Source organism: Microtus oregoni, unplaced genomic scaffold (assembly GCF_018167655.1).
Source record: "Microtus oregoni isolate MIOR12 unplaced genomic scaffold, Mior012 000046F_ref0000063, whole genome shotgun sequence".
NCBI lineage: Eukaryota > Metazoa > Chordata > Mammalia > Rodentia > Cricetidae > Microtus > Microtus oregoni.
Window position 1 is genome coordinate 17,223,279 of NW_024543220.1, and position 109,222 is coordinate 17,332,500.

Consider the following 109,222-nt stretch of genomic DNA (forward strand, 5'->3'; position numbering starts at 1 on the left):
CATGGGAGCTGGGAAGGGAGTCTAGGCTGGGGCTGAGGAGGATTCTAGGGTTGGGCCCAGGAACACCCCGGTTACTCGGGGGTAGGGCACCCCAGAGGGCTCCAGGGAACCAAAGGGGTCCAGGTTTGGCCCAGGAACACCCCGAGGAACTTCAGGGTGATGAGGAGGTCCACGTTGGGCCCAGGAACACCGCGTACCCCAGAAGGACTCCAGGGGGCTGAAACGGGGTCCAAGCCTGGCCCAGGAACACCACGGTGGGACCCCGGTAGGACTCTAGGGGGCTGAAGGAGGTTCAGGCTGGGTCTAGGAACACCCCGGTGCTCCGGGAGTGTCGAGGCTGGTCCCGCGGGGCGCCCCTCCCGTCCCCTCCCCCGCCCGCTGTCCGTTGGCCACGGAGCCCGCCGCTGCGCCGCGGGCCCGACTCCTCCCCCGCGCGTCCGTCCGCGCGTGTCCCCGCGTCCCCGCGCCCGCCGTCCCGCGCCGGCGGAACTGTGGGATCGCCGCGCACAGGAAGTGGCGGCGGCGCCGAGGCGGAGGGCGGCGATGGGGGCCCGGGGCGGCGGGCGCCGCACTCGCTGAGGCCCGACGCAGGGCCGGGCCGGGCCCAGGCCGAGCGCAGCGGCCGCACGCGCCGACTCGAGGATCGCGACCAGCAGGTGGAGTGCAGGTGAGCCGCGCCGCGCCCCGCCGAGCCACCCGAGGTGGTCCCCGCCCGCGGTCGCCGGGCCCCGCCGCAGTGGCCGGCTGCGCTCCGCGGGGCGCGCGGCCTGGGAACGCGGCGCTGGAGGCTCCGGGTCCGCCCCGGCCCCTGTGCGGCCTGCGGGGCTCGCCGGTGCTGTGCGGGATGCGCGGCGGCCTGGGGAGGAGCGATCGGGAGAGATGGGGGTGCGAGGCCAGGCAGAGGGCCTGGGCGGCCTCCGGCCCCTCTCTGGGGTACCTTGCTCTGCATCTAGCTCCTCGGACTGGGGAGCCCCAAGCCTGATTTCGGGGCCTTGTGGGCTAGTTTCACTTTTTTGCTTGCTCAACACAGAGGGAGGGATGCAGGTGGGACGCCCTGCAGGAAGGTGCGAGGGCTCCTTTTGACTTTGGCGTTGAGACCAAAGGCCGACTGTGAATTTCCACGTTTCACTCAGGCGCTGGGGTCATTCAGTAACCAGAGCCTCTGGAGGAAAACACCTGTCCACGGTGGGCCACAAGGTACCTATGATAGGAGCATTGTGAGCGCTTGTGTGCAATATATGCAGGTTTCCTTTTTAACTTTGAGAGAAGTTTAGTGGCACAGGGAAATGGTTTTAGAAATGGCCTTCCAGACCTAACTTTTAAAGCAGTGTGGAAAGTCTTGTCTAAGAGAATACTTAAGAGATTGGGCTCTTTTCCCTGGGAAACTAGGAGGTTACTTGGATAGGCGACAGACTGGAATGACTCGCCCGAAGCCGAGATCTCTGATTCTGGGATTGGACATAGAATGCTGGTTGGGGGTGCTGGGTTTGTGTCTATTGGTACTGAGTGGGAGCAGCCCTTTCTGCTGCGATGGCATTTGTGAAATGGACTGTACCCCTTCCAAGAGGTCTCGGTGGGTTGTACACTTTGGTCTTATTTGATCACTTCCTTACTGTCCCCTCCCCTTACTAGATAAGCAGGACCCCTTCCCACTTTGGAAGTTAGCCTATAAAGCTGATTTCTAGTATCATGTCCTGAGCTCTGTGATTACATTGTTTCAGAAAACAGTTACTTGTGATGGCATTCCCGGCCTCTCTTTGGTCTTGGTGGTGTGTGCTCCTTGGAGTGGCTATGCTCAGCAGGTGGATGTCAGCTGAGTGACTGACCTAACTCAGCATAACCTGCTACAGGCCTTGCGAGTGGCCCCACATATGCCTGTCTCAGCATCACCACAGAAGGTCTAAGGAAGTTGCCTTCGGGATGGGTGGAAAGTGGGTTGAACAGTGTCTCCTAGGGAAGGAACGGGGAAGGGATGCTGGAGTTGAAGGGAGGTCTCTGTCCCACCCTAGGCTGCTCTCAGATAAAGGCCCAGCCTGGGAAGGACAGTGTCTGTATGCTACAGAGGACTGGGCAAACAGTGTACAGAAAGTAATGGGGTCTTTGGAAGAGCATCCACCACAGTGGTCCTTGTTTTGGTTCCCTTCTGGGGCTTGTAGGTTCCACCCTCTACTGACAGACTCTGAGCCACATTGGGGTTTGAGGAGCAGGACTAGCCGTTTGCCCTGGATTATGTCACAAATTACAACAGCCAGAACTTAAAGTAAGAGTGAAGAGACTCCCATCTTCTCAGACCGGGCGGGGGAGTAAGCTCGTAAATTCATCTCTGGCCCAGTTGGAGGGAGGTAGGGATGGGAAGGCGTGGTCATACCACGGTAGGGCATGGTATGATTGGGGGAAAGCAAAGGTGGAAACTTACTGTTGTTTCAGGGGTCAGATGGCATCATTGATCCAATCTCACTCTTGACAAGTTGACACTGGTTAACTGGCCCAGCTCCATTTACCCCTCCCAAGATGGAGCTGGTTCTGCCTGCCTGTTTGTCCCCTTCTCTGACTTGTGGCTTTGCTTAGGTCCTGCAGTGTGACCCAGTATCATATAGCTTGTCAAATCTAGCAGTGGCCCCTTGGCATCCCCCACTCCCTCTCTCGCCAAAGCAACAACCGCTTTCCCCCTACTCTCCTCTCCCTGATCCCACACCATTCTGCCTTCTCACATGCTCTTCCCCATTCTGGCCTTGTGTACACTACTGTGATTTCCCCCACCACAGACCGTGGCTAGTGAGGTTTGAAGAGCTTGTCTCTGGGTGTGACCGGCCACCTTCGGCCAGCGGCATATTGCTTACTTGTCTGATGTGAGCTCTGTAACTGCTTCATCTTCTCACTGAGAAGTTTCTGCTGCTGGGGGGTTGTGCTGAGTTTTGTAAACAGTTGCTCAGGGACTTCATGGGTTTTTTTCTTCAGCCAACTGAAGAACCTTGGGATCTTAAATGAATTTTTCCAAGTTGTAATGCGAGCAGCGGAATAGCACATCATTCCTAGAACACCCTGATAACTGCAGGGTTAACCTGAGCTTATTAACCTCAGAATGTTTTGTTTCAGGCAACTGCCACAGTGTTTCCTCTTTGAAGACTCTTGCTGCTTTGTTTAGAGTCCAACGTGTCCTGATCTTGTTTGTCAGGCAAAGTCCAGGAGTGCACACTTGTCACTGGGGCATAGCTGTGCTTCATTGTAAGGGATGGAGAGGCAGGCTGACGGGGCCCATGGTTCTTGCTGGGTCTGTGACTGGCGACTGTAGTAGGTGGTAGTGTGCCCAATGGCCACTTCTCTCTCACATATGGACAGAAGGGACATAGGCAGCATGTATTCTAGATGTCAGTGTGTGTGGAGGGCAGCACAGGCAGAAGTCCCCTCCTAGCTGGAGCGCATCATGTCACTTAATGCTAAAAGCTGAAGCTAGGTCTTTTTGATGGGAACAAGGTGCCAGCGGCCCAAAGGCCTGTCCCTCTTTGACCCAGGAGCCATGCATCATTAATGGGCAGCGTCTCCATTCCTTTTGGGAAGGTGGGGGTGAGATCCATAATAAATGACAGTGGCAGGGAGTAGAGTAGTGGCAGAATGCTGCCTGCTGCAGGGCGGACACAGCCTCGGCCCAACCTGGAGCTCGGGCTTTGGCCCTCTGTCTCCTGTCACTGCTGGCTGGCCAGCGGTGCTCTCCCTCTGCTGATTTGCTGACAGGAACAGTCTAGAAGTGTATGCTGATGTTACATTTGCCCCTGCTTTGAAAACAAATTCATTTAGTGTGTATGTGTACCTTTGCGTGGCCATGCGTGTGGATGGGTGCATGTGGGGTTCAGAGGTCAGCACTGGTGAGCGTCCTCACGTGATTTCCACTGGTTATTTTTCAGCAGGATTTATTTATTTTTATTTCATGTGGATGAGTGTTTTGCCTGCGTGTGTGTAATGACACCACATGCTTTTCCTGATGTCCTGGAACTGGAGTTAGAGATGGTTGCGAGCCACCATGTGGGTGCTGGGAATGGAACCAGGACCTCTAGAGGAGCAGGAGCAGCTAGCCCATGCTTGTTCTTAACCACTCAGCCACGTCTCCAGCCCCACCTTAGTTTTCAAGATTTATTTTTATTTTTCTCTCCCTTCCTTCCTCCCTCCTTACCCACCCTCCCCCCACGCATGCGTGTGTGCATGTGTGTGTGTGACATGCTCAGGTTCCCTTGGAGCTGGAGTTACAGGTGGTTGTGAGTCACCATGGCTGCTGGGACTGAATTTGGGTCCTCTGTAAGAGCAGCAAGCTCTCTTACTGTTGAGCTCCTCTCTAGCCTCGTCTTCTTATTTTTTTCAAACAGGGTCTCTCCCTGTACCTGATTGATTTGGCTAGGCTGGTCGGTCAGCAAGCACCAGGTACTCTCCTGTCCATCCCCCCCCCTCCCCAGAGCCAGGGTTCTAGGTCAGAGCTGCTGCACTGGGCTCCTTACATAGGTGCTAGGGATCTGTAGATCCTAATGCTGTGTGACCCCCCCCCAGCCCCTGCCTCTACTGTGTGTTACCCTTTGCTTATCTCTGTGCAGGAGAGAATGCAGCCACCATGGCTGTTTTAGATACATCTAGTTGAACTCTCAAAGCAACACTGAAGACGTGTATGAGAAAATGGAGTGGCAGCCCTGGGCAGGCAGCTTGGCTTGGCTCTGCATTTCAAACGCAGGTGCCATCGAATCTATAGGTGTTGTTCTGTTCGCCAGTCCACTTGATGCTCAGAACATCCCATATGTGAAAATTCACATTTCTTTCTTTTTTTAAAGATTTAATTATTTATGTTTTTATTATGTTTTATGTATCATGTTCTGCCTGCATGTATGTCTTCACGCCAGAAGAGGGCACCAGATCTCATTATAGATGGTTGTGAGCCTCCAAGTGGGTGCTGGGAATTGAACTCAGGACCTCTGGAAGAGCAGTCAGTGCTCTTAACCTCTGAGCCTTCTCTCTGGCCCCAAAATCCACATTTCTAAAACAAATTGAGCGATTAGCTTTACATACACATTGAGTGTCTCTGGCCGCTTGTAGAGGCTGTTCTGCTGTATTGGGCTTACAACCCCACGTGAAATTCAAGCCGCAGCTATGTGCTAGGAGTGGAACTGAATTATGCAGACAATATGCTCATTGGGTTTGTCTTCCACCTGGGTGTGAAAGACCGTGTGCTGATCCTTAACACACAGCGTGTGCCGACCATCAGTCAGGCTTCCTAGTGGTTGATATCTGTTTTAGGTCATTGTCCCTGTGTAATTGGAGTACTGGCTGAGTGAACCAGTGTGCTCTTTATCAGAGAGACTCAGAAGGAGCAGTCCCGGTACCTCGAAAAATGTGCTGAGGTAGCTTTTTGCCAGAGTAAGGCGGAAGTCAGGTAATTAAATGAAGACCACATGAGCTAGAGTTTGCACAGGAAATGGGTGCCACAATGGAGTTCAAAGTATAAGAAGTCTCCTGGGAAAAATGCTGTGGGTGGTAGCGTTAGGGTGAGCCCTCAGGCAGGTCTGTGGAAGGAGGCAGGCCTGAGGAGGGAGAATCCCAGTGCAGAGGAAGGCTCCGTAGCCCCGGGCAGCCTCAAACTAGGACTATGTACAGAGGGCCATGCCCCTACAGGCTCCCAGTGTCTGTCCCTCCTAACTGCTGGCTGAGTGCCGTGGGCTCCTACTTCACCTGTCACTGCTGATGACAGAGAAGGCTGAGTGGCAAAGCTCTGGCTGCTTCAGAGATGAGGTTTAAAGCTTAAACAACTTTGTTTTGGGGCATTTCTTGGGGGAAATGCTGCGGCAGGAGCATGTCTCATTGTCTTGTGCATGTGTGCTAGGCAAGCCACATCCCCAGCACCAAAGTTTAGTAACTTAATGTGTTTTAAGTGTTTGCCTGCATACATGACTGTGCGCCATGTGAGTGCCTGGTGCCCAGAGGTCAGAAGAGGGCATAGGATCCACTGGGACTGGAGTAAGGACAGTTGTGAGCTGTCATGTGGATACTGGGACCTGAACCAAGGTTCTCTGGAAGAACAGCCAGTGCTGAGCCATCCCTCCAGCCTTAAGTTCAATAATTTTTTTTTTTGAGACAAGGTCTCTTAATAGAGCCCTCGTGTCTTGGTATTTACTATGTAGACCAGCAGACACTCTCCCCGCAGAGTGGTTGGGGGACCACAACCTGGGTTCTAGGCTTGGTAGAAAATAGTACTGTAGCCACCATTTTAAGTCAAACCTGGCCTGGCACTTGCTTTCCTGGAGCCCGAGCTGTGTCGTAGTCTATGTGCTGGTGAACGGTTGGCTCCCAAGTGTTCCTTTTTGATGACAACATCACAGATGGAGGTTTTAAAGACAGATTCCAATAGGGGCCCAGCAGCAAGGGGAGGAAGTGAGATATGGGTGTGAGATGGGGGGGGGGGCTGTGCTGTACATGGCCTGGCTCACCTGACTGCCAGCTGCCGACCTCAGTCAAGCATGGCCGGGGAGTCATGGGACTCAAGTTATTAGTCTTTGTTCCTCCAAGGAAAAGCCTGAAACTGGACGTTGTGTAAGTTTCTATTTTAGTGTGGGCTGTGCCGTATCAGCACTGCTGTCGGCCACACTCGGCACCCGCCAGTGAGTCTCCAGCTTCCCCTCTTCATCTCTTGAGATAAAGTAACTGAGTCTGTGAAATGGACCGAGTGGTCCTCCTAGAATCCACGCACAGTGGAAGCAGCCAATGACCTGCGTGCCTGTGTAGCATCCCTCCTGGGAGGGCAGGATGGGGTTCCCTATGAGGGTTTGAGGGAAGCGGAAGAAAACAGCATGAGTGCCAGGTGAGAAACAGTGACTCTCCTGCCTGTGGTACCAGAAGATGTTTCTCCTGACAGGACCACCTGTTTGCACAAGAGCCCTCAGCTAGGTCCCGTCCCCTAAGCCAGCTCTATCCACATGTCCGGTGCATATGTGTGTGGCCCTCAACACCCAGTGTAAGTGCCTCGGAGGGGTCAGTGAGCTGGACTGACTTCATGCTCTCGGGCACATGGTGTCCCTGTTAACCTTCGCAAATAGAGTGTTGTGGGATGCTGTGTTGGTGATATGGATTCTCTACCTAGAGCCCGCCCCCCACCCCATGTGTAACCCTGCACTTTCCCCTGTGTCTTCTCCTATATGTCCGGGTGTTTGCCCCATGTCTCTCCTGTGTGTTTCCACTGCATTTGTCCTTCTGTCTCCCCTTGTGTGCTCCCATGTGTTTGCTCATGTGTGTTCACCCGTGAGCTCCCATGTGTTTGCTCCTGTGTGTTCACCCGTGAGCTCCCATGTGTTTGCTCCTGTGTGTTCACCCGTGAGCTCCCATGTGTTTGCTCATGTGTGTTCACCCGTGAGCTCCCAGTATGCCCTCCACCTCACTCCCTGTGTGCTGCGCCCCATGTGCTTCCTCTGTTTCTCCCCTGGTGTGTTCACTCTGTGCTCGCCACTCCTGTGTGCCCCTTGACTGGTTGTGCGTTCTCCTCTGCGGCTTCTCTGCTCCTGCTCTGCTGACTGCTTCTGGGACCCCTGCTTACCTATCGCTCCTGCCTGGTTTGCGGTAGTATACTTTCTTGGGTCCATTGTCTGCGCTCACTGATCTCTTTGCTGCTTGGGTTTATCTTTTTATTTCATTTTATTTTAAGGAGCAGATTTATTTATTTATTTTTGATTTTTTGAGACACGGTTTCCCTGTTTAGCCCTGACTGCCCTGGAATTCGCTCTGTAGACCAGGCTGGCCTCAAACTGACAGAAATCCGCCTGCCTCTGCCTCCTGAGTGCTGGGATTAAAGGCATGCACCATTAGGCCCAGCAGATGTTTTAAATTTAGTAATCATTTTCTTTTCTGGGCAGTGCCTTCTGAGAGCTGCACAGTGCATAAGCCAAGGCTCAGTGCACTCTGCGTGTTCTTGTAAAGGTTTTTTGTTTGTTTGCTTGTTTTTTTGTTATTTATTTTTTTTCAAGACAGGGTTTCTCTGTGTAACAGCCCTGGCTGTCTTGGCACTTGCTCTGTAGACCAGGCTGGTCTCAAACTCACAGAGATCCACCTACCTCTGCCTCCCATGTGATGGGATTAAAGGTGTGCGCCACCACCACCCGGCTTCTTGTAGAGGGTTTAAAGTCCACTTTCCACTCTGCTGTCCGTAGTCTCTGCGGAGCATCCTTCTGATGAGTGCTGTAATGGCCCCTGACATGTTCCATTAGTCCCAGGTGCCCTTGTTATCTTTGTTGTTTTGGAAAACAGCATTTTAAAAATACACTCTTTGCATTACTAGCCCCTTGCTGGTATTATACTGAGGTGGCTGTTGGGTATTATTGTCATGGCTGGTCACCTAGCTAGCTGTCCCTCATAGTTTGTTTGTTGAGTTGTAATGTTTTGCACACACATCCATGACATCAGGAATGACAATGGCTTTGTTTCTTCCTTGTGCCAATAGTAGTCCTCTCTCTGCCTTCCTGGCTGGCTCAGGGCACTGGGATGGGGCTGCATGGACAGTGATGGCCATCCTTGTCTAGTGTCTGAGTTTAGGAAGTGATCCTAATTTCCCTCTTTGCTGTCGATTCAAACATTGCTGCTTAATTTTCAGCTTTCCTGTCGCTTCTCCTCAGAACAGAGGAGGAGGTGACCATGAAAAGTGGAGGGAAATGAAAATGACATTAAGGAGATCAAAACAAAAGGTCCACCTTGTGAGATGCTGAAATGAAACCAAGGGTGAGGCTGGCCACCCTACCAGGATGGCTCAGCTGTAGCAAGGCCCCTGGGGTGAGTGTTGGCCCGCTGTGGGGCAAAGGTAATGATAGTGTACCGCCACTGTGCATGCTTTTGTGGTTTTATCTATAGTCAGTTGTTGTGGTTCAAGATATTAAATAGAAACCCCCATAAATAAAGAGTTTATCACTTTGAAGTTATGTCCTGTTCTGAACTCACACCTTCTGTTCCACCTCACTGTATCCACACCATGTGCTCTACCTCCTTCAGTGTCAGCTTGCTGTCACGGTTGATATCGTGGTGACAGTTAATTCTGACTGTCAACTTGATTGAATTAATAATCACATCCATTGTTAGAAAAGCCCAGCTCTGTGATTTCCAAAGACAAATTGATCCTGATCAGCCCCTCTGTGGGCTTATATACAATGGCATTGTTGAGAGGGGGTAACAGGTTGGGAGTGGTGTCTGGTTAGAGGAACTAGGTCCCTGGACGCATGTCCTTGGACGTGTATCTTCCCTGGCTCCTCTTGTGCCCATCTTTCTTTGCTTCCTGCCTCTCAGGAAGTAAAATACGGCATTCCTTCATGGGCGTCCATCACTGTGACTCTGCCCAAGGATGCAGGGCCAAGCCATAGAGCTCTCTGAACCCCTGAGCTAGTGTCTGTCCTCCTGCAGGTGGTTTCATTGCCGCAGTGATAAATGTCAGGTTCTGTGTGTTAAGTCCCTTGTTTTGCTTACCAGTGGCTCTCAGTGGGCACCAGGGTGTGAGACACAGAAGAGAGGGGCAGACTGCTGCTTGCTGCTGTGTTTCGGGGCCTGCAGGGAAACCACTGTACAGGTTGCCGTGCTGCCCACAGTTCCAGGCAGCCTGAGGATGGATAGCAGGGAGTACCTTGTTCACGCTGTGGGCAAGGCAGTAGCTGTGAAGAAGAGGAGCGAGGGCTCAGTGAGATGGCTCACCACGGAAGGAAAGTTGCCTGCTACTTAGCATGATGAGGACCTGAGTTTGATCCTGTGGACCCGCATGTGGAAGGAGAGAACTGATTCCCACAAACTGTCCTCTGACCTCCATGTGTGTGCTGTGATACATGTGTAACATACACATACAAATAAATGTGGAAAAGGGAGCAAGAGACATACATGTGCTGCTTGAGTCCACTCAGAGCCCAGCAGGATTGTGGCCTCGCCCAGGATGCTCACTGAGCTTCAGGTGGACCAGCAGACTTAGCTCATGACCTCAGTGCCGGCTGGACTGTGTGCTCAGTTTGTGGGTTGCACACTGAAGATATGTCGCCAGTTTACATATTATTCCTAAGTAAGGAGTGACAGGGAGTTAAGTTAAACAAGTTAGCAGTATAGAAGGCAGAGCCCATAAAACATAATTAGAAAGCCAGAGCTGTCTCACCATGCTCTCCTGACTCTTGGTCAGTACGCTTTGCTGGAATGGGAGCTGGCTGCATTGAGGGGCCTCCCTGGGCTTCCTGGGGGTGGAAGTTAAGAGAGAACAATGGAGAGATGCTTGACCATGAGGGACAGAAAGCAGGCAGTGTGTCATTACTCCTCAGGAGCAGGTGATGTCCAGGCCTGAGCTTGGAAAGATGTGTGTGGAGCAGGTCATTCTTTAAGAAAAAGGCTCACACCAGAGCTTAGGGTGCTCTCCCACACCTCCCTCGGGAAAGGGACTCATGGCTGAGGCTGTACATGAGGTCATATGTGTGACAGAGAGCTGCAGCTGGCCAGTGTGCCCAGCCTACTGTGGGTCTAGGACACAGCCAGGCTAGACAGGGGAACCAGTGTGTTACTGGGACAGCTATGTGCAGAGGTAGGACACTGCGCTGACAGGGGGGAAAAGAGCCTGTTCCCTGGCTGTGTAGTCAGGTGTCACAGTGACAGGCTGGCTCAGGTACAGCTCGGCGGTAGAGTGCTTGCTTTACACATTCAAATCCCTGGGACTTCCTGTGCTGGGAAAACGCTGGCATGGGGCTGTGTTGGACTATGTAGATCAAGCCGTGGAAGCCCTTTCCAGGTACGGAGGGCACAGGAACTACAACACATCAGATGCAGTGACTGAAGTCACGTGGACCGGAAACTACCTTCTTAGAACAGACAGATTTCACATCCCTAGGCTGGCACCTTCAACCGAGGGGGCCCTGGGGAGGGATGGATGGTCACACGGTGACTCTTGAAGCCTGTCCATGGGGGGGTCACTGTTGGCTGAAGAACAGATGATGTGTGCCAAGGAGGAGTCTCCAGGTACAGCTCCTGGGGCCATCAGGATGAGGGTTCAGATGGAATGGAAAGGAAGAACATGTTTCCAAAATTCCTACATGGAAATAAATAGTAACTTCACAGAAGGGGCCGCCTGGGTGGGAGGTAGGTAGGTGGCTTGGTGGACTTTGGTGTCTGCTTGCCATAGCCCCATGAGAAAGAGAAGGCCCACTTCATGCAAAGGACAATTTTCTCGTCAAGAGGGGTTGGTGGTACATGCCTGTAATCCCAGCATTTGGGAGGTTGAGGCAGGAGGATGGAGAGTTCTAAGCTAGCCTGTGTACATAGCATGACCCTTTCTCCATTTTTCCCCTTTTTCCTTTTGTTTCCCAGACTGTCTGACCGAATGGGCAGAGGCCTTCTCTGCACGTGTTGAGCTGGGCACAGGACCCCCTTCTCCTTGTTCTCTGGGTGAACTACGTGCTGGATTTCTTGTTTTAGTGGGCCCATCCAGCTTCTCTGGTTGGCCAGGAGGTGTGATCTGTATGATGTGTTGAGCAGTCTCCTGTAGGTTCGTTAAAATTTGTTTGGAACTTCCTGTGTCTGTTTGGAAGCCAGTCTGGCTCCCCCCATTCCCCGCATCTTTCTTGTGCTTCAGAATCTGGGTTGTGCTAATTTCAGGCTGAAGCAGGGGGCGGTTTGAGTGAGACGTTTCCCATAAGTCTCCAGCGTTTAAAAACGTGGTCCCCAGTTGATGGCTATTTGGAAAGGATTAGGAGGTGTGGCCTTGTTGGAGAAGGTTTGTCACTAGGGGTGGGCTTTAGGTTTCAAAGCCTTGTGATGTCCCCAGTGCACTCTCTGTTTCCTGTTTGTGCTTCAGGATGTGAACTCTCAGCTGCTGCCCGCTGCCACACTCCCTGCCATCACTGTAAGCCCCAAATAAACGCTTCTGTCTTAAGTTGTCAAGGTGTTGTATCACAGCAACAGAAAATTAACCGAGACAGAGAGATTGTGTGAGGTTGGAGGAACATGTTTCTTAAGGAGGCTCTTAGTCTGGGCCTGGTTTTTAAATTTTGTGTTGCGTGTATGTTTATTTCCATGTGTGTGCACATGGGTGTGCATGTGTGTGGAACCAGAGGTTGATGTCAGCCATCGTCCTCTTTTCTCTCCACCTTATATTTTTGAGACAAGGTCTCTTACTGAACTTTGAGTTCACTAATTTGCTAGGCTGCTTGTCTATCAAACCTTAAGCCTCCCCATGTCCTTTGCCTCCCAGTACTGGGGTTACAGCTACAGTCTCTGGGCCTGGCTTTACATGGGCCCTGGGGATGAAATTCAGGCCTTATCTTTGCAAGGCAAACCCTTTACCAGCTAAGCCATCCTCCCAGCCCTGGGATTTATCGGAAGATACATTTTAAAGACCCAGCTCCATCTCTGTAGTGAGCACCATCCTGTCCACATCCCCTTGCCCTGCTGGATGAGGCATCATTTTCCTGTGCCTCCCTGATCTCCTCCACGGATCCAGGTACCTCACACATTGGGCTCCGCGGCATCTCACTTTCCTGTGGGCCAGAGGTTGGAGTGTCACTTGGGGTCACGTGGGGTTATTTCTCTTCACAGTGTGGTGCCCGGTGTGCAGTCTTCTGTGAAAGCCCCTCTAGGAAGGAACTGACTCCAGGTTCCTGTGTGGCCACCACCAGGAGTCAGGGTTTTTCTAATTTGTGCCATTGGGGTTTCTTGACCATTTAAGACAACACATGAGGGGTGCAAGGGAGAGAATAGGGGGAAGAAGGCAGAGAGAGATGTGTGCAGGGAAGGGAGATGGAGCCCATACTTAGAAGACAGAAATCCTCATGACTTTATCTTGGGGTTATTACACCCTGGTGACCCTTCATCCTCTACTTTTAAGAAGTGCCAGACTCTGCTGTGGGCAGAAGAGCACCGGGCCCTGTGCTCTGGAGACGAGGGGCAGATGTGGAGGGAAGTGAACCCCTGTGGCAGTGTCTGGCTGTGCCACCTCCCACTTTTTCTCTCAATCATCAGGTTCTAGGTATGGAGCCATTCTCTCCCCTTACTTTATAATCCTGTGCTTAGCCAGGTGTGCTGACACACCTTTAATCCCAGCACTCAGGAGGCAGAGGCAGGCAGATCTCTGAGTTCAGGTCAGCCTGGTCTGCAGAGTGAGCTCTAGGACAGCCAGGGCTACACAAAGAAACCTGTCTGGAAAACAAAACATGAAACAAACGGTCCTGTGCTTCATCCGGCCGGCGGTCCCCTCTTCAGCCAGTTTCTGTCTCCTGGGGGCACACTTGTATTAGCAAGGAGACTGTTTCTCTGGCCACTGCCATCATGGCTGATTTTCAGTTACTCAGCTGCCATGAATCCTTTATTCCCTCCCTCATTCAGGTTTTTCCACATGTCTTCTTTCTAGGCTGAGGATTGTCCTTCCTTCCTACTTACAAGGAAGTAAGATTTCTTCCTTTCCTTATTTATTTTTCTTCTTTTTAGACAGGGTCTCTGTGGTGCTAGCTGTCCTGAAACTCATTATGTAGTTCAGGGGTGGCCCCAGACTCATGAGCCTCAGGCCACAAGCACTAGTTGGCCCTTGAGGGGTTTGCCTGTCCCCACCTCTCATCCTACCCTAGGATTATAGAAATGCACCTGTTATGCCCAGATCATGGAGTTCCCCAAAAACTGACTAGGAGACCGAGTCCTGTATGTCAAAGCAAAGAGCCTTTATTCAAGCTGAAGCTTGGACTCTGTCTGACACAGCGGTTGAGAGCAGGAGTCCAGCCCAGTCATAGTCAGAGGTTTTTTTTTTTTTAATCATAGTAGAAGTTGGGGTGAGGGGATTTCCAGGGTTCAGGACCTCAATTGGCTGACATTTGTCGAGGGGTCTTGGCAAAAGGAGAATACGTGAGTCCAGGTCAGAAACATCTGATGGTTTTATCTAATCTTATCTAATGGTTGGAATGTCAGGTACTTTCCTATAGATGCTGACCCTCCCTGGGTGGTGTCAGCTTATGGTTGGAACCTGGTGCTTCCTGCCATGGCAGTTGTGGGCAGCTGTGCAGCCTGGGGCCCACATACCCACTTTCTTCTGTGGGTCCTGGAGGTCTGAACTCAGGCCCTCACTCTTGAAAGGCAAGTGTTTTCCTATTGATCTGTCTCCAGGCTGCTGTGCACACATTTTGGGTGAGTGTGTCTGCAGACCCTGCAGGATTTATTTGTAATAATCTCGCCGTGCTCCTGACGAGAGTCAGGGATGGCTCTGAGCCACAGCTGTGTGGACATGGGATTACCAAGGTGGAACTCAGAGAGTGAAGAAACTGCTGCTGGCGGTGGGTGAATGCATGAGCCTAGCAGAGCTGAGCAGCGAGGAGCCCTAAGGAACAGCACGTGTAGCTGTGCCAAATGAGTCAGCTGTCTTGGGGGATTCCATCCTAGTGTCAAACTGCCTGTGGAAGACACAACACACCTTCCAGGAGTTTGGGTTAGGAAGGAACCCTTCTTTCTTCAGCTGTCTTTATCAAGGGCTCCCAACCCTCAGGGGATGTGGCTACAGAGGGCGCCTGATTTGTCTTAAGCCTTGATTTTCATCAACTCTGTGTCTGCCACAGATGCCGCAAGCAAGGTTATCATTTTCGTCGTGTTTCCCACCGAGTCTCTGGCAACTGAAGAACCGCACACAAACCACAACCAGCACACACCAGTGATAGTTAAATACTATTGTTTCTTCTTATTTTAGATAAGATTCAGCCCACGCTGTCCTTAAGGTTGTGATTTCCTCCCGGCTCAGGCATCTAAGAGCTGGGATCATAGGTGTGTGCCACTTTGATGGTTAGCATTTAAAAAAAAAATTGTGTGTGTGTGTCCCCAAGGAGGCCAGAAGAAGGTATTGAATCCCCTCCCCTGGAGCTGGAGTTACAGGTGGTTGTGAGCCACCTGATGTAGGTGTAATGGTTTAAGTAAAATGCAGGTCCCCAACGAAGGCACCACGAAGGCAGCTGGGTCCTAGGCAGAAAGCTTGGTGGGTGACAGGAAAGGGGGTGGGCGTGGCTTGTCTCCTAACGGGACAGGACATACCATTGCAGTAGGTACTTTGAACTGAATTTAAGTGCTCTTAACCACTGAGTCAAATAACTTTTCAACCTTGTGAACATGGCTCTTTTTGTTTCTTTCTTTTTTATTTTTCTTTTTTAAGACAGGGTTTCTCTGTGCAGCTCTGACTGTTCTGGAACTCACTCTGTAGACCAGGTTGGCCTTGAACTCAGAGATCCACCTACCTCTGCCTCCCAAGTATTGGGATTAAAGGCATGCGCCATCATGCCAGACTGTGAACATATAGCTCTTTAAGGGTGGCAAATAGTGATTCGAACACAGTTCTAAAAAGATGAGTATGTGGGGTGGGGAAGCCAGTGGATGGCTCAGCTGATAATTCCAGAACCCATGTAAAGAAGCCAGGCATAGTGGCACATGCCTGTAATTCCAGCACTGGGGAGGCAGAGACAGCTGGATCCCTGGGATCACTGGTCAGCTGACCTGCCTACTTAATAAGCTCTGGGCTAGTGGGGGTGTTTGGTTGGAAGCATCACCCCAGCTGCTGACACCCCTATACCCAAAGAGTCTGGAATGTTTGGTTGGGGCTTCATCCCAGCCCCTGGCATCCATTTTGGAATGCTTGGGTGGAAAGTTCCATTTCAAGCCCCCTCCCCTGGGAGTTACCTCAGTCTGAAGGAGATGTCTAAACCGGCCGTGGTTTCCAGGGGATTCCCGTACCTTCCTCCTCTGACCTGCTCCTTCCTGCTCCCTCCACAGACAGCTGAAGAGAATGTGGTCCCATTTCTGTTCTCATGGCAGCAGTGCATGTGACAGCCATGCCAGGTACTCACCTGGCTGCAGGAACTTGGCTAATGTGTGGACATTAGCTCTGTCCCCGTAGCGCTGCCCTTTGTCCCCGCACACCAGTGTCACACCAGTCCTTTTCCTTGTTGCTGGGTCACACATGGCTCAGCAATCTGAGAGTATTGCTCTGGTGTCTATGTGCTCAAGGGCTCAGGTGGGTCCCTGTGTGTCTGTCCTTGTCCCTCTCTGCTGGCCCAGGATGGTGTGTGGGGGCTGTGCTTCTGTACCCCTGGGAGTGCTATGCTTAAGCTCAGTGTGCAGGCCTTCTTAGCAGGGGAGGGGCTAACGACCTGAGATGAGAATTTCCCAGTTCAGTAGATGTGTGGAGATGGGTCACATACACATCTGTTGCCTTGTGAAGCAAAACTGAGAAGCATATAATTACATTCACATAGGACAAGTTTATTAGTAGTGATTCTGCCAGTTGTTCCATCTTCCTCCACATCTACCAAAAGCAAAAGGTGTAGCTGGGTGGCCAGCTGCCTCTGGCTACTAGCATGGTGTCAACAGACCTTGGTGACTATTGTTACAGTAAGTTCTTTGTGCTGTCCCTTATATGCATGGAAATGGGTTTCATAGGCTGAACCTAGGACTTAAAAATGGCACCCACCTCTGTGTGAGAATGCTTGGGCATATCTTTGTTGGCTGCAGAATGGTCCCCTCCAACTCAAGATGCCCAGGAAGGGCAGAGGAGAGCGTAGTTGTCATCCCTGGTGGGGTGATCAGGGCAGAATTCATCTTCCTGAATATTGGTTAGCAGGCATTCCTGGAGATTCAGTGCCTGGGAAACCAGGTATTGGGCCTCTCTAGCCATTTGGGAGTGAAGTTCTGAGCTCTAAGGATTGGTGCCTGGTAAGGCCTACTCAAGAGACAGCAGCGTGTCTGTCCCTTCACTGTGACAACAGGTGCTCTTTCCATAAGCAAACCTAATGTATTGGGAGCCAGCAGTGGGACATGATCCCTAAGTTACATTTGGTAAAATGCACATCTGGATGGATTACAGGAGGCAGCTGTCCAGCTCTGTCTGTCATCTCTGCTCTTGGGACCCTAAGGTGATTGGTTAGCAATGTCCTCACGTGATTCCTGGATTCCTGGGACTCAGAATGAATGCCAGGCAGCCGTCACCCTGCCCAGTTTCTCCAGTCCATGTTTGCCTGCAGCCGAGAAGGTACTGCATTTCCTTTCTGTGTGAGGCCCTGAGCTGGGACAGCTCCATCCCAGCCCAGACACACAACAGACACGAAATAAGCCTCTCCATGTGGCTGTGACATAATGGTGTATTCCTTGTTCCTTCCTGGCTGTGATATTCACCTCGGAGCTCTGCCCTGACCTCTCAAGGGCAGTTGTGGCCTAGGCCCTTTGAGGCGTGCCCAGAGCCCCAACTTCTTTATCCACAGCCCTGGGATTCCCAGCTGAGCCCTGGGTAGGGGGTCCTAGTGTCTGTGCTGCTGAAAAGTGGGTACCCTGTGTAGTGTTAGCAGCTAGACCCCATGACAGGATCTGTGTCAGCAGGCATGGACTTGTTCCTGTTTTCAACTCAGCTGAGTTTGGCCATCCCAAACAACCACAGAGCTGGGGCCAAGTCACATGTCCATCCCAGGCTCCTGGCACTTTCTTTTGGCTCCTCTGGCCTGGCTCCCCAGTGCCCCTCCCCGCCTCCCATGCCCTAGAGAGATGTAGGTGGCGAGGTATTGGGTAATGCTTGTCAGTGAAAAGGCTTCTGGTGACCAACAACTCCGTATCAGGACGCTAGACGTCACTTTCTGCTCAGTGGAGCATGTCCTTCTAATCGCAGCAAGCTGTGGCCATTAGCTTACCACCAGGGCCTAGCTTACCTGGCTCACTGCTTGGGGCCCTTTTCCTGGCACAGCCTTTTTTCCCAGTGGCGCTGAAAGGTCTTGTGCTGGTCTCAGAGGCACAAAGAGCTGAGTTTGTCCTTGAGTCAGGGTGCTAGCTAATTTGTAACTTGTTTCTTCTCAGCTCTCCTTGCCCTCCATCACTACAGAGTTCAGAGTTAGCTGTCCTATGTTAACTTTCCTTCCAAAGCAGAGCCCTGCTTTCCCCGAAAATGCTCTGAGTGTGTTCTGCTAGCTCAGTCTCCTTACTGCCCATGGCTCTAGAGGACTGGCAGCAGACTGTGATTCGGGAGCCGGAGGTTCTTCTGTCTTCCCTGTACAGCTGCCAGTCTCAGCTCCAGACAGAAGGGGCCTGGCAGGACGGCCAGGTGCCAGGATTGAGCCTTGCTAGAGACACTCAAAAATCAGGCCTGAGAGTGTTTCTGTGACATTTGGAGAAGATTACATGTGGATCGGCTGCTGGATGGTGTGAGGGGGGAGCCGTTTCATCCCCCATGTACTCACGGTGTTGTGGTTGTAAACAGTGCTGTTAAGAGAGCCAGGCCGGGGTATGGGCGTCAGGTAGTGCAGGGTTTGAAAGGAGCCCCCAGAGGGCTCAGGAGAGAACACACGTATGTTTGTGTGTGCACCAGACATTTGGCAAATGCTAAATTTGCCTGGCAGTGTTGGCGCACGTCTTTAATCCCAGCACTCTGGAATTAGAGGCAGGTGGATCTCTATGAGTTCGAGGCCAGCCTGGTCTACAAGAGCTAGTTCCAAGACTGGCTCCAAAGCTACTGAGAAACCCTGTCTCGAAAAACTAGAAAAAAAGAAAAAAGAACAAAGCAAATCTAGATACTCTTAGTCAGATGTTTATTGCTATAGCTTCAACTCTTCAGAGTTGTTCATAAGAAAGCTGGAGAGCCAGGGGTGTCGCCTTACACCTGTAATCCCAGGATCTGGAAGACTGAGCCAGGAAAACGAGGAGATCAAGGCCAACCTTGGCTCCATAGCCAGTGTGAAGTCAGCCTAGGGTACCTGAGCGAGGCTGTCTCGGAGGTACTGCATGTGGTGTGAAGTCAGCACTCTTTTGGTTTTGAAACCATGCTTGCTGTTTCCCTTTGATTTATTGATTAATATTAGGCTCTCCGGCTCCCCCGGGGAGACCCAGCTTAGCCATGCTCTTTGATGAGTCACTAGGGGCCATGATCCTGGAGTTGGCTTGAATTCCTGGGGAAGTTTCTACATAGCTCTTGCTTTTCCTCCTTGAGGGAAATTGCATCACCCAAGCCCTGTATGCCACATTCACGGCCATGTCTTTCTCTTCTAGGCCCTGCAGGTCGGACACCCTTGAGGACAGCCATCACCTGGCCCTGCTACCCCGTGCCTTGGTAAGTGAAGACAGTGTAGTGGGTTTCATGAGTTTGTTCCTGCAAGTCTGTGTGTTTGTCGTGGGCACAGCCTGGGTGTGAGTCCCCTGGGTGACATGGCCAGCTCCAGTTAGTAGAAGACCATCAGCCTTTGACCCCAAAGTACCCACAAATTAGATAGGGTTAGTGGGCCCACCGGAGCCCTGGGCATGGCCAGGCCTTAATACTCGTGCTGATTTTGACCAGCAGTACATGCTTCAATGTGCTCTATGGTCTACAGCTGTTTATCACTTGTCTGAGGAAGAAGCTGTGAAGGGCGAGGATGCTGGGCTGATATGGCTGCCAGGAGGCTCTCGCATGGCATCCCCTGGGCAGAATGGCCCCAGTAGCCCACCGGTCTCCTTGAGACCAGCTGACAGCCATCTGATAGCCAAGACCTGAGCATATGACCTGGGGGTCAGAGTTGCTTTCTGGAGGAAACAGGGACTAGTTTTGGTGGAAAACTGCCCTCCATAGCTGGGTCAGTCGGGAAGTGGGTTCTGTGCCACCAGACCTGAGAGCAAGAGCCCAGCTCTCTGTGTGACTGGGAGACATCACTCCCTGCTCCTGTGCCCTCTTCCTTTGGAGCTTCGTGTCATCCCCAGGGCCTGTTAGTGAAGGAGCTCGAGCCACAGACTCATCCTCAGTGGTCAAACCTGAATCAGGTGGCCGCCTGCTTTTCCTCCATGATCCAGGAGATATCTTCAGAACGGGTGCTGCTCCTGCAGCTGATTCCTTGGTCCAGACTGCAAGTTCATGGTTTAGGTCAGAGTTCCAGTTCTTGGAAGGCAGTGGGCAGGTAGTTTAACTTTCTGGGCCAAATTGTGGCCAAGGGTATGCTGAAGCCCACTATTTTATTTCCAACAACAAACACATTTGTCTAAGTAGGAGCCGGGTCTTTGTGATAACACACAGCTGTTATCCCAGTACTCGAGAGGTTGTGGCAGGAGCAGCATGGATCTTGGCCTGTGAGACTACAGAGTGAGACCCTGGCTTAAGCCCTCCCTCCCCCAAAATATAATTAGAACTACTGCAACCAAATTCTAGTCCCATACCTTTTCTGTTTATAGCTATGATCTCCTGAAAATAATTTCTAACCTCTCCTTTGTGCCCAAATCGAATGCTGGTCAGACAGGTGCCCACAGTAGCTCGGACTGGCTGGCGCTCTGGGCAGCCACGGGCAGCTCCTCCAGCTTCATATACACCCATGCACATATATTCCTGCTGTTTCTGCAAAGTAAACATTCCGCTTATACAGAGCCACATGGTTGTGGACCAGGACTTCTCACCAAAGGCATACAGATAACTCCAGTCAGGTCCCACCCAGACCAGTTGTGGGTGGGGCTGCAGGCTGTCCAGATGGGCCCGTGCTGGTGCTGTGACCCCTCTTGAGTCTGGGGACAGGGGCAGAGTCTGGCATAGTTGTGTAGAAAGTCAGTTGTGAGAGGCGCTGGGTATCCCTCACCATGGGGACAGGGACTCTGGTTCTGTCACATCTGAGGGCTGGGAAATGAGTTGGGAGAAGAGCCTCAGGCTGAGAACATTGCTGCTTCTCAAGTTGGATCTATAGCACAGTATCCGTGGTCAGCTCAATGTCCACAATGCACAGACCCCCAACTCTGAGTAAGAGCCAGGACAGGAACAGTCAGATGGCTGGGGCTTCATCCGTCCCCACTACCCATCACCATACTGAAATTTATGGCAACACATTTGTTTCCTACAACTGGTGTCTCTTGAAAGCTGTGCAAGGGCCAGTGACATCTCGTCAATGAGTCAAGGCACTTCCTGTAAAGCCTGACGACCTGAGTTTGATACAGGAAACTACATGGTGGAAGGAAAGAACCGGCTCCTGGATGTTGTCCTTTGACCTCCACATGCATGCTGTGACAGGCAACACCAAATAAATGTGTGTAAAATAATTAAAGAATTAAACAAACAAAGCTGTTCAGATAGCTAGTAAACACCCAAAGGGTGCATGCTCCAGGGACAGAGCCAGGGTGGGTGCTGGGATACCTGACATTCAGAGAGTCTTGGTGTGGGAGGAAGTTCTTTGAAGATCCGGGCCTCAGCGAGACTCTTCAGGGAGCGCTGGAGCCTTTACCGAACAGCGCAAAGTAATTGGCCAAAGGGGATTTGGTGCCAGCTGAATTAGCAGTTGGATGGGGGTGGGGGACAGGAGGTGGTGTGTGTGTGGTTACCCAGAGACACATACACAGGACTCCAGGAAGTGCAACCTGTCCCTAGCAGAGCCTTTCTGAGTCTATACCAGGGACAGTTACTTCCCAGCAAGGCCTAGCCATCAAGCTCAGGCTGTTTCCAGTCAGGTTGGGAAGGGGGCAGAAATCTCCAGAGGAGTGGAGCTTTCCAGAGGGGCTCTTCCTTGTGTCTCTTGGTGCAATAGGGAACAATTCTCATTTAAGCACTGCAGCCCAGGTGTGTTGCCCTTGTGACAAAGGTTGCAAGAAGGGAGCAGGTGCTGGGTGGATGCCGGAGGCCCAATGTTCCCTCTAGAAGCAGAAAAGGGGAGTTTGCTAAAGTCTGAGACCCCCACCCCCACCCCAACCACTGTACAGTGCCTGCATCTTGCTGTGCTGGGCAGGGATTATCTTTGTGTTCCCAAGGGTTGTGTGAGTGGAGCGCAAAGGGCACAGATGTCGCTGTCTAGTAATGGTAGACATCCTGCAAAGGGAAGCGCTTTTCCTGAAAGGAGAGATGAGTCTTATTAGTGCTGACTGAGTGGGCAGACTGACGCTGTGCAGACACAAAAGGTAGAAGCCTGATGTGTAAGCCAGTTAACTTTCTTCTCCACACTTAAGTTTTAATTATAGAAGTAGCATATGCTTGTAAAAATTGAACCAGAACCAAATATAATAAATAAAGCTATGTTCCTTACTCCATCTCGAAGCTCACTCTTCTGGGAGGATCCACAAGCCCGGAGTGGCTTGTAATTTATCTTCCAGAACTCACAAAAAGCTCCTAAGAACATACAAAGGGGCTAGGGCTATGCTGTTCGAGCACTAACCCAGCATGGACGAAGCCCTGGGCTTGATTCCCCAGCACTGCATAAAGCAGGCATGATGACCATGCCTGTAATCACAGTGCTCAGGATGCAGAGGCAGGGGTCAGGAGTTCAAGGTCATCCTCTGCTACACAGCAAGTTTGAGAACAGCCTGGACTTGGCCTAGGTTGTACCTTGCTTCAAACAAGCAAACAAAAATTAAAACAAACAAATAAACAAACCAGGAAATAGTTCTCACCTGAAGCTATGTGGGGCAGCCGCCAGAGCTGGTTTAACTTTCAGTGTGTACAGTCCCGCCTCCTTTAAAAGAGCCCTTCTTGTTTCACTAATGTCTTAACGTGTACACACTCTCACCAATGCCTGTTCCTGTGAACATACTCATGCACATAGCTGTGCGTTTCAGCCTCTGTGATGGCTCTGGGGTAGTTAACCCATGCCTGTGTTTAGAAAGCAGTGGAGAACTGGCACACACTCATCTTCCCATGATGGCCAACTGGGGCCAGCATCCACCTGTCCAGATAACTTGACAGCCCTGGGCCTCACTGCCCTGCAGGCTGCCCCAGTAGGGCTGCCTCCGTGGAAGTGAACTTTGCCTTCCCTGTAACGCAGAACTGCCTCTCTGCATCTGTTCCCCCAGCTGGTGCTGGTTGTAAGTTCTGAGGGTGACAAGTGGCTCTAGGAGGAGAGTGGTCTGGCCGTGAGGACTGCCTGTGTGCACCTTTCCAGCGCTAATGACCTGTGTGGATGGTCCATCAGCAGCACCTCCTCCTGCAGCAGCCCTCTGCGGGACACGCCAGATGCACCCGGCCTCCATCTCCTGTTTTTGTTCTCATGGTTGCTCTGATTGAGTGTTCTGAGTCTTGTCTCATGGCCACCATCTGCTCAGCTTTGCCCAGTCCCGTAGTGAAGTGAGCCAGTAAGATAACGCTGCATCCGAACCTGGGCTCTACAGCGCTCGCTCGCACACCCCGCTAGGCTGTGTGGTAAACTATGGAAGAGGACCGCTGCAGTGTGACCTGGTTGTCCTCATTGCCGTGGGCCGTGTCTTTCCCCTGGTCACTGGAGGGGTGTGTGGGCTGGAGTCAGGAGGAGAGTTTACAGGAACACAGGAACGTGGAGAAGTGTGTGGCCTCCAACACGGACGGTGAGGTTGGGCACGTGGCCACAGATGCTAGCATGTGAGTCCTCACGGCGTTTCTGCATCTCACTGTCTTCCTTGTCTCTCTGGAGGGAAGATAATTTTCCCTTCTGAGGAATGCTAGCTGTTGTGTGGGCCCTGGGAGAGGCTTGGGGGCTGAATGGAACCCTGAGGAGATGGGTTGTGTTCACGGGAGCATGGCACTCCACACCGAAGCCTTGTGGGATGCACTGTCTCTTAGACTGGCGTTGAGAACATCTCAGGTTTCCTGAGACAGTCCTGTCACCCACCAACACTGAAAACTCATGTATTTTCTTCCTCTGACCTCTGTTTAAGATGAGCTCTAGTAATCCCCCTGCCTCAGCGTCCTGGATGCTGAGGCTTCAGGCAAATGTAACCCGACCAGTTCTAACTTCCTGTCCTTCCTCACACAATTGCTGTGGATGGGCTCCAGAGCATGAGCCACAATGATAGGTGGCCTTCAGCCCTCTTGGGTTGACTTCAGACCTGCTCTTCCTAACATCTCATAATACTATCCTGTTATTTCTCTCCCTTTATCTTTTATTGTCAATAGTCACATTGATTGACTTTCTGTGGTTCACCTCCTGTGTCCTGGACAAAGCAGCTTTGATGGCATTTGGGTTTGTTGCATAAATCCGGGCTAATCTGCAGGCTGTCTTATCTACTCTTGAGTGAGATGGGCCTTTTCAAAGGGCCCCTCTCGTTCCTGGAACTTCCTGCATCTCCTGTTAGTAACGTGCTGGTTGAAGCAAGGTGCCAGAGCAGAAGTGTCAGCTCAGGTAACTTATCGTAATGCATACATCGAATATCATAAATTGACTCCTGCATGACTGTCTAATCAGGAAGTACGTTTGAGCTTTGTTAGGCAGCAGTCTAGTGTTCACACCAAAGAAATGCTGTAAGCCCATTGGATTTCCTCAGAGCTAAATGTTATGGGCTGTGGCCTTGGAGTGTTGCCCGCTCTGCCAGCCAAACTCCTGGAAGGGACTTCATTCTCGTATTCCTGCGAGCTCAGGCCTGGACCTCTTGGTGGAAGAGCTTTCGTTGGGGAGTTAGATCTGTCATTCTTCTCAACCAGGCTAAGTCCATTTGGCAGTGTTAGGAATTAGTTTTATTTGGCACTCTAGGAGGCACTGGGATCCTGGCCTCCTATGGGTGGAGCCAATGATGCAGCTAACCACCTATATAACACACGTGCAACCAGCCTTGCCATGGGGGTTGACCCCTCCCAAAGGTTGGCGTGCTATACTGGGAATCCTGTTCTTGAGACTGTTTCATGAGTGTGTGGCACACAGGTGCAGGACAGCCCCACCAGAGCAGGCATGGGAAGGGGAGAAGGTGCCAACCTGTGTGTTTATAAAGAGAAACTCTTTTCTGAGTGAGCAAGGGTAGCTGTTCCTTCGATGTCTGAGCTAATGCTGCTGCTGTCTCTGCTTCTGCCTTCGCCCTGACTGTTTCTTTGCTGCTGATGTAAATAAATGAACGAGGAAAGTAGGGCCCCACAGCTGTGGGCCTGAGATAGGCCTCTCAGCTCTGGGCAGGGGCGGGGCTGAACCTGTGGCACCGAGAATAGTGACAGGCTGCCATTCAGGTCCCATGTCCCACTGGCCTCACTCTGTGGAGTGTCTTTTTCTGCTTCTAAGAAGTGGCGTTCAGATATACCAGCAGACTCAGGAAATCGCCTAAGAAGTGGCATTTAGATATACCAGCGGACTCAGGAAATTGCCTGTCTAAGAAGTGGCATTTAGATATACCAGCGGACTCAGGAAATTGCCTGTCTAAGAAGTGGCATTTAGATATACCAGCGGACTCAGGAAATCGCCTGTCTACGAAGTGGCATTCAGATATACCAGCGGACTCATGAAATCGCCAGTCTTATGACATCTGCTATTGGGACCTCTTGCAGACATTTTTGTTCTAGTAAAAGAAGACTAGGGAACTGGAGAGATGGCTCAGTGGTTAAGAACACTTGTTGCTCTTGCAGAGGACTTGGGTTTAGTTCCCAGCACCTATATGGTGGCTCACAACCACCAGTAACTCCAGTCCCAGGGGATATGACACCCTATTCTGGCTTCTGTGGGCGTTGCATGTATATGGTATACATATACAGATACAAAGAAACACACATAAAATACAAATTAATAAATCCTTTAAAATTTTTATTTATTCTTCTCTCATATAATACATCCTAACTGCAGCTTTCTCTCCCTCCACTCCTCCTAGTCCCTCCCCACTACCCCTCTCTCTTAGTCCCCCTTGGTTCCCCCCAAGAAAAAAGAAGGCCTCCCAGATACATCAACCAAACGGGCATAACATGATAAAATAAGATCAGGCACAAACCCTCACATCAAGGTTGGGTGAAGCAATCCAATAAGAAGAAAAGGATCTCAAGAATAGGCAAAAGAGTCAGTCACCCCCATTCCTACTGTCAGGAGTCCCCCCCAAAACACCAAGCCCACAACCATAACATATATGCAGAGAACATAGCGTAGATCTATGTAGGCTCCATGACTGCTGTTTCAGTCTCTGTGAGTTCCCATGAGGCCTGCTTAGTTGATTCCACGGACCATGCTCTCCCAGTGGGCTCCACCTGGGCTCTCTCCCCACCTGATGTTCCCTGCATCTGTTCCCATCAGCTGCTAGAGGCGACCTCTCTGATGATGACTGATCTATGATTACAGCAGAACACCATTAGCAATCATTTCATTGATTTATTATTATTATTTCCATAATTGTGTTTGGTTCTACCTTAAGTCTCTAGGCTATCCAGCCTCAGATTCCTGGTTGTCCAGGCAGTGTTGGGTATGGGCTCCCTCTTGTGGCATGGGCCTCACATCAGATCCGTCATTGGTTGGCCACGCCTACAGCTTCTGTGCCATCATTGCCTCAGCACATCTTGCAGGCAGGACGGAATATAGGTAGAAGCTTTCTTTTTTTTGGGGGGGGGGTTTCGAGACAGGGTTCTCTCTGTGGTTTGGATCCTGTCCTGGAACTAGCTCTTGTAGACCAGGCTGGTCTTGAACTCACAGAGATCCGCCTGCCTCTGCCTCCCAAGTGCTGGGATTAAAGGCGTGCACCACCACCGCCCGGCTAGGTAGAAGCTTTCTTGACTGGGTTGATGTCCCAGCCCCACCACTGGAAGGAAGCCTTGCCTGTTTACAGAAGGTGGATGGTTCAGGCTCTGTATCCCCCATCACTAGGAGTCCTCTCTAGGGTCACCCTCGTATATTCCAGGGAGTTTCCACTGCACTAGGTCTCCACATCACGCCCCCCCCCCCCCCCGCCAATGCCCTCCAGTTCCAGTCATCTTCTCCGGTACTCTCCCCCTCCAATCCCCTCCTCACCGCCACCAGTCCACTCTCTGTCCCCCTCCCTGGGAGAGCTGTGCATCACTCCCAGAGCCTGTCTTGTTGCTTAGCCTCTCTGGGTCTTACTGAGTTGCTAATATCAATATCCACTTCTAAGTGAGTAGATACCATGTTTGTCTTTGTCTTTCGGGTCTGGGTTACTTCACTTGAGATGATTTTTTTTCTAGTTCCTTCCGTTTGCCTGCGGATTTCATGATGTCATTTTTTTTTAACAGCTGAGTAGTACTCCATTGTGTAAATGTACCACATTTTCTTCAGTCATTTTTTGGTGTGTTTTTTTGAGACAGAGTTTCTTTGTAGCTTTGGAGCCTGTTCTGGAACTATCTCTTGTAGCCCAGGCTGGCCTTGAACTCACAGAGATCCGCCTGCCTCTGCCTCCCGAGTGCTGGGATTAAAGGCGTGCTCCACCACCGCTCAGCTTCTTCATCCATTCTTTAGTTGAGGAACATTTAGGTTGTTTCCAGTTCTTGACTATAGGAATAAAGCCACTGTGAACATAGTTGAGCAAGTGTCCTTGTGGTAGGATGGGTATATGCCCAAGAGTGGTACAGCTAAATCTTGAGGTAGATTGATTCCCAATTTTCTGAGAAATCATTGTATTAATTTCCTCAATTGTAGCTGTATAAGTTTTTATTCCCACCAGCCATGGAGGAATGTTCCCTTTCTCCACAGCCTCACCAACATGAGCTGTCTGTCACTTGTGTTATTGGCCTTAGCTGTTCTGACAAATGTAAGATAGAATCTTGAAGTAGTTTTGATTTATAGTTCCCTAATAGCTAAGGATGTTAAACATTTAGTGTTTCTCAGCCATTCGAGATTCCTCTATTGAAAATTCTCTAATTAGATCTGTACTTCATTTTAAAAATTGGATTATTTGGTTTGTAGATGTCTAGTTCCTTAAGTTCTTTATATATTTTGGATAATAACCCTTTATCAGATGTAGAGCTGGTGAAGATCCTTTCTCATTCTGTAGGCTGCCGTGTTGTTGCCATGATGGTGGTGGTGTTTTTCTTTCAAAAGTTTTCCAGTTTCATGAGGTCCCATCTAGTAGTTGTTGATGCCAGTGCCTGTGCTATCGGTGTTCTGTTCAGGAAGCTGTCTCCTGTGCCAGTGCGTTCAAGGATGTTCCCCACTTTCTCTCCTCTCAGGCTCAGCGTGTTATGTCAGCCCCAGCCCAAGGCTGTAGTGGCTGGCTCACCTAAGCCCTCATTACCATGTCATGGCGTGACTGAAAGAGCTGGTTAGGAACTTCTAAACCATGAGTCCATGTTGTAAGGAGCCCGACTGTCAATGCCAGGCTGGGGACCAAGACCAAGAAGCACAGCCCAGTCTGTGCCTTGAGGATCAGGATTCTCTTCCGAGAGTGCTCCCTGTGTCAGAGAGGAGTGAGGCTGTGCTGCAGGGACTCAGGTCCTAGCACTGCTTGCTTCCATTTCTGTCTTCACTTGTGATCCAGGGGCACTTGACACTGGCCTTGGCTTTGTTCACTGTAAAACCCTTTTAGTGGCTACCCTGCCTGAAACGGCCAGGCTATTCTGTGCTGTTGAGCCATGGCTTTCCTAGCCATGGCTCCCAGACTATGGTCAGGAAGCAAGGAAGAAGGGAGGAATGGGTTTGGGGAGAGGGAGGCTTGAGGAGCCTCTGTCTTTCACTGGGCTGTGGAGAAAGAGATATTTTCTTCTCCCACTACTTCTCTGCCCTCCATCTGGAGCCCCTTCCTCTCTAGCTGTTACTATGCTTCTGACTGAGTGGAATGCGTTGTGTTGTCAAACCAGGTTTCATTATGGGCAGTTAGATAAGGACCTTTTCTGGGGGGCCCATTTTGGGCACTGGAACAGGGGCACATGCGGGTGATTGGTGGGTGTGGACAGAAGGCTGGCTGGGCCACACCCCGCTCTGCCTCTGGTCCAAAGACTGGTCTGGTGTGATCAGGTACAGGACCTGGGTCCTGCTCCTCCCAGTGTGGGAGGGCTGAATGGGGATAAAAGCCTCCTGACACCTCTGGAGCTACCTGCAGCTCTGCTGGTGATCTGCCTGCCTGTACAAGTAAGGGTGACTGTGCTCCAACCCCACCTTGTTGAGGTTAGTGTACCCACATGGTACTGAAGGGGAGTCATAGGGGCATCTCTTAGACCCTGCTGGTCTTAAGTCTACCCCTTGATGGGTGGTCCTCTCCAAATCCCCTACCCCCATCCTGGCTACTAGATGAGGGTCTTCCTCCACTCTGTTTTTCAGACTTGTGGTTCCTCCTGGCCCAAGTTCCAAAGCAGGCCCCTTGAAAACTTGGGTGAGTGACACTTTCTGTGACTAGCCTCTTCAGGTGCATTCTTTGGGTTGTCTGCCGCTGCTGTGCTGCTGCCATGGCAGCAGGACTTCCCTGAGTGCCTCATCTCCTCTGTGCAGACAGATGTCACTGAGTAAAGAAGATAACAGAGCCAGGCTGCCAGCACGGCGGCCTCCAGCCTTACATAGTTGCTGCGCCCTTGGAAGGCAGTGAGGATAAACTGAGGCTTTGAGTTTGACTGTTCCTGGACTGCACAGGGTGGGTGGGATGCAGCATGGCAGCTCCCAGTGTCTTTCTGATACTCACATAGCTGATCTGGCGTTCTGAGTGTATAGGGTGGATGAAACACGCCTTTGGGTTAGTGTCCTCCTCCTGGGTTTTTGCGCTGCTTATGGAGAATGTTGTTTCAGCTTCATGTCGCTGCTGTGGTTTGAACTGGTGCTGTATGCTGCTGATATCGCTCGTCCTGAGGCGCTAATGCCTGCTTGCAGCACTCTCTCAGCTCTGTTCCCATGATTGTGAAATGAGCTCTTGGGTAACCGATCTTTGGGCAATTGGTCTCATGCTTGCAGAAGCACACTGATAGGGGTGTCACTTGCTGTCTTTTGGAGAGCCAGTGTTTCTCTTGGACCACCGTCATCTGGAATGGGCATGAGGGAAGGGGTGTCCATTCAGTGTGGCTAAGATGAAGGCTATGATCTTAGGCCTTGCACTCACTTTCTCCACAGGTGCCTGCATAGGACCCAAAAATTGGAATAAACTCAGACCAGCAGGTCCTTTAGTAAGGTATGTTTTATACAGCAGAATTACTGAGATCTTTAGGAGACAAGGAACTCTGAGCTGTACTAGGGGGCGAGAATGGGGTAGTCTTAAGGAGACAAGCTCCTACTGCACAGAATGGAGAAGCCCTTGGATTCTGTCTGCCCTTGCATGACCAGGTAGGGAGTTGGGAGGGGACCGCGGGACTAAGGGGAGTCAGAACTGCACTGTCTGTCCTTGCATGACCAGGTAGGGAGTTGGGAGGGGACCGCGGGACTAAGGGGAGTCAGACCTGCAGGTCAATCATTTTCCACCCGACTGTGGCTCTCTCAGGCACAGACTTGTCCTGAGAGTGGAGTGTGAGTACACTCCCCTGACTGGTCAGGTGCTCACTCTACCCACAGGGCCACCCACAGCCAGACAGCCAGAGGGCTGCAGGTTGGTGTGAGGGGAAAATTAAAAAGATTCTCTTCTGCAAAGGCCCAGCCCCTTTATTGTCATCGGGATGGATCCCTGAGCGCAGCTGCAGCCAAGCCCTATGGACATTTATTAGCATGCCCATGGTGCACTTGAATTCAAAGATTATGTGCACATAGAGACAGATGAGCAGCAGTTAACACGCTCACTATGAAACTAGGACAATGACAACAGCACGCTATAATAAAAATATTTAGAACATACATTGTTTACTCCTGGGGTTTTGCATTGCTCTTTTGAATAGTGGAAGCCAAATCATGGTAATGGGATGCTCGTGTGTGTGTGTGTGTGTGTGTGTGTGTGTGTGTTTTAGAAATTCCACTAGGTGGTCTTTCCCAGAGTTATCCATGACATGACCATTTCATAATCAAGTACCAGGTGGTGATGATTGTCATTCCTCAAGTAATGATGGGAATGGGTGTGCACAAACATGTCCTGGCACCCATGGAGCAGGAGTGGCTTGGGTTGGCTTGGGTTCAGAAGGCAGAGCTGATTCCCAGTCCCTGCGAGCACAGGGTGCTGGGAGGGCTTGGTGAAGCCATGGCAGAAGGGAACAAGAACAGAGTGTTTCTGGGTTCTTAAAGCTCCACAGCCGTCTCAGCAGACTAGAGTGGACATCCAGTGGCCAGAATGCCAGGTGGTTGGGGCAGCCTCACTGCCATCTTCATTAACCTCGGTAGAGTAGGCGGTCGCCATCTGTCGTGCTGGGGTGGGCCCTGGGCTTCTCTGCAGCTCTGAGCTGCCCTTCAGCACTATGATTTTGGTTCGAGTGTGTGTGTGTGTGTTTGGACAGAGTTTTTCTACATATCTCTGGCTGTCCTGGAACTCACTATGTAAGCCAAGTTGCCCACAAACTCACAAAAATCTGTGAGCTTTCGGCCACCTCTGTCCTGGTGCTGATAGAGGACCTCCGATGCTGAGGGAGGCAGAGGAAGCGGCTGTGGACTTTCACAGGGGCTACACCAAGCTAGGCATGTAGGGTCACTGTTAGGATTCAGACTGGATAAGGTGACTAGAACCCATGACTGGGGTCAAGCTCTGTCCCGTGAAAGTTCTCATGCAGTTCACAGAGCCCTTAGGTATGCGGGCTCAGGTGCTAGAGAGCAAGGAAAAGCAGGAGCCTGTGAGGCAGACGCCTGCTTTCCCTCCTGGTTTTAAGTGAGGAGGGGATAAACACAGTGCCAGGCTGGCGGGGCATAAGAACATCAGTGTTTGCTCCTGACTTAGGAAGAATACGGCTCATGTGTCCAGCAAGATGGTTTCCTGGCCCAAACCTGTACCAGGAAAATGCCGCCTTACAGGGTGGGCTGACCCATGGAGCGCTGAGGCAGGGGGATCAGAGGCTGTGCTCTTCAGGCCAGCCCCTCCCCTGTGTCCCTGGTCTGCCTGCTTGCTGTGTGCTGAGGGGACAGTGAGGGTGGGCAGGAGCCCACAGGGACTGATGAAGGACCAGTGTGCACCCTGAAATGTGATCTCTTTCCCATCATCAGAAAATCAGTGTATTCGGGGGGGGGGAATGTTGCAGCCCTGCTCTAGATTAGCAAGTGGGGGTGCCTTGAGGTTGCGTCCACATGGGTACTGGGAGGGGGTGGGAATGCTAGAGCCTGTGACAACAGCCTGCATGGAGCACTACAGACTTGATTTTAAGTAGATGGGTCGGGGGTCCCAACAGGGGTTCCTGCTGTCTTCTGTCCTGGGAAAGTAGAAGAGCCGCCAGAGCCCATGGGTCCAGAGACAGAGCTTGATACTGACTGCTGAAGCATGCTACGTCTGGGATTGGGGACAGGCCTGTGATTGCTCTGAGTGACATGTGATTCCTACCTGTATTTGATATACTCAGGATGTAGTTCATCATGGGGGACTTGTGGGGAATGGATAGTTTGTGCCCTTCCAAGCATGGCATGAACAGGGACAGAGCTGTGGGGCTGTTTGGAGGCCAGGGCTGGAGCAGGTCAGTTGTGGACAGAGCAGACACACAGGCAAATGGCTCTTCTAGATGCCCAGCAGGGGTCATCAGAACCCCTCTCGCTAGGAACTTGGTGCTGTGCCCAGCTGTACCCAGGCAGTGGCTGCCTCTCCTAAGAGAGCTGTGCTGTGTCTCTTTTCCTATGCCTCCCTCTGCTAAGTGGGAACAGCAGTGCCAGCAGCCAACAGCCAGGCTGTGGAACTCCCTTTCCCTGAACGTGGTTTGGGAAGTGTATGCAGGAGAGTAGAAGCGAGGGTTTTGCAAGGGGCAGAAGGCCCAGGCTCTAGCCCTGGTTCCACAGTCTACCCAGAAAAATGAGGGCTGCGAGTGGTCTTAGAGTTGGGGGGCGGTGACTGTTGCATGCTCTGTAAGTGAATGTGACCAACCTCAAGGGCCCACAGCCAGGAACCAGTCTGTTTTGCAGCTTATTTGAGACCAGACTGACTTGGGGACAGAGAGCTAGTGTCCTCATCTCTGGGTATCTCTTCGTCAGAACATAGCAGCCTCAAGCTTTTCCTTCACAGAGCAACTGGCCCTGAATTTGAGGAACCCAAGCCATCTGTTCACCCTTTCACCCCACCCCCTGGGTGAACAGTGGCCTCTGGCCAGTAGCTGTGCTGGAACAGTGCCACCTTGCCTGCCCTCCCCTCCCCGTAAGCCCTGTATTTTTAGTAGATGACTTTGTGGAAGTAGGTGACCCGGCACCTTCAGGGAGGCACCAAGCGTATTAAGACTGTTGGTCTAACTGGACAGAAGGGGGTGGTGACAGAAGGGATGGCCTCTGCCAAGGTCGCTCTTCCTGTTCAGTCTGCCCCCTTCTGTGGCGGTGCTGTCTGTCTGTCCTCAGTCACTGTTGTCCAGAGGGCTGCATGTTTCTTTCAGGATTACGTTGTTTCTCCTCTACCCTCTAGTCTTCCCCTCGTGGACTACAAGCTCTATGTTGAAGTCCCATCCCTCCACCGCAGAGCCCCACAGAGCAGACCCTGTGACTGAAGGTCCCCTGGCCTTCCTATCTCCTTCTCTGATTTGAAGATTATATCAATGATCTTACTTTAATAGAATACAGTAGCCTTTCTCTGCATTGCCTCCTGAGCACAGAATGTCACTGCTCTGAGCTTCAGACTTGCTTGCTCATCATCTTTGTGTCTGAATTCTCAATGTCCTTTCCTGTCCAAAGTACTTGTGGGAGGCTCCTCTGCTTCCCTGCTGTGTTACAGGTGCCCAGGCACCCCAGGCAGTGCCCTTTCAGCCCTGTTGGCTGGTCCCATGTAAACTTGGTCTGTTCAGGGTGGAGTGATGCTGCATAAGGCCTAGGTTTGTCCTGAGGCTCTGTGCCATGCTGAGACATGGGACCCATCTTCTTACTTGTTGACTCGTAGCTGAGGAGGAAATGGGCCTATGTAAAAGTGTCTCCCTCACTGGGTGGTGGTGGCACATGCTGTTAATCCCAGCACTTGGGAGGCAGGTGAATCTCTGTGAGTTTGAGGCCAGCCTGGTCCACAAAGCTAGTTCCAGGACAGCTAGGGCTGTTACAGAGAAACCCTGTCTCAAAAAACAAAACAAAACAAAAGTCTCCCTCATCTTGCCTTTGGAACCTTTTATTTTGGAACCTAAGAAATTTCTCCAGAAGCACCAGTTACCACCTGGCTTCCAGAGGCGAAAGCCAGCAGTCTGACAGGCCCAGCCTGGACCCTGTTGGGTCTGTTCATGTAAGGAGGTGGGCCCTTTAGAAATTACACTTTTGGAAATATATTTAAAAAATAGTCTCTCCTTGGCCAAGGTAGGCCATCCTGCTCTTGGCTTCCCCCTGCTCTGAAAAGCCAGAAGCAGCAGGTGAATGCAGGTGGAGCTCTGGGTGCTGGCTGGCTGGGGACTGTCTTCTGTCAGCTCTCTTGTCCTGCTGGTGAGAAGGTGGGTGGCGGCGTGGGGACTGTGATGTTTTTGAAGGTGAGCACAGGTGGGTGGGGAGGCAGACAGAGACGGTTCTGGCTTTGGTACAGCTTTCCCTGGCTTGTCCCTGTGTGACTCTGCCAAGGTGGTGCAATGAAGCTTTGATTTTCCAGCCAGGTAGTGTGGTCCTTAGGTGTTGTAGTAATCCCAGCATGTAGGAATCTAGGCAAAAGAGTCCAGAGTATGCTGATTAGATAGACTCAAAAAAGGGAAAGATGGGCAAGGTTTCCTATGTGTTGAGCAAGGCGGTGACCTTCAAGAGCTAAATGCTCCTTCCTGTACCCTCACTGCTGCCCTGTGGTGTCGTGCTCCTGCCTTGGCCAGCAGCTCTGTCATGATATGTCTCCTTGTGTCATCAGGAAGAGCAGTACCCACTCTGCCAGGGCATGTGAACAGTGCAGGAAGTGACTCTCAGGGGCGCCATGAACCTGTCTCCAGGGACAAGCTGGTGACAGGTAGTGCCATTTGAGTGCTTAGCACAGGAACCTTGATGTGCAGAGGCAGCCCTATGTGGGGGTGGGGGCGGTAGTTGGTGCCTGTATGGGCATCACTCCTCCCCCAGAGCCACCAGCAGGGCTTAGAGCTGAGATGTACATGGTGCTTGTGTCCAGAAGCCATGTCACATAGCTCTAACCTTGTTTTTAGTTAGTGAGATGCCCTTTGAGATACTCCAGAAACAGGGTGGGCAGTCCCCTGGTGACTGAGGGAGGTGCTTCCTGGCATAGAAGCCTCTTTCCTTTTCCAGAGGTTATGATGCTCCTGTGGCAAGATACACAACTGAGAGGTGACAGAAATTCAGTGGTGATGTAGGCTTGGGTGCATGGAATGAAGCAGGCCACTTCCTATGGGTTGTTGCAAGGTCAGAACCCTTTTGTCTGAATCGCTTATTTTTGAGTTCCCCTCTAGGGCCAGTTTGGTATCAGATGTCCCAGGAGGGTCAGCCACACATAGCGTGATGTCCCCATGCTACAGCCAACACATTACAGGGGAGGGAAAGCCGGACTGAGACCAGGCAGGCTGGTCCACCCACCCTTCACAGATACAGTCCAGGGTGTCTCTCATCTTCTTTTGCCTACCTTTAAGAATGCCTTGGGGTGATTACCAACTGCCCAGACGGCACCTGGAGAGAATGTTTCCAAATACGTCCAGCACCCTGGAGACAGGGCCCCAGACTCCTGGGCTCATACCATGGCCTGTTTACTCTTTGTTTGGTCTACATAGTAACTCCATTCCCCACGTGTCCCCATGTTGTTAGAAGGGCGTTTTACCAGCTGCGTCCCCGAGATCCCCAGCTGCTTTGCTCCTAGATTCTCTGCCGTCACTGCAGCACGGAGCCTCGCCACGGGTGCGATTCTGTCTTTATTCTGCATGCGCTTGCTCATGTAAAGACGGGGAGGGCAGATTGGGCTGAGAAGCTGGACAGCAGTCACTTTCTACAGGCGTCTGTCCAGTGAATGGGTCCCTACAGAGCCTGCCTGAGGGTGGGACACAAGCCCTCCACCCTGTGGGCAGATGAGGCCCAGGAGGGAGCCCCACCCACCACCAGCAGCAACTCTGGCTCCTTCCTGAAACTGCTAGAAACAGCTGCCAGTCCAGAGGCAGAGCTGGAGGGATGGGAGTGGTGAGAACCAGGGAAGCGTGGGCTGGGCAGATGAGCACTGTGGTTCTGATGCCTCCCTGGCCTCCTGACTTGCAGCAAACTTGGTAAGCTGGTGAAAGGGTGACCTGGGCCCATTGACTGAGTAAGCAGAGCCAGGTGGTGGGCAGAGGTGCCGGGCTGCCTGGACATGGTGTTTCCCCAGCTCTCAGAGCCTAGCATGGAGAGGGGGCACCTGGCATCGTGCTGTAGTTAAGCTGGGGTGCTTTCTTCAGACTTAGAGCATCAAGAGGGCAGGATGTCTGAGGAGGCCAAAGCATGTCATCTCTTTACAAGTGTCTGGACAGTGCTGTCAGTCACTGTGGTTGTCACAGTGCCACACAGCTCCACCACATCTCCAGTCTGCCTGAAGCTTAGAACCACGGTCCTCAGCAGCTCTACCCTGTGCCTATGGGTAAGAGTGTGCAGAATGTCTTTTCTGCCTAACTGTTCTTGACATAATGCTCTTTATTTCATCCACACTGATGCAGATATTAAGACTTGTTTTATGTGTTTTATGACTGGATAATATTACATTGTGTGCTGCACTAATTCTACTGCCCATTCATCCACTGATGGATAAGATAGCTCTGGTTTCTTAACTTCCATAGTGTTGTACCATAACGGCTGTACTGATATGCAGTGGCCCCTCCTCTCCATGCCCTTGCCAACACTGGTCCTGATGACGGCTACTTTAGGTTTTGATTGGAACCATACCACTGAATACTGCTCACATGTTGTCTTTAGAAAAAAACCTGTTCCCTGTGGCTTGGTCGTGAACTGAGCCCCTTGTTAGACACTGGTCTCTGTACAGACACTTGTCCTGTTGCTGAGACGAAAGCCATGTAAGGGCCAAAGCATTTGCTTGGGTTCACAATCGGGAGGCACAGCCCATCTTGGCAGGGGAGACATGGTGCCGGAGTGTGAGGAGGCAGTTGGCCACAGTGCTCCCAGGTCAGGAGCAGACGGAGCAGTGCTGGTGCTCAGCTCCCTGTTTCCTGCTTACTTCGTCTGGGGTCCTAGCCCACATTAGGGTCAGTCTTTCTGCCTTGATTACCCTAATTTATATAATCCTTAAGGGGCATGTCCAGAGGCTAACCTAGTTCCTCTTAATCCTCCTCCTCCCTACCCCTGTCTGTTTGTCTGTGTCTCTATCTCTACCCCATTGTGTGTGTGTGTAAGAGGAAGCAGGTGCTTTTGTGTCTGAGGTTTTCACCCTCCGCCTTGTCTGAGGCCGAGTTTCTGTTGTTCATTGCTGTATATGCCAGGCTAACTGACACACTTCTCGGAGACTCCTGTCTTCACCCCCCTCTCCCAGAAGAAACACTGGGGTTACAACCTCCAGCCACCACGTCTAGCCTTATGTGGGTTCTTGGGATTTAAACTCAGGTCCCCATAAAGCAAGTGTTTTACACACTGTGCCACCTCCTAGCCCTACTCTCCCAGGCAGCCTAGAGGCTTGTCTTTTTGGTGACTGCGGATCCTGTCAAACTGCCAGTCAGTATGAAGCATCACAGGACTGTACAGCTGTTTGACTGGCAGGCGTCCCAAGTCTGTGGCCACCTCCTCAAACTGTTTCTGTGTTCTTTGCTCTGCAGAAACCTTAGTTTGATGTAGTCCTTTCTGTCTGCTTTTGCTTTTACCATGTGTTCTTTTGAGTCTTGGCCTAGCCCTACAGAGAGAAGGGTTTAGCCACAGTGTTGGTGTCCCCCTAACAGCTAGCCACTTTGGCCTTTGTTATGTCCAGCAAATGCTAGGTGCTATTTTTTTTAACCATTCCTTCCAGTGTCTTTACAGCCTAGCCCTGAGTAGAGAGGAGGCCAAGGCCAGGTCCCCAGAGCCCCAGGGTAATAGATAAGCACAGCACCAAGAGTTGAGCTGGAAAGCTCACAGATGGAGCATTTCTCGTGGCTGAGGGGAGGGGCTGGGAGCATCATAGGCTGCAGTGGCAAGGGCGCCTGTACCTGCTGGGAGGAGCTGGCACTGACTGTGGGAAGGGCCGTTACCCTTGGGTGTTTACACTTATCATTTGGTCTGTGCCATGGGGCACAGGTGAGCCAGCCTAGAGTAGACCCAAAGCCTGATAGGAGGCTGAGTGCTTACACTCCACCAGAAGAAATGAACGTGCAGGAATACTTTGGCCAAGCTTTGGCCGCACACAGGAGGTCTCCATCCCGAGGGCATCCTAAGGACAGGTCTGATGCACTGGAAAGGGATTGAGACAGAGGACTAGGAGGTGAGGTGACGGAGTCATGGAGTCTCTGCAGGTTCCCTGAGTGGTATGTATTACCAAGACCAGTTTAGCAAGTCACGTCTGTGCGGGCAGCAAAGAGGACCCTGTGGACAGGAGACTGGCTTACTTCCTCTATCTATTTCTTTATTTATAACAGGTGTTTATTTACTATGGCCATTGCACAAATGTGGAAGTCAGAGGTAACCTTCAGGAGTTGGTTCTCTCCATCATGTAGGTTCTGGGAATTGAACTCAGGTTGTCAGGCTTGGTGCCTTAACCTGATGAACCATCTTCCTGGTCCTGGTCCAGTTTAAAAAGTTCTAGTCTTGCCGGGCATGGTTGTGTGCACATTTTAATTCCAGCAATGAGGAAGGCAGATCTCTGAGTAGTTTGAGGCCAACATGGTCTACATAGTGAGTTGTTTTAGGACATCCTTTTCTTCAGGTTCTGGGGATGTGAGGCAGAAACACCACTGCGAGGAAGCACCTCCAGGAATCAGGGGCTTCATCAAAACCTTGTCAGTCCTGATGTGAGCCGTGTCTTCCTTAAGGAAAATGGGCAGGCGAATCATAGAAGGCCATGGGTTGCCTGGTACCTGTCCCTAAGTGCCTCCTCCAAGGCATGTTTAGGAGTAAATGCCCTGTTTACATGCTGTGTTTGCTTTAAGAGAAGGGGGCTCATCTCCCAAATCCGAGGACAGTGAGTGCTCAGGTGTGGACCCTGTTGACCTGTGCTTCTCCCAGTGGTGTCTGTAGGTGACCCCCATCCTTTGAGCCAAGAGGCCCATTGGACAGGATGGTGGCGCTTCAGCTGGAAAAGCAGCTTCTGCTGTAAGATGGATGTTGAGGGTATGTCTGAGCTCGGGCATGTTTCTCACTGCAGGCTGGCCCCTTGTTTCTGACATGTCCCCTGCTTTGGCAATCCCACCATGATGCAGACATGGGAGTATCTTTCTGTGCCCTGGCACTGGAGCAGATGCCCTGTTAGATTCTGGGCATCTATGAACTACCTTGAAGGCCACCCCTAGTAGCTAGCTTAGAGCAGTCCTGGTTCCCCCCAGAGCTGGACCTCCCGGCCTCGCGGGTGATACGATGCTCAGCCGGGCCTTGTTGAAAGCAAGTGTGAGGTCAGTGTTGCACAATCAGCTGTCACTTCTGCCTTGAATTCGTGCAAAAGTGACCCCCTGAGGCTGTGTAAACATGTCAGTCTGCAGAAGGTATGAGGTCCTCCCAGTGGGAGCTACACAGGTGGTACTCTTGCTACTGCCAGGTGGAAAAGCCTGGCTCCACCTGCCCTACCCCTGCTAACAGGATTGAGCGAACCCTTCCTTCATTACAGTGTCCGTGTCTCACCAGAGAAGGGTTCTGTACCACTGCTCTTGGGAAGGAAGTTCCTGAGGCAAGGAGAAGGGATCCCTGAATTTTCTAATGTTCTGTTTTCTCCAGATGTCAACCCCAGTTCTATAAATAGTCATGAGGGATTCGGGTAAGGAGGGCACCTGATGTCCATCTTCCAGGTGGCTGATTGCGCTTGTCATTATAGATCACTCTGCGGTTAAGGTGACAAATGTCTGTTACCTATCATCTGCAAAGGGCCAGTGAGAGACACAGGGACTTTTAGTGAGTTGGTGCTGGTCTCTGCAGTTGTCAGCCACCTGAAGACTTGTGTTGGGGAAGAATGCCACCAGACTCCAGGACAACACATCACTACAGCTCTTTCACCAGGGTGGCCCTGAGAAAGCTGAATGTGATATCCTAGCCTGTGCTGGGGGCTCTGACCACAGCCTCTCAGGGCTCAGTGCTCAGAATGGGTGCCAATGTCTTAGCAGCAGGTGACTTATGCATAAGGCCAAGACAAGCCACGGCCTGCAGCCAGGCAGTGAGCACCTGAGAGGGGATTGTGGGAGACCTATGGTGTGCAGTGCCTCCGGGACCCTAAAAGATAAAACACTAATGGGAGCCCTGACCAAGCACTGCCCTAAGGAGCTGAGCCCGCTATCCTCATATGGGTGAGCTACTGAGCCATCTGTGAGGGATGGGCCCCGGAGTGATTCTCTGGCCACTGGGTCATTTTTTTCTTACTAGTTTAGCATCTTTTGGTTCAGCTTTTACACTCTTTTCTTAGATCCAGAAATCTTGGTCTGGAAGCCTCAGAGCACAGGACACTGAGTATTGCAGTGTCCATACAGTGTGTCCAGGCTGTGGGCACAAGGCACTGAGATCACAGCTTCCATACAGTGTGCCTAGGCTGTGGGCACAGGGCACTGAGATCACAGCTTCCATACAGTGTGTCCAGGCTGTGGACACAAGGCACTGAGATCGCAGCATCCAAACAGTGTGTCCAGGCTGTGGGCACAGGGCACTGAGATCACAGCTTCCATACAGTGTATCCAGGCTGTGGGCACAGGGCACTGAGATTGCAGCATCCAAACAGTGTGTCCAGGCTGTGGGCACAGGGCACTGAGATCGCAGCATCCAAACAGTGTGTCCAGGCTGTGGGTACAGGGCACTGAGATCGCAGCATCCAAACAGTGTGTCCAGGCTGTGGGCACAGGACACTGAGATCGCAGCATCCAAACAGTGTGTCCAGGCTGTGGGCACAGGACACTGAGATTGCAGCATCCAAACAGTGTGTCCAGGTTATGGGCTGATTTATTTTACAGCGCGTCAGACACAGGAAGCCAAAGGACTGTGTCTGGGGCACAGAATTGAGGATTCTGGGACTAGACCAGCCTCCTGTTTGGACCTGGAACCTTTGGCCGCTGGGAAAGGAACCTATAGTGTTCTTAGAGTCCAGCCCTGGGGCCAGTGCTGGTCAGGGCCCAGTGACCTATGCCATTCTTACTTGGCTCCTGGTAAAAGCCGCTTATTGGATTAGTGTGTGCCCAACAGTAGAGCCTGCAGCAGTAGCCCAGAAAAGAGGCTGCCCTGTCTCTGGCTGTGAGAGTGCTGTCCCTCTCTCTAGTTGTCACCGTGCCTTCCTGATGTGAACAGTATAGGCACAGTCACCAGCTCTTTCCTTGGCCTGCGCCCTAATCTGCCAGAGACCTATGCTCACAGCCAGGCTTCTCCTCACCACCTCTGAGAAGATCACAAGACAGAGGGTAGCGATGTTGACCAGCTCCTCAACCTGCCTCTTCTCTGGGGTCTGCGTCGCACTGCTGGCTGTGGCCCTGGCCTATTACTTCTACTGGTGAGGGAGGTCTGGCGTAGGCCGTGTGGGCATTGTGGTCTGAGTGATGCAGGTGTGTGATGGGCTGTAGACTGGGAGGATACAGGTATGGGTTATGTGGGTGTGGGCAGTGTCGGGCAGTATGAGTGTTGACACTGTGGGTACGGATGGTACAAAGTGCACAGCGCAGGTTTGAGCATTGTGTGCAGGTGGTGCGGGTGTCAGTGCTACAGTGGGACTCTGGGTGGCTGCTTTTGTCTCTGCTCTCCTAACTCAGGATCTGCCTTACCCCTTGGCTTCCACCCTGGGGCTCTAAGAGCTGGGATGGGGCCAAGGGACTGGAGGTCATCTGACCTTCCAGGTCCTAAATCATCTGGAAGTTGTTCAGAGGTGTCACCTGTGTCCTGGGGAGGCACAGATGCTGAATTCTTTTGAGCTGGAGTTAGTACCAGCCCTCCAAAGGTCCTGTACCTTAGTCCATGCTTGGTTGAGCACAAGTCACCCTGGTCTGAAGGGCTCCCTCTGATGGATCTGATGACACTGCCTCTTTCTGATGATAACAGGGTCTGTAGATGGAGCAGTGGGCAGAGGCCATCAAACCTGACCTAGGAGCTGTGGCTTATATAAAGACAGTTGATGCTGTTTACAGAGGCCCATATGGACCCCACAGAGAAAACCAATGTGGACCCCGAGGGAGGTGCTAGCCCCAGTGAAGAAGAATGCTTCTGTTTCTTACTAAGGAACTTAGGGCACTGTATGAGTCAGGGGCAGTAGCTGGTAAGGAATTCCCAGACCTGTGTTGCATGCTGGACCCAGAGTTGAGAAGACCCTGAGTCTGACAGCCCCTTAGCTCCAGGGTGGCCTTGGCTGGGTCCTTCATAGAGAAGGCTGTGGGTACCTGTGTGGACGGACCTGTCTCCTGCATGCCAGGGGAGCAGTGGATTGTGGGTTTGAGTGTCAAGTTCATTCGCCACACAGCCTTACTGGGTGACAGCAGGAGGTCCCAACTCTAGGTGTTCCTAGCCACTCAGTGTATCAACCAGAAATATCTCTCTCCTCCCCACAAGATGCTATTGATCATGTTTGTATGGCTAGCACCAGGTAAGCTTGGGGTGCATTAGTAAGAAATCCCTCCACCCTCTCAGGGGAAGAACCAGTCCTCAGCTTGGCATGCCCTGTCCCCAGCCTTGTCAGTGGCAGGCCAGCATGGTGGTCCATTTCATCTTCTGGATTGTAGTCTTGCTCAGCTTTCGTCTCTCTCCCTCTCATCAGACAGCCCCGGGCCATCCTCTCTTTCTGCCTGTTGCTTTGCCTTGCTATACTCAGTGGTCCCCCACTTTCCTCTGCTCTCCAGAGCAGACACTGGGTCATTCAATTATTGCTCAGCAACCCTAGACTGAGCCTCTCAGCCTATGGCTCTTACTCCAGGGGAAGGACTGTTGTCCCTACCCAGCATAGAGAGGCAGATGAGGCTGTTGAGGGCTCGAGGGAAGAACCTATGGGAAAAACCCTACATTGCCGGCCTGGCATGAGGTGGTACGGCCCAGCTGTAGTTGGTGACGTCAGGCAGAAAGCTCACAGGTCAGAACACTGAGTTGTACTTAGAGTACGGAGGCCATGAGAGCAGAGCCTTCCTGTGTGAGCCCTTGTGTGGTACTGTCCCACCCACCAGCTTCCTGTGGTTGGGGAGTACAGCCCTGCACGAGGCTGGGCTCTGTAGAGCAATGAGGCGGTAAGGCTGCTGAGAGTGTGGGCAGTCTGGGCTGGGCATCTCTGCTGCTGTGGCCTTGCTTTTCTGCACGCTTCTCTTCTGCCCCGCTCCACAAGCCCTGCCTCTCATGTGCCAAGTGTGAACATGAGCTGGCCACACAGCCGGCCCTGACGTTTCACCTACTTGGCAGGATGGCTATTTTTGTACTCTGGGACATAGCTGAGTGGTCACTGTGCTATCCCAAACTCGTGCCAGCTGAGTCCTGTTGCCCTGCTGTGGGAAGAGGCTGCAGACTCCCCCAGCCATCCGAAATCCAGAGCCCAGGGAGAGAAGGAAAGGGGAAGTGCCGGTAAGGAGCCAGGGAATCCAAGTCACTGCCTGGGCTGAGAGGGCTGAGGTTCCCCTGCTGGAGGTCCTGCTTCCTGATGGGAAGGGATGGGCAGGACAGGCTCAGAGTGACTGTGAGGGCACCGACCCTGCTGACCTAGTTTTCTTGGTCACTCTCTGAGCAGAAAGAGCCTTGTTGCCCCAAATATAGAAAGCCAGGCTCATCTCTCAACTGCAAGAAAGTTGTACCAGTTCCCAGGCAGCCAACCAAGCTGGGTGACCTGATAGGACACCTCGACCTTGGGGACCTTGGCCTTGGCCACTGTAGGGTGGAGTTCCGAGGATAAGTTATAGAACAAACTTGGATTTGGTGCAAAGTTTGGGGGCAGGAGAGAGAAGAGACACATAAGAAGATAAGTGTTGGAAGACGTGGAGTTAGGAACATTTAGGTATGAATTTACATATTCTTTTCATTGATGAGTTCTTCAGATCAGGCCTTCCTCCTGACGGGTCCACTTGCTTCTCCCGACATCTGAGCCAGGCCTTTCCCAGCGTCAGAAGGCCCGTTCCCTTCTACCAGTTAGTCCTTGTAGCCCACTCTTGTGGCAGTATTTAGTACTTTAAAGATAAATGAGGAGGGGTGTTAAGGTGGGAGGTACTGGGAGTGGCCACCGCCGCAGGACAGAGTGAAGGGGACAGCCTAGAGGTGGGAATGCAGCGCTGGGGCTCTGTGACAGTCATAGGCTACTGCATGTGCTTATAGCAACTTCAGCCTCACCACAGAACTGTCTCCCTGCGTTGGTTAGGAATGGCCTTTGTTACTCTGCTCGAGTTACTCTTAGATACCACTGGCTGGATGAGCATTTTAGGAATGTTCTCACCTAAACACATCTCCTGAGATTTTCTGAGTTTATATTCAGCCACGGAGCTGGATATGTGACTGATGAGTAGATGACCCCAGTGTGTGAAAGTGGGACTCTTTCCAGACTCCCGTGGTCACCGATGAGGCCAGGCTTCTTGGTAGCTGCAGGTCCCGGGTGCTAAGACTCCACTGCTGTGTGCTGTGTGGAGACCAAGGTGGTTGTTCTGAGACCAGCTTAGTTTGTTGCATTTGAATCTTTACCTTCCTGAAAACCTAGTTTAAATGTGTGGAGTATGGTGCCAATTTATGCAGATGTGGCCATGCCCTTGTGCTTGACTAACATATGTAGAAGGCCTTCAGAGAGTCCCGGAGAGCTGCGTGCAGGACAGTGTTCCTGTGGCATCTGGGAGTCTGGGGTGGGGCGGGGACATTGTGGAGAAAAGTAGTAGAGAAGGTGCCTGAAGGCACAGACTCCGCCGGGTCACCCTCCACCCGGCTGGGCTTCTCCACCTCTCCCCTTGGCAGACATTACCTCTCATCTGATTCTTCTGGTTGGCAGTCCTGGGACCTGAGACTTCTGGCAGGCTGAGGAAAGGCTGCACATTTACAGGGACTGGGCTTGGCCGAGGTTAGGAACAACAGCTCTCCCCATACCCGGGAAAAGCTAGAATTCAGCTCCACCAGTTTTTGCCATTGTGAGTGCAGTGTGTGTAGTAAAATGTATGACTAAGAATGGTCACTGTGATGGTTATTATACAGGAAGTACCCACCCACTTCTCTAAGAGCAATCTATCATTATCCCATGCAGTGTGTGTGAGATGACTGGTATGTCGTGTGTGTGGAGTGTACTTGTGGCCATTGTGCATTGCATGGTTGTTCACGCATGTGCTATATGTGAGTGTACATACGTGCATGTGTAGTGCACCTGTGTGTTGTATGCATGTATGATTACTGCTCAGTTGTATGCTATTCAGTTTGTGTGCTTGTGTGTGTAAGTGTCCTACATTATGTACATTCGTGTTTTATAGCGTGGTGTTGTGCCCTGGCCTAGGGTGGTGTCCTGTCCTAGTGTAAGAAATACAGCCACGCCTGTTAGCCCAGAGGCCTGTCACAGGCCCATTGTGTAGTCATCAGACCTGGGAGCTTTGTGCCTCCCTCTGCTTCCCTTCCCACCATCGCCACTGCTCGGGCCATCCGAAACACCCTGGAGGCCGCAAAGATTCTGGAGCTGGGGACTTGGGGTAAGTGAGAGACCTAGGGCTCTTTACTTCCTTTTTTGCTTGGTGGCACTCTGTCATTAGAGTTGTGTCTACTTCCCCACTGTCCACTTCCCTCCCAAGTGCTCATTCACTGCCTTGTCTTCCTGTCTCATTCTATAGAAAACAGCCCAGGGGCCATTAGGACTCAGCCTTAATCACCCATCTCATTCATACTAAAAGCATTCAAGGGGCATTTTCACTTGCCTCTTGTCCCCCTGACTCCTTCAAGGTGTTCGTTCAGAGGGCCTCCAGACCATGCCGATCTCTTGTGAGTGGCTCCATAGCCCCTGTGCAGTGGCCAAAGAGTCCACACATAGTCTGCCTGCCCTCTTCTTGCTGGGATGGCCTACCTGCAGCTCCAGGGGTGATGCTTTCTTTTTCTCTGGTCCAAAGTTATCCCACTTGGCTTTCCTGGCAAAGCCGTGGCTCAGTAGGCATGGAGCTGGGCGAACGTGGAATGGACTTTGATTTTCTGAGACTTCAGGCTTCTGCTCTGAGGAGTCCTCTGCAGAGTAATTCTTTCAGGAAACTGTAGTTGATTTTTTAAAAACTCTTTTGGCTCTTTAAGGGGGGGTCTGCCACCCAGCTCCCAAATAAATACACACAGAGGCTTATTCTTTCTTATGATTTCCTGGCCTTCACTTGTCTTGTTTCTAACCAGCTTTTCTTTCTTTCTTTCTTTCTTTCTTTCTTTCTTTCTTTCCTTCTCTCTCTCTCTTTTAAAGATTTATTTATTTAATGTATATGGTGCTCTATGCCAGAAGAGGGCATCAGATCTCATTATAGATGGCTGTGAGTCACCATGTGGTTGCTGGGAATTGAAGTCAGGACCTCTGGAAGAGCAGTCAGTGCTCTTAACCTCTGAACCATCTCTCCAGCTACCTAGCCAGCTTTTCTTAAATTATCCGGTCTACCTCTTACCTCTGGGCTTTTACCTTTCTATATATCTTTCTTTACTTCATACTCCATGGCTTGCTGTATAGCTGGGTGGCTGATTCCTAGAGTCTTCCTCTTCTCCTTTTCTTCTTCCTTGATCTTCTCTTCCCAGATTTTTTTGTTTTTGTTTTTTGAGACAAGGTTTCTCTGTAGCTTTGGTGCCCGTCCCGGAACTAGCTCTTGTAGACCAGGCTGGCCTCGAACTCCCAGAGATCCGCCTGTCTCTGCCTCCCAAGTGCTGGGATTAAAGGCATGCGCCACCACTGCCCAGCCTCTTCCCAGATTTTTTCCCCTCTATCTGCCAGCCACGCCTATCCCTTCTCCTGCCTTGCTATTGGCTGTTCAGCATTTATTAGACCAATCAGGTATTTTAGACAGGCAAAGCAACACAGCTTCACAGAGTTAAACAAATGCAACACGTCTTTGCATCATTAAACAAATGTTCCACAGCATAAACAAATGTAACACATCTTAAAATAATATTCCCCAACAGGAAACCTAATCAGCATGGCTTATAAGACACGGAAGTCTAACTGATGTTTGTCATAGTATGCTTATAGCAGACTGGAGTCACACATTTAGCTGCTATGGGACCATCGTCTGTATGCTGTACGCTTCACTTGTGTGAATGGTAGATTCAGAGTTACAATGGTCCAGGGTGACAGCTAGAGACTCGTGTGTGTCCTTGCCTCCTGAGTGGGCAGCTGCTGGTGTGACCTCAGGGTGTGCAGCAGTGCTGGCAGAATTTGGCTTGTCGCCCTCAGAAACCTCATCATTGGCCATGTTTCTGCACACACATCATTTCACAACCCCAAACTGCTGCTGTGCCTTGCATGTCCCTTCCTAGCTCAGAGGGGAAGAGAAGCTAAGAGTGGTATCTACCATCTTTCCTGGGACAGCAAAAAACTCACCTGGAGACTCCCTCCTTCCCTCCTCTCCCTCCCTCCCTCCCTCTCCACTAGCTAGAATTGGATCACAGGTCCTCCTGGGCCCCTGCTCCAGGAGGAGAGGAATGCAGCCTTGTGTTTTGGTGTCGGGCTGGGCTCTGTTCTCGGGACCAGGATATATGCTGCTGTACTGCCTATTCTCTGTCCCCAGCTGCCAGGTGCTATCAGGAATTGGAGGGCTGCTGTGTGACATTTAATTGTACCCTTTAATCCATTAGTCAAGAAAATATAATGCTACAAGATCCCCATGAACTCAGCCATGGTTTAAAGGTGATTTTTGTTACTTTTTAAACTTGTCTAAATCCTGGAGAAATCTAAGTCCACTGGAGCCTGGGAGGCCAGAGTGAGATGCTGTGGGAGAGGAGCCCTCACATGGCCCGTGGCTGTGCTGTAGCTCAGACGCTGAGGTACAGACCATGGCTGTGGGCTGCCCGCTCAGTACAAAAGGGGTGGGATTGCACCTTGTTCCTGAAGCCTCAACTTGCGGGTCTGTTCTTGGTCTGTGTCTGTGTATGATGTGGCCAGGCTGAGCTGCTGGTGACAGGCTTCGTAGCTGTGGCACCTTTTCAGTCTCTTGGATCTCTTTCCTGGTTGTTTGCGAGGAACTGTGGATTCAGTTTGTTAGGAGGCGGCAGGAGCTTTATCTATTGTAATTAGGCTGCAGTCTGTTTATAAGCTGTTTATAAGCAGCTTATGTGCTGAAATGGCTTATGGTGTGCCTAAGCAATCTAAGACCACACCCACTCCACCGTGCTTATGTGGGTCAGCAGCTTCATCTGGGCTTATCTGGGGGCTCTGGTCACCCTGGAATAGTTCCTCTTCACTGACAGTTACCCCAAGATTGTGGTCTGGTGACCTGGGCTGGTGGGGCTTATCATCCAATAGACAGACCCAAGCATCCCCATTTAATGGCCAATGGTTGACAGCCCGCTACAAGGTCTCTGAAGGCAATCCTGGGGTTATAAACGCCACTGCTACTCAGAAAGCCTGCCTAGGTCCTGGGCCAGAGGTCAGCCCACCTCTGAGGAACAACAGTGTGGACTGACTCAGAGCATGCTCAGAGAGATCCCCTGCAGCCTGCTGTGTGTGGCCTCACTCAGTTGGATTTTCTGTTGCTCAATGCATTTTACCTGCACGGTCCTGTGTCCCATGTCGGTGTGTTGTTCACAGTATGTCCTGTAGGCTGGTCACATGAGGGGCTGGCTTGTCTTGTCTGCCTGTGAAGGCCTATAAGGCCACACCCTATTTACTGTACAGGAAAGCTCTGGCCCCGGGAATTCTAGCTTCATCCTTCCTGCCTGCCCTAAAGGCAACTTGGCCACAAGGTCATGCTTGGGAGACAGCAGAGCTGCTGCTTGGCTTTGGTAGAGCTCCATGCAACCAATGCATGACACTAACCAGGTTGAGCAAAGCTACCAGGACCCAGAGCTTCCAGAAGCATACAATGCCCCTGCCATCTTGGATTCTGTGCTGTACTACCTCTGCTCAACACCCTGTAGTCTTGCTGAGTGTGACAGTGCTTGGCCAGGTAGAGCAAGTGGTGCCGATGGCAGTCCTTCCTTCACCACAGGTAAACATGTTTTTCTCCAGAAGCTGGGCGGCCAGGCAAGGACTCACACTCTGTCTCCCATCTTGCGGAGAGACCGGATGGTCTGATGATGAACTCACCCAAGGATTGAAGTTTGTCCCTTGGGTTGTATTTATTTCCTATCCATTCTGGTCAAACACCCTGAAGAACAGAGGTTCCTTGTGGTGAGGTACAGGCCTGCCCCCAGTGACACTCCAAAACTTGACAGTGCAGCCCTCTTGGTCAGCTGCCACCAGCACTCAGTCGGTCCCTTCCATGTCCCTTCCAGCTCCTCACCAGTGCTTATACAGTCTGTGGCCATGAAGCCACTGTGGCACCTGTTGTGAGGACGGTGGGGGTGGTGAGTGGTGGTGAGTGCTCTCTGGGCCACTACCCTGAGCATGCTCTGCTCTTCCATACCCACTTGGCCACTCAGAAGGGTGGGACTTTGTATTTTTGTCCTTGGCTGTTATGAGCAGTGAGTGTTACACCTGAATTAAGACAGTTTGAGGTTCTCTCCTGTCTCTGCTGCCGCATGTCCCCATTTGTGGGGACATTTATTTATCCCCATTACTCATTTCTCTTAGTAATTCTCTATCATCTGTGGATTCTGGACCAACTGAGTTCATCCCATACAAAACAAGACGGGGAAGGTATACAGGGAATGCCCTTGGTCCAGCCATTCACACAGTCCGCCATCCTGTTGCACATAGGACCGGCTTGGGGATGGGCAGTGGTGATGGAAAATGAATGTGAATGAATGGGACAAGAGGGAGGGAGGAAAGGTGAGAGCTGTGTCGGTCCTGTTAACTGGAATTTGATCACTGAACTCACGTGCAAATGTCTTATCTTGTGACTGAGTTTCCTGTCCGGAACATCACAAGTAGCCCATTTTTCATATTTTAGTGTCTTTCCTCTGCCAACCCTTCTGCTGAGTGCCAGCCTCGCTCTCCGAAAGACCTTTACCCCTCAGCCAGGCAGTGTGTGTCTGGTATCTCTGGAGAGACAGTGCTCTGACAGATAAGAGGGCATTCTAGGAAGTGGTCCTTAGGGAAGCAGGGCTAAGGGACCAAGGATGATGAAGAGGCTCCCAGCGAATGGGAAGATGAGAATTGACTGTGAGAAAGGACCTGCAGGGTTCCCAGATCTCAGGTCAGGGAGCCAAGAAGCCTGTGTATTTGTGAGAAGCATGAGTGTACAGACCTTGGGCTGTGCCGTGGGATTTAGGGCTCAGAACTCTGGAGATAAGGCCCAAAGTTTGGTTCAGTTGCTGACAGAGCTGGTGCCTTCATTCTTCTCCACCGAGCACATGGGCGATCAGTTCAGAATCAACAGCCTTTGTCACTTTGTGAGCCCCTGTCTCTCAGTACTGCCACATTCCGACGTCCTGGAAGCTTACCACTGAGAATGACTCAATTCATTTCTAGTGAGGAGACAATCGGGCAGATGATCAGGGAAGGCTCTCCTTGTATGCAGTGGGCTAGTTCAGTGTCCTGCTGAGCCCTGAGCCCCAGATATCTCAGCAAAGATCAAGGGCTCCTTCAGGTCGCAGTTAACTAACTTCTCGGTGACTGGCGAGTCTGGTTCAGGGACATCCTTTTGGGGACAGCATCTCTGTAGTTTCTGCTTCCCAGCTGTGATAGATGCAAGGGTTTGAGTAAGATCCCTACAAGGTGCCGGTGAACCCTGTAATCAGCACAGCCTGCTGAGCCACGGGCTCCTTCCTCCCCAAATGGCAAGCAGTCATTGGTTCCTTGGAAACCAAGGCTGGATTGCTCTTACCTGCTACCATCTTCTGACCCAGGAAGGTGCTAGATCCGGAGCCTGTTCAAATGCCTTGATGAAACCCTGGAAGCCACTGTGTTGCCCTCAGGGACAAGGTATTCCAATGCCAGGCTGTCTTTGGGAGCATACTAGACCATCATCAATGAGGGTCATTGAAAAGCTCAGGAAACCACCCTTGAGCTATAGGGACCACATTGTCCTCCAGCTCTGGAAACCATATCCAAGCCTCTAGTCACATCCAATCTTCAAAGTCACACCAGTGTCCAGAGATCGTAACAGGTACCAGATGCGAGGGCAGGAATCATGGAATCGAGAGGGACATGGGAGAAAGGTTGTGAGTCTGACAGTGCCATCCTACTGCAGGATCATGGGGCAGACTCACAGATGACATATCTCATGGTCAGGGTCAGCCCACTCGCAGGCAGCCCCTGTAGGGGTTATGGGGATTAGCTGACACTGTGCTCTTATGCCAAGGATATCTAGTGGCATTGCTGCCCTGGTGGGAGAGCCTTAACTGTCTGCTGTTGTAGGCAGAGGCTGCTCATTTGTTTCCCAGCTGCCCAGACCCAAATAATCACACAGAAACTATATTAATTGCAACACTTCTTGGCCTATTAGCTCAGGCTTCTTATTAACTAACTCTTACATCTTAAATTAACCCATTCCTACTATTGTGTATTTTACCATGAGGTGGTAAGGTTCTGGGGCATCTGTCTCCTTTGGCAGCTACATGGCTTCTCCCTGACTCCACCTTCTTTTCTCCTCTATCTCTGCTTGGAATTCCCACCTTGCTCTATTCTGCACTGCCATAGGCCCAAAGCAGCTTCTTTATTAACCAGTGGTAATAAAACATTCAGAGCATACAGAGGGAAATCCCACATCACTCTGTGAGTGAACTGCCTATCAGTCCTGTGGAGTTTTCTTGGCCAAAAATGTTGAACCTAAGGTGACCGTGAGGAAGTATTCCCTTCAGATGGCTATGTAGACCTCAGATCTCAGGATCAGGATCAGAGTGAAAAACAAAGTTAGAGGCCTGAGAAGAGCTGTGAGGTGCCCCAGGTCCAGGTGGATGTCCTGCACTGCTCTCCGAGGGTTTAAGCTTGGGCTGGGATCGCAGCTTTACAAGTAGGTGATCCTAGGACAGTTGAAGTGTGGAGTTCTGAGATGCCTCACCTCTGAGCCTGTGTGCCAGAAGTATCCAAATGAGGGTGGTACGGTAGTTTTGCTGGGATAGTAGGTCACAGTAATCAATAAAAAGCTCTCAAGCATAATTTCAAGCCAAAGAGACTCTTGGTGTGCCACTTGGTGATAAAACCCTGCAGCAAAGCAGTGGAAATACCCAGCCAGGAAGCAAGCAGGGAAGTGTCTGCATAGGGAGGCTGTGAAACAGCCACGGAGACGCCAAATCTCTAGGCTGGCCATTGTCTATGGTTGCGTTTAGATTAAAAGTTTACCTTAAAAAGTCGGAATTTATAGCATGCCAGATTCTATACACTCTGCATATTTAAACTTGGGTTTGAAATATAGGTGTCAACTTGAAATAGTCTGAGGACACAAAACTTTTTAAAACTTGCATTGTGCTGGGCATGGCGGTACCCAACACTGGAGGCAAAGGCAGGTGGATCTCTATGAGTTCTAGGCTAACCAGGGCTACATAGTGAGACCCTGCCTTAAAATAATAAATACTTGTTTTGAAGGCACCTGGGCCAACAACGCTCTGGTCACTGAGTCCAGACCCTTCCCCACACATACCTGCTCTGATGGACCAGAATCTTCGCAGCCAAGAACAGAGCAGACAGGAGCTGGTGTGAAGGTTGAGTGGCATTCTTGTATACAGCACTGAAGTCAAAAAAGCAGTAAGGAAACAGTCCTGGGAATGACGTGTGGCCAGCATTGAGAAAGCAGGTCCTGTGTCTGTCTTTGGGAGTGTTTAGGGAGTAGAGAGTGACAATTGAGGTCAGTGGTCTGCAGCAAGCACATGCGGCCTGTGGGATACTGTGGTAGATAGTCCTGTGTGGGTAACCCAGCAGGTAGGCAGATGTCAGGTTAAGACATAGAGTAGTGGTCTCTGGACCTGAACTGATCTCCAAGCTAGCATTTGGCTATGTCCATCTGCCCCTGCCAGGTCTGATTAGACCAGGGACCTTGACCATGAAACCCCAGAGATCCGAAGTGAATGTGGTAGGTGGCAGTGCACTACAGGGATGGGTATGGAGGGGTGTGGGCTCACTTGGGATCCTGCACAAGCTCTCTGCTTCTAGACTCTAGACTCCTACAGTAGAGCAGGAAGCCACCACTGTGCAGCACAGGGATGGTTGCTAGAGCAGGTTGCTCCAAGAAAACCATCCTTACAGCCTGGAGCACAAACAAGTGTGGCTCCTTCACCCTGGTCCCCTGCAGCTCGACACCTCGGGTTCATCAGGTAAAGGACAGCTGAGGACTTAGAAGTGGACGCTGGAATTGCTGTTGCATGCTGGCAGGGTCAGGCTCAGCAGTGTGACGCCAAGCCATCTGGGCCCAAATTCTGCCATTCTACACCTTGGAAAAGAATAAAAGTCAAGCTGTCAGAGTAGAGATGGGCACAACCAGGGTCTGGGTGGGACCAGCCTAAATGACTCATTCTGTGTATTGGTGGTGGCTGCCTGGCCATTGAAACTTGCCACCCAAAATTGAGTGTGTTGTGACTGTGTGTAAGACCTCGCTGAAGTTCATTATGAAAAATCATGGTCTGTTTCTGGGGCCCTGACTGTGGGGTTGGAGGTGTGACACAGGCCTGCGCATCTCCTTGGAAAGCCACAAAACCAATGGGCGAGACATGACATGAGCATGGGATGGTGAGGGCTGTCCCTTTCCTGGGACTGCTGGCTCAGAGCTGTCACAACGAGGCTAGTGCCAGGGGATGACTGTGGAGACTCTGACCCCTTGTATCTTGAGGGCTGTGCAGATCCATCCTGTACTGTGTGGAGGGAGCTGTCGTGTTGCACATGGCCCGAGGCCCTGCCTGTGAGGAAACTGCTCTTGGGATGTGAGCTTAGATTTAAGACTCAAAGTCCACAATAAAATCTCTTCCTGCTGCTCTGCGAGTGACCCTGAACAGACCATTCAGTATTCCTGCTGCTGGTCACTCACCTCTTCCACACAGTCCTAAGAACATCCGCTCCGGGGTTTCATGACCATTGACAAGTTGTGATGAGAAGTGTTTGTACCGGGCCCTGGAGCACAGCGTGTCTGAGAGTTGTTCTTGTTATCCCTGTTCTGGTTTTGCCCTTTCAGGCAATGCATTCATCTTCTACTTCTGGTTTAACTAATTTCTCCAGAACCAGGTGACTTAGCCAAGTGGTTTGGGATGTTCTTACAGTCACAGTTAAGCTGCCACAGGCTTTGGTCACCTGGAAATCTGGCCGGAGCTGAGGCTCCCGACACAGCACGAGGTCCAGTTTCTATCACAAGAGCGAGACCTGCTGTGTACATGTCCTTAGGGCCTGGTGGCTGGCCATCCTGCTAACAGTCCAGCCTCAGAGAGCCATCGTGCGCGTGTGTGTGGTGGTAGAGTATGATGTGTGAGATGCACATAGACAATGTAGTTCCTCAGCTCTCCAGAGGGGCCTCTCCCTGAGCCAGGCACAGGGCAGCTCCTCCCCAGGGCCCTGAATGAGGACTGTGCTTCCCAGGCCACAGCCTATGCCGAGTCCCTGCATCCAATGACCGTTGATTGCGCCCTGTGCTTGCAGGACGGCTGTTCTCAGTGAAGGACCGTGCGCCCGCCCCTGAGCAGCGACCATGGGCCTGCTTGCCTACCTGAAGACCCAGTTCGTGGTGCACCTGCTCATTGGTTTCGTCTTTGTAGTGAGTGGGTTGGTTATCAACTTCACCCAGCTGTGCACACTGGCCCTCTGGCCCATCAGCAAGCAGCTATACCGCCGCATCAACTGCCGCCTGGCCTACTCGCTCTGGAGCCGTAAGTGTCTCCGCCCACAGGCATTGTGCAAAGGTTCTTCTCCAGTGGGAAAGGGAAGTGTCTCCTCCCAGGGTTCTCAAGGGGCTGTAAGGACAGGGCCACACCTGACTCTCCATCCCAGAATAGAGCTAGGTGAAGTTCAATCCTCCCTGAGGTCACACCCTCCCAGGAGCCCTGTGAACAGCTGTCCAGAGTAGCCTTACTAGTCTCAACCACACGATATTTCCATAGCAGGCCATGTGACTTCCCAAGTGCATGGTATTTCCATAGTGGGCTGTGTCACTAGACTTTCACAGGGTACGTCACAACCCTCTGTGTGCTTGCAAACCAGCAAAAACAAGGAGAGTAGTTTCAGTGAGCTGAGAGCCAGCCTCCACTCCAGCACAGTGTCGCATGGCCCTCTGCCTGCTCACATCACAGTGCACGGGAAAAAGCAAGAGTGCCCTTAGTCACGAGTGTGTGCATGTTGCCACACACTGTCTGTCAGATGCACTAGTGCATGAGAGCGCATTTCTGTGAGAAACCTGGAGAGACAGCCACTTACTCACAGCCTGTGCACTGGGAGCGGCACTGACCTGGGTGTGACTACCTGCAGTTTACAGGAAGCCAGGTTGACTCAGTTGCTCTGCAGAGTAAGAATACAGCTTTGAGAGTTCTGTAGATGTGCACTCCCCACGGCATCTTCGTCTTGTCTTGTCATATGGACCCAAAGCTCACCAGGTTGTCTTGTTGAGGCTAGTACTGACCATATCTCTCCACAGGGGGTCCACGCGGACACTGAGAAAATGAGTGGTCTTTCTGTACCAGAGAACCTTCTTCCAATTGCATTTCTTTTCTTTTTTTTTAAAAAAAGTCGATCACCACCATATTCTTTTTTAAAAGATTTATTTATTTATTATGTGCACAGTGTTCGGCCTCCATGTATGCCTGAAAGCCAGAAGAGGGCACCAGATCTCATTACAGATGGCTGTGAGCCACCATGTGGTTGCTGGGAATTGAACTCAGGACCTCCGGAAGAGCAGTCCATGCTCTTAACCACTGAGCCATCTCTCCAGCCCTCCAACTGCATTTCTAAGTTTAAAAAAATCAGATACACAAATAAGTATTCAGTATGCTGCTGTTTATGCCTGGCTGTCACAGCAGAGGGCATGTGCCATCTCACAGGGAAGTGTGTCTTCAGGCTCTGCACCTTTATGCCCTCCCCATCAGTGACAACATTCTGCCCGAGTCCCCTCCTCAGTTTGACTCAAAAGGGGACAGCTGTTTCACAAAGGGTGAACTAGGAATCCCACATCCACACATAATGCTGTTGTGCTTGTGTGACCGGGTGACAAGGCCACACAAATGTTTACAGAGAAACACTAAGTCATAGCCTCCCGCATCTAGTAGCACTCTGAAGCCAGAACAGCACGTGTCCCGCTGAGACTCCCCGACTGCAGCCCCTGGGAAGGGCAGAGAAGCCAGTTCTCAGGGCCCTGACCTGGTGACTGAAGAGCACGTCCTTGGGGACTCTCTGGGTGCTGGTGCTCAGAGCTTCAATCTGTGTTGTGACTGGGTGGTACCCTGTGCTGGGCTGCAGGGTGATGACTGTCACCACTCTCTAGTGGCAGAGCCACCACTGTGTGTCTTGTGTGGACACGCGTGGCTCTCAGGCACACGCATGGGATGCCCATCTGGCCATGTGCTGATGTGTTTGGAAAACATTAAGGACCCTACCTCTGCCGTGTTCTAAAGCACCTAGGCCATTTGGCATCCCTCTGGATGAGAGTTCCCATGCCCCCGAGGCCTCACCCGGCTTGTGGATTCCATGTTTGAGGCAGGCAGTGTTCGCTGGCTCCATCCCCAACAGACAGTTCTTTGCAGAGGATTTTGGGATTCTCTCAGAGCAGTGGCCAGAGTCAGAAGTATGGATCTTCCTGTGACCATCCTTCGGGTGGCAGTTTTATCCTGGTCCATGCTCCTCAGATGCCTGGTCTCCATGGTGTGATTCCCACTGGAGACCATGGGGTGCACTTGGGACGCCTGCCTGCCATCTTGTACTTCCCACCAGAACTCATTTATGTCCAGATTCTTTCCTGAACAAACACATGCAAAGTTCTTAACATGGAACTGTCTGGCCCTGACCTTCTTATGAAAGTGAACATGTGTTTCCCTTAAATCTTCCAGAGGGGACAGGCGATACTACGATCCTGGTCCATCCTGAATCTGCCACTGGCCTATGAGTTGCAGGCAGAGGAGGCTCAGTTCTGTGTTGTGGTGGAGATGCTGGGTCAGCTACTGAGTACACTCCACACTCCTGGCCACGCACCGTTCCGTGCCTTTGGGGGGTCCTACAGCCTCCTGGGCAGCAGTAGATCTCATCTGAGCTTTTCCTTAGGCCTGGGGTGAGCAAAACTGTGTATGAACCACAGCTTACACCAGAGAAAGTTGTAGGCAAAAGAGTCAACATGTCCACCTTATCATCACTTTCCAACTGCTAATTCCACAGCCCTGCAGGTGTTCTCCTTGCCTGTCAGTGAGGACACAGCCCCCCTCCTTCCGCATGAGCAAACTAGTGCCACGGTGGCTGCGCACTGAGGCAGTGGGGTCCGTTTAGGTCTGCCAGGCCCTGCTTCCTCTGTGTGCCACCGCCCAGCTCCCGTTAGACTACACAGCTGTGATTTGGGGAAGCTTAGAAGCAGGAGCCCTGGGAGCTCAGCTCTAGGAGGAAGCTCCCCTGCAGATGAAAATGGAAGTGGCCCTCAGACTGCACTCCCAGAGCCTGCGGAGACCTAAGAGGGGGGCGCTGGGCAGGCATCTCGCAGTGCTGACCCCGCCCTCCCGCAGAGCTGGTCATGCTCCTGGAGTGGTGGTCCTGCACGGAGTGCACTCTCTTCACCGACCAGGCCACCGTGGACCGCTTTGGGAAGGAGCACGCAGTTGTCATCCTTAACCACAACTTCGAGATCGACTTCCTCTGTGGGTGGACCATGTGCGAGCGGTTTGGTGTGCTGGGGGTGAGCAATGGGGTCAGGGAGGGGCTGGGGGTGAGCAATGGTGTCAGGGAAGGGCTGGGGGTGAGCGATGGGGTCTGGGGGTGACTCCCAGGGGGTTCGGGGAGGGTCTGGATGAGTAATGGTGAAATAGGGCCCTAGGAGGAAACCTCTGGGATCTGAAGCTCCCAGGACTGTAGAGGCTTGTCCCTTGGAGGTTTCTTGACTTGCCCCCTTAATAGTGAGATGGGGTGTGTGTCTTCCCCGTGTGGCACCCTCTTCAGTTTCCTGCCTATTCTTGGGACTAGCTGTGACTTCATTTCTTGTCAGCACCTTTCACCTTCCAGAGGATTCCACTCAAGACCAAATGAATAATTGCAGTTAGCTGAGTGGCCTCCGATGAATTTAAACGACATGAAGAGGGCCAGGGATTTCAGTGCAGCCAAAGCCCCTAACTCATGGCAGGAAAATGGAGGTCAAAAAAGGGACCTGGAACTGAGGTGTTATCCTCCATATCCTGGTGCACCTGCCCTCCTCCAAAAATTTGACTCTTGAACAGTTTCTGAGGTCCCCTCCCCGAGTGTGCTTGAGGTGTGCTGATCCATAAGCCAGGGTCCTGTTTATGGCAAATGCTTTGAACCAGGAAAAGCAAAGCCTGAGCCCCTGGGGTGGCTGTCAGGGCTTCCGGCCAGGCCCTCCCCACTTCTGACAGATGCCACTGGCCTCCCTGCTCCCTGCAGAGCTCCAAGGTGCTGGCTAAGAGGGAGCTGCTGTGCGTGCCTCTCATCGGCTGGACGTGGTACTTTCTGGAGATCGTATTCTGCAAAAGGAAGTGGGAGGAAGACCGGGACATTGTCAAAGAGGGGCTGAAGCGCTTGGCGGACTACCCAGAATGCATGTGGGTGAGTGTGCTGCATGTACCATGAGATGGCGGTGGCCAAGGGGGACAACTCAATCCTCCTGTGTGTATGCCATGGCCCAAGTCATACATTGTAGGATCTCTGGCTGGGGAAATGGCTCATTTGGTAAAGTGTTTGCCACACAAGAATAAGAAACTGAGTCTGAGCCCCAGCACCCAAACAGAAAAGCCAGGCTGTGGTGCGCATGCGAATAATCCTAGCGCTGGGGAGGTGGAGACAAGCGACCCCCTGAGACTCACTGGCCAGCCAGTCTAACACACACATCTGTGCATACATGTGCCCACAAGACCATCTCACCTGACCTTTCAGACTTGGCGCCTTTCCTGGGACATAGTTTTCATCTGTTCCCTCTGCTACAAGCCTAACTTTGGCACACACCCTCCTAGGGTGCAGGGAGATGGGAGAGCCATAACAAATCTCATCTTTCTTGTCTACTCTTGGAAACCTGGCCTCTTAGTTCACATTTCTCAGGGACAACAGATGCTCTGTCTTCTGATAAAGGCTGCTGCTCAGGGACACCTTCAGGTTTCTCTTCTGGATAGTTCTTTCAGGAAAACCGTTCTGTATGCATTCATTTCTGTGATGGGAGTGCAGATTGCAGCCCTAGAATAAAATGCCACTTCAATGACACCACATGCTTGTCGCTGGATGATTCTGTGCTTCAGTTCTCTGTGCACCCAGCAGCCTGTGCTATGCTGCTGTAGCATGTGAGACCCAGAATGTTAGGGGCCTTGCCTGGCAGGGCTCTGGTTCCTTCCCTGCTGGCCTGGAATAACCCTCTTGCCTCTCCCTACCCTACGTTCATTCTGTACCTAGTTTCTCCTCTACTGCGAAGGAACACGCTTCACAGAGACCAAGCACCGCATCAGCATGGAGGTGGCTACCTCCAAGGGGCTGCCGCCACTCAAGTACCATCTACTGCCCCGGACCAAGGGTTTTACCACTGCGGTCCAGTGCCTCCGGGGGACAGGTAGGAGACCGGGACCCATGGTGAGAAACTGGAGTCTGCCACTACCTTTTAGGCTACTGTTATGCAGCAAGAAGTTAAATGGAGCCGGGGATATTGCTTAGTTGGTAGAAGACTTACCTAGAATACATGAGGTCCTATGTCCTTGAACCCCATAAACCCAGATATTGTGGCACAGGCCTGTACTCAGGAGATGAAATCAGGGTTGGAAGATCACTTTTGACTGTATAAATTCGAGGTCATCCTCAGCAACATAGTTTGAGGCCAGCCTGGGCTACGTAAGCCTGTGTTTTAAAAAGAGAAGAAAAGAAAAGCTTTAAAAAGTATACAAACTATAAAGTGTAAGATCCACTCAAAGCCTGGGGGAGGAGGAGGAAGTAGGATTGACGTGTTTTCAGATCTCGCAGCTCTTTGCGGATGATAAAATACTGCTTAGCCGAAAACTGTCAGAGTAACACAGTAAATACTGCAAGCCATGGAAAGAAGAAGTCAGATCAGAGATGTCTGCTTCACCTGGGAGGAGTTAGGGAAGCCACAGAAAGGGCTGAAGAGCACTGAGCACGCAGGAACCATCAGCAGCCAGCCGGGAGTGAAGATCGTCGCCCCTCCATCCCCGCTCTGCATGTCGAGGGGCAGACCCAGTGTAAAAGTGACTTTTCTGCTTGGTGGTGATGTCACTACTGTAGAGTGTCTCCCGTCATCCATCTCTCACTGGTCCTGCCTCCTCCCCACAGCTGGAGCCATCTACGATGTGACCCTGAACTTCAGGAGTAGTAAGAACCCGTCCCTGCTGGGAATCCTCTATGGGAAGAAATATGAGGCGGACATGTGTGTGAGGTGAGCGCCCTGACGAGGCTGACCCTCCGCAGTACTCCTGAGGATGTGGGACATAGAAGGCAACACCAGAGCCCCTAGTGTCCCCAGCTGTGTTCCCCTGATCAGTGTGAGGGTCGTTTCTTGTCTCTCTGTCTCAGTGGACACAGTGTATGTCTTTCTGAGGAAAGCTCTGTCCCACATCCCGCCACTGTCAGTTGCTCTCCCAGTCACACAGTCTAGTGAACTAATGTTAACCTCTGGTCTCTCACTTTCAGCCAGTGACATGGGACCTCCTGCACAGCCCCCGGTAGAGTGGGACTGTCACCAGGTGGCTCTGATCTGGCTTGATAACTTCTAGATAGTGGCTTGGGCATCTCCAGGGAGTTCTGATTGGAGAAGGCCCTGCCTGCTCTTCAGAGCCCAGGTGATGGCGCCTTCAGGAACTGCTTGGTCATCTTCTTAGACGCATACACTGTCAGGACCCATTGTAACTGCCTGCTCTGAGACCTCACACACGGCAGCCTGCCTTAGACAGGGTGGGTGCAGTCATGTCTCAGTGTTGACTGGGGCCATGGCCAAGGTGATGTTCTTCTCTGTGTCTCCTGAGGAAATAATCCACCCAAAATCGCTTCAGTTTGACACCTGCGCTTGGTTTTTCTAAGCAGACTTGAGCTCATGTTGGTTACAAATTACACTGTGTGGGAGCTTCCAGAAATAAGGCTGTGAAGGTAAGCAAAGAGCTTGTTGCTTTTTTCTCCTGGTCTTTAAACTGAGGTTCAGGACCCTGTATCCTGTCCTGGGAACTTGCCCTGGATTGGAGTCAGCAAGTGAGCCTAATTCTCTCCTTCATGTTGTTCATCTTCCAGCAAGGGTCCAGCCCACTATTGACCCCAAGGGACTGTGGTGATTAACCCTGGGCCTTAGGTGGCTTCCAATGCCAGGTGTGTTAGTTAGCTTCCTATCACTGTAACAAACACCTGAGACAATCAACTTAGAAGAAACTTAGTTTCATTCTGTGGTTGAGTCTGTTGCTTTGGTCCAGTGTGGGGTCAGCACATAATGGCAGAAGCACAACACACTACTGATTATAGCAATCGCCTCATCGACCAGTTGGTAAAAGAGGAAGGACCAAGGTGCTGACCCCTCCAGGGATGGCCATCACCCAGGGCCTCCCACTGGGCCCCACTTTTTTTTAAAGTAGGGCCTCCTTGGAGACCAAGCTGCTAATTCATAGTCTTCAAGAGACAGCAGAGACCAAAACCATAGTGCTAGGGTAGATGACAATGATTGAGAATCTGGTCATGTCCAGAAGTGAGCCCCTCAGAGGTCAGTCACACTTCTGTCCCTGGCTTAACTGCTCCAGGTCCCACTCATCCAGCCCCTCTTGCTGCCCAGCCAACCATCTAGCTGAAGTGCCCCCACAGGGACACCAAGCTATGACTAGGAGGCCTCCTCCATCTCTGATACTTCCTCTGTGATATTTCTGTAGCTGTGTCCCGCTATATTTCAGTGAGCATCTCAAGAGCTCGCAGAGGCCTTGGCTGGTCTGCCCTTGACCATGGACTTTGCACAGATATGCCTTTCCCATCATCCAGAATGCCCCTGCAGTCACATCTAAGGGCCTTCCCTCAGCCTCCCTTGAGGGTGATAGCACTCTAGAAGCTGTGACAGGGCAAGCCTGCATGTGTGTACCCTCAAGGGTCCTCTGTTCTCTGTGCTGGCATGCCCGTGTTAGCCTTGGGATGTGGAGTACTTCCATGGAAATTCAGGGTAACTAGAGCTCAAGCTGTAGCTGCCAAGAGAGGGAAGCCAGCGGGACCTCATCTACATGCGTCTTGTCAGCGTTTGCTTTTATTTTTACTTCTTTTATAATGTTTATGGTAGTGTGAATGTGTATGTGGCGTCTCACACACACACACACACACACACACACACACACACACACACACCAGGGAGAGACATGAAGGAGGTCTAAGCCTTATAGCCTTCTTGCTGTAGGAGGTGCCCCCCCTCCAGCTACACCCACTGACTGTGACAGTTCCTCCCCCACACGTGGATGGAGCCCTTGGAAGGCAGAGGCTTAAATTTTGTCTGCTCAAATGCTCTTGCCTCTCCCCCTGATGTGGCTCTGAGCCTGCAGTGGTCCTCTGCTGGGTGTGTGTGCTGAGGTGGAAAGGTCCCTAACAGCCTACACAGCCGCAGCCTCTGAGGGCCTTACTTTAAATGCACAGATCTGTCTCAGGCTGTGGGCATTTCATGTGGCTTTTCTCTGTGGAAGAAAGAACCGCGGGCCACTGTGAGGGCCACCCAAGCCAGAGCCATGCTCATCACAGCCCTTCCCCCTTACTCATAGTTCCCTTTACATCCAGCAAATGAAGTCTTAAAACATTAAACAGATGAAACTGTGGCCTCTCTCGACCCCCTGGATGCAAAGCACCTGTCTCGTGTAGCCACCGTGTGTCTATACCCCCCATTCTTCCAGCAGTCTTCTTGGTGACCGCACAGACTCACAGTGTTTAAGTGTCCCTATGTGACTTCATAATGACTTAGCGTACAAGAGTAGTGAAACAAAGGGAACTCTAGGGTGTGAAGCATGTGGCACACCAGAAAACACAGCATGCAGAGGGTGCAGAATGCCTAGGAGTTCCCATGTCACCTGGGGACATGGGATGTGTCTCCATGAGGAGGGCGCTGATCACTCTAGTCTGTGTGCTCTCTGCCACCTCCTGGGCATTGTGAAGTACTGCAGTTCCCTGTGGAAAGCAGGACCTCCCTGTGAGGCTGGCCTGGTGCACCTGATTCCCCTGCTCCACGTCCCAAGTTCTGGCATTACAAGAATATGCCAATGGGTCTAGTTTCCTTCCTTCCTTCCTTCTTTTCTTCCTTTCTTTCCTTCCTTCCTTCCTTCTTTCCTTCCTTCCTTTTCTCCTTCCTTCTTTCCTTCCTTCTTTCCTTCCTTCCTTCTTTTCTTCCTTTCTTTCCTTCCTCCTTCCTTCTTTCTTTTTTCCTCTTCCTTCCTTCCAATAATAGTTATGTTTTGAGATGGGGTCTCACTATGTAGGCTTGGCTGGCCTAGAACCTGACATGTAGACCAGGCTGGCCAGGAACCTGTCTCTGCTTCCCAAGTGCTAGGATTAAAGGTATGGGCCACCACACCCAGCTCTGGATCTTGCCTTTTGTTTTTGGAGACAGAGTTTCTCTGTGTAGCCCTGGCTACCCTGGAACTCACTGTGCAGACCAGGCTCCTGAGTGCTGGAATTAAAACCATGAGCCCAGCTCGGGCCTAACTTTTTAAAGAAGCTTATGACGCAAACACTTATTCTTAGGTGACAGAGTCCTAGCTGACTGTCCCCACAAGTGGCTCAGCATCACTCTCTCAGCCTGTGATTTCAAGTCAAGCACAGTAGTTGAGATGCTCCTCTGGGAGCAATGATGCTCATTGCCATCAGATGCTTCTAGAAGGCGAGGATATGTGCTTTCCATATGTGGCAGAATTTCATCTCCCAGACGTGCCCTGTGAGCTGTGGGGGCATGGGCACAGCATGTCTATCTCTTCCGGGTCTCCAGTGGAAAAGTGATGGAAAGGTCTCCATACACTTCTCTGTGTAGTTCACACTCTCTCTTTATTCACAGTCTGATTGGATTCCACAGCAGGGGCTGAGCCACGTGACTGGGAAAGGCTTCACCTGTAGTTGCTAGGCAGCCACCTGTTTGTTTACCAACAGACTCCCAGAATAGGGGCTAAGACAGTTCAGGGTCCACATGGAAACATTTATTGTAAGCTGAGATTAAAATTTCCCAATGTTGAATACTTTTCTTTCCTGGGATATGTAGTTTTGTCTTGAAGCAGTGATCCACGTGTCTAACAAAACGTTATTTGATGGGGAATCTTTGTCAGCCAATTATCTTTAAGAGGTGGGACCAAGTTAGGGCCTGACTTTCTGGGTACCTGGAGAAAATGCGGCCCTGGTGTGCTCTCTGTCTCTGTGGTTCCTGCTCTACACAGCTGAGCTCAGACTTCTCATTCCTGTTTCGTGAGTTTGCCCCTTATAATAAAGAAAAATATAATTGTTCTATTTTTTAGCTAGCCTGATTATTTCTCGAGCCGAGATAATTCAACAATTATTGGCACAGAAACTGCCCTCATCTCAAAGGGAATAAGAGACGGTTTGCTTTAGAGTCAGGTATGAGTGACCATGGCCCCAAACCACACATTGAAGTCTCCTCCAAATGCTGTTTCCCACTGTGGAAGTAGTTATGTGATATTATTATTAGTTACAGACCAGAGAAAGTTAGGAAGTATTTATCACATGCATGATAGGAGCCACAGGTAGAGCAAGGGACTACTACAGGTCTCGGAGGCTAGCTCATGGCATCTTAGCCTTTGGGTTTGTAGGAGCTGGTCATCTGCTTAGAATATATTGTTAGCTTTTGATAGTCTCCAGGATGCTAGATCAGACACAGGGTAGGTAGTGGATGGCTTTGTAAGAGACTGAAAATAATTGAAGATAATTTGGCTGTAGTCTGCAACATTGAACTCTCCATAGTCTTGAAGTTTGTTTAATTGGCCTTATAGAGTCTTTAACCCAGGAGCAGTGTTTGTCCCTGTCTATCTCTCCCTGGATGACTTCTGCTTGTCTCTCTCCCTCCCTCCTCCTCTGTTCCTTCCTCTCTCTCCCCTCCCTCGCTCCTTTCTGGGCACTTCAACTCACCTTGTGTTGGTCACTTATGCATAAACAACCTGAGGGATGTGTTTTAGTTCCTAGTGTCAGAGTTCAGACCATGGTCATCTGGCTCCATTATTGTGGGGGTTAAGGAGAGATTCAGATATCAGGGGTGGGGAGCATTTGTGCAGAACCAAGCTGCTTACCTCGTGGTGGTCAGGAAGCAGAGAGAATGACAGGAGGGGGCCAGTATATACCTTTTAGAGGCACACCCCGGCCAGGGGCCTTGCACAGTTACAGGGCCTCCCAAAAGTTATTCAAAATTAAATCCATCAATGGATTCAACAAATGGTCAGGTCAGAGACCTCTCTGGAAGCAGTCTCATAGACTTGCCCAGAGTGTGCTTTCTTCATCTCCCAGTCTCCCTCAGCCCAGTGAGGGTGACAGTCAAGGTCAAAGGCCCCAGACCTTGTCTTGATTATCTCCAACAGTGACTGTGTTAGGAGAGACCAAGGCCACTGCAATCACCCTATGGGGAAGTCAAGGCATGCTCTGCCAGGCAGGTAACTCAAAGGGTCCCCGGATATAGAGGCATCTTTTAGCCCTCGTGGGAGCCCAGAAGGTTTCAGTGTGTCGGCTGACCACCAAGACTTATTTTGTTGCCTGCTGGTTTCACTCTCTCCCTCCCAACCACGAGCAGTTTTCCCTTCTCTCACGTTGCTCTTAATCTTCTTGACACGACAGGAGGTTCCCCCTGGAAGACATCCCTGCAGATGAGAACGACGCAGCCCAGTGGCTTCACAAGCTGTACCAGGAGAAGGTAAAGGCTCCTGCTTGCCCATCTTCTACCTCCAAAGCAGGCGGGGTGGTAAGGAGGATAGGCAGGTGCTGCATGCTTCTCTGTTGGGGGCGGGGCTAACTTGTTCATTTCCCAGCCATCCAGATGTCCAAAATAATCACACAGAAATCTGTATTAATTGCAATACTGTTTGGCCAATACCTTAAGCGTATTTCTGGCTAACTTTTATATCTTAAATTAACCTATTTCTATTAATCTGTGTATTGCCATGTGACTGTGGCTTACACAGTGGCTACATGACTTCTCCTGACTCCACCTTCTTTCTCCCGGCATTCAGTTTAGTTTTCCTGCCTAGCTTTATTCTGTTAAGCCATTGGCCACAAGCAGCTTCTTTATTAACCAACGTCAATAAAGAATATTCACAGCGTGCAGAGATGAATCCCACATCAACAAGCACTGGTGGTTCTCACCTGCATTAGATTCTTCTCTTTTTCTTAAAATTTGAGAAGTTAGCCCTCCAATGAAGAGTGACATCTGGCCCGGTGCTTGGTGTGCACAGCTGTGCAGAAGCCTTGCACAGTGTCCCACGTGTGAGACTGTGTTGATGGCCTTTTTAAGAAATTTTATGAGTGTAACAGACATCACCCAGATTTACAATAACATGCCTATGTTGTGGACAGCCCCCAGATTTACAACAGCATATTTATGTCATGGGGCCCATGTGTCCAGTTCACTCCAAAGTGCATGCTTATCCTATGCTCACTTCCTGGGACAATAGGTGTCCATTTCAGCATTGTTGGAAATCAGATGATCAGAAAAGCCTGCGGGAAACAGTCCTTACCAGTGCTTCGAGCAGCTCCCAAGGAAGTAAGGGAGCTCCAGAGACCAAGGAGGAAAGAGAGCGAGACCTGAGGGGAAGGGACCTATGCTGATGATACACACTCTGCTAGTGTTTGCTGGTTTCCCCCAAAGTCCTGATTTGTAGCCCCATGGGATCAGATGGTGAGATGTGACTTTGCACAGGACTATAAGGTGGTAGCATGTGACCCATGTCACTATATAGTGACTGCGTGTGACCCGTTTTACTATATAGTGACTACATGTGACCCATGCTACCACCCTAGAGGCCCCACCTTCTAGGAAGTCAGCCTAGGGAAGGTTGAACTTGTTCCCACCCACCTCCTCCTTCGTGCTGGAGAGCGTTGCCCTGGTGACTGTCTTGGCCCACCCTCAGTTCCAGAAGATGGAGACACTGGAATAGAAAGTGGTATACAGAGAGCTCCCTCAGGTTGCTGAGGGAGACCCGTGCACAACTGGAGGAGGTGACCCCAGAGGCAGACTGTTAAGGGTTTGTACAGGTGGGACCCAGGTGAAGGCCAGCTGCAAGCTACCACAAGACAAAATGTCCATGGCAGCAAAGTCTTGCCAATGCCTGGCAGGACAATCAAAGTCCTCAGAGGGACTTGAGAAGTAGCAGATACAGAATGAATGAGCATGTAACGATGAGAGTGGAGACAAGAAGGCCTGCAGAAGAGTGAACGAAGTAGCAGAAAGGCCTGGGGCAAGTGGAGAACAAAATCAGTCTGCCAGCAGAGCGGTGCTGTGGGCTGTGCCCTGTGTGTACAGCGCTTACTGTGTATCAGGTTCCCACTGCATACCAAACGCTTTTCTCAAGAATATTAACAAAGGGGCTGGAGAGATGGCTCAGAGGTTAAGAGCACTGGCTGTTCTTTCAGAGGACCCAGGTTCAATCTCCAGCCCTCACATGGCAGCTCACAACTGTCTGTAACACCAAGATCTAACACCTTCACACAGACATACATGCAGGCAGACACCAATGCACGTTAAATAAATAATAAAGAAGGAGCCAGGTGTAGAGGAGCACACTTTTGATCCCAGCACTCAAGAGACAGGTTTGAGGTTCAAGGCCAGCATTCAGGAAATCCAAGGTTGGACATGGTGAGGCCATATCTCAAAAAAAATTAATAAAATAGAAAACTCTGGTCAAGACTGATTAAACAAAACAATGGAATTAGTATTAACAAAAATAAAACAAGACAACAACCAACAAATGGAATCAAAATCATATGAGGTTGGTTTTACTGGCTTCATGTGCACCTGTTTGGAAACCTGGATAACGTATGCCCATCTCCTTTACCACCAAAGAAGGTGTAAAAGGTTCTTGGCTCACACAGCTCAGACCATGTGCCACAGACTCATCATCCTGATGGAAGAGTCCTGGGGTTCAGCACATCTGTCTGTCGAGGCATCCTTATCCAGCATAGCACTTCACAGAGCGCTTAGGAAGAGAAGGAGGTGAAGGAAGTCCAGATTGGAAAGGAGGTTAATCCAACCACCCTGTCCTTAGACAGCACAACTTTCCATTTCACAAAAGTCAGAACTGCCAAAATGTTAGAACTGGAAAATTCCCTAAAGTTTCAGGGTACAGAACCAGTGTCCAAAAGGTATTTCCACATACCCAAAATGAACTCGCTGAAAGAGAAATCCAAACAAAATCAAAGAAACTCTAGGAGCTAAACCACCATGGGACCCTGAAGTCCTCCTGTGGGGACTTAACAGGAGAAAACTTAATTTGAGAGCCAAAGGCACCTGCAGTCAGCATTACCTCAGTGCTGTTCATGGTAGAAGTCCTCCCACCCTCTGATGGACGAATAAAGATACTATGATGAAGCTGGATGGTGGTGGCGCATGCCTTTAATCCCAGGGCTCAGAAGGCAGGGGCAAGCAGATCTCCGAGTTCAAGGCCAGCCTGGTCTACAGAGCAAGTTCAGTGACAACCAGGGCTACACAGAGAAACCCTGCCTCAAGAAAGAAAAACCAATAACAACAACAAAACAAAGAGAAATAAAAAGAAAAGAAAATATGATGTGTAAAACACAGAGTAACACTGTTCAGCCACTACATATCAAATTTGCCATTTGGAACAACGTGGATGGAAATGAAGGAATAGTGCAGAAGTAAAGCCAGCCAGGAACGGGAGGACACAGCCCATGCTCCCTTACCAATGGAAGCCAGTCTCACCATAGTAGAGGGTAGAAGACTGGAAGGGTGGGACATCCCAGAGCTGGGTGGTGTTAGGATTACTGGTGTGGCTGATGGCGTGGGACGTCCCAAAGCGGTGTTAGGATTACTGGCGTGGCTGATATCAACTCTGAATTTCAGAATCTTCAGTGGAGAGGACTCTAGTCATTCTCAACACAAATAGATGGCAGATGTGAGGTAGTGCCCAGCCAGCCTCTGCTCCTTACACAGTGTGCGTGTGTGTGTGTGTGTGTGTGTGTGATAGAGACCATGACCCATAAATATGTCAGTTAAGTTTTAGATAGATGGTAGATAGATAAATAGACACACAGAGAGAGGATAGTACACCTCTCAAGAAGAAAATGTAGCTGGTGGCAGTTAATGCCTGCTATTCCAACATCCTAGCCTCTTAGGAGGAGCAGAAGTTAAAGGCCAGTATCAACTATGTGGAGAGTTCCACACCAACCTAGGTTACCAAGGATCCCATGTCAAAGAAGGAAGAAGACAAAGAAAGAAGAGGATGAAGAGGAGGAGGAGGAGGAGGAAAACAATATAGGAATGGAGTGGAGCCATCAAGGTGGCTCAGTGGGTAAAAGTGCTTGCTCTGCAAGATAATGTTCTAAGTTTGGTCCCTGGATGCCATGGTATGAGAGGTGAGTGTGGATTGTAGCCAGGCCCAGCGCCCAAGCAGGTCCATGCTGCTATCCCTTGCCTGGGCTTTGGTAACTGTTAGGGTCTGAACCAGCCAGCCATCTGCCACTTGTGACCACATACAGCTTTGACTGGCCATTTCCTAGTTAACTCCTGGGTCCAGATGACATGTCCTCTGTACTAGTGACTGAAGGTCCTCCACGGAAGTGGTTCCTGCTCCTCCTGTACCAGGGTGTTGTCTGCTTTTTTCTGTGGCTTGTGTCTTGGCCAGTGGCTTTTATTGCTGAGTTTTCTCCTGCATCAGGGTCCCATTTGACAGTCTCAACTTCCTGTTCTCCCCTTCACTCTCAGGACGCCCTGCAAGAGATGTACAAGCAGAAGGGCACATTCCCAGGAGAGCCGATCAAGCCTGCCCGAAGGCCGTGGACCCTCCTGAACTTCCTGTGCTGGGCCACCATCCTACTGTCCCCCCTCTTCAGCTTTGTCCTGGGTGTCTTTGCCAGTGGATCCCCTCTCCTCATCCTGACATTCTTGGGGTTTGTAGGAGCAGGTAAAAAAAGCACAGATATGCCAGCTCCCATGCTGGGGTCACTGGGCCACCACCCAAGGCTGATGGCTTATCATGGTGACCCTGGGAGGCTCCTGCATGTTGGGCTGTGGAAGTTGTGCCCTCCTTTCACTCTAGTGTGGCTTCCTGTTCTAGAGCGGCTGCACACTGAGAGGAAGGGATTAGGGGTAGGGAATGGCAAGACCAGCAAGGGTGCCCTCGTGAGGCTAGCCTCTAACCTTCTCTCTTTTGTCTTTAAAGCTTCCTTCGGAGTCCGAAGACTGATAGGAGTGACCGAGATAGAAAAAGGCTCCAGCTATGGCAACCAAGAGCTTAAGAAAAAGGAATAATTAATGCTGTGATTGAACACCTATAACCTGACGCGGTATCCAATTAACTCAATTAAAAACAGAACACACGAGAACGAGGGAAAGAGACACTTAGAGACTATTTTTCTTATTAACTGGTGACTAATATTAACAAAACTTGAGCCAAGAGCAAAGAACTCAGCTGCCAGGTGAAGATGGTCAGCCAGCACCCAGGGTCCCATCGGCCCTCTGCGGGGACAGAGGCGGGCTTGGGGAAGGTGGTGGGGCTGTGGGGCTCCCCCAGAACTTTGCCTCCAAGAGGCGGCCTTGGCTCCTCTCCCTTCTTAAACTTAGAATGAGGCTTTTGTTTCTTATTTGTTATTTTGGGAACTTAACCTGGCCCCCACCTTGTGCCCTGCACCCCAGAACACTGGCTCTTCATGGGTGCCGATGTCCTCATTGGGGGACAGGTCAGCTGGATCCTTCTCCTACAGAGCTCATTTGTCCTGCCCTGCTTAGCACCTCTGCTTCTAGCCAGGGGGAGGAAGTCTTAGAGATAAGCACACACTGAATGTAGATCTGGCCCCTTTGTCCCTGCTCTGCCCAGGGGCTGAAGACCACCCCTCTATCCTCTGCAGCACCGGTGGCACTGCCTCTCTGGAGGCTGTGTTTTAAGCACCTTATGTCTCTTTTTAAAGTGAACGCCCAAGAACTCTGCAGAACGTGGAATCCCTGAGTTCATACAGCACCTCCATACAGGTCCATGGCCTCCTCGTCCTCTGTAGCCAGCAGGCTGAAGTCCTGCACCTGGGCCCCACACCTCCAAGTTGTGGTGTCTGGGGGCTCCAGCCTGTGGGACTCCCCTGGGACACTCTTCAGGAGGTGGTGTCACCATCAGGCCTCCTTGTTCTCAGTCAGACACCTTTAGTGCTTGTTAGAATTAGAATTTATTTTTACAAATTGGTCTGTGGCTGGCTCGCAGCTTCTCCCTGCCCTCATCCTCTCTTGCCTCTGCCCAGGAAAGTGTCATGGCTGCCATCCACATCCACCGTTGCCCAATACCACTTCAGTGACAGAAGCTGTCCTGACAGACAACAGGGGTCCTCTGCCTGCACTTGGTGCCTTGCCAGGGTCCCGTGGGCTGGCCCTGGAGGCACATTTTCCTCCTTACTCAGCACAGGAAGGACTGCCTGGTTTCTAGGAGATCTAGGTCCTCGGGAAACAGCGTCATATACTTTTACCTTCTGTCTGGAACCTTCCATAGTCCCTTTTACAGTCATTTCACGTTTTCTAACAAGGAAAAACCGGGTATTCTTTCTGGCATACTGCAGCCAGAGTTCAGAGTATAGGCAGAGAAGATTAATAGGGCACACCGGAAGAAGGAGACCCGGAGAAGCCTAAGAGTAGTCCGGGCGTGACTCCACATGGCAGCTTGTCCACTTTACAGAAGATGCTCCTGGCCTCTGCGGTCCGTGCACAACAGAGTGGCTGTGGACTGCTCCTCTCGCTCCTGGGCGGCGGCAACAATCACGACTGCTTGTAAGGGTGAAGGGTTAAGTCAAGCAAACCGAGACACTGATTCTCTCCCTCCAGGTGAAGGCTTGCCTGCCCTGGCCTCTGCCAGCTCTTGAGCCATCTTGGGCACTCCCGAGGGCCAGCTTCCTTTCTGATGGGGTTTTTCTTCTGCCTTTCTGCCTGCTTGAGGTCTCTGTCCTTCCCCCACCCACCGTCACCTCACAAATGCGAAGGAAACAGGCCAGTGGGCCTGCCATGCATGCACCTGGCCCCGGATAAAGAGAGCTCAGAGCCTTCACCATTTCGCTAATGCCTCTGACTTCCTCAGAAGCCCTGAGTCTTGAAATCAGTTTGTGAATGGCCCGAGGAGTCCAGGCTGCAGGCTTTGCTCTCCTAGGCCTCCCCCTGCTTATCTCGAATGCAGCGCTTCTGAGAGCAATACAAACTACACTAGGAATGTGGGTGTGGGTGGTTTTGGGTTTTTGGTTTTTTTTTTTTTTTTTTTTTTTGTTTTGGTGGGGTCAGATTTTGCTTTTCATCTGCTTCAGAAGGATACGGGGAGGAGAGCCTCTTTGATTTTTCTATTAAATTAATAAATCCCAGAATAATGATCTTCTCTTCTTCCTTCACACCCTGCTTCACATGCCTGCTACAGGCATGGCTGATGTCATGCCTGGATCCAGATTGAAGGTGCTGCTGTAGCAGCTTGCTAGACTTCAGGGAGCCCCTGCTAGAAGCAGTAGGCTCAGGAGCCAGAGGCATTCTGGAACTGGAGTGCTTGGTGGCCTTGGGAGGAAGGGCCTGGACTGCTAGACTGGCTCTACTTCAGCTTCCCCAGCGGAGGGGACCCCACAACGTCAGCTCAGACTGGGATGTGGACTCCTTACCACTCAGGCTCAAGAGCCAGATACATGAGGGCGCCTGCCAGCTCCCTGATAAACCTTTCCACTGTTCAGGTGGTCTCTCACCCCTGGTCCCTGGCTACACCATGTACGTCATGTAGGCCTCTCTGAAGCTGTCCTGAGCTACACCTGTGGCTGCCATTCTCCTGACTGCCAGTTGTGTTTCATGGTACCCACCCGGATATTATCCACACAGAGCATCCAGGGACTTGGCTGCTCCCTCTGAGGGCTTTGTGTTAGCATCCTCATTGGTGGCCGTCCTGCAAGAAGCAGGGACAATAAGCTAGGGAGGCTGAATGGTCAGCATGTGGGCAGTTCAGAGATCAGGGGCACTCCTCTTGATGAGACCTTTAACCCAGAGAAAGAAACCACTTGCTATCTGTGGGTATTTGGTGACTGTATCCATGAGTCACATTTGCAATGCTGTAAGGCCCTGTCCTCGCAAACGGTCTGATGAGCTCTGACTATGCAGGCTGCTAGATAACATACCACAACAATGTAACAACTCTTTCTTGTAGAAAGGTGTCTCCACGATGCCTTGACTCCCCTCCCCCCCTTTTTGTGCACCTTGCCCTGAGAATCTTTTCTGTCTCTTCTCAAGTCCTGCCTTTATGCCATCAGGAAAAGTCAGGGTTAGACCCTGCAGTGGGTTACATTCATATGCAGTGCAAGAGACGTCAGGAGACCATCCATGCCCACCAGGACTACTTTGTATCAGGTTCAGGATGGAGTAAGTGGTTCTTCCTGCATGTTGCCCTGTCTCTGCCTGAGACCTTATAGGACAAGCCAAAAGTAGCCTTTCTAGCCCTGATGACTTGCACCTCAGCTGTTTGTCCCACACACAGACCCCACCACTAGCTAGATGCATGTGACACTTAGTGCTAGCCGTTTGGTGTGGCTTCTAGCCCTCTGCAGTGTCATGAGGCTCAGGGTTAGAATGGCGCACCTGAGATGCCTCCTGCCTTCTCTCTATACACATCTTTGGCCTATAGGCCAGCCCCACACCAAAGGCACCTGGGCCTGGGTGAGGGTATCCCTGCCCTGCCTTAGGCCTTGTCCCAGAGTCTTGCCACGGGGCTGTCCATTGGGTGCTGACACTCAGGCCCCCAGACCCCTGCCTACAGGGGCCAGAATTTGAAAATGCAAGTTCAGGCTTTGGGTTAGCAGCTTGGCTGATAGGGTGGACATATGGATCGGAGTTTATTACAGGCATTTGAAATCAGTTGATTCAGGGGAACGGTAGCATTCTTACAAACCACTCCAGAAGTAAACCACTGAGAGCAGCCACTGGAGACGGTGGTATCATCTCTTCACAGACCTGCGAAACTGTGAACTCTGTTCTGACAGGTCTCCTGGAGTTTTCTTTTCTCCCTAGCTTTTTGGGTTCCTTCTGTTGCAAAGGTGTTGGGAGAGAGGCCGACTGTGAATGAGGCCCGGAAATGCACTACATTGTATTCTATTAAACTGGAGTTACTTGATTCAAAGAAGAGCTGCACTGCTCTGCTTGTATTTATTGTCTCAGAGTAGCAACATTGTGACAATCAAACGGGACTTGCCTCAAGGCCTGCCCCTCCCCGCGTCTGTACCAGCGAGTCCTCTAACTACAGGACTGGCTCTTTCTGGAGCCACGCAAACCACGAACTCTTCTGATCGCGTGCTGTGAGGGTGGGCGGACATCGAGCTTCTTTTCCTCTTTCCCATTGCCGTCTCTGACCGTGGGCAATCTCAAAGGGATGCTTTGTCTACAGGGTGCAACTGTGTTATATGGATGTGTCCTTTTGTACACTTCTTTTTACAAGTTTGCTCTTCACAAGCTTTCTGTGGTAAGGACAGCAGTCCATGCTCTAGGAAGACGTCCAGGTCTGGGAGCTGACTTATGCTTCCTAGGATCTACTGCCCGGCTGTGTTGACTGCTATGCAAAGCTCTCCCTGTCCGCAGCACGTGGAAGGTCACCCAGGCAGTGTGGCACGCCTGCTTGGTGGAACTTTCTAGGCAAAATGCATAGGTATCATATTTGTTTATTACAAACATTGTTGTGAATGAGGGATAAAATGCCCACAATATATGAGAAAGTGACTCTCTGCCTCTTTCTTTCTGGTCTGCATAGATTTCCAGGAGGAGACAACCCTCACATGCTTCCTGTTTCTTGGAGCCACCTTCTCCAACCCCTCGTGCCCTGCCTTCTTTCTTCTCCCTTCAGCTAGCAGCACTGTCTCAGGGCCCCATAGCCCAGGGTTTCTACTCTGGGCAGTAGAAAGGGAACTCAGCTGGCCTGTGAAATGCTGAGGGGCTCAAGCCTCCACATTGGGTTTTAAAATCCATTGAGGCACTGGAGAGATGGCTCAGGGGTTAAGAGCACTGGCTGCTCTTCCAGAGATCTTGAGTTCAGTTCCCAGCACCCACATGGTGACTCACAACCATCTGTAATGAGATCTGGTGCCCTCTTCTGGTGTGCACGCATACATGCAGACAGAACACTGTATACATAAAAGCCATTGAGGAGGCTGCAGAGATGGCTCCGCAGTTAAGAGCTCTTGCGGGTCCTCCAGAGGAGACCCAGGCTTGATGCCCAGAACCCACGTGGCACCCCACAACCATCTAAAACTCCCAGAGAATCCAGCGCCCTCTTCTGCCTCCTTGGGGACCAAGAATACATGTGTTACAGAGGCATACATGCAGACAAAGCATTCATACACATAAAGATAAATCTTTTCTCAAAGTTCAACACCACTGAGGAATGAATGGTTTTCAAAGTCAGCAGGCCTATATCCTGAACTACTTTGATAAAAAGCTACCTTCTTTCTTTGAAGATAACAAAGAGCCACTTCTCCATTAAAAGGGAAATTGGCTGGGTCTGTAGCTCAGCTGGTGGTGTAGTTTAGCATTCACGAAACACTGGGTTCTACCCCAACACCACATAAAGCAGGCATAGTATTCCACACGGATCATCCTAGCCATTGGGAGGCTGAGGTAGTGGGGTAAAGAGCCCAGTGCCAGCGTAAGCTATGTGAGACCTCATCTCAGAAAACCAAAGGCAAAGAAGTGGGCAGGGCAAAGGCCTTGTGAGAACAAACCAAAGGCTGCTCCAGTTCTGTATTGTCTGTCTTCCAAAAATAAACTGCACCGCAAGAATTGTGCTGTCCTGCTTTGCGGGAACAGCCCAGGACACGTGTCCTTTGCTGTGGGATATGTCCTTCCAGGACAGCATCAGTGCAGTGGCACTAGCTCAGCCTCCACCCGGAACTCTGGGAAGCCCCAAGCCACACATGTTCATGCCCCAAGCACACATGGATCACCCACACACAAACAGCACACGCAGGAACACAGGCACAGGTACACGTGAGTGCACACCTCAGAACGAGAGAATCCTGTCTGCCTTAGAAGAAAACCCTGTTAGGAAGCAGGCTTTGGAAACCATCCTGTACAAATCTGAGAGCAGCAGCTCGGTGCTAGACAGATGCCCACTATGACCAAGGACCCCAGAGAGGAAGTCCAGATATCCAGGGACATTTCTGAGGTAACCATGCTGTTGCTCGGCCTTGGCTCTGCTGTGAGACAAGAGCTTTCCTTTGCCTAATGTGTCCCCTGGGCCAGACCATTTGTGCACACATGCACACACCCACCATTCACACCTGTATTCAGGGCTGCTTTTCAGCTTTTCCTGGGTCTCCATTGCTATTAGGCTTCTTTCCAACAGACGTTTTAAAATGGGTCACTTCCTCCTAGCAGAGTCCCATGTGGCTGTAATTCACTGGTCAGATCCACCTGTCCACTAGGCTAGCTCAAGCCAATGGTTGTCCTCTGCAATATACAAATGGGGTTGTGTCCTGCTGGGCTCCCATTGCTAGAAGCCAGCTGGAAGACAGGGTCAGGTCCTCCGTGTGTGGCCCAGAGCACACAGCCAGTGCTGCAGAGGCAAGGAGAGAGGGGAGAGGGGAGAAGGGGAGGCACCTGTGGAAGGCGCCTGCTGTGAGATATCAGGAGGAGCCCCCAGGGGCCCTGTATTTCCAAATTTGCCACCCACATCAGAATGACATCATTGTCCATCTTGAAACTAAAGAGACACATGACTAAACCCATAAACCTACTGGTTTTCCATTTCTTGCTTTTCATTGGTATTTGAAATCACCAGCTTTGGGGCTAATGAGATGGCTCAGACAACAAAGGCGCTTGCTGCCAAGCCTGAGGATCTGAGTTCGATCCCCAGCACACATATGATGAAAGGCGGGGATCGACTGCTCTCCATTGTCCTTTGACCTCCGGATATACGCGTGTTCATCAGCCAATCAGTCAATGTGGGAGAAAACGTCAAAGTTGGCAGTCACACAGGTGAGCTATATGCCATTACTTCACCAACTCTGTTGGGGCAATGCCTTCATGTGGGGGTCAGGGGGAGTTACTTTTCAGTGACTGTTGAAGCCACTGATCACTTGGACCCAATAGATGGCAGACAATGGATTGCATTGTTAGAGTATGGTAATTACCATGATGCCACCACGTTCTGAGTATGCGTCCCAAAGAGAGTCACGTGTTCAGAGCCTTGCCCTCCGTTTTCCTGTTTCCATCCTCAGAGTACCTGCTTCTCTGCCCGATATATCCTTCAAACCCTACCTCAGGGAGTTGGATCTGAGACCTGGGTTTTCTGTGTTCTTCATCTTGGGTCCCTCTCAAATAAACATGCCCTTTTGAAAGATTCAGCATTGCCATGGGTTGGCACACAGATTAGTGGTGAACTCGCCATGGCTCAAGTGCACTGGGATGGAGCAAGAGGTGACAAGTAGCTTTGGCTTACCCATCCCTACCTAGTCATTGTCCAAGCCAGGTCGTGGAGTCACCCCTGGGGCCCGTTTTCTGAATGGTTCAGACTGTTCCTTCTCCTCCCCATGCCGTCGGCTGTTTCTGGTGGCTCATGCACACTCTGTAGCTTGGATGAATTAATTTTGCTCCCACGGATGCATGTAAAAGCCACACACATAGCTTGGTTTCCTTCTTTACATTGTCTTTGAGATTTGTATTTCATTTGAATGAAATCCATTTTATTTATTCTTCCCTTTGCTTTTCAAGAATTGTTTGATTTTCTTTATTATCATTGGGTGTGGGTCACGTGCATGCCAGGGCACATGTGTGGAAGTCAGAGGTAAACTTTGGGGAGTTGGCATCTCCTTCCACCTCATTGATTCTGGGTCTCTCTTGCTTCTGCCACTCAGATTGCTTCAGAATAACTGTGAGCTTCCAGGGTGCCTGGACTTCAGATGTGGGACCCTGCAGCTGACTTTTAGGCATTGGGGTGCTTAGAATGGATCCCAAGGCCTTGTATATGCTAAGTGGTTACCACTGAGCCACGCCCCCAGTCCCACCAAGCCACGCCCCTCGTCCCTTGCTGATGAACTCAGTCCTGTGCTTGTCTCTGACTCCCGGGTGCTTTGCATTTTTAAAATGGAAGTTCTGGGGATCTAACTCAGGTCCTTTTGTTTGCAAAGCAGTCAGTTTATAGTTGGGGGCCACCCCATACTTGCTCTGGTTTTGATCTTAATGTTTCCACCCAAAGTTCCTTCAGTGTGAACGAACCAGTTCTGCAGTTCCTATGGTAAAAACTCAATTTCGGTTTTCAGAAAATGCCCCTATTTTGGTTTTAAAAGGAGTGTGTAGCTGTGTGAATAACCATAGCCTATTATTACTTCCCCTGGATTTTTAAGGAATGATTTTACATTTACGAGTGCTTTGCCTGCATGTATATATGTGCCCTACGTGTGCACAGAGCCCACTGGAGCCAGAAGAGGGCATCAGATCCCCTGGAACTGGAAATCCAAATGGTGTTGGCTGCCAAGTGGCTGCTAATCAAACCCAGGCCCTCTGCAAGAGCAGCCAGTGCTCTCAGATGCTGAGCCAGCTCTCCAACCCCTCTTTTAAAAAAAAGAAAAGAAAGAAAAAGAAAAAGAAAGAAATCAAACTGTCTTTTTTCATTATACATATCAACCCAAGTTCCCACTCCCTCCCCTCCTCCGTCCCCTCCTCCCATTCCCTCCACTTACCCCACCCCCACCCCAGCCACTCCTCAGAAAGGGCAAGACACATTGCTTTGGGGAAAGTCCAAGGCCCTCTCTATTACATCTAGGCTGAGCAAGGTACCCATCCAAAGAGAATAGGTTCCCAAAAAGCCAGTACAAGCAGTAGAGATAAATCCTGGTGCCACTGGCAGTGGCCCCTCAGTCTGCCCCAGCCATGCAACTGTCACCCACATTCAGAGGGGCTAGTTTGGTTCTATGCTGATTCCTTCCCAGTCTGGCTGGGGTCAGTGAGCTCCCATTAGCTCAGGTAGACTGTTTCAGTGGGTGTCCCCATCATGGTCTTGACCCCTATGCTCATATTCTCATTCCTCCCACTCTTTAGCTGAACTTTGGGAGTGCAGGCCAGTGCTCTGAAGCAGGTCTCTGCCTCTGTTTCCATCAGTTGCTGGATGAAGGGTCTATGGTGATATTTAAGATAGTCATCAATTTGACTACAGGGCAAGGCCAGTTCAGGCACCCTCTCTACCATTGCTTAGGGTCTTAGCTGAGGTCATCCTTGTGGATTCCTGGTAAATTCTTTAGAACCAAGTTTCTTGCTAGCCCCATAATGGTTTCCTCAATCTAGATAGCTCTTTCCTTGCTCTCATCTCTGTCCTTCCTCCATCTCAACTATTCCATTCCCTCAAGTTCTCCTTGCCCCTCCACTTCTCCTCTTCCCCTTCCACCCTCCCTTCTTTCCCCACCCCGATGTTCCCAATTTTGTCAGACGACCTTGTCTATTTCAACTTTCCAGGTGTATTTATATATGTTTTTCTTAGGGTTCACCTTATTACTTAGCTTCTCTAGGAAAATTGACTATATGCTCAATATCCTTTGTTTATGGCTAATATCCACTTATGAGTGAGTGCATACCATATTCATCTTTTGGGGTCTGGGTTATCTCACTCAGAATAGTGTTTTCTAATTCTATCCATTTGCATGCAAATTTCAAGATGTCATTTTTCTTTTACTGCTGAGTAGTACTTTAATGTGTAAATGTGCCACATTTTCTTTTTCTTTTTTTACATTTGTTTATTTTTTAATGTTTATTTATTTATTGCATATATAGCATTCTGCTTGCATGTCTGCCTCCATGCCAGAAGAGGGCACCAGATCTCATTATGGATGGTTGTGAGCCACCGTGTGGTTGCTGGGAATTGAACTCAGGACCTCTGGAAGAGTAATTAGAGCTCTTAACCTCTGAGCCATCTCTCCAGTCACCAAGAGCACACATTTTCTTTATCCATTCTTCGGTTGAGGGGCATCTAGGTGGCTTCCAGGTTCTGGTTATTACAAATAATGCTGCTATGAATATAGTTGAACAAATATCATTGTAGTATCATTGAGCATCCTTTGGGTATATGCCCAATAGTGGTATTCCTGGATTCTGAGGTAGGTTGATTCCCAATTTTCTGAGAAACTACTATACTCATTTCCAGAGTTGTTGTACAAGTTTGCATTCCCAAAGATTCCAGCCCTTCTCTTGGTTTTTAAGACATTCTCCACTTTCTGCTCTTCTGGGTAAGAAATCCAAAGAAAGTATTTCATTTCTCAGTTGGTGATCTGTCCTCAATTGCTGTCTGATTTTCTCCTAGGGATGAAACAAATTCTGCAAGTGGGTTTCTGGGGCTGAGAGAACAATCTATGCTCTGTTCTGGTGACTGAGGGACACCCAGCTGGTGACTGAGCACATCTGCTCGCTGTGCCCTAGGGCTAGGCTGGGGGACCTTGGCTGGCCCTCTTCTGGGCCATCTACTTGAGCCGATGTGGGAGTCAGTGATAGACGCGTGGTTTCTGCAGTTATGACTTTTTTGCTTAGGCCTGATGTAAACTGGTGCCCTGTGTTGAGAAGCCTGGCACCAAGAGAGCTCTTAAATTGTAGCACTAGGGTCAGCAGGTCGGCTCAGCAGATAAAGGTGTCTGCAGCCAAAACTAATGACCCAAGTTCTATCCATGGGGCCCAATTATCTCTGACTCCACACACACACACACACACACACACACACACACACACACACAAATATTATACATAGTGGCATGATCCCATCCCCCTAAATAAATACATTTAAAATGTAACAAACAATTTTAATGTTGATGCTGCCAGAGGCTGTTAGTAAGGAAAGCAGGCCTGTAGCTGGAGTCTGTGTCCACTCTGGAATCAGAAGTCACTGCCTTGCCAGTGTTCATGGGGTCTCTTGGGACCAGTGTGTCACAATGGAGGATGGAAGTCCCTGAAGGAGAAGCCTGTGCCCATGGGAGTTCTAAGCATTTGTCCTTTTCCTGGTTAGTTTTATTGTGGACTTAACATAGCCTCAAATCACCTGGGAAGAGAGCAACACAATTAAAGAATTGTTTCAATCAGGCTGGCCTACGTTGCTTTCGTTGGCCTGGCCTGAGATGCCATCTTGGGACATGCTGTGCTGGTCCAGGGTAAATAGGAGTGTTTTCTTGGCAGCAAACCACAGTCCTGCTGGGAGGCTGAAACATAACTGTGTCCTATGGCCACTCCAGCACCTGCTGGAGCCTCTGTGGCCCGCACAACCCATTTAGAGACTGCCCTCCACTAATGGCCATTTAAAAATGCATGACACAGCTCCTGCCAGCTCCTTGGCTTTGAGGAAGATTGAACCCATGGTCTCCAACAAAAGCTCAGGGAGCGGGGGACCTGGCTTAAGCCTGCCTACTTTTCCTTCACTCCAGAAATCTGCCAGAGCCTTACCCCAGTTTATGAGCTCCCCAACATCCCTGTCTGTGGGGCTCAGGATCCCCATGTATCCTCTGGGATCAAGGACAACCCTCAGCTGCTCAGATAAGGTTGCAGACAGAAGGTGGCAGTCTCCAAATACAGGAAGCACACCCAGAAGCCATCGCTTATCTGCCTTCCTCCAGAGGCTGCAAGGCACCAGCTCGTGGCCCCGAGTGGATTTCAGTAGAGGGTCCAAGCAAAGCACACTAGCTTTTTGGTCCTACCTCTTGTTCAACAGTCCTAGAGTCTTACTTAGGCCCCGCTACTTCTGCTGGATTTGGTCAGTTGACCGTTCACATTATATCTCTAGATGCCCTGTCCCCAAGGTGCAGGGAGTCACACTTAGACAGTGTATTCCACCATCACACCACAGAGTCAGCAGCCCAGCCCAGAACCCCTGCTCCCCGACCTCTCCCATCAGCTGGGTTCATGCTCCCTGATCTCTCCCCTTCCCTCCACTGGGCTTCCGCTGTCTCCAGATGCCTGTAACTGGAGACATGGTGGACCAGTGGCCTACATGAGGACAGATAGTTTCTATTACCTCTCCTCTTTTCTCCCCTCCCCCATTCCTGCCCCAGGTCTTTGGCTCAGCAGCTTGTTGGGTAAGAACAAGGATCCAGCTCCATGAGTAGCCTCCCTGCTCTCCAAGGACCTGCGCAGTATAAACAGCGACCCGAGCCGCAGTGTGGTTGAACTTGTTCCCAGCTGGATGGTAGAAGTCTGGGAAGGGCAGTGTGGGGGTGTCTCTGGGGCTGCCAAGTACAGGGAATACTGTCCCCTATGATGTGCCAGCTCAGGACTGATTAGGAAAAGATGAGTTGCTGTTTACTAGTCATGTGTTTGGCTTCTGGGATGACCCTCACTTGGTCTGAAGACTTGGAGCATCATCTGGCTATGGGAAGGGTCTCTGAATGACGGGGGAGTGACGTGGTGTGGGACAGGCATGTTATCTCTCTATGATGCCTCAGTTTTGACTATCTGGGACCTAGAAGTAGCATAGTTATTACCCGGTCTATTTAATGGATTCATGGCAAAGTATTGAAGAGTTCTGTGTTGGCGCCGTTAGGATTGAACGAGATCGGTCAGTGTGAGGTGGTTATAACACCCCTGAGCTTGCAGCTGACAGGGGACCACGAAGGTCTAGGTGAGTGCTCGCTACTTACTAAGAGCTCTTACATCTCCAATTTCCCCCTCTTGTTAAGTTGCATTGGCCTGATACTGGCACGGGTTAAACTGGTTTGCTTTGGCACATGCCAGCAGGCTTTGGGGCTGGTATTTACATATGCAGAGATGGCGTATGTCTCCCTGTTCAGAATCAGGAAGAAACGCTGAACAAGAGAGTTGCCCTAGGATAGAATTCCACAGGAAAGTAATTCACAGTCAAGATGTACTTCTTGTGGTTCTGGGAACTGGAAATTCTGATGCCAAAATGTGGCAGAACAGACCAATCGGAGTGAGAGAGACCAGCCTTGCAGCGCCAACCCTTCTGTAAGCAGAGCTCTTGGGACCTAATGCAGCCACTCAGCCCACCCTGGCACTGCACTAGGGATTAAATTCCAAAAATGGGCTTTGGGGGCACAGTCAAACTCCAGTGACAATCATGAGGGTTTTCTTCTCACATCTTTGATAGGAGGGGTGACAGGGGCAAGCTTTCTGAGTTTTTTTGTGACACACCTCACTTTGTGACCGGAGTCATCCTTACTGTTGCTGTGGACAGTCTGCCAACATTTCATTGGCTACTGGAAAGGTGTGCTGGTGACGACACTTCCTTAGGTGTGCCATCTTTGCTGGGGTTCGGATTGATGCCACAGTGCTGCCATAAGAGGCAGCTGTCTGTCTTCATGCTTTTCCCGGGCTCTGGGCTTCACAGCTGGTAGATTTCTCTGGGACACTCTCTGGTCAGGTGGTATTGTGGTGGGGAGGGGGAAGGGAAAGGATTCTTCCAAACCTTCTTGGTTTATTCTCTGTAAAGGATCCATTTAGTTTCCCCACAATGCTCCAAAGTCAGTTTTTTTTTTCCCCAGAAAACAACATTTCATCCTAATTTAAAATTTAATGTTAGCTTTAGGGATAAGCATTTTCTTGTTTCAGTACTGATTTTTCTCTTCTTTTAAAAGTTTTGTTTGACCTTTGCTTATCCAAGCGACAAGTTAGTCTGCCTTTCTGTTCTCATCGGGGACTTCAGCTTTTATCGTTATTGATTCCTTCCTTCTCGTTTCATTTAAACAATATTTTCTAATCTTTCAAGTCAGTGCTGGGTTCATTTCTTCTCATTCTTCCTTTAAAAGAATAACATTTGGGTCAAAACTGTTTTCTGAGGCCTGCTCTAAGCCCTGCCAGCAGTGAACTCATCCGGGTTTTAGAACTAGTGTTATTGGGTTTATGTGTGCTATGGGGCGGGCCTTCGGTGGAGAGTTAAGAGGAGACTTGTAGATTTGCAGGTAGACTACCTGTTTGGCTTTATTTAGTTTCCAAATTTTGTTAATTTTTGTGTAATGTGTCATCCTCCATTTTGGGAGTTCCTGGGCATTTTAGTCTGCAGATCATTCTGAGTATTTCTTTGCCACGAGAAGAGGAGCTGCCCCCTGCTGCCGGCTGCAAGAATGTCCCTTACATCTGCACTGTGGACAAGGTACTTGGGCTGTGGATGGGTTCACCTTCAGCTTCAGCCTCACTTGTGGTGGTTTGAATGAGAATATCCCCCACAGGCTCAGATATCTGAGTCCTTGGTCCCTCGTTGGTGGCACTGTCTGGGAACTGTCTGGGAAGACTGTGGAACCTTCATGAGGGTAGTGCCTTGCTGGAGGAAGAACATCACTGGGCGTAGGCTTTGAGTGTTTATATATTTTCCTATTTCCTGTTCATTCCCTCTGTTCTGGGCTTATGGTTCAAGATGTGAGCTTTTAGCTTCTTGTTCCTGTTGTCGTGACAGCTGCCTGCTGCTGTGTCCCTAGTTCCTCTGGAACCATGAGCTCAGATAAACTTTCCTTTTGTGAGTTACCTTGACTATGGATTTATTACAGCAACAGAAAAATAACAAATGCGACTGCTCCTAGCCCTGCTCAGCCATTCTCTTTGTTTCTCTTGGAAAAGTCTGCTGCTTTTGATGTTTGAGGCAAAGTCCTACTCTGGAGGCTAGCCTGGCCTTGAACTTCTGATAGTCCTCTTTCATCAGCCTCCTGAGGGCCAGGATTACAGGTATGAGCCACCACACCCATCTCGAATATGTGTTCTTTTACAAACTGTATTAATTTTTGCAGAACTGAGAGTATACCATGAGTTACAAACATGCTAGGCAAAGTCTACCACCAAGCCCCTCACCCCAGTCTTAGGAATCATCTTTGTGAAATTTTTCTTTGTTTAGTCTGCAGTTTGAACCTAAGGTCCTGTGCATGCTAAGCAAGCAATCTATCTACCACTGAGTACAGAGAGATCTTTTTTGTTTTTACTTAGAGACAGGATTTTGATGCATTGCTGTGCTGGCTAGTTTTTTTTTTTTTTTTTTTTTTTTTTTTTTTTTTTTTTTTTTTTAAGTTTGTCAAAGCCTCCGTTTATTAGAGACAGGGTACAACTTTTTTTTTTTTTTTTTGATTTTTCGAGACAGGGTTTCTCCGTAGCTTTTGGTTCCTGTCCTGGAACTAGCTCTTGTAGACCAGGCTGGCCTCGAACTCACAGAGATCCGCCTGCCTCTGCCTCCCGAGTGCTGGGATTAAAGGCGTGCGCCACCACCGCCCGGCAGGGTACAACTTTTATAGGGTAAAGAGTTGGGGGGTGGGCACAGGGGCCTGGGCTCTTGCCGCGTGGTTCACGTTGGTCACATGGTCCGAGTTGGTCACGTAGGCAGGAGGTTGTCTTCGGTCAGGTCACTGTAGGCCAGGAAGTCGCGAGTTGACACACCTAGATCCCTAGATAGTTTGGAATGTGGGGTGGGTTCCGCTAACAGATAGCTCTCATTAACAGCCAATTTGGGTGTGGGGTAGGCTCTGTCAATAGAACTATTCCTAACACAATTAAGGGTGTGGGGTTCTCTGCAGACTCTCTCCTTGTCCCAGTCCCTTCTCCTTTGGATCTGACACCATGGTTGGACTCTGACCTGATGCCCTTCACTTAATAGCTGCCTGTCTTTATAAAAGAAAGGGGGATCTGTTAGGAGCCAATTTCCTCCTAAAATCATTGTGCTGGCTAGTTTTATGTCAACTTAACATAAACTAGAGTCATCAGAAAGGAGGGAACCTCAATTGAGAAAATGCCTCCATAAGATGCAGCGGTAGGGCATTTTCTTAGCGATTGATGCGGGAGGTCCCAGCCCATTCTGGGTGGGGCCATAGTGATTGATGGGGGAGGACCCAGCCCATTGTGGGTGGGGCCGCCCCTGGCCTGGTGGTCCTACAGGAAAACAGGCTGAGCAAGTCATGGTAAGCAAGCCAGTAAACAGCTCCCTTCCATGGCCTCTGCATTACCTGCTGTCCCCGGTTCCTGCCCTGACTGCTTTTGATGATGAACTGTTATATAGAACTGTGAGCGAAACAGACCCTTTCCTCCGCAAGCTGATTTTGGTCATGGTGTTTAATCACAGCATCTGTAGCCCTGACTAGTACAACTGCCTTGAATTTTGCAATCTCCTAGTCTCACACTTTTCAGAAGCTGGGATTACAGCATGTATCCCCACACTCAGCAACCGGATGCATTTTCTTAAAAAAAATCATTTTATTATTTTTTAATTATGGGGGGGTACATGCATGTGACTGCAGGTGCCCATAGATGTCAGAAGACGGCATCAGATCCCCTGGATCTGCAGTTACAGGTGGCGTGAGTCATCCAAAGTGGGTGCCGGGAACCTAACTCAAGGCCCCTGGGAGAATAGTATGCTAGTTAGTTTTTGTCAACTAGACCCAAACTAGAGTCACCTGGAAGAGGGAACCTCAAGTGGGGAATTGTCTTCATGAGACTGGTCAGTCGGCAAGTCTGTGGGATGTTGTCTTGATAAATGGTTGATGGGGGAAGGCCCAGCCCACTGTGGGGGATGCCATCCCTGAACAGGGGATCCTAGAGTGTATAAAGAAGTAGGGTGAGGACAGGAGAGATGGTTCAGAGGGTAAGAGCACTGGCTGCTCTTCCAGAGGTCCTGAGTTCAATTCCCAGCAACCACATGGTGGCTCACAACCATCAGTAATGAGATCTGGTGCCCTCTTCTGACCTTCAGGCAGGCATGCAGACAGAACGCTAGATATACAATAAAGAAGGAAGAGGAAGAAACAGGCTGAACAAGCCAGTAAGCAAGGAGCAGCGTTCCTCCAGAGTCTCTGCTTCAGCCCCTTCCTTCAGGTTCCTGCCTTGAGCTCCTGTCCTGACTCTAATCTAAAAGCCAAATCCCCATTTCCTTCCCAAATTCAGTTCAGACTTTGGTGTTTATCATAGCATCAGAAACCAAATAGAAGAGGCAGCAAGTGTCCTTAACCACTGAACCATCCTACTCCACCCCAGGGTCTTCAACAAAAATTTCCTTTTGTCTGTGTGCTGAGAGATGGCACATCTGCCTTCCCTGGAGACTCTAGAAATGGACTTCACTGTCTGCTTAGGTTGAGGGCATGGACACAAAGCCTCTGTGGAACCTGGGCAGGATGTTCACAAAGCCTGGTGGGGGATGGGCAGGATTGGCTCTGAGCACCAGGCAAAGCTAGAATGGCATAAAGAATTTGTTCTATAATGAGATCTGGTGCCTTCTTCTGGCATGCAGGCAAACATGCAAGCAGAACACTATGTACATAATAAATAAATAAAATCTAAAAAAAAAAAAAGAATTTGTTGCTGAGACATCCCAGGTGGGAACAGGGCAGGTGAACATTGGCAAGCCTCAGAGGACATAGGCCAGTTTGATGACGTCTGTCACTTTGGTCCTGCTCTGTCCTGGAGGGGACAGCCAGCTGCTAGGGAGGAAGGAATGTCTTTGCTCCCTGGCCCCAGCCACAGTACTGGGGGCTTGCTAGAAGAACCACCAGCCCCTTGTGGGCCTGCTCTTCCAAACTTGAATTCTGTATGGAAAGCGTGTCAGAGACACTGGGCTTTCTGGGGGCAATGAGTGAGAACAGATGAGGTTCAAAGCAGACCTGTTGGCAGCAACTCTCTGAGCCAGCCCCGCCCTGGAACAGTCGATAGACCCGGAACACTCACAAGAGCCTGTGACCTGCTGCTTCCCTGGTGCTGGGCTGCATAACAGTGAGCAACATGTCTCCATTACAGTAGAGTTTGCAGGGCCCTGTCCCGGGGGTGACAGTGAGGGGCAGAGGAGAACCAGGAGCCACCCAGGGACTGTGTGGCATCCCCTTGAAGCTGAATATGGCCACACTGAGCAAAGGACAAGCAGTGGTTCTCCTAACCTTGTGCCAGCACCTTCCTGGTGGTGCCAAGAAGGTTCTCAGCTTGGGACAGGAGGGTGGCACCCATGGCAGTCTTGGAGGCACCACTCCAGCTGGGCACCCTTCCTGTGGTAAGCTGAGAACAGGTGGCCCAGACAGCCGACACTCAGTGCCCTCAGGAGGACTGCTCTTCTCTTACCATTAGGCCACCCAGGCTGGACAATGGATGGCACCAATTACATAGGAACAACTGTAGCCGTCCAGGTCAGCCAACTGCCCTGGTCTGACCTCTTCTGTGAAGTCTTCATGTTCTTGGAGGTTGACAGGCTGGGTAGTTCAACATTTCCTGGTCTTTGCTATCACCGCTGTCTGCTGTGTCACCTCAACTGGAGATAGGCCAGGGGCTGGGGTGAGAGGCACTGGCCTCGCTCCTGTGGCTAAGTTGGCTTTGGCTTCCAGGACAACAGCCCTGGCTGAGGTGAAGCTCAGGTGAGGACCTCAGTACAGTGGTGGCTCCTGGCCTGAGGTTCATGGGCACAGGCAGGGACAGATTTCCCGGGAATAAGCTTGGCATGGTGGGAGAGAGTGAGGAGCCAAGGAAAAAGACAGCTGAGCTAAAGATAGAAACATCAAACAGTGTCGGGAACCGCTGTCCCCAGGGCCAGGTTGGATTTCTTTATTGATACTCATTTAAGAGACGTCAGAAGCCACACTGTGCCTGCACAAGCAGATGGAGAGAGCCACCTCTGACAAGAGCACACAGAACAGGGCCAGAAAAGATGAGACCCCAAAGAAGAGGTACGAGAGTGGGTGTATGTGGTAGGGATACCCCCCAAGGTATCCCTGCCGCCCTGGGTAGTGGCTGCCACAGCTTCTCAGAGCATCTTCCCTTTGGGCAGTCTGGGATGTATGTTCTCACATCCTACCACCTCGACTCTGTTCCCGCCCTGGACTTAGTTTAACTTAGCAGGAGAATAATGTTTGCATGCCATTTGCTTATCTCCCTATAACTGTCACTGTTTTTACCTCCCTGGCAGACTCTCTGAGCTCCTAATGAATACTCCTTAGGGAAGCATTCGTTAAATGCCAGCAGAGAAGCGTCCTCCAGGGGATGGCTGAGTCAGACGTCTGGCCTGCATGCGCAGATGTTCCCAGATGCCTAGAGACTTCATGAGGGGCTTGCAGGGGGGAGATGCCTGAGACACCTCATGAATGACCTGAAATTCAGACAATACCCCTTTCAAGTTGGGTGGCTTCTCAAAATAGTAGCTGACAGCCAGCCGTGGTGGTGCACGCCTTTAATGCCAGCACTCAGGAGGCAGAGGAAGGCAGATCCCTGTGAGTTAAAGGCCAGTCTGGTCTACATAGTAACTTCCAGGACAGCCAGGACTACATAGAGAGACTCTGTCTCAAATAGCCAGAGATAGATAAATAAATAAAATAAAACACTAAGCTGAATTTTGAGAGCATACAAATTGGCAGTCCTCAGAGGAGGGATGGGCTTGTAAGTCCCTGCTCACCGCTGGGTGTGGTAGTCAAATCTTTACAGAACTGCGGACAATGTTCTAACCAGGTGTGTCCGGTCCTTATCCATGACTGTGACAAATACCTGTGAAGAATGACCTAAAGGGCGACAGGTTGATTTCGGCTCAGTTTTCCAAGTCATCGGTGGGCTCCATGGTCCATGGTTTTGGATTGGTGGGAGGCTGAATGAGCATCATGGCAGCAGAAATCTGCATGCAGGCGCACACACACACACACACAGTGGGCAGCTCCACTCCCTGGTTTGGGGCCCTGGATTGTATGAATGTAGAGAATGTCAGTTGAGGAGTGGCATGGGCTCCATTTCTTTCTGCTCCTGACAGTTGTCAGGATGTCACTAGCTGTCCCTGCTCCTTTACTCGCTTGTTTGACGGACCGTAGTCTAGAATTGTGAGTAAAAATAAACCTCTATCTGCTAAGTGGCTCTTTATCCCAGCAACAGAAATGAAACTCGGTCATAGGGCATATGCCACAGGCCATAGGTCACAGGGCAAGCCCTCTTTACTCCACCTAGGCTCCACCTCTCAGCAGTCCCTTCACTTAGGAAGCAGTCATTGGGTTATTAGTCAAGAAAATTGGCGCTCTCCATCCCGGTGGCAAAGACGGAAGAGCTGAGGGGCTGACCAGCCCTACGGCCACTCAGGCCCAGAACCAGGGTTATGTGCTGGCCCACCCCAATATTCACCCCATCTGTGATCTGCTGGAGTATGGGGCATAGTGGGGGTGGGGTGTCAGTCCTGTGGATCCAGGGCTGCAGGATATCCAAGACACAGGGCAGCAACAATGTGAGTCCAGGAAGAGTCCCAGTGAGGCCCAGTGATGATGGTGCAGCAGAGCCCAGGGGCCTCAAATCAGACCAATGATCCTTTGCAATAAACACCTGTGTGTAAAGATGTATGGATAAAGGGATTTACTGCAAGACTCACTGTGTCACACTGCAGCTTCCATGGCGAGATTTTTTTTCTTCTTCCTTTTTTTCTTTCTTTTCTCTTAAATTTTAACTTGTTTTCTTTTCTTTTTTTTTCTTTTCTTTTTTTTCTTTTTCTTTTTTTTTTTTTTTGGTTTTTTCGAGACAGGGTTTCTCTGTGGTTTTGGAGCCTGTCCTGGAACTAGCTCTTGTAGACCAGGCTGGTCTTGAACTCACAGAGATCCTCCTGCCTCTGCCTCCCGAGTGCTGGGATTAAAGGCGTGCGCCACCACCGCCCGGCTTGTTTTATTTTCTTTTGGGTGGGCATGATGTGAAAGACACAAATAATAATAATAATAATAGATTGGAGCTCACCATCCAATCATCTCTCTATGGCACCACCAACCAGATGCCAAGCCATCAACATGTGAGTCTTTTGGGGGAGGGATCTTCATATCCAAACCAAAACACCAGTTACCAACATCAATACTGTTAATACCATTCTGCTACAGGCCATTCCTCTCCAGGGGGATCCCACAAACTATCCTTCATAGCCTCCCCACTTTCACTGTACCCCCACATTCCATGGCAACCTCTGGTCTCTCCACTTCTCTGGTGTTTGTTTTTCCACCCACGTTTCATGCTTGACACAGCAAGGCTTGGAGGTTCTCAGCGTCCTCTCTGGAGACTCCCCGGGTTGTTGCAGCGACAGAGTTCATTCCTTTTCTTTGCTGACTTAGTGTTCTAAGGTATAGCCGGGCTCCAGTTTGTCCACCCACTGAAGGACATCTATGTTGTACCCAATTTGGGACCACCCTGAGTAAACTGGCTATGAACATTTGCTGACTTGCCGTTCTTTTTGACCCTGAACTTTGGGGGTGGGGCAAGCAAAGTCTTCCCTTCCATAAAGCATACATAATAACTAGGCATATAATTGAGCACATCATGAGCTATCGGGAAAGACCGTTCTGGGCCCATCGGCTTCCCAAACCAACAAATCAAAACAAAGCGCTGTCTCATGAGAAGGGGATCTGGAAAAACCCACAGGTATTGATTAATGGGGGAAGTAGCATTTTCTAGTAGAAAAGGGAAGGAATCAATGGGACCGTTTTTTGCCAAGTCCAAGTATTTTCTAAGTTCCCATGGGAACAGAAAGCCCACTTCTAGGCCAGGGGAGCCAGAGTGACACCTAGCACAGATTGCAGGCTCACCCTAGCCATCCCTCCCTTCGGAAGGAAAACCTTCCTGTGGCGCTGCCCTGGTTCCAAGCCAGTGCCCACATCTTCACGAGGAGCAGCTGTGGGGGTTTCCTTGGGGCGGGCGGCTGTACTCCGCTGTCTGTCCTGACAAACAAGAGACATGGAGAGCAGGCTGTGGAGCCCACACCTTCGTTCCTAGGAACTTTGAATTTTTACTTAATTTTAGCGATTGTGACATAGTGGGGGAGGGGGAATATGTGAGCGAGAAATCAAGAGGCCGGAAATTGAACCCATAGCCTTGTGCTTACTCAACAAATCTTCTCCTACCCAGCTACACCATTAACTAAAATTGAGAGAGAGAGAGAGAGAGAGAGAGAGAGAGAGAGAGAGAAAGAGAGAGAGGTCTATGGCATTAATGAGGTACGCCTTTGGGTGTGTTTGTAGCCTTTCCAGACAGGATTACCTGAGACAGAAGCCGTGTCCACAGTGTGAGTGTCACCATCCCAAGGCCTGGGGTCTCCCTGTGAATTAAAAGGGAAAAAGGAGAAATCAAACTGAGGTTGGTCACTTCCCCATCCCACCCCCCCACCCCACCCCCAGCCCTGGTCCTGATTTGCCCAGATGTAGGGAATTTCAACCATATCCTCTTGCCACCATAATCTACCATACCTTCCTGGCTATGGTGGCTGTATTCTCAAACCATGAGCCAAAAAAAGCCCTCCCCCCTCCTCTCTCCAGGGTTTCTCTGTGTGGTCCTGGCTGTCCTGGAACTCACGCTGTAGACCAGGCTGTCCTCGAACTCACAGAGATCCTCTTGCCTCTGCCTCCTGAGTGCTGGGATCAAAGAGTTGCACCACCACCTGGCTCTGTCCTCTCTTAGGCTTCTTCATATTGGGTATTTGGTTACAGCAACAAAAGTAGTGAATAGATCACAACAAGGCTAGTGTACGGTGAGCACTGTCTTAGTGACTGGAGAACTGTGATGAGACACCATGACCAAGGCAACTTAGAAAAGGAAGCACTTAACTGGGGGCTTGCTTACCTCACAGATGGTGAGTCTGTGACCATCATGGCGGGGAGTGTGGTGGAGGGCAGGCAGACAGGCATGGCACAGGAGCAGTAGCTGAGAGCTCACCTCTGACCTGCAGGCTGGAGGCAGAGAGAAAGAGAAAGCAAGCCTGGGTCTGATGTGAGCTTTGGAAGCCTCAGAGCCCACCTCCAGCGGTGCAGCTAGTCCAGTAAAGCTATACGTGCTCCAACAAAGCCACACTCCTAACGCTTCCCACATGGTTCTGATACCTGGGGCCCAAGCATTCAAACATATGAGCCTACGGGGGGCCAGTCTCAATTCAGCACCACAAGCTCTCCCTCTCTCCCTCCCTCCCTCCCTTCCTCCCTCCCTCCCTCCCTCCTCCTCTCCCTTTCATGTTTATTTTTGTGGCGCTGGCCATTAATCCAGGGTTTGGCACATGCTCAGCTTGTACTGGGCTATGCAGCCGCCTTCTGTCCACTTCTTGTTTTTATGTTTTTGTTCTTTTTTCTCTTTTGGTGTGCCTGGTGTTTTGCCTGCCTGTGTGTCTGTGCACCATGTGCACGCTTGGTTCCCACAGAGGCCAGGAGAGGGTGTAGGATCTCGGGGGGCCTGGAGTTAACCCCATGGCTGTTTGCTGCCAGGTCGGTGCTGAGGATCAAACGCAGGTGTCTGGAAGGTCAGTCCATGCTCTTAACTGAGGGGCCGTTTCTCAGTCAGTCCTTTCTGTCTTGTCTTGAGGTCTTTTGAGTTCATTGAGTCAGCTAAATCTTTTTGACTCCTTTCCCTGGTGGTTTAGCTATAGGGGTGACCATCTGTGTCCTTGCTATTATATTAAAGAATTTCCCACTTCAGGACCCCGTGTCAATCTAATAAAGAAGTGAAGAGAGCTGGGCAGTGCCTAGTCTCACTACACCTTGATGTACCATGGCTGGTTGGCACCCACGGGAGGCCTGCCCTTTTCTGAAGAGAAATGAACGAGGAGTGGTTGGGGGGAAGGAGGGAGGAGAAACTTTGGTTGGGATGTAAAAACAGTAAATAAAACAAAAAAGTGAGTAGCAGCTAGAGGGGCTAGCCTGGAACTTCATATTTACTGTTTGTTGTTTTTTTGTTTGTTTGTTTGTTTTCTTCTGGTTATTTGAGACAAAGTTTCTTTGTGTAGCCCTGGCTGACCTGGAACTTGCTGGGAACTCATAGAGATTCTCCTGCCTCTGCCTTCCCAGTGCTGGGATTAAAGGTGCACATACTACCACTACTTAACTTGTTGGGGTTTTTTTTGTTTTTTTGTTTTTTTTAAAGATTTGCTTATTTATTATAGATACAACATTCTCCCTGCATGTCCGCCTGCAGTCCAGAAGAGGGCACCATATCTCATTATGAATGGTTGTGAACCACCATGTGGTTGCTGGGAATTGAACATGGGACCTCTGTGGGGAGCAGTCAGTGCACTTAAGTGCTGAGCCAGCTCTCCAGACCTTATTGGTTGTTTTTGGTGCCTTCCTTCCTGGGCCTCAGTGTTTTCATCTGGTCCTATTTTCCCCTGTCCGAGGAGGTCTTCTGGGTCTTGCACACTCTGCCCTCGGGCCACCTGAGATGTCTTTATTGTCTGCTGCTACTTTGAAGGATAATTTGCATTTGGTACTGTTCGAAGCTGACGTGTTTTTAAATTTGGTATTTTGACTGTTTCAGAGAGCAGGTGCGCTGGCTCAGGGGGTAGAGGTTTATGCTGCAGAGTCTGACAATCTGAGTTTGACCCCAAAGTAGAACGATTAAAACTGAGTCCTGAAAGTTTTCTCTGACCTCCACATGCACACCAAGGCACGTACACGTGCCTGTGCCACACATATGTAACACACGAAATAAATAAAAATTGTAATGAGTTTCCACCTCGTTTCAGATCTCCGGCTTCTGATAAGAAGCAAGCTCCACCCTTGTCATCATGCCTTTGAAGGTAATGCCCATGTTTTTTGTCTGCCTTACACTTCCCTCTTCAGCTCTGCTCTGCAGTAGCTCACCTGCCTGTGATCTTTGTATGTGTCTGTCTTAGGGCTTTTAGTGTTGCAAGGAGACACCATGACTACCTCAGCTCTTTCAAAGAAAACAGTTAATTAAGATGGTGGCTCACCGTTTCAGAGGTTCAGTCCGTTATCATCATGAAGGGGAACATGGCGCCTGCAGGCTGATGTGGTGCTGGCTACATCTTAACCAGAAGGCAACAGGAAGTCGACTGATTGTCACACCGAGTGAAGCCTGAGAAAAGAGACCTCAAAGCCCACCCCACAGTGACATACATCCTTCAAGACCACACCTCCTAATAGTGCCACTCCCTTTGGGAGCCATTTTCTGTCAAACCTCCACAGTATCTCACTCAGAGTTTGTCAAGTTTTATTTTATTTATTTATTATTTATTTATTTGGTTTTTCAAGACAGGGTTTCTCTGTGTAACTCAATTAGTAGACCAGGCTGTCCTCGAACTCCCAGAGATGTGCCTGCTTCTGCCTCTCAAGCGCTGGGATTAAAGACATGCGCCGCCACACCCAGCTTTGCCAAGTTTTCTAACCTGTGCATAAATAGCTCTCACTATGACTTTTTTGCTATTATCTTTAATTTTCTCCCATGTCTTACTCTCACTCTCTTCTCCTTGGCAACTTCTGTTCCGTGAGAGCCAGCCCAGTCTATGTGCCCCTTTTGGTCTCTGAGGTTTTTGCAGGTTTGTCTGTGTTAAAGACTGTTCAAGGTGCCTCCCTCACCAGTCCCTCTAACTGGTAGGACTCCATCTCCAACTTGATCAGATTATATCCAGTCCTTGCTGTAGGCTTTATTGGAGGGCAGGGACTGCCACAGCCTCTGATATAGGGCTAAGAATCGACTGTAATTGTTAAAGGGCTGCTAGAAACAAAAAAGCAGGGGAAGGGGCAAAAACTGTGCTGGCATGTAAACCAGAAGTCCTTCTGTCACTCTGTAGAGGCAGCCTGTGGCTTGGGGACAGGGTCTTTACCCTCTCAGCGGAATGTCCTGCTGCTTGGCCTTGAGTGTCCCTGTTGCTCCTGAGAAACCTGGATCTCATTTCTGTGAACCAGAATTCCTGGAAAGGAGCTACGTGTGCAAAGGCTGACTAGTTACAACTACAGTGATGGAGAGAGTGTGTGACATTGAAGGTCTGGAGGCTAATTGTGTTGTCACAGCCCGGCTTTCGCCCCCTAAATTGCCACTCATTGCTGATTGGAAGTGTTACCCCAGGCCCTGGCAGCCATCCTAAGGCTCTCTCCTGGGAGTTGCCATGGTCAGAACACCTCTGGGAAAGCCCGCCGAGCAGTGACCCCTCCCCAGGTAGGGTCAGGACCACTCCTATAGGCTATTTAGGCTGCTGCCCAAAGAAGGAATATGTGGTCTCTGGGGTTTGTGTGGTCTCCCTTGCTTTCTCCCCCTCGCCAGGCTTTCTTGGGGCCACCCAGGAGCACTGCATTAAACATGGGCATCTTTTATTTGGTCTAATTTGGTCTGATTGGAATTATTTGCGTCGGCAGAGAGGCTCTTCTTAAGAATTATTCCTAACAACTGCCCATGCCAGAACTAGCACCCTGTGACAATAGACAAAAACCTTTGGAGCCTATCAATTTAGCGGACTAGCTTCCACCAACTCCAGAGCTAAGTAAGAATGTCACTTGAGACCAGCAGGAGAGATTCCTCCATCTTGCTGTCACTGCATCTTTGATGTACCCACAAACGTATTTTAAATTGTCTTGATTTATGACTTTTTATGCTCTGCTACTATAAAACTTCTTCAAACTGCCTCCGTGGTGGGGGAACATGAAACCTGGGGTAACCTGCTTGGGATGTCTCAGAAGAGTTCTCCAAACCCTTGTTTCCTGGGCGGTTGGTCACTCAAATTTAGTTCCAAAATAAACCATCTCTTATTCCATTAGAGGGGAGAGTTGTGTTTTTTGCACCGTCATCCTACACACGCTTAACTGAACAAGGGCCACCACCTTGGGAGTTTTTGCAGTCTCTGGACCCCTCTGCCAGCGACAACTGCCCTAATCAGTTGCCTGAAGTCCACACCAACACGCATGCTCAGACATTCCATGTGCACACTGAATTCTATCTGCGAAAGCTCCCATAGGTCTATCTGCTTTATTTTTACGCAGTTCCAAGTAAGATTTGGTTTTGCAACATTCCCAACATCCTGTGACTTCAAAGTAGTACCAGATATGGATGGTCAGAGCTGGCGAAGGTGGGGCCCGGGAAGAGCATAGCCCTACATTTTGCGAGCCAAGGGAAAGAGTACTGAGTGTTAACCCTACGAGGAAACAAACTGTAAGAAAGGACAGTGGGAAGTTGGCCTGCAAGGGGATGGTGCACACAAAGGATTTTGAGCTGTAGCGGGTGGGTAGGAACGCTTTCAATCTCCGTTGCTTTGAGTTAGCACACTTGGCAAATCGGTGTTAACAAGCGTGCAGGGACTCAGCTTGGCACAGCGCAGCTGAGCTTGTCCAGAGGTAAAAACCGATCCAAGGTTTTGATGGATTTTTTGAGGCATCCTGCAGAGGCCGGAAAGCAGGAAGCTCTCTTGGGGTATAGCGGGAATCCCGCAAGGAGTGGCAGTGGAGGCCCACTGATAGGAGCGAGGATGAGGGTCAGGGAGCATCTGCAGGTGCGAACCCGAGGTTCATCCAATTTAGGGAGGTAAGACGAAGTCAACCAAGGGTCCAAGGGTCCCGGAGCCTGGGCAGGTGACAAGCACGGGTCCCGGAGCGCAGGCAGGTGCACTACCCGCTGTCTCCCGCAGCCCTCGGGACTGCCCGAGCTTCGAGACAGGGCCGTCTCCTGCCCTGCAACAGCTGCAGCAACCTCGCCTCGCTCCGCCCGCCCGCCCGGCACGCGGCCTTTTCCGTAGGAGGGCAGGCGGCGGCGGGCCCGCCCCTTTGAGGGGCGCGCCCCGGAAGTGGTCACGCGGCGGCGCCGGGGCCGGAAGTGGACGCGGCCGGCGGCGGCGGGCGGCCGGCTAGGAGCTGCCTGGGGCCGGCAGCGCGAAGGCGCGGGCTCAGCGGGCCCCGCGCGGCCTCGGGTACCCATGGGGGGCGGGGGGCCGGGCCGGTGACGCCGGACGCCCATGGACGCCCCTGAGGAGCCGCAGCCGCCGGTGGTCTACACCATGGAGAACAAGCCCATCGTCACCTGTAAGTGCGGCCGACCGGGTCTGGGGGGCGCGGCTGGGCGGGGCAGCTCCCACCTAGGCTGACACAGTTGATCTTCGACCTTTCCACCGGTGACCTTCGACCCGCTGTGCAGGGGTGCCGAGCAATGGGTGCTGCTCGGTACTGTCAGAGCTGCTAGTCCAGGACCGGGCCGGCCTTCCCCGCGGGTCGGCTCTTTTGCGGGCTGAGCTGCGCACTGACCGCAGCCCCGGTGGGCAGGCCCCTGCTCTCCGCAGGGCGCAGGTGCTCTTCCTCAAGTAACAGACAAGCTGGAGTGGCCGGTGGCACCTAGCTCTGGCCGGTCGAATCTTCCTGTGCCTGCAGGCTCTTTCCTGAGACGGCAGGGCTGCTCTACTAGTGAGTTCCCGCTCGGACAGCCCCTTCTGCACTTGTTCTTTCTCTCACTTAATACACACACACACCCTTTTCTGCTCTTGTTCTTTCTCCCACTTCATACACACACATACACACACAGATCCTTGTGCACTTGTCCCTTCTCTCAATACACACACACCTGCGTGCGTGCATACGTGCCCGCTCAGAGGGATTGTTTCTCTGCTACAGAAAAAGAAAATTCTTCCCATTTTTAACGCATAACTTAAGAATTGAGTAGGTTTGCAAACCATGAACTCATGGGAAATGTTGACATGTTAGTTGACGTTTTGATGGCTTGCAGTGTTGTCTCTCAAAGTACAGGTGTAGGTATAGTCTCTCAGATATCACAGGTGTGATATTTGCCTGTTGGAAGTTCAGTGTGTATGTGACCTTATGGAGGTACTTTTTCTAAACAGGAAACGCTCTTTGCAAAACCTGGTGCTAGGTCCCGGGATTCCCCAGGTCCCCAGCACACCCTGCTCTGCTCTCTTCTTTGGGCCCTTGGAGGAATGGGCATACTCCTCCCAGCCCCCTCCTGTAGCCTCCCAGACATTTCATAGTTAAAGACTTTCACTGTTTTGTCTCTAGGTGAACTTTCTCAGGGAAGTGGATGTGTCTCCCTTAGAGTTGGGAAGCTTGCATAGTTCAGCAGTAGCTCTCTCTACTCCCCCTCTTTCCCCTCCAGAATGCTTGGCAGCTGAAAGAAAGCTGTGCCAGACTTCATGGGAAGTAGGTGGACAGATGTGGCAGATCTGGTCTGGAGGCTCCCCACCCTGCCCAGGTGCTCCCTGGTCCCCTCAGGGAAGTTGCACCCGATTCATGCTTGGGTCCAATGTGTTCCAGGTACTGAGAACTTTCCCCCAAGTGCTAATGCACAGTAGGAATCACGGATAAGCACTTACTGCCTGGAGCACTGTCCACGCACCTGGTTGTATTTCCCGCCCTTAACTTTGAGCATAGGCATTCCAACCCTCAGAAGCATTTATCAGTACCCTTCTGAAGGTAAAGCTCCATGCTCTGAGGTATCCGCTGTGACTAAAGGGGAGGGATTCATTACTCTGTTAGTGCTTGGAAATGTGTGATATTCCCTTTCTTATCTTCCTGTGTGTGGGACAGTGGTAGCGTGCAGTGTGCCTTCCTGTAGGCCTGTTGGAGTTTGGGATGTTGGTGGGGAATGCCATGGCTTTGAGGTAGCATCGTAAGAAAGTGTGCGGATGGTGTCCCCGACTTGGAAGGTACAATTCTTCATTGGAGTTTCAGAAAACAAAGTAATTTCAGAGAAAGGTAAAAACAATCTCTTTAAAGTAAAACCTTCCTTCCTTCCTTTCTTTCTTTCTTTCTTTCTTTCTCTCACTTGGAAAACCTGATTTGACAGTGTACACTCGATGCCATTTTTATGTTCCCGGGACTGGAGCTTTGGCGAGCACTCACCCTGGTTCCACTTCATTCCTTCTTTATCTTTTTATGCTTTGAAGGAGAAGCAGTAAAAGCAGGTCAGAAGTCTACCCACAGGCCAGTTCACTCTTAACAACACTTCAATGCTGCACATAACAATTCTCTTCGTGTTTGCTCCCCAGACAATGTTTCATCTTATTCAAAAAGTTCTTACTTTAGATCTCCTTGAACCCAGCCAGTCTGTTCATTTGAAGATGAAAGCAGAGTTCATGTTTATCATTTTGTGTATGTTCGTGGATGTATGAATTCATTACCTGTGGAGAACAGAGATCAGTCTCAGGAGTTGGCCCACCAGAACTTTCTACCTTGGCTTGTTTTTATACAGGGTCTCTCTCTGGGACCTGGGGCTCTCCAGTTAGTCTGCCGACTAGCGAGCTGTAGGAATAATACCTGTAGCCACCTCCCCATTGCTGGGGTCACAAGCTTGTCACTGTGGCTTGCTTTTCACATGGATTTTTAGGACCCAAGCCTGGATTCTCACGCTTCCCCGGCAAGCATGTTATGAGCTGAGCTGTCCTCCTTGCCTTTTTCTTTGGACAGTGAATCTGCTAGACTGTGGGCATGGGAAGAATGGAAAGTTCTCAAAAGGTTAGGGCGAAACAGAAGAGATTGTTGTTTGAAAATATTGCTGAGTTAATGTTTTGAGGCTATAAAGCCGTTTTTTAACCATAATTGGAAGATTCTTAATGTCCTGCCTTATGGGCTGTGGAGGAGAGACCCCGTCCACAGAGGGTCTGTTCGTGCCCTGTGTGGAATGTGCAGGCAGCCCAGTGAATCACCTCATTAGAATGATTAGATGCTACCATAGATTATTCATCATGAAACATGCTCAGTGATACTGAAATCCAGCCGGTCCAGTGGTTTACATGTTAAGTTTCAGCTTAGTTCCCCCCTCCCCCCCAAAAAAAATTGGTTTCTTTGTTTCAGAAAGAAAGACAGACTCCCGACCCAAGATCTGTTAAGGGAGACCCGTGTGCTCATGCAGCAGAGACAGTTGATGTCCCACTGTCTGTAGCTTTCCTCTGTGGTGCAGCACATGTGTTCACCTTGGGACACGAAACATCTAAGAGATAGCAGCTCACCAGGGACAGGTCTAGTGCTGTAGTTTTGAAAGGAGAAAGAAGGCAGCAGAGACCAGCGAGTCTGCTGTGTTTTGTACCTGGTTGGAGTTGGACTTTCCCCTGGAGGTGAGAGTTAATAAATTTGGATTTCCTACCCAGTCTGAAAGTACAAAACAAAGTAACTGTGAAGTGTGTTTTTCTTAAAATTAGTAAACATAGCAGTGGCGGCACACACCTTTAATCCCAGCACCAGGAGGCAGAGGCAAACGATCTCTGAGTTTGAGGCCAGCATGGTTTATAGAGCGAGTTCCAGGATAGCCAGGGCTACATAGATAAACCTTGCCTCAAAAAACCAAAAAAAAAAAAAAAAGTAAATATAGGTGTGGGTGGGAGCAGAGGGGTTCTGCAGGTATGGCAGGCAAGAAGAGGAAACCATATAATCACCTGCCCTGCCTCCCCAGTGGTGGGATTAGAACCCAGGCTCTCACAGGAGCCCAGCAAGTGCTTAGCTGTGGAGCTGTATATCCAGTCCTGTCTTTACGTTTAGACTTACTAAGATACCCAGACTAGTCTTAAATTTGGAATAGTCCTGCCTCAGCCTTTCAAGTAACTTTTGAGATTACAGGGTTGCTTTAGCAAACCTGGCTGTGTAGGCTTGCCTGCCATCCACCCATGCTGGTTAGGAGTTCTTGTGTTTTCCAGGCCATTTGGCCATTTTTATTTTGGAGAACCTCAGCAGTGAAATGGACAGTTAGGTTGACATGAAGTTAGAGGAATCAGTGTATGTAAAAGAAACTAGCCAGGAAGAGATCCCTAAACTTTTTCAGGTCTCAGTGTCTTGAATGTCACAGAGTGTCATCTGGTTATTGTATTTAGTAAGACCTTCCCTCGGTCTGTCCTAGCAGTCACAGAAAGGCTGTTGTACTAGGAAAGTTCTTTATTGGCAGATAGTGTCTTCTGTGAATGACATGGTTTAGTAGTGTGAGTGAGATTTCTTGGGGCATCACAGGGTGAGCTCTGTGCCCCACCTGCAGGGGGTGGGGTGAGAGACTGCAGGCTGTAGGACTCCCTGGCACCTTTCTGTGCCCCCTAGCCTCCTCTAAGTGTTCTTCTGTGTCCCACCTTTTCTTGCCTGTTCTACCCAGGTCACGCCTGCCTATGTCTGCTCACAAGCTGCCACCCTAGTCACAGAACGTGGTCTAAGAGAGCATTTGTTTTTAAGTTGCAGATTGATGGCTTTGACTTTCCCCCTCTCATGACTGATTCAGTCTCAGCAAATATTTTATTGTGTTTGAAGTAAGTCTAGGATCCAGTCACCTTTCTTACCTTTATGGTAGGCCCTTCTTTCTGTCTGTGGGATTCCTGCAGTGGCCTTCCTGTATCCACTCCACCTTGCAGAGAAGGCATAACACCCAGCTCCCCAGCTCAGGCCTGCTGCTACCACACCCCCTTTCCCAAGGCTAAGCTATGGCTCAGTGGTGTCTGCTTGCTTAGTATGGGCAAGGACTCTATCCTAGCACCATGAAAACCAAAAGAAACCGAAGAACCTTCCAAGGCCTCTCAAGAGCCCTACCCCTCCCCAGCTAGCCTCTGACGCTGCCTGGAGCTGTAGAGTCTGCCCCTGCCTCTGGCCTAGTGGTCTCTGTGGCACTCTCTGATTCTCTGCCTCCCTCTTCTCCCAGCTTCTGGGGACACAGTAGTTCCTTGCCTGCCTTGTGGTACCTGCTCAAATGTCACTGACCCCTAGGCCTGCTTTGCCTATCATACCTCACTTGTGTTTGGGATCCCACTGACGTCACCCATTTTTCTTGGCACAGAGCTCCTAAGAGAAATATTTGTTTTTGTCTTTGCTTATTGTTTCTCTTCACACTGAATCAGGCTAGAGTGTAAAGCTTCATGACTAGGGGGCTTGATCTATTTCACTACTGTGTTTTTGGCACCTTGAATAGCATTTGGCAAGTGCTGGGTGCTGAGTCTGTTTGTGTGGCAGATGAAATAAGCGAGTGCGTCTTCTCTCAGGGAACATCCTGTGGGTATCTCTTCACGCTTCCATGAGGTACGTTTCTGATGCCGTAATGTTCTCTTCCTCTGCACTAAAAGCTGTAGAGAAAACTCTAGAGACTACTTGGCTTGTTCTAAGGTAAACTGAACTTGCCCATTCTGTTTGGACTTTTAAGTAGGGGAATACATGTTAATCCAGTAAAGCAAACCTAACCGGTATGCCAGGGGCACGTTTGAAAGCTAGCGGCAACTGTGTTTGGGTAAGTTTTCTTCATTGCAAGTCAGTGCACAATTAACATCACAGCCAAACCGAGGCCTCTTGGTCACGGGCTGGCCTTGTGCTGGGAGAGCCACCTGGCTTTTAGAAGAGGCCTCAGAAGATGCAGTTGTCACTCCAGTCATCTGCAAGATCACAACATGCACTCTGTGTTTGGCATCTTGGAGAGACATTGTGCATTAGTTCGTTCTGCCGTCAGCAGTTCCTTCCACCGATGGCTGAACAGGGAGCCACCATGTGACCAGTCTGCCTCCCATTTATTTGGTCACTAGTTGGTGGACTTTTGGATTGTTTCTACACTTTGGCTCTTGTAGTCCTGCTTCAGGTCTTTGTGTGGACTTGCGTTTTTATTTCATAGAGGATTCTAGGAGAATGGCTGCGTCACATGGTGAGCTTATGTTTAGCTTTTTAGGAAAGTGCCAGCTCCTTCCCAAAGTGGTTATACTGTTTAACATCCTTGGCACTGTGCAGCTTCCCACATCCTCACTGACAGCCTGTTGTCTGCCTTCTCCCTGTAGTGGAAGATTCCTCTCTCTCTGTTTGTTTTGAGACAGTCTCACTGTGTTACTGTGTAGTCCAGGTTGGCCTATAACTGGAGCTCTTCCTGCCTCAGTCTCCAGATGATGAGTGCCCCACACTACAGCCCTTAGTGAAATGTTTGTTTTGAATTGTTACTCAATTTTATTTTCCCGATAATGCACCTTTTTATTAGATACATATTTGAAGGTATCTTCTCTTACTGTCGTTTTTTCCTTTTGTGTGTGTGCATGTACATGTGTGTGTGCATGTGTAAGGAGGAGAGAGATTGATGTTGATATTGGGTGTCTTCTGTACCAGGTCTCTTCAGAACTCTGTACTCACTGACTGGTTAGATGGACTGACAGACGTGTTCCAGGGATCTGTTTGTCCCCCACCACCTTCCTTCTGTCAGTGCTAGAGTTGCAGACCCTACAAACAACCACAGCCACCTTTGACCATGTCCAGCCAGACATGGCACTTTATCCCCTGAATCATCTCCCTGGCTCCTCTTTTGTTAGAAGAACCCATGTTCTTTAGAATAGTGGTTCTCAGCTTTCCTAATGCTGTGATCCTTCAATACAGTTCCTCGTGTTGTGGTAAAATTATTTTGCTGCTACTTCATAAGTGTAATTTTGCTGCTGTTATGAGTCATAATGTAAATATCTGATGTGCAGGATACCTGATGCGTGACTCCCGAAGGGGTCGCGACCCCGGGTTGAGAACTGCTGATATCGCACATGGAGAGAGCGGTGGTGGGTGTAGGACACCTTGTGTGAGATGACGGGCTGTTGAAGAGTCCTTCTTCAGTGAGCGTGGACTACATTTTGGTTAGGCTGCAGTTTCCTGGCATGTAATTCCCACATGTAAACGAGGACAATCCTGATTGGTTGTTGTTGGTTAGGGCAAACCACTGTGTATGCAATCTCCCCCATGCAGATGGAGCAGCTCTGTGGTATAGGATTGCTTCTGATGTGTTTGGTGAACCATTCACTCTTCCTCAGTGTGGGTGGAATGGAGCTGCAGACCAGGCTTGCATTGGGGACACGTTCCCCCTTTTGATCTCTCCATCATGGCCTTCCTTTCACACGGCCATACTCTGCCCAATCTTGGGGGGTTGGTTGGAAGTCTCTTCTTTAGTAGCTTCTTTGAGCTGAGCAAGGGTGCTGCATGCTCGGTCCTTACTTGGCAGGAGTTCCTGGCAGGCCATGAAAAGGGAACCATACTTGGCATAATTTTGGTAGAAGGTTTGCATTGTCTCATCTAGGAGGCTTATGGGAAGTGGGCTATAGTACCCAGAAAGATGGAGGCCATGGCTGCCCCAAAGGGGTTAGGGTGTTCTGTACATGAAGGGCATGTAGAGGGATCCGAGCAGGCTTCTGTGGGGTCTCTTGAAGAGAAAGTGCAGTTCCTTAGTTGATTACCACTTGAATAGGCTCTCCTGCCTCTCCTATGTTTTGTGGGAGACAGGATTTTAACCTGGACCGATGAACAGGGTCCTGATAAGTCGGTAGAGCCTTTTACATTGGCTGGAGTGATCACCTGAATGATGCCTTGTAAACTTTTAGACGTGCCAGACCCTGGCTTACCCAGGTCGGGCTGAGAATCTGGGCAGTGCTGGTAGAAATTTGCTTTGGGATATTACTAATTACATTACTCTTTGCTGGGCTTTCCTGTTGGGTGTCTAAGACCATGTTGGTAGCCCTAAATTAACCTCTTTGTTATGGTCAGTCCAGACTCCTTAGGAGTTACTCAGAGACTTAGGAGCCCTTTGGCTCTTTTTATCTGAAATGGGTTAGGGGTCTTACTGATAACATGACTTCCCTTGAAAGCAGTGAGGACCTTTCCCTCTTTGTAGAAGGCACACAGATCTGAGAGTGGAGGCACACAGATGTGGGTCTCCACTTCTCTCTGATTGAGATGACGGTGGCTTTGTTAGAGCTGCAGACCCCTTTAGAGGGGCTGGGAAGATCACTCAGTGGTTAAGAGAGAACCCACTTACAGTTCACAACTGCCCGTAACTCCATCTCCAGGGGTCCTAACACCATCTTCTGGATTCTACAGTCACACACTCCCCGCATACGTGTGTGTGTGTGTGTGTGTGTGTGTGTGTGTGTGTATACACTCACACGCACAATTTGTAAAATAATAAAAATAATCTTCAAAGATACAAGCTTTTAAAAACATAGCTACAAAATTTGCACTTAAAGCATTTTTTAAAAATATAAGCTAGTGAATTTTAACTCACTGTGTCCATTGAGACAGATGTTTGCCATGTGGCCCAGCCTGGCTTCAAACTCGTGATCCTATAGCCTCTGTCTCTGAGTGCTGGGATAGTAACAGTTGTACACTACCATACCTGGCCTCCTGTGTGCCTTAACTTTTCTAAAAACATAATTTGGATTAGTATTCAAATAAAGGTCTTTTTTAAAAAAATTGTTTTATTTTATGTGCATGGGTCTTTTGCCTGGGTGTTTTGTCTGTGTACTGCATTTGTGCAGTGCAGCAGAGGCCAGAAGAGGGCATCAGATCCCCTGGAACTGGAGTTACAGAAAGTTGTTTAGCTTTTGTGGGTGCTGAGATTTGAACCCAGGTCCTGTGGAAGATCTAAAGAGTGCTTTTAACTGCAAAACCATCTTCCAGCTTCCTAAATGAAGTTTTTAAGTAAGTTAGTTCTCTTAGAACCTCTGCTCCCCTCTTCCTTTTGCCTTCCAGTATTTTTGCAGCCCTATTGCAGCTGTCCTTCAGAATTCTCACTGTTTTAGTAGCTGTAGCTAGGAGCTCAACATTTTATTCCTTTTTGTTTTGCTTTTGCAGGATTGTCTCATTATTGGTGGTGTGTTCCTCCATCAGCAGGTACACGATGTCTTATTGTCTTTCCACTAATTTCTAAAGACTGTAAAATGGTGAGATTCTAATTTGAGTGGTTTTTCCTCATTTATTAGTAGGAATACTTGAGTTAAAAAGCATTTATACATGCCTATTTATAGTACTTGGTATGCCCTTCACAAAAGTGTCTTCAGAGCTGCCCTACTGTTCTCTCTCTCTCTCTCTCTCTCTCTCTCTCTCTCTTTCTATTGAGCGGGGGAATGTTTGAGACAGGGTTTCTGTGTATAACAGCCCTGGCTGTTCTGGAACTAGCTCTTGTAGACCAGGTTGACCTCAAACTCACAAGATCCGCTTGTCTCTGCCCACTGAGTACTGGGATTAAAGGCATGTGCCTTCACCGCCTGGCTCACTGTTCTCCTTAGTGACAGTTAGCTCTTCCAGTATCATGAGCATCCTTGGTGTGTTTGGCCACTTGCTGTTGCTGCTGCTGCATCAGTGTGCTTCCTGCCTCCGATCTGCAGCCACCATCATCCAAGGAACCTTGTTTCCTTTTAATAGAAATGCAGTCTACAAGCTTACCTTGACTTGGACGCTGATTACTAGGTGTATTCGGTGGGGTCTTTTTGTATTTTCAAGATTGTTGGAGTTAAAATTCAATACTACAAGGCTTTATTTACTCAACTATTCTATCTTCTATACATTCTTTCTTTCTGGGGGGAACTCTCCCCCTGTATCTGTAACTCAATTTATGACACTATATGTAATCAGTATACTGAGGCTTACACAGCATTTACATTAGAGCTATTTATAGTGTGTGGAACAGTTTGTGTAGGTTCCGTGCAAGTGCTATGCCGCCTTATGTTAGGGACTTGAGCAATGGTGGAGTTCCGTATCCATTGGGGTTTGGGGCAAGTCTCTCATATCTAAGGGACAACTAAATTCTGCTCTCTACTTTGGCATCTCCTTCACCTAAGTATCCTAATGCAATTTTATGAAATGGTTTCTCTTACTATTTAAAATAGTATAAGCTTGATGAAATGTCTCAGTAGGTAAAGTCACTTGCTGAAGTTTCATCCCTCAGACCCACATAGTGGAGGAAAGGACTGACTCCTGTCCCCTGACCTCCACATAGACACATGGCCCATGTGCAATGCTCCCCCATCATTTTTTTTTAAAGTATCTTTTTTTTTTTTTTTTGGTTTTTCGAGACAGGGTTTCTCTGTGGTTTTGGAGCCTGTCCTGGAACTAGCTCTTGTAGACCAGGCTGGTCTCGAACTCACAGAGATCCGCCTGCCTCTGCCTCCCGAGTGCTGGGATTAAAGGCGTGCGCCACCATCGCCCGGCTAGTATCTTTTTTTTTTTAAAGATTTATTTATTTATTATGTACACAACATTCTGCCTCCGTGTATGCCCACACGCCAGAGGAGGGCACCAGATCTCATTACAGTTGGTTGTGAGCCACCATGTGGTTGCTGGGAATTGAACTCAGGACCTCTGGAAGAGCAGCCGGTGCTCTTAACCACTGAGCCATCTCTCCAGCCCCCCATCCTTTTTTTTAAACATATAATCTAAAATAGAATGTGAACATTTTTATTTCCCTCTCTCAGGTGAGATATTGCCAACTCCACTGGTTTCTACACCTCTGCTTTTCCCTCAGTGTGCCTTGTACTGTGCTGTACCTGGAGTGTGGGCCCAGCCTGAGGAGCTCCACTGTGCCCATGTCTGTCTTGTTTCTGGCCATGCCAGGTGCTATGCCCCATTGCTGGATTTGCCAGGTTATTTTCTTTCTTCATTGTGCAGTGCTGAAGCTGCAGTTAAACCCCATTGAGAAGGTTGTTTTTGGACGAAGGCTTTAGGGTGATGAGGGGAGAACATGAGAAAAGAAACAAGGAACCCTTCGTCCAAGGCAGGGCTCTTCTTAACATACAGCACTCACCCAGGTAGCCACAGTGTTCCTGTTTGCTTTGACAGAAACCTACCAGCTAGCCCAGCGCTGGTGGTGCACGCTTTTAATCTCAGCACTTGGGAGGCAGAGGCAGGCGGATCTCTGTGAGTTCAAGGCCAGCCTGGCCTACAAAGTTAAGTTCCAGGACAGCTAAGACTATACAAAGAAATCCTGTCTCAAAAAAAGTCAAAAAATCAAAAAACCAACCTACGAACTGGAGCCCTTGAGATGGTTTCTCAGGTAAAGGCGCTTACTATGTAAGCCTGGTGACCCGAGTTCAATTTCCAGAACCTTTTGAAGGCTGCAGAAGAGAAAGTTGTCCTTTGACCTGCACATGTTGTTGTGGCATATGTGCTCACATGCTCACATAATGCATGTGTATGTGAGTGCACACACGCATAATAACAATAAATAAAGTTATGTTAAAAAGCTACCATTTACTAGGGCTTTTTTTTTTTTTTTGGTTTTTCGAGACAGGGTTTCTCTGTGGCTTTGGAGCCTGTCCTGGAACTAGCTCTGAAGACCAGGCTGGTCTCGAACTCACAGAGATCCGCCTGCCTCTGCCTCCCGAGTGCTGGGATTAAAGGCGTGCGCCACCACCACCCGGCTTACTAGGGCTTTTTGTGATCTTATGTTGTGACGCAGTTATGCAATCTTTTCCTTCTGCGATTCTTCAGCTTCCAGATTAGCCTGGGCTCTGTGAGTTGTTGAAGGTGACTGCTGTCTCCTTAGTTAAGTGATGCTGGCATATACAGAAAAGGACCTTGGCACCTGTGTCTTGAGACTGGTATTCATGTGTCAGTCACATTTCCTTTTCTGCAAAACTCCACAACATAAAGCTTGTGGCCGCGAAGGCACCATCCTGTGTTCCCTCTCATCACTCCTACTGAGAGAACTATTGTCGCATAGAGTAGAACAGGGGAAAAGTCCTCGTGTGGGAATGCTCACTGTTACGTCTGTGTGTGCATGAGCATGTGCATGTATGCGACATGCCTGTATGGATGAATGCATGGACCAGAGTAGGGGCCAGGAGGAAGGCTAGATGGGACAGGCATAGTGACAGCCAATGACGAAAGGATAGGGTCATTGAAGGACCATTGGGGGCAGGTTATATGTTTAGTACTAGATTTCCCTATGACAGCTTCCAGTGTGAAGTTTTTATTAGTGACT

At 50.3% G+C, this 109,222-nt stretch overlaps 2 protein-coding genes and 1 long non-coding RNA gene across 9 annotated transcripts in view; all 3 read left to right on the forward strand.

The window, feature by feature from the left end:
- Positions 1–245: 245 nt before the first annotated feature.
- Positions 246–70,263, forward strand: Agpat3 (1-acylglycerol-3-phosphate O-acyltransferase 3). Of its 7 annotated transcripts, XM_041634627.1 has the most exons (11): positions 431–667; positions 16,850–17,014; positions 19,012–19,072; positions 54,238–54,464; positions 57,291–57,460; positions 58,177–58,338; positions 59,173–59,326; positions 60,058–60,160; positions 65,548–65,623; positions 69,647–69,845; positions 70,104–70,263. In XM_041634627.1, the coding sequence occupies exons 4-11, from the start codon at positions 54,287–54,289 to the stop codon at positions 70,190–70,192; spliced, it is 1,131 nt and encodes a 376-aa protein (XP_041490561.1). In that variant the 5' UTR covers positions 431–667; positions 16,850–17,014; positions 19,012–19,072; positions 54,238–54,286; the 3' UTR covers positions 70,193–70,263. The 7 variants fall into 7 exon arrangements, with proteins under 7 accessions (XP_041490563.1, XP_041490561.1, XP_041490559.1 ...); XM_041634629.1 differs by lacking the exons at positions 431–667; positions 16,850–17,014 and adding an exon at positions 246–265; XM_041634625.1 differs by lacking the exon at positions 16,850–17,014.
- A 22,755-nt stretch (positions 70,264–93,018) lies between these two features.
- Positions 93,019–94,555, forward strand: LOC121435348. The gene is made up of 3 exons (XR_005972569.1): positions 93,019–93,074; positions 94,293–94,346; positions 94,443–94,555. It is a non-coding gene; the product is annotated as an uncharacterized LOC121435348 (long non-coding RNA).
- Positions 94,556–97,364: 2,809 nt separating this feature from the next.
- The window catches only part of Trappc10 (trafficking protein particle complex subunit 10), a 64,017-nt gene continuing 52,159 nt past the window's right edge, over positions 97,365–109,222 (forward strand). The window contains exon 1 of the mRNA XM_041634702.1: positions 97,365–97,575. Coding sequence (XP_041490636.1) covers positions 97,509–97,575 — 67 coding nt within the window. The 5' untranslated portion in view covers positions 97,365–97,508. The remainder of the gene's footprint in view (positions 97,576–109,222) is intronic.

Excerpts from the sequence above, each read along its gene's own strand:
- Agpat3 (XM_041634629.1), top strand. The coding sequence starts at position 54,287 with ATGGGCCTGCTTGCCTACCTGAAGACCCAGTTCGTGGTGCACCTGCTC. Across the intron at positions 54,465-57,290 it reads GGCCTACTCGCTCTGGAGCC|AGCTGGTCATGCTCCTGGAG; the intron begins GTAAGTGTCTCC and ends GCCCTCCCGCAG. Across the intron at positions 69,846-70,103 it reads CTTGGGGTTTGTAGGAGCAG|CTTCCTTCGGAGTCCGAAGA; the intron begins GTAAAAAAAGCA and ends TTGTCTTTAAAG.